At 30.6% G+C, this 139501-nt stretch overlaps 17 protein-coding genes and 1 long non-coding RNA gene across 21 annotated transcripts in view; 9 read left to right on the plus strand and 9 right to left on the minus strand.

Annotated features, from left to right (window-relative positions):
* The window catches only part of LOC109798479 (Protein-tyrosine phosphatase-like, PTPLA), a 4156-nt gene extending 150 nt beyond the window's left edge, over nt 1-4006 (plus strand). Inside the window, exons 1-10 of one of the 2 annotated variants that reach the window (XM_083062810.1) lie at nt 1-52; nt 125-210; nt 945-992; nt 1099-1187; nt 1746-1799; nt 2277-2344; nt 2453-2502; nt 2665-2762; nt 2892-2940; nt 3636-4006. The exon at nt 1-52 is cut by the window's left edge and continues 150 nt beyond it. In XM_083062810.1, the coding sequence (XP_082918936.1) occupies nt 1-52; nt 125-210; nt 945-992; nt 1099-1187; nt 1746-1799; nt 2277-2344; nt 2453-2502; nt 2665-2762; nt 2892-2940; nt 3636-3715 (674 nt within the window). In that variant the 3' untranslated portion in view covers nt 3716-4006. The remainder of the gene's footprint in view (nt 53-124; nt 211-944; nt 993-1098; nt 1188-1745; nt 1800-2276; nt 2345-2452; nt 2503-2664; nt 2763-2891; nt 2941-3635) is intronic. The other variant, XM_020358790.3, reaches the window with a different exon arrangement.
* A 467-nt stretch (nt 4007-4473) lies between these two features.
* Nucleotides 4474-6798, minus strand: LOC109798478 (aquaporin TIP1-2). Its single transcript, XM_020358789.3, has 3 exons — nt 5477-6798; nt 5115-5365; nt 4474-5004 (listed from the first exon to the last, which is right to left on the minus strand). The coding sequence occupies exons 1-3, from the start codon at nt 5607-5609 to the stop codon at nt 4630-4632; spliced, it is 759 nt and encodes a 252-aa protein (XP_020214378.1). The 5' UTR covers nt 5610-6798; the 3' UTR covers nt 4474-4629.
* Nucleotides 6799-14190: 7392 nt separating this feature from the next.
* LOC109798985 (ATP synthase small subunit 6-A, mitochondrial) lies at nt 14191-14542 on the minus strand. Its single transcript, XM_020359447.3, has 2 exons — nt 14333-14542; nt 14191-14237 (listed from the first exon to the last, which is right to left on the minus strand). Exons 1-2 carry the CDS (start codon nt 14451-14453, stop codon nt 14191-14193), a joined length of 168 nt encoding a protein of 55 aa, XP_020215036.1. The 5' UTR covers nt 14454-14542.
* Nucleotides 14543-20461: 5919 nt separating this feature from the next.
* LOC109798266 (uncharacterized) lies at nt 20462-23613 on the plus strand. Its single transcript, XM_020358473.3, has 2 exons — nt 20462-21139; nt 22358-23613. Exons 1-2 carry the CDS (start codon nt 21104-21106, stop codon nt 23261-23263), a joined length of 942 nt encoding a protein of 313 aa, XP_020214062.1. The 5' UTR covers nt 20462-21103; the 3' UTR covers nt 23264-23613.
* Nucleotides 23614-23822: 209 nt separating this feature from the next.
* LOC109799297 (RING-H2 finger protein ATL80) lies at nt 23823-24395 on the plus strand. The gene has a single exon (XM_020359842.2). The coding sequence runs from the start codon at nt 23823-23825 to the stop codon at nt 24393-24395; it is 573 nt and encodes a 190-aa protein (XP_020215431.1).
* Nucleotides 24396-25753: 1358 nt separating this feature from the next.
* On the minus strand, nt 25754-27425 carry LOC109798742 (large ribosomal subunit protein uL23). Its single transcript, XM_020359122.3, has 4 exons — nt 27365-27425; nt 27221-27283; nt 26637-27000; nt 25754-26043 (listed from the first exon to the last, which is right to left on the minus strand). Exons 2-4 carry the CDS (start codon nt 27234-27236, stop codon nt 25959-25961), a joined length of 465 nt encoding a protein of 154 aa, XP_020214711.1. The 5' UTR covers nt 27237-27283; nt 27365-27425; the 3' UTR covers nt 25754-25958.
* A 199-nt stretch (nt 27426-27624) lies between these two features.
* Nucleotides 27625-33118, plus strand: LOC109798251 (UDP-N-acetylglucosamine (UAA) transporter family). Its single transcript, XM_020358456.3, has 11 exons — nt 27625-27885; nt 28324-28437; nt 28718-28810; nt 28939-29004; nt 30344-30442; nt 31020-31099; nt 31588-31700; nt 31850-31938; nt 32127-32213; nt 32312-32380; nt 32591-33118. The coding sequence occupies exons 1-11, from the start codon at nt 27754-27756 to the stop codon at nt 32711-32713; spliced, it is 1065 nt and encodes a 354-aa protein (XP_020214045.1). The 5' UTR covers nt 27625-27753; the 3' UTR covers nt 32714-33118.
* A 1744-nt stretch (nt 33119-34862) lies between these two features.
* On the minus strand, nt 34863-38438 carry LOC109798863 (uncharacterized). The gene is made up of 5 exons (XM_020359277.3): nt 38243-38438; nt 37032-37285; nt 36806-36894; nt 36067-36180; nt 34863-35268 (listed from the first exon to the last, which is right to left on the minus strand). The coding sequence occupies exons 2-5, from the start codon at nt 37213-37215 to the stop codon at nt 35044-35046; spliced, it is 612 nt and encodes a 203-aa protein (XP_020214866.1). The 5' UTR covers nt 37216-37285; nt 38243-38438; the 3' UTR covers nt 34863-35043.
* LOC145950886 (uncharacterized) lies at nt 36257-36799 on the minus strand. Its single transcript, XR_014428717.1, has 2 exons — nt 36557-36799; nt 36257-36461 (listed from the first exon to the last, which is right to left on the minus strand). It is a non-coding gene; the product is annotated as an uncharacterized LOC145950886 (long non-coding RNA).
* A 9520-nt stretch (nt 38439-47958) lies between the features above and the next one.
* On the plus strand, nt 47959-50268 carry LOC109799008 (glutelin type-D 1). Its single transcript, XM_020359479.3, has 3 exons — nt 47959-48246; nt 48878-49598; nt 49873-50268. Exons 1-3 carry the CDS (start codon nt 48051-48053, stop codon nt 50024-50026), a joined length of 1071 nt encoding a protein of 356 aa, XP_020215068.1. The 5' UTR covers nt 47959-48050; the 3' UTR covers nt 50027-50268.
* Nucleotides 50269-51342: 1074 nt separating this feature from the next.
* Nucleotides 51343-57673, plus strand: RAD51D (DNA repair RAD51-like protein). 3 transcript variants are annotated; one of them, XM_020359219.3, is made up of 10 exons: nt 51348-51557; nt 51651-51730; nt 51826-51941; nt 52433-52514; nt 53435-53569; nt 53662-53772; nt 53858-53948; nt 54681-54751; nt 56861-57010; nt 57237-57673. In XM_020359219.3, the coding sequence occupies exons 1-10, from the start codon at nt 51470-51472 to the stop codon at nt 57273-57275; spliced, it is 963 nt and encodes a 320-aa protein (XP_020214808.1). In that variant the 5' UTR covers nt 51348-51469; the 3' UTR covers nt 57276-57673. The 3 variants fall into 3 exon arrangements, with proteins under 3 accessions (XP_082918998.1, XP_020214810.1, XP_020214808.1); XM_083062872.1 differs by lacking the exon at nt 57237-57673 and having other exon boundaries at nt 51343-51557; nt 56802-57004; XM_020359221.2 differs by lacking the exon at nt 57237-57673 and having other exon boundaries at nt 51343-51557; nt 56806-57004.
* Nucleotides 57674-62438: 4765 nt separating this feature from the next.
* LOC109798694 ((2S)-flavanone 2-hydroxylase) lies at nt 62439-64528 on the minus strand. The gene is made up of 2 exons (XM_020359053.3): nt 63580-64528; nt 62439-63327 (listed from the first exon to the last, which is right to left on the minus strand). The coding sequence occupies exons 1-2, from the start codon at nt 64447-64449 to the stop codon at nt 62671-62673; spliced, it is 1527 nt and encodes a 508-aa protein (XP_020214642.1). The 5' UTR covers nt 64450-64528; the 3' UTR covers nt 62439-62670.
* Nucleotides 64529-82308: 17780 nt separating this feature from the next.
* On the plus strand, nt 82309-83421 carry LOC109794833 (dirigent protein 24). The gene has a single exon (XM_020354269.3). It carries the CDS (start codon nt 82401-82403, stop codon nt 83160-83162), a length of 762 nt encoding a protein of 253 aa, XP_020209858.2. The 5' UTR covers nt 82309-82400; the 3' UTR covers nt 83163-83421.
* A 1648-nt stretch (nt 83422-85069) lies between these two features.
* On the minus strand, nt 85070-86091 carry LOC109794607 (dirigent protein 25). The gene has a single exon (XM_020354053.3). It carries the CDS (start codon nt 86060-86062, stop codon nt 85226-85228), a length of 837 nt encoding a protein of 278 aa, XP_020209642.1. The 5' UTR covers nt 86063-86091; the 3' UTR covers nt 85070-85225.
* A 17607-nt stretch (nt 86092-103698) lies between these two features.
* Nucleotides 103699-107311, plus strand: LOC109798584 (protein NRT1/ PTR FAMILY 2.8-like). The gene is given in 4 exon segments (XM_020358907.2): nt 103699-104152; nt 104228-104445; nt 104879-105491; nt 105494-107311. Coding segments are annotated over 4 exon segments (1782 nt in total). The 5' UTR covers nt 103699-104022; the 3' UTR covers nt 106315-107311.
* Nucleotides 107312-112686: 5375 nt separating this feature from the next.
* On the plus strand, nt 112687-117053 carry LOC109798358 (uncharacterized). The gene is made up of 2 exons (XM_083061863.1): nt 112687-113770; nt 116048-117053. The coding sequence occupies exons 1-2, from the start codon at nt 112687-112689 to the stop codon at nt 117001-117003; spliced, it is 2040 nt and encodes a 679-aa protein (XP_082917989.1). The 3' UTR covers nt 117004-117053.
* A 6531-nt stretch (nt 117054-123584) lies between these two features.
* On the minus strand, nt 123585-125145 carry LOC109798903 (Tetratricopeptide repeat (TPR)-like superfamily protein). The gene has a single exon (XM_020359335.3). It carries the CDS (start codon nt 125042-125044, stop codon nt 123695-123697), a length of 1350 nt encoding a protein of 449 aa, XP_020214924.1. The 5' UTR covers nt 125045-125145; the 3' UTR covers nt 123585-123694.
* Nucleotides 125146-126958: 1813 nt separating this feature from the next.
* On the minus strand, nt 126959-131116 carry LOC109798920 (cytochrome P450 93B16). Its single transcript, XM_020359356.3, has 2 exons — nt 129986-131116; nt 126959-127827 (listed from the first exon to the last, which is right to left on the minus strand). The coding sequence occupies exons 1-2, from the start codon at nt 130901-130903 to the stop codon at nt 127177-127179; spliced, it is 1569 nt and encodes a 522-aa protein (XP_020214945.2). The 5' UTR covers nt 130904-131116; the 3' UTR covers nt 126959-127176.
* Between the last annotated feature and the right edge of the window lie 8385 nt (nt 131117-139501).

Raw genomic sequence — 139501 nt, forward strand, 5'->3', positions numbered from 1 at the left:
GCATCTCCACACTCTATCTTCTCGCTTACAACTCCTTTCAGGCCATTGGATGGTACAATAAAATCCTTCATCTTATCTAATCTCTTTCTTTCTCACTCTCTCTAATCTAATTTCTCTCTCACAGGACAATTTCCCTAATTAACATTCTCCGCAATCTTCTCGCCACTGCCTCCGTCACCGGAACCTACGCCGCCGCCGGCAACTTAATCTGTCAGTTCATTCCTAAACTCCTCTTCTCGCACTTTAATCATTCCATTCCATATATTGCGTAAAACAAACACAATTGAAAAGGAATAAGCGTTGAATTGCTTCATCGAATATTACTCTCTCTTTTGAATAGTTCTTAATTTGAAGCACGAGAGTAGGAAATTTTTTAACGGTAGGGTTTAAATTTTAAAACACGATATATATGAAAATCGATATGGACTAATAGTGCAATGTGTTTACCAAGATATAAAAAATATTTAATAAAATTTCATAGATAGGAAACGAATTTTTAACTCCAACTAAACTAAAGGTAGATAAAAAATATTTAGTAAAATTTGAGTTAGGAAACGAATTTTAACTCCATCAACTAAACTACAAAAGTAAAAGAAGATGACTAATTTTTTTGTTTTTGTTTAAGGATGTAATTGAAAATTTTTAAAAAGTTTTAGAGAATGTAACTAATATAACAGTACAAAATTGGCTCGTAAGGTACCATTCTGCTCTTGTATTTGTTTTAAGAGCAAAGCTGAACCTTTGGTTGCGATTTCATGTCAAAATAGGAATCGAAGCTCAGTCCGGTTAAGAGTCACGATTGCTAAAGTACTTGTGCTATGGATTTTCATAATCAGTTAGTTACTTTGAAGACTATTTAGGAGTGAGAGTAATACTCTAGGGACCAAAATTGATGATATATTCATTAAGAAATGTAGTTATTTTGTTTAATTTTTCTGCTCAAGGTTTTCTGCAATGCGCTGCGTTCTTGGAAGTGATACACGGAGCCATTGGTGCGTTTTACTTCAGTGAATAAGATTGAATTGCTTTGTTAGCAGAATGTAATTTTTACTTTAAAATTGGAGAAGCAGTTTTAACGTTGGTGTGGTGGAATTTCAGGCATTGTGCCCAGCGGGGCGTTGCTTCCTCTTATGCAATGGGGAGGAAAGACACACTTTGTGCTCGCCATTGTTCGGAAACTCGATGAGGTTTTATGGCGCATTTTGAGTTATTGTCGTTTTGTCTTGCCATGGATCTGTATAGCACTAAAAATGGAAATTTTTAAATAAGTGAAGCTTTTCTGTTATATGTTTTACTTTTTTTGTTTAATGCTTTTTGACAAGTGCAGGGTGTGTTGGCAAGACTCATTTCAATAATATAATTCCATTTCTGGTCACTTTCATCTTCATAAGCTCTTTAGGTCGAACATTGTAGTCTAGATTTTAAATGTTTAGGTCGATCGTTTGAGTCTAGATTTTAAAACTCTTCAGTTAGTCCGTTACTTGACAAAATGAGTAATGACATTTACTTTATTATCATTATTTTTAAATAGAGTAAGAGAAGACTAAAATAAATGATTTTTTTTATAAAGTCAGGAACTAATCTGAACTAATAGAGAATTTTTTAAATCTTAGGGACTGAAATGCATGGCCCTTAAATTTTGAGGACTAATCTGAAAGTTTACTCCTTGTTTATGCAATGATTGTGAATCAGACAGAGTCACATAGATGCTAACTTTGTCGTTTTTTGATGCATGCTTTCTGTAGCTCCAGGAATTACCTTCAGTTTTTATCACTTTTCTTGCATGGAGCATGGGTGAGGTAATTTGTTTATTTTTTTTAATGGATGTAGTATATTTAGTTTTCTAGCATTACCTCCAAAGCAGTCATTCATGATATGTAATGTTACATACTCATGTTCGTATCAAGGAAAAAACAGACATTGTTGATAATGTCTCTGATATTTTTAGTAGAGCAATAATGGGAAAATGACTTCATAACACATGAAAAGTTCACTTTTAAACAGATTTTTAGCATTTTGGATTTCAGTACTCCTTTAATGATCCCAAACATTTTCTTAAACCCTATGGTGTACTGTAGGTTTTTTGTATTATTTTTTATCTCTTTTCAAGAGAATATCAGGTGATCTGTTGATGGTGTACTGTAGCCAGGTTTTTCCTTTTACCGCACTAATGCTATCTTATGTCTGCAATCCATGAAAATTGTGGTATAAAAGAAATATATGATCTTTTTCCCGAGTAAGAACGATGACTGGGACTGCAATCTTTGGAGATGCAGGTCATCAGATATTCACATTATGCTTTTAGTTGTTTGGGAAATTGTCCTTCGTGGATGACCTATCTCAGGTATTTGTCCATTTTATTCCATATTCTCTAAAGTTGTACAAATATAAGGTTGATAACTTCTATTATATTCCATTCAAGTATATGCTTGTTGCTTTATCCTTTAATTAGGTACACTGCGTTTATTGTGCTGTATCCTTTGGGAGTGGGTCCTGGTGAAAGTGAGTTCATATTTCATAAATCAATATCTCCCTTCTATCTCTACATTTTGTTTTTGAATGAATTTTAAATTGATTTTACTATTAGTCTTGACTTCTCACCCATTCCTTTCTTAATCAAATGTCATCACTTCATAAAGTAACTGATCTGTTAATATAATACAGTATGGATTATGTACCAGGCGCTTCCAATTATAAAGAAGAAAAATCTCTATGCAGATTCCTTTTCAGGCCTCCCATTTAGTTATTATGATTTCCTTAAGGTAAGTTCTTAAAAGTAATCAATAACCCATAATCTCAAACGGATCTTGTAGTTGACACTTGACATCAATTATTTATGGTGTTTTTTGGTCTCCTATTGATTGGGCTTTTGATTACTGGACTTTCTATAGGAGAGGGGGAAGCTTCAAAGTAGTTGTGTCAAACTGTCGATGCATTTGGGTAAAGAGCTTAATTAAGGGTGCATTTGGAAAACTTATTTAGACTTATTTTATGACATAAGTACTTGCGTAGGCTTTTTAGAGAGATGATAAAAATAACTTATGATCAGTCCTCAAGTTGTTTTCAACATATTTCAATAAGCTCTTTAAAATAGCTTATGAAAACTGCTTAAAACTTTCATGAAAATAGTTTAATGTTATTTTTCTTCAATTATAAAAACAACTTATACTAGCACTTATATAGTTATACGATAAGCACTTAACCAACAAGTGCTTAACTAACCTATTTACCCAAACGAGTCCTGAATAATTGAATAGGATTTTATTATGTAAGCACTTATGTATAAGGTGTTTTTATTATTAAATAAGAAATAAGATTATTTTTTTTGGTATAAAAGCTGTAGGTTGTTTTCATAAACTATTTTGGAGAGCTTATTGAAATAAGCTAAATATAACTTATAAACATATCATAAGTTATTTTCATAAAGTCTCCCAAGCATTTACAAAGTTACACTAGAGTTGATGCCGTAAGTCCAAATAGATTGTACATAAGCTCTTCCAAGTGCCCCTAATCAAGTGTGACTCAAACTGGTTTTTGCTGTGTATCAAATGCCTCTTTTCAATTCATTTTTGTCTATTTAGTACGCCCGTGAATTGTTTATTCTTTTTAAATTATGCTCCATTTCTCTCATTCAGGTTGTACTTACAGTTTATCCATTCCTCTGGTTCAAACTTTACTTGCATATGTTCAAGCAACGACGTACAAAACTTCATAAACGCAATGAAAAGAAAAAGGCGTGAGGAGCTTTTATAAACACCATTCCGCTTGGTTAGTGATATTGTATTGATTGCTGAAGTTCTGAACTTGTATTTTTAGCTCCACACACGAAGTATTTAGTTGAATTATTTTTAATAACGTTCTGTATGTGACACTAAAGACATTTATTCTGAAATTCATTTATTTGCTTCTAAACTTTTTCCTTGAGTGGATAATACTGTCAAATAATGTAATTGTTAATTGCAATTAAGATGGTGGTAGGAGCTTGAAGAAAGACCTTGATTTGTAATATATTGCCTATAGTATAGTTCGTGTGGATTAATAATGATAGCTTGCTTATAAAATGAGTTAGTTCATTCTTATTCTGAAATATTGCATTCAAGTTGGTTGTAAATGTGTTGTAATTCAGTTTTCTGATTATGGGCCTGTGTATCTGTTAGAGACCAATTATTAAGTAGTATGACAAGTTAGCAACTGTTTCTGGAACCCAAGTATCCTGAATAACTGTCATGAGACTTGGACTTTTAGTATAAAAACCGTGTATGTACTATCAGTGTGATGAAAAATTCTTCTGATGTGTTTTGTTTCGCTGCTCTAAATCTTTATAAAGTGTGTGTGTGCGTGTGAGATAGTGTTCTTGCACTAACAGATGATGGTTATGGGCTTCAGGATAGTAAGCATTGTTTATATTCCCTCTCTTTCTAAGGATCATTTATAAGAATAAGATGATGGAAAGTTTGGCTAAAACTTCGAAGATTAAATGTGACAATTACTTGGTAAATGATCTTATAGAACACAGGACAAATGTAGCGGAAATCAAAACAAGCAAATGCAAACATGTGAACAACAAAGAGCACCCTCATGGGAATCAAAGAACCATCACCCCAGCCCCCAACTTGGGGAATTTAGGTCCTAATAATCTGTGACGGGTAGCTGTTCATAAGAGCTTGGGGTGATGAAGAAAATCTCGTACACAACAGCAGCAATAGCGGAGCCAATTAATGGGCCGGCCCAGTAGACCCAGTGGTTGGCCCATGTCCCACTAACAACAGCAGGTCCAAAAGAAACTGCTGGGTTCATGGATGCACCATCAAAGGCACCACCTGCCAAGATGTTGGCACCCACAATGAAACCAATTGCAATCGGAGCAATTATCCCAAGGTCACCCTTCTTTGGGTCCACTGCAGTTGCATACACTGTGTAAACCAAACCAAAAGTCATCACAATCTCAAAGACAAGTGCATTTGCCGCTCCCACTCCAGAAGACAATGCAAATGCAGATGTTTCCTGCAATGGAAACACAAAAAAGTAAGAATATATCACAATCACAAGGACAAGTGCATCTTGGAATGAATGAAAGAATATATGTAACATTTTAAGTTTGCAACGTGTCTTACCAATCCACCAGTGGCAAATTTAAGCAGCAAGCAAGCCACTACGGAGCCGAGCAACTGAGCAATCCAGTACAAAATGCCTCTGAGGAGGGTTATGTGGCCTCCAATAAAGGCACCAAATGTGACAGCAGGGTTAACATGCCCACCTGAGATGTTAGCACCAACAGAGACCGCGACAAAAAGAGCAAATGAATGAGATAGTGATGCTGCCACCACCCCAGCTGGTGTTGCTGAGCCATTGTTTGTGAGTTTGTCTGCCAAAAACACCAAAGAGTTCATGGAGTTATTGCATAGTTCCAATTGTTGTCAATGAAAACCAGACACAGAGTAGAGTTGTGCACAAAATAAATAAACAAAGTCCTTACTATATGCCATGCCAGAGCCTTCTCCTGCAAAGACAAAGATCAGCATTGAGATGAACTCAGCTAGAGCAGCCTTAAGTGCATCAGCTTGCCCCAACTCTGAAGGGTTTCCAATGGAAATTCTCGAAATCGGCATCTTTTTTCTTAGGTACAAGATTTCAACTATAAGCTTATATATAATGATAATGCCTTGTGCTTAGTTATGTTAGCAAAGCTTCTTGCTCTAACCTTTACTCAAATGCTGGTTATATATATGCTAGGAACCTTTGTAAGAGTCACGTGGGAAAAAACGAAAAAAGAGCAACTTGTCCTACAATAATTTGTATAATATTTTTCTTCTTCCATCACTCATTTATTTTTTCTTGTCTCTCTTGTTTATAAAAAATATTCTGTTAAAAAATTAATAAAAAAAACTTATGTATGATTTTACAAGTAATTAGTATAAAAATAATAATGTTAAGGTACATGAAAATTCATAATTGCATGAGCCTTGCTTCATTTTAATTAAATTGTAAACAGAATTTGACTTTCGATAAATACAGATGGGGCGCCTCCGTTTTGTTCCCGTGCAGCCACGTGTACGGTGCGATGTGATGTTATGAGGCTGCACCACCGTGATGACCAATACGCGATGGTGGGTCCTTCAATTAGCTTTAGGACCGACCGATTTTGGCGGTATGTTGGTTAGTTGTGCTGGATTTCATGAATTATATTATTTATATATATTCTTTAAAATTTATTTGTTTATTATTATTTTTTTTATCATTCATCTTATGTATACTAGTGGAAGAAAATACATCATGTGCTTACGGTAAAAAAAAGAGAAAATAATAAATATCCTAATAATTATAGGATTATTGGAGATTATATATAGTTATTAAAAGTAAAATAAGAAAGATAAAAGTAATCACTAAATAACTGAATGACTAAAAATTTAATTTGGTCCTTTATAATAATTGTTTGTTTCAATTTAATTTCACTTTTATTTTGGGTCTCAATTTGATCCTAATAAATTAAATTGTTGTAATGTCGAATTTTTGTCTGAATTATTTAGACGGAGTTAACTGTTGGCCACGTGGATGCCACGTAGAAGCTACGTAGATGTCACGTGGATGGCAAATTTTGTCATGCATCTAGAACCAAAACGGCCCGTTCTGTAATTGAAACGGTCTGTTTCGGTTGCACCCATGGTGTGTAAATTTTGCATTTGGAACGTGCCGTTCCAGATGCATTATTTAACACCAACGCGTGCAGCAAAACGGGCTGTTCTGGCTTTTAAAACGGGCCGTTTTGGATTCAGAACGAGCTGTTCTAGAACGCCAACCAACATAGTACACCAGTGTGGTTCAAAAATTAAAAACAAACTATTTACACATACACAATTTTTTTTTTATCTAAAAAATAATATATTTTAAAAAATAAAAATTATATTCTAATATATATATATATTTAAATTATCGTATATAAATTTCGAGGAGTTATTCATTTATTTGATATTTGTCAAACTTTTGTACTTTCTATTTATTGTTTATGTTGATAAAAAAAAATTAAAATTGTAAAAATTTATATCACATATTAAAAATCTTTATATGATAAATAAATTAAACTTAATTTTTATAAGATTTAACATATTTATTTATATGTTTTTATTAGTGTTAAATTATTATTAAGTAGATTTTTAAGATTGTTATTTATTTACATGTATTTTTAACAAAAATTAGGTTTAAATCTGTTAAATTATAATATAACATAATCTGACCTAGTTTATTTTCATCCTTAATCATAATTGTAGATATAAAAACTTGTAAAAAATAACTATAATATATATTTATACTTTTAAAAATTATATGTAAAATTTTTAATATTATAAATATATGAATAAGTATTGTCCTCACGATCTAAAATTTCTGGACATAATCATCAACGACATGTGTGACATTCTGGAATCAGAACGGCCCGTTCTGGTTTCACTCTTGGTGTGTTAATTTTGCATCTGGAACGGGCCGTTCCGAATGCAAAATTAACACACCAAGAGTGAAACCAGAGCCATTCCGCTTTCAGAACGGGCCGTTCTGGTTCCAAATGCATGACAAAAATTTGACATCCACGTGACATCTACATAGCTTCCACGTGGCATCCACGTGGCCAACAGTTAACTCCGTCTAAATAATTTGGACGGAAGTCCAACATTGCAACAATTTAATTTATTAGGGACCAAATTAAGACCAAAAATAAAAGTGGGACTAAATTGAAACAAACAATTATTATAAGGGACCAAATTAGGTTTTTAGCCTAACTAAATTTACTTTTATTATTAGTAGTATAATTTTCTTTTATATCTCTTAGTTGTTGACAAAATAAGAAAAGAATTGTTAGAATATATTTTTAGTCTCTAAAATGTAAAATTGATCTTTTTAGTCTCTATAATTTTAAAAAATTTTATTTTAATACTTATATCCAAATTTTATTAGAGAATTTGTTAAATATTGTTGTATAAAATTTATCTTATCAGTAGAAACATCACATTAAATTCTATTGATGATACATAATTGTCTTAATTTACTATTTTCAATATTATTAGTGATGTAAGAGACTAAAATAATATTTTTAAAAATTATAGAGATTAAAAATAACAGTTTAAAATTTGAGAAATTAAAAATAAATTTATCTTAAGTTTGAAGAAAAATACATATTGAAGGTTATATTTTTTCATCCATTATCATTACTTTTCTATTGTTGCCCTGATCATCTTTTGTTTTGCAAAATAAGTTTAATAAATTCTAATTTGCTCAATGGAGCAGATAAGAGAATATAGCTCTAGTGATCCCACGAACAAGGAGATGATGTTTTTGTTTTGAACCCCACTAATGATTGACTCCCATTGGCTGTTAGCATATAACATAAGGTCGTGTCTTCTTGGAAGGTATCCTTATTGTCATGTTTTATTGTGTGTTAAAACAGTAAGGAAAATAGACAAACTAATTGCCTTGTGCCTTATGGAGGGTCATTTTCTGTCCGTTTACGATTATCACTATGTTACATTAATCCTATGTGTTGATACATTTCAGTGGTTTTCTTATGGATCGGACTGATCTTAATCTTTGTTTTGTCATGCAAAAATCAATTGTTAGAGCTAAATTAAAAATTAAGTAGGTGATGAATTTTAGTAGGCAACTTTTGGAGAAGATGGGGTTTGGTGGGTTCAATTTGAATACCTAAGCATCTGTGATATGTGGTTCTCATTCATCGAACTTGTCATTCAATTTTTTAAAATAATAATTCCAGGGTTTAGCAGTTAAATCCAAAATCTCTAATATAATATAATTACTAACTGTTATTCATATATATTTGTCTACTAATATAGTGGATTAAGAGCCACAAGTAATTACAAGGTCCTGTCACATTGCCTCATCTCTTCCTCTTTTTCTAGCACTTTCAAAATTGTCTTAATTTGTAAGCCTAACTGCTTTATTTCTTTATTATGGATGGCTTAAAGGTTGAATACTTTAAACTAGGTTGTTACTTCTCCTGCTTTGATTTGGAATTGGAATGATAAAAAAATAAACAACCTCTTAACCTCTAGTAGAGCCATAACCAATGTACATTCATGGATTCGAGGGAGTTATTTCAAGCCACAAGAAAAATATAAATTAAGGGATTTCAGATAATTATTTTTAAAAAATGCTAACAATATTCTTTTGACATTTTTTTATACATTAATTATTAATTAAATTTTATAAGAAATAAATTATGGTGGATATATAAATATATATATATATATATATGAATTTTAGATAATTATTTTCAAAAGAACTTCACAATACTCTTTAATATTTTTAAAGGTGAATTAAAATTTATTAGAAAACATAAATTTGTAATGAATCTCTATTTTAAGCCACAAAATTACACCGATTGACTTGATCCCTATTAAAGTAAGTTGGCCTCAATTCGACTCATGATTTGTATTTGACACAAAATTTACATATTAATGATCATGATAAAATATCAAAATACTCGATAATAAGCAATTATTAATCTTGAGATTCTCTAGACCTTTAAGAGCACAACTAAGTAGATACAAAATCCGAATCTTAAGATAAAGATAGATGGAATATATATTTTTTTAAATGTAACTTTAGATGAATGATTAAATTAATCTAGTAGGTCATTCGAACCAAAATACTATATTATAAATATAAATATTTACTTATAAAAAAAAAAAAAATGAATCTTTATATAATATTCAGTAAATAAGATTGTGTAAACTTACTTTGTATTTTCACCTCTAATTCTAAGCCATGTTATTATCTATGAAAAAGAATTGAATTACTCCAGAAGTAATTTTAGAAGTATTATTTTGTATCTTCACTCTGTTTCTTTTGATGTTAGATTAAAAAAAAATGAAAGTCGAAGATAAAGAGTTGCAGTAACTTTTTTAGTGGAAGATTTTCATCCCTCTTAATTATTTATTGCTTCAATTCACACAACTATTGTTATTATTATTGTTGTTAGACAGAAACTTAAACAAAGTATTTCCTGAATTAGTGCCACCAAACTTATCTCCAGTTTGTTAACATCTACATGATCCAACCAAGACTTTTGATGTCAAAAGAGTTAAACAAGTAGGCTAAAATTTATAGGCAAATTATTTTCTTGCCAATAAAAAAATATTTTAAACTAATAATTATATTTAAGGCTTAAATATATTTTTAATTTCTCATATTTAAGACAAATTTATTTTTGTGTCTCAAATTTAAAATTGTTATTTTTAATCTCTATAATTTTTAAAAATTTTGTTTTAGTATCTCATATCACCAATAACATATCCAAAAGTAACAAATTAAGATAATTATGCAATTTCAATTGAATTTAATGTGATATTTTTCTTAATAGAAACATCAATAAGTAAGTTTTATACAATAATATTAAATAAATTTCTTAACAAAATTTGAATATAAGGACTAAAATATTTTTTTTAAATTACAAGGATTAAAAATAATAATTTTAAATTTGAGGGACAAAAATAAATTTTTCCTAAATTTAAAGGACTAAAAACATATTTAAGCCTATTTTTAAATACAAGTGTGAATCTCTTTTTTATATACATTATAAAAAATAATTTTCTCTATTATTACAACTTAAAGTTTAAAATAAAAATAAAAAACTAACTTAACACACGTATACACGTACACACACATATCTACACACATACACACAAATATTCCCTATATTTGAAGTATTCTAAATAATCAATCCAAAAGAAAAAAAAAAAGCAAAGATACTTTAAATGTTCTAAATAATCAACCATGAAAGCATTCTATTTTTAATTTCTTGATTTCATATGAACAAAAAATGTAAAACATTTAAGTGTAATTGAAATATAAAAAATATTGATAATTTAATTTTTTACATTTTAAACTTATTTATTTGATCATATTATTAATAATGAAATACACATATTATTTTTTATTATATATTATAAATAAATAAACTAGCCCAACAAGCAATTTTATATGCTTAAATCCAACCTTTTAAATAAATAAATTTTTAATAAACTTAAATATAATATTTTTCTTAAGTAAGTCGGATTAAACCAAACTTTAAAGATATCAAGACAAATTTCTATTAAACTTTAAATATTTATCTTTTTATGATGCTCTAATAGTTACCCGAGATTAATATAAAATTAACAGTAGGACATCTCTGAAGACGGTTACAATTGTAATTATTACAGCAATCCAAGTAAGACTTCAATTTTCCGCCCTAGATTTAATACTCATCATTTTACTGTAAATCTAACAACTAGTTTACGACCACATTCTTTGCTCATCATTCTTTATATTAATACGATTTTCTTAGGTTACCATTGATCATAACCCCATAGGTTTTCTTTATGACAGAAGAAAATGCAAAGAACACAAGTCCCATCCACCAGAAAAGAAGACATGCAGAACAAGGCAAATCATCCACAGAAACTAACAGAAGAAAATTGAAAAACATAAATTTTGATCAAGAAGGAAAGTACAGAAAAAATTGTGGTTGACTCTTTTGCTATTAATATTTCTTCTTCAGACTCTGTATTTCAACAAAGGCCATCAAAGAACAAAAAACCTATTCATGATACCTAGTGGATAATATAATTTTCAAAGCTTGATCTTGAAATTAACTACAACATTCAGATAATTGAGTAAATTTTTTGAATTGAACCGAAATTCAAATTAACATTGGGAATTCAAATTTCACTCACAGATCTTATGGTTATACCCCATCCATCCATATTTAACCAACACACTGAACATGGTAGTTTGCTCTGTTCAATATTCAATTATCCTAAACTTGACATTACATTCCCAGAACCACTTGAGAAAATATTTTCCCAGTTCACTAAAATCCTAGTAACACATCGGAGGCAGCTAGTCATCATTCAAAGATCTAACCATAGTAGTCAATAGCGGGCGGAGCGGCCGCAATCACGGCGCGTCGGAGCAGAGCGGCCCAACCCCGCCATTTGGATGCTGTCGCGTCGCAGATGAGTGTCGCGGCCGGAGCGGCCGTGGCGGCGGCGGAGCGTTGCGGCCAGAAATGCGAGAATCACGACGCTTTTTCTGACCTACCCTTCATTAAGGGTAAGTTTGTATTTTCGTTGGGCTTTATTTGCCCTCCGTCCCTCTCGCGGAAGTCTCCCTTTTCTCACTCGTGCACTCCCTCTCCTCTCTCTTTACTCTCGCACTCCCTGGACGTTCGTTTCTTCTCTGTCGAGGCAGTTGTCCAGCTCCGACGCACTGTTCCGATGGTCCTCCAGTTCCGACGCTGCCGTCCAGCTCCAACGCGCCTCCAGCTCCGACGCCGACGCTCCAGCAGCTCAAACTCCCTTTTCTCACTCGTGCACTCCCTCTCCTCTCTCTTTACTCTCGCACTCCCTGGACGTTCGTTTCTTATCTGTCGAGGCAGTCGTCCAGCTCCGACGCACTGTTCCGACGGTCCTCCAGTTCCGACGCCGCGTCCAGCTCCGACGCGCCTCCAGCTCCGACGCCGACGCTCCAGCAGCTCAAACGTGCCCTCTTCGTGCCCCGTCTGTCTTCTTTCTCTTTTATATTCCTATTTTATATTTCAAGTTTTCAACAGATTTTTTTTTATTTCTCATTAAATTTAATTAAGCAGAATTTTTTTTAATTTCTAAATAAATTTAATTTAGCAGATTTTATTTTTAATTTCTGATTAAATTTAATTCAGCAATTTTTTTTAATTTTTAATTAAATTTATTTCAGCAGATTTTATTTTTAATTTCTGATTAAATTTAATTCAACAATTTTTTTTAAATTTCTAATTAAATTTAAATCAGCAGATTTTTTTTAATTTTTAATTAAATTTATTTCAGCAGACATGAAGTTAGAGTTTGTTTTTAGCTTTTATATATATATTATTAATTATTTAATATATATAAATTAATATTAAAATAGCGGTTATCCCGCTCCGCGTCATCCCGCTATCCCGTTTTTAGGGTCGACCGCTCCGCTCCACTATCCGGGATTGACTACTATGGATCTAACACAGCCCTAAATGGGAATTGGACCTAGAATCTCCATTTTTGAGTATCTTGTTCCATAACTAGGGTCTCCCCTAATGCATAACTCATCATCTTAAGATCAAACATAAATATATCCATAACAGATGAACAGGTGGTGACCTTTGTTAAAAGTTTAAAACAAAAAATTCTGGCGTTAGGATTGTTCGTAACTCTAAAAAATCAGTTGATTAGAGTGAACTAAGCAAACAGTCGGTGCTGATGAATGTCATCACGAGATACCCCCCTCTTTCTTCAAACACACAATGCTACATAGTTAAAACTGAATTGTAAACTTCAGCAAGGAAAATTGTACACTGTTATAAAATCTATTTTCCCCAAGATTATGGCGAGTGCATAAAACGAGAAACTCAAAGTAGGATAAGTATTACAAAAAAGGAAATAACTCAAATCAGAAATTACTTAGAGAGACTATCTAGAACATCTCTCTTCTGTTATTACAAATCCATAAAATCGAAACAGGCAAAGTAATCTTGACAAACCTAACACAGTGCAAAGCCAGCAGAAATGTCACGACTCAGAAATCACCTGGACCTGGAATAAATGAACAATACAATGTCCAATTATCAGAATCCATAAATTTAATTGCATGCCTAAGAACATGTGATAATCAAATAAAGCTTACAAACAATCAAGCATATAGTGATAAAAACAAAATGCAATGTAAAATCAAAAGACAATAACGAGTTATTGCTCATCATCCTCAATTCAAGCCAAAAGGCCCAAAACATTATCATTCTCTAACTTTTAAATGAATTTCAAAGGTGATGGGAAAAAGTGCCGAGTATTAACAATTTGCTTCCATCAGCATAAATTATTTTCCCTTCCAGAATATCAGACTTCAATGAAAATCAAGCACATGAATTACCACAACTTATCTACACAAAAAACGATAACTAAAAACGAAGTCATTCGCCGCTTTGAATCGCTACCACGCTCAATAACATAAAGTATAACTTCTACGTGCAACGAAATACCAAAGAGGACTCGTCATTTTCCAATACATGAAAGTTCAGAAACTACACAACACGAATCTACAAACTCCACTGCCTAATTTTTCAACAATCAGAAACAACAGAACCAGACTCATAACAAACATCAAAACATAAACGAAAAATACACGCAGATAGGGTTACCTTTTGTGCGCCTGAACGAATTTCGAATTCTTAGCATCTTCCTCTGCCAAATAAAAACGAGAGATAGTCAATTACGATTAGGTCAAAAAAGGAAAACACAATTCATCGGTGAGAGAGAGAGAGGGCGCGGTGGTTTACCGGTAAGGCCGAGAGAAAACTTGGTGATTATGGTTCCGGTGATGGCGAATCCAACGAGGAATGGCCATGTCCGTTTCCATTCGCGCTTGAAGAAAACTGGCCATGGATCGAACTTTCGCATTTTTCTTCTTCTCTTTTTCTTAACACGATACGATACTATGCCTCACTCGCGTTTGTTTCTGCTGCTCCTTCTTGTAGTCGCAGCTTCCAAATCGCAGATCTAATGGGGTTTCCAGGTTTCACCGTTATCACGCCACGTGGGCCCAATCCAAATTTAATTGGGCTCCTAAAAGTGGCCCTGACCACCAAGCCTAATTCGTTCGACTGCTCTGGGCTTTGAAGCCCAAATAGAACGGCAAATCTGCATTACTTAAGGGTGGTCTTTCTTTAACAAACGCGTACTGCTTAGCTGAAAAAGTCATAGTGGTTAGAAATTTGTTTTATCCATTACTAGTGGAGTTGAACACCTCTATTTATTTTCTGAAAAAAAAATTGAGAGCAATAAGAAGATGATGGCCACTATGATGAAGAAAAAGAGATGGAAAGAGAGAGAGAAATAATAATTTTATGAATAATAAGAAAATTTTATTTACAATAAAAATGTATGTGCGATGTTTAAAGAGGTTAAAAGACAAACACATAAAAACAAAAGTTTAGATAAAAATAAATGAGTTTGTTTTTCATAGGAGTTTTGAAAGATAAAATAGTTATATTAAAAATGAAGATAAAAAACAGTTAGGAGAAAAAGTATCACTTTATCTGTTGTTATAAATTATCATTGATAGTCGTTAGTAATTTATCTTAATTTTAAGAAGAAAAGGGATATTAGCTTCTTACCATGTGGTAGTGCTACTAAGAGAGTATTAGTCCTTACAATTTCAATAAAATTTTATTTGCTCTTGTTCTCTTATTTTATTTTGTTGCCTTTTACCTTACAAGCCAAGTGAATTAAATTAAAAAGTGGGTTCATTTTTTAAGATATTTTTTTTTATTAAAATTAACTGTTTATAATCTCTCTCTCTCTCTTTTCACATCTCCTTATTTTGGTGATGTGAGAAAAAAATAAATCAATATTTACAGCCCGGGAATATAAATGATGTAATTCAAGATGGCATGCAATGAAAAAATTAATTAGAATTTGTAAGTTTCACAAACTTCATCTCCTCTTTTTAGCAACAAAATATAATTTAGTTCGAATAAAATCTTTCACACTTGCTAAAAAGTAATGGTTAAAATGCAATGGTTTTGCTTTTATTAGTGGGGATCGAACTTAGTAACAAAATAAAGTTTGGTTCAATTTCAACGTAAGTGTTGTTTTTTTAAAATTAAAATCAATTTAACTTTAACCTTTGTAAATTTCATTTTTCAAATATTAATACAAAATTTTAAACCTAAACTGGACAAACTATATTTACAACATGTTTACTTTCATATTTAGATGTTCCAAAATGAATTTTCACGACAATTAGCGATAATAGCAAGTAGCAATAGTAAAAATAACAATAGGGAATGTTGTTGTGTGTAAATATATAACACAAAACTTCACATATGTTGTTGATATATAACTTTTTTGTACATCGATGATCATTAACTTTTATTTCAACCTAAACTTTAAAAGTCATATAACAAAGAAAAACATCGGATAAAGAGTAAATTTCAAACTAATTCAACACCAATAAAAAACATTGAAATAATTAGGCATATTTTAGAGAAATAATAAGACGTATTCCTTCTCAAGATATGAAGATGCAAAAGCAATATGCATAATAGCAGGGTTTGTGTAAAACTGCCCGTAAGTTACAATAATATTGGGAACTATGTTCCTTTATCCTGTCACATACAATAATATCTAATTATATACCATACATACTTCGAGTTTCGGATCAAAGACAGCAACGTATGTGTGTGTGAATGTCTTATAACTCTGGGTTCAAGACCGCAACTGCAAGTTTGATTATTGTGATACACTACTAGAATCATGTTTTGAACCATGGATGTGTGTCTGCGAGTAACTTGCAATTAAGTCACTTTTAATTTCTTTCTATGCCCTAATTTTGCGTCCACTAGCTATAGAACGCGATATTAGACAGAAACACGTCCAAAACGATGTGATGCCACAAAAATACTGTTGAAAGGTAGTTCATTGGGTGTTGACTTCAATGGTCACAAAATATCATGGACCATAGACATGAGTTATGTAGATTAAACTCATTAATTTTATAAATATTTTGTAATTGTCTCCCACTAGCTTTTTTTTTTTTTTTTTTTTTCCTGTTTTTACAGAACCACAATTCTGTGAGTGCCGTTGCTTAGTAATATGAAAGGGCAGAATGAATATATGGGAACCTAAGTATACTCATCAGGTCAATTAATAGATACCAGCGTCAAATAAAACAAAACATACGAACAAATTAATGGCATTGTTAATGGATAAAAAAACAAACAAGTTCATTTTAATTTGGGTCTTCGGTGGTGCCGTTTGTGGACTGCTCGAAATGGAAGATAAGTCTGGCTAATGAAACCATAATGGCTTAGGCTTTCTTTTTTTGTTGAAGTCAGTGTATATATATGTAGCTCGCAGCCTCAGGAACGTGTAAGTGAATTATTTATATAAAAAAATATCTTTAACCCATATACCTTTTTATCAAAGGTAATTAAAGTTGTAAGTGAATAATTAATCTATCTATATATTGGGTTTGCAATTGCATGTGTCATGGCACACGATGAACACGCCAAGTGTCGTGGGAAGAGGGTCGTCATTGATTGGTTCGTGGCAATGTTTGTGTTGTGACTTGCGAGTTGCGAGTGAGCGAGTGAGTGAGACTTATTTGCTGACTCGCACTTTCCACAACGTGTCTCTACCTTGGCCTCCCCACATGACTTTCACCTAATCGCCATGTGCGCTTCCACAAACAAACAACCTCATTGGTTTGTCGCCACACTCGACGCTGTCACAAAAGACAACCATTGTACTATGCCAAATACGAAAAACGGATCAATCAGACACTATTGCGTGCCTAACGTAAAAAATTCAATCATCTTATTCAAAATCTTAATGTAAAATGTTAAGTCATAGGAAAGGAAACGAATTAACAAATAAAAATGTACATGATTGAAGTGACAGGTTAAGTCGTTACCCGTTAGGACACCCTCGTACCAATAACTTGCACAAGTTTATGGTTCATGGCTTTTTATGCTCTTTCATAAGCATCACAAACGTCGATATAATAATCTGCTCCAACATTCTCCTTAATTTTAAGAAGGGAGCGAATACGAAGGATAAATTACTCTTTTCATCTTGTTTAATTTTTAAAAACAATATAATAATATTATTATTTTTTGTTTAATTTAATCTAACAAAGTGACAATTTTTTATTTTGTTACTTGTACAAAAAGTAACCTAATTTTGACAGAAATGAAAATATTTTATTGCTTTTAAAGGCTAAGGAACCAGATTAAACTTTTTATTAATAAAAGAGACAAATTCAACCAATTAAATAAATAAACAGATCAAAAGAGTAATTTAGTTAAAATGAAAAAATATTATGTTAAAAATAATATTTATTATATAAAGAATATATGAATCTTTTAATTTTTTTTCAAGAAAGGAATCTTTTAAGCTTAGGCTCCTAGCTAGCTCCTTATTTCAGAAAAAACAAAAGAAAGGAATGTTTTATTGTGTGTCTATAATTTCGCAAACATTAAATATATCTTTTTAGATGTTTTAAGTCATATTAAAACATAACCATTGAATTATTTTGGTATATTGAATATTATTCTTTGATTTGCTTTTTTTTTTTTAACCTTTTTGTTATGTGTTTATGAGTATACAACAAATTCTTCTTAATAATTTAAATTATTTAATTAAGTTTAGTTAATGTTTTTGTTGTAGAGTTCACTTCAGCCTCCAAATTGTTGCCCTCATAAAGCCTATTATGGTACCATGAAAATAAGAGGAAAATAAGAAGAAAAAAAAGGAAAAAGAGAGAGAAGAGATTGTGTTTTTTCTTATTTGGTTAGTATAGAAAAAAGAGAGGAAATAAATTTTTTATGGTCTCCCCCAAATTTTGTGTTTTTTTTTCCACTTTGAAAAGAGATTGAGAGTAAAATTGAATGAAAAATAAATAAAATTTTCATTAAATTAATTTTTATATATTATTTTTATTTTAAGTGGTAAAATATTATTTTAATTTATCTTATATTTTGATTAGTATTGTTTTGTATTATTGAAAGTATATTTCATGATTTTATTTTATCTTATTACATTTCATATTTATTTTTCGCTTAAGGACAATGTCATTTGATAATTATGTTTCTTTCTTTTCTTTCATTTTTTATTCAATAAAAAAATAATATGTATTTTTTTCCTTCCACTTTTTTTTTTCTCCTAATCAACTAAAAATTCACTTTATTTTCTAATTTTTTTCTTTTCTCTCCTTTTATTTTTCTTCCTCAACTAAATAAAGTAAAAACGACACTATGTCAACACTTTGTCTTTAGTTTGGATCATAACTGGATTATACTGAAATAAAGTCTAAACTCTATAAGTCCAAAATATTTTATCTAAATGTTTGATATGTGACATTCTAGATTATACACTAACAAATTTTTTTCACTAAAAAGCCTTAATATAAGATATTTCTTACTCACATATATAGCAAAGTCAACAATTAATAACAAAGTGTATGAATAAATGCATTTAGTTTTTAATTCACTCGTACACACTTTATTATTAAATGTTGATTTTGTACTAAATTCACTTTTAAAAAAATATTCTTGTACTTTTAGATATTTTTATTACGGTTTTACAATTCATGAGTTTAAGGATGATTATTACAAAATTGAAAAATAAATTTATTTGCTAAAAATTTATTACAAAATACGTTGATAGTATTGAATATTATATATATTTTTTTGATAAAAGCTTTGAACATGGCAGAACATTGGTATCTATTATAATTTTGTTGTTGTCGTTATATTAAAAAAAAAAAAAAAACCTTTGAACAATTCTAACTAAATCTTTAGTTACATCAACCATGTGACTTATATATCACCGTTACTTCTAATAAATTGAATCTACATGAGGACAATAGAATTGTCGGTTATAACAGCGTAAGAATTTTATATGTTTAGTAGAGTTGCAAAAGGGTCAACCTTAAGAGGTGCATAATTAGACAAAAGCAAACATTGCTTGCACGTATAATCACTCACAAAATGCATGTTTTGAGGTGCAAGATACATCGTATTAAGGTGTTATGACTTCAATTTTTTTTATTAAAAAACGGTTTTGTCGTACGCAGGCTTTATTTTAACGAAAATGCTCATTTTAAAATACGAATGATTGTTGTAGTACTGCAGCGAAGAAGTACTGAAAAGTTTTAATTCGTACCTTGTGTGCGCTAACTACATTAACTAAGGTAACATTAGGGTCAGAATAATTTGGATAATTTGATTGAGATGCAAGGTAAGCCACAATCTAATGTTAGTAAACATAAAATTTTATTATTGTATCCGAGACGAATGAAGCAAGCTTTGCTTATTTCTGTTATCAGAAACAAAATAAAATTTAATTAAAAGGTGGGTAATAATAATAGTGGTAATAAATGAGACGATAATTATTAAATTGTAATTTTAATTTTTAATTATTTTTATTTAAATTTAAATATTATTATTAATAATTTTCATTTTTTTCATTTTAAGTGCAATAAAAGAGAAGATTCTCATTTGATACTTACCCTATGTATAAATATAAATAATTATGAAAGTATTAATTTATTTATTTATAACTTAATTCATCATTTATTCCCTTTTTTTTAATTAAATCTCTAAACTAAAAAAATTGTAATTGAGCCTTTCATCTTTTTTACGCTTTTTGTATTTAAGTCCCTAGGATTAGAAATTCAATTAAAATATGAAATTTCACAAAATATTTTTTTTTACATCCTCAAACCTAAGTAATCACATTAGATTATCATTTCATGTTATTATCAATATTTATCAAGTTTTAATTTCTACTGGTTAATTTTTGTTTTTGTTTTGTGATTATCCTACTCATAAGAATTTTAAAATAGTGGAGGCTTTTATAGGTAAAGATTAAAACATGATATATAAAGATAATGACATGAAATAAAAATTTAATGTGATTGTTCAAATATAATAATATAAAAATATTTTGTGAAAGGTCATAAATTATAAACAAATATCTAATTTTAGGAACTAAATTACAAAATTATAAATAGATGAAAGATTTGATTATAATTTTTTTTAGTTTAGATATTTATTAAAAAAATTTCATGGATGAAATAACGTATTAAACATTTATTTATTGAGTAAAAAAAATATATTCATCTATCATCACCCTTATATAATAAATGGCGAGAGGGATCAAACAAGGAAAGTTTTAACTGAATTAAATAATTGACCACAAAGACATAAATGTTAGAAGAGACAGAGTTCCTGAAAGAATGGGAGGATTTCAGGGATTCCCGAATCATATATCATACTCAAAAATGGGAACTACAATTTATTCTTCAAGGAAGATTTTGGCATTCATGACAGGGACTTAGTCCTCTGGATTTTTTGTGATCAAGCCTTGACTTTCCATAACTCTTGCTTCCTATTCCTTAGTCTCGTCCCTTTTACCCTATAGTCTTATAAAATGTAAACATGGTTTCTCTATAAATATAAGAGGGGATACGTACACATTTGTTTAATTTCCAATACCAATATTTGGCTTTCAAATTTTCTCTTCCCAAATAGAAGGTGCTAAGTATGGAAAACCTGGATTCGGTGTTCATTTACCATGAGGTGGGTTGTTTCATATATATGCTTTGTTCTTCTCTGTACTTTCATTCTCCTGCATCCTTGACTAGAATTTCTGTCTTGCAGAGACCCTTTTCCATTAAATGACATTTGCATTTATACCTTCTTTCATTGGGTATTACTCACTTTCATGATTGATATTCTTTATGCGATCAAGTTTGTTCCTTCAAGACTCTGTCTTCGTAACCGATTCATTGCCTTTTTGTTTATTGAATCTTTTGAGATGAATTGTGGGTGGAAAAGGATCAAACTGGTGAGAGTGTTTGAAAGATAACACAAGAAAGTGTAGCTTGTTTTGTCTCAGTAAATGGCTACTGCTTGTGTATTCATTAAATTAAAGGAAAAAATATATTGGGATAAAATTCAAATTTTAATAATAATTAGAAGAAGAAAAAAACACCGTAACCAGTTAAAGGAAAACATGTTGGGATATAATGTTTGAGGTCTAAGGTTGTAAAATTTAAACATAGTAAAAAGATTACTTTCTTGGTTGTTTTATTCTGTATACGATTTTATTTCTTTTGCACTTGGTTTTCTGTCTTGGTTAAACCTTCTGCAAGAAGGAGAGGGTGCATTAATTTCCAGACCCGTTATCATTTTTATGCTATCTGTTACAGAATTTATTGGTTGACCCTGTTTCTACCTATTGTTCCTCCTTGACAATTATTGTTTATTAATGATATTTTATTTATTTAGGAAAACTAGTGTGATAGTTTGATCATTGATCCTTTTCCTCAAATTAATTTTTTCTAATACCCGTATTATTGCTGTTTCTATAAATACTGTGTCTTTTTATTTATTTGGACACAGGGAAATTGATCAATTAGAGCCTAATTTTCGCCTACCTATTATATCCAATATATCCAAAAATTCTTTTTTATGGGTGTTTGAGATTACGTTTATCTTACTTTGAAATAGTTTTTGGACTTGATTCATGCACCATTTGATGTACTCATAAACCTAACTCATGCCAATAATCTGTCATAATCTAAAAGGAAAGCTGGTGTCAAATCTCCCATTTAATGCGAAGTTTGAGTGTCGCTTTCTCTGTTGTTAGTTTACCACCAATTGTAAAGCTGGTTATTAAAATTCTACCGTGTAATTAACGTGCATTCAGTCAATGATAGTGGCAGCATTAGACCACAGAAGTGGTTCCTTGACTTCCTTATATGAACACCAACGTTTTCCAATTTGATTTTTCAGGGAGAACACGAGTTAAGGCAGAAGCTTATCAATGCCACCCTTCAACTTGAGAACATGAAAATTGTGAGAACAGAACTGTTCAATCTGTTAAATATGGCTTACAAAGAGAGGGATGAAGCAAGGTGTCAGCTACAGAAATTGATGAACCAACTCATGCCCTCTAGCCCAACAAATTTGCAAAACGTGTTTGATAACCAAAGCTTTATGATGTTCCCTTATGCTAAGGCAAACTCAAGCATAACAGAATCTGACAATAGTGGTTCCCAAGTGGATTCCTTCTTTGACACTGTCTCTTCTCCAGAGTTTACAAACATCAATGCAGTTGACCCTATTAACAAAATGAGTTATCTCAATCAGCACTTGGTTGTTCAGGACATCAATTTCTCAGCAACACATGCTTTGATGGCCCCTTCAGAGAAGCCCGTGTCTGATACTGCCACTGCAATCATAGATAGTATTGCCAAAGAAAGAGGTTTGCCTCAAAAAGGTAAACTCCTTCAGGCTGTGGTGGATGCTGGTCCATTGCTTAAAACTTTGCTCCTTGCAGGGCCACTTCCTACATGGAGAAACCCCCCTCCTTTACAAAACCTCAAACTTCCAGTTCCACCCTTAGCCATCAAAAAGTGTGATACCACTAGCATTGAGCCTAACACTTTTGGAGACACTGGAAATTCACTTCTAAAACCAAAGCTTTCACCCTTGCATTCATCAAATGCTCCCTCCACTTGTTCAGCTTCCATGCTCAACTTTGCTGGTCAAAGTCAAACTACTGGTTCATGGAACAATGCATGGCAGTTGAATTCATCTTCTGGTGTTGGCATCCAAGTAGCACCATCAAGGAAGCGGCAAAGGCATCAATGTTTTGATGAAATTTTTATCCCCGAGACCTTTTCTTCCACTGTGTAAATGGAGTTACATGGATCGGTGCGAATGGCACACCCTGCTTTTGATTCAAGCAGCATAGATAGCCTTTTAGGTTTTAGTTAAAATATTGGGAGCCCTCCATTTGAGACGTAGGAAGATTAAACTCATATATTAAATCTAATTTGCATCTATGTGATGTAAGCTTTTGACTGCCAATAATCATCAAATAGTATTCTATATTAAGTTTAATTAGAAAGCATAGGTTTTTTTTTTTTTACCCACATTTAGTTATAGAATTTAAGTTTGTTGACTTTCATAAGTTGTTTAAGATGATTTCTGACTGGTTGATATTGTACAAGTCTACTCAATTCATAAAAATTAAACTCATTTATAATTAATATATTTTTGCTTTAGAAATTTTAAGTTTACCTTATTGCATGTCACAAAAAATAAGTTTTTTTAACATTTGATAGTATCTAGGACAAGGGTTGTCAGTGATTACAATGAAGAATCGTTAATATCATCTACTTCTTCGGTTTGAACGTTTGGTGTCCGTATACTGCTATTGTTGACAAACTCTGTAAACTTTATCTTCATTAACATGTCTTCTGCTTCTGGGAAATCTGATGACCCTGGGAATTGGAAGCTAGAGGATGTTATATCAATTGTTGTAGTGTGCGTTATCTTTATCACACTGGGTGATTGCTTCGGCTTATTTAAGCGTCTGATGTGCGGAATTTGCAGTGGCAGAAACCAGGGTCAAAGGAGACTTCTAGATGAGTCCATTGCCGATGACCCTTCTGTGCAGCTTCAAAGCCGTGGATTGGATTTCTCTGTGGTGCAGTCTCTTCCAACGTCTCAGTTCAAGAAAAATGAGGGAGAACAAGACAAGACAGTTGGTGTTGACTGTGTTATTTGCCTTGGAGAGTTTGAGGAAGGGGAGTGGCTGAAACATCTTCCACACTGTGGCCACGGCTTCCATGTTTTATGCATTGACACATGGTTTCAGTCTCATTCAAATTGTCCCCTTTGTAGATCATTTGTCCATCATCACCTCCTAGAGTGTTCGCTTTCTCCCCACACATTGCTAGAGTCTTTAAGGGGAGAAGATTTTACCCAAGAAAGGGTGAATCAACCCGGTGGATCTGAAAACCTGCCTGTTACACGATATTAGTCAAGTCCTGCTTGATTTCCAACCCCAACTGTTGTTCTCTCAATCTCTCTTGTTTGCTGGTATTGATATTTTTTTAGATATAGCCCAGAAGACACGGGGAATGAGGAGAATCATATAAAGGTATACTGGCAATACATATCGTGATTGCTGGTAAATAGAATCTGGATGGAATGCTAACAGCTAAGGAGGGTTGAATTTGGTTTGTTCATGTGTTTGGTCGCTAAGTGATCTTTGAGGGAACACAACGAAACTATTGTTTTACCTCATGCATCTTAGTACGATGATACGATTTAGTTCCAGGGAGTCCAATCTTATGTTTGTAGATCAATGAACAACACAACTATTAAAATTCGTAAACCGGTCATTATTTAAAAGTAAACACTGATCTTGCATACGTTACACGCACAATACTTGAAGTTGCATTAAGCATTTTAACGAGAATGGTAAACACATAAAATATCAGAAGACTCTAATCTTGTTTAAAAAAATAACACGAAAAACACCTTTCATATTGCATTTCAATTTTCATATCATCTTCCCATTTAATGCTTATCTCACAAAAGGGAGGTGTTTTGAAAGTTCGTATTTGAACCACTTTTTATTAATTATAATATATATCCTTATTTTACATTTGTTTATCTCGAGATATTTTAAGACATTCAAGTTGGAATTAATCAAACAATAAGCATCAACTCAAACCAAGATCACCCAACAAAATTTCCATCCAGACCTCTATTTACACATTCTTTAATTAGAGATTTTAATTAAATAAAGAAATAAAATACTCTTTTTTTTATAATTTAGAAGTAAAATAATTATATTCGCTTTCCTTTAATTGAATCAGATTAAAGTCGAGTAAAATAGATCAGAAAGGGGGAATACCCCATACCCCCCCTTTTCTAATTGGACGGTAAAAGAAACACTAAAAAAAGAATAGATTTTTAACTCTTTCCATCAACCCAAAGACAAGACTTTCTCCCCTAAGAAATCCTCCACATAATCAGTGATCTTTTCTGTTTTGAATTCCAGATATAACTAATTCTCATGCCAAACCTGCTAATTCAATCTTTCCAAAACTCCAACTTCCATAGTAAAAGCTTAACAAATGCTAAATTCAAATTTCTTACAACATTAAGTTATTTATTATCCCTTGTTGGCTTGTTCATTCACAATTTTGCTTATCATGTATCCTTTGTAGGTTGGCTCTACCGATATTTAAAGGCCGCAAAGTGTCCCTTAAATATACTGGACTGTGTACTTGACAATTTGATTAACACCACAGTAGTTTAGGCGATATCCAACTGGCTGCGGTACACTCATCAACCTCAGATTCAACGAGCTAGCCTAATCACTAAAAATTAGAAAATTTTAACATGCTCATTTCAATCAACAATTTAAACAACTCTCTAGTCAAAATTGAAACACAATGTCTGCTTAGTGTCAACTGAGCCAAAAGATACAAAATAACAAAGCACAAAATATAAAACCTATCCTTTTTTAAAAGGTTTCCATCACGAATCACCATAGAACTGCCTAACATTAAAATAGTACCCAGGTACTACCTTAGATGATCCCAATCTTGTTTGCCACATCCAATGCATCGTAATCAGGGGTCAACCTAACATATGCCTTCTTGGTGCCATCAGGCCTGCAACAGAAATCAAATTAAGAAATTGTAGCAGAAATACCTCATATTGAAGTAAACTAAATACATTAACACAGGTACTTTAAATGAGCATCTCAAACCAATTCCAGATAGTTCAGTTCTACATTCTCTAATGGAACATTCAAAGGACTGTCTATTATCTCTGAGCATTATTCCCCACATTATACTAGCCCAAGCATTATCCCCACATTCTGCAAGGGGCATTGTCAACCCTACCCTTAGTCCTCTAAATTATTAACTCGTTAATGGTAAAATTGCACCAAACCAGTACCAATTCACAGGCCAGTAATTAGACAATAAAACAGAGCAGGAACACCCCTTAATGGTTGCTTAAAGGTAGAAAAGAAAGACGCACACTGGAGTACAAACTATCTCCAATGTCATGCATCAAAATAACAGGGCTTTCTAAAGAATCGTCCAATATGAATATGAAAATCACTGCAACAATAGCCTCATCCCACTAGATGAATATGAAATTCACTACCATTCTACAAATTTCATTAGCACTGACGAGTTATCAAACTATTACTACTTTACTGTCAAACTAAATAATCATTGCATAGACTATGGCTCACCTGATCAAGGTGTTAACTTTCTTCGCCTGGATATCGTACATTTTCTTCACTGCATCCTTGATCTTCTTCTTGTCAGCACGCAGGTCAACAATAAAAACCAAAGTGTTGTTGTCCTCAATCTTCTTCATAGCAGATTCAGTGGTGAGAGGGAACTTCAAAATCTGATAATGATCAAGCTTGTTCCTTGGTGGTGCACTGATGCGAGGGTACTTGGGGTTCCTATCCTTCTTCAATGTCTTAGGCCTGTGGAAAGTGACAGAAGTTCGGATCTTCTTTGCCTTCTTCTTAAAGGTAGCACCAGACTTAACTGCCTTAGCAGTTTTCAAGGCCTGTGCCTTTGGATCACCCTTCTTAGAACTATCAACTGCACACAAAAACCCTAACTCAAGTCACACACAATAATAACCAAAACCAACCTAATTTTTCACACAACATAATCTTCCTCCTAATTACATGCTTAATAAAATGAAGGAAAAAAAAAATCAATCACTGAATTCAAATTTTCTTCCACTAACTGTTAAAAGGAAAATTAGAAAAAAAAAAAAAAGACTAAAAAAAAAAGGAAGTGAGGGACACGAAAATACCTTTAGCCGGAGCCATGAGTCGCGGAAGGAGAAGAAACTCTACCTGTCAAATATCCCTAATTCCTGAAATTAAAAAAAAATGAAAATTTGAAACCATTAAAGGCGTGAAATTAAGCTATTCGAGTACGGGGCAGCGTCACAAACCAGCGCTGAGGAACAAACCGGCTCTAGGGTTTTTCTGTTTGGTTTATGGCGTTTATATACGAGATGAAACGAAATGACCAAAATATCCCAAATTAGGCCCTAACCGGCGAGGCCCATTAAGGATATAATTTATGGGCCGTTTTGAAACCCAGCAGGAGGAGTTGACCAGCCCATGTTCAGTCAAGAGTGCAAGTTCAAGTGCCGTTGCTGTCTCCCAAAAATAGTAAATGCTGACGTGGCGGACCAATTCATTTTTCTCGCATGAAACATGAGAAAAGAACACAACGAGGCAACAAGTAACCTCTGAGCACGGAGTCTGAGGCGCGCGGTGTCTAATCCGACGTCGTTTTGGTTGTGTTCTATGTCAGTGCTGTGCTTGCGTTTGGGACATGGCGGAAACAACCTCTGCTTTGGTTTCTTCTCCTTCGGGTGATTCGAATTGGAGAGAGAACAAGTTGTGGAAAGGCACGTTTGCGGTCTCCGGAATCATGCTCACCCTCGTTACCTATGGCGTATTGCAGGTTTACTAGCCAAAGTTTTCGTTTTCTTCGATTTTTCATAGAACCACACGATCTCCTTATCTTGCTTAAAATTAATTGTAAATTTGTAATTACATGGTTGTGCGTGAATGTGTGTAGTAGTGGTTCTAATTGGAAATACATAGCTGTTATATTAGGGTACAAAATCACATTAATGAGCTGGTAAACAATCCTCTTGGTTGAAGTGTTCTCAATTTCTTAGTTTTGAATATCACTTGATGCTTATTTTTTAGCAATTTAAGTAGGGGTGCTTATATATTATCTAAACTAGCATCTACTTTAGGTACACTAAAGCTATTATGGACCTTCTTGTCTTGTGATGTTGGATAGTGTCAAATCCCTATTTGATAATCCTACTATTGTCCTGTTCCTGTTTGAGTTATATTATACAAATGTGTGCGTGTGTTTGTTTTTTTTCAGGAAAAGATCATGAGAGTCCCTTATGGGGTGAACAAGGACTACTTCAAATATTCTCTTTTTCTTGTTTTCTGCAACCGAATCACAACGTCTGCTGTTTCGGCGGGTGCTTTACTGGTAAGTGTGTGGAAAATGTCGTTGTTACCGAACATTTTAGGCTATATTTGGATAAAAGTTGGGAACTGGCTTTTAAAATTTCCAATTTATATTCCTGAATTCCAAGTAAAAAATGTAGAAGGAAAAAATTATTACTTTCGGAGTATAAAATACTTTTGAGGTTTCTGAACTGGTGTCGAAATATGCACTTAGTTTTTGAAATTGCGACCTTTCCTTTCTTATGACTGCATTTGCTCACCTAGAAATTTCCTGAAATTTATCATTTTCATTCTTTCTATAGGCAAGCAAAAAGGCATTGGATCCTGTAGCTCCCATTTATAAGTATTGTCTTGTGTCAGTGTCAAACATACTGACCACAAGTTGTCAGTATGAGGTAAGGTGGAATGCTGCATAGTGATACTCTCTACGTGTCTATGCATTGTTTGTTCACACTATAAGTCGTTATTACCATTGGCTGTCATTTAATACCCATTTTTTTTTGTATCCTATTGCTGATTCCAGGCCCTCAAATATGTTAGTTTTCCTGTTCAGACTCTTGCAAAGTGTGCTAAAATGATACCAGTTATGGTATGTCAAGCTTTAGTACTGTGCCATTATATAAATTTCTTTTATGTTGATATTTATGATTTCTGGCTGATTGATATATTCATTATTGATATATAGTCATATTTATTTGTAGCTTATTTATCATCTTTTCTATTACTGATGCTTCTACTGATGAAGAATAGTAGTAATTACAATTTATTGTTCCTAAACACTGAATGCTTCATGCAAATTCTTTCTCTCGCCTCAGAATCATTTCTCAATGACATCACTAGTAGCAACCTCCTTTTAAGGTGAGGTAACAAGTCCATGAAGAGGGAAAATGTTACTAATAAGTAGAATTTTGTGACTTGACCTCAAACTTCAAATGATTCATTTTTTCTGAAAATTTGGTTGAACAATATTTTTGAGATTGGTCAACCTTGGGCTGGTTCTCTCTCTCTCTCTCTCTCTCTCTCTCTCTCTCTCTCTATATATATATATATATATATATATATATATATATAAATAGTAATGTTTTTTCCCTTCAAACTTTATTCTTCATTATGGTACGGAATTTCTTTTTTTATTTTTTATTTTTTTGATATGCCAACCTTTCCTATACTTGTGTTTTGGTCTTAGAGAGAGAGAGAGAGAGAGAGAGAGAGAAGGAAGGGAATTTCATTCTTTTGGGGGAGACACTAACAAATTGACCATGACAAGCAAAAAGAATGTATCCTCTATACTTTGCTTTTTTGAATATGGCTTTTGAGAATGATGAATTAGATGATTTTGAAGTGGCTGCAGTCTATGCACAAAAGAAAGATATCCTGTGAGGATTGACAAGTGGAGATGTGGTGTGAGATTACAAACATGCCATTGTTTCTTTGATGCATGACAATAATATAGATTTGAGTTGATTATTTTGGTTTTGAATATAAGTAATTATGGCTGAAGTAGATAAAGGCCTAATTCTATCATATGGGTTTTGAAAGTCTGAAGTATTTTTTTGTAACAAGTTGATTATCATTTATACATGTAAAAGGGCATGCTGTGTGTGAAATGAGATGCAACTTCTATTTGCCTCTTTATATTATTCCAAGGACTTACCCTGTGTTCTAGTAAAGTGAATATACAGTTTATACTTGGTGGATTCTAGGTGGTGTAGTAGAATGCCCTAGCCATTATTTTTATTTTTTTCCATCATGCATGTCTTCTTGACTCAAATCCCATTCCTCTTTCCAATGTCAAATCTTATGCACAATCTTTATGCCTATGGTTTATTCCTTCCATGTTATGAAGTGGCATTCTAAGATTGGTTAATATCTTGTGCCATTCTTTCTTGCACATTGAATCTTGATTCCTGCCTTTGTATATTATTTAGGTCTGGGGCACTATCATAATGCAGAAGAGATATCGAGGACCTGACTATTTGTTGGCCTTTGTAGTAACTCTTGGCTGCTCAGTGTTCATCATGTATCCCGTAATCATTTGTAACCCTAGTTTTTGTTTTTCTTTCATCATTCGCTTTGTATGTTATTCTTTTCTATTTAGAACCAACTATGAATGTTCATATGCTAGTGTATTAGGTTTGTTAAGTGTTGGTTTTAAGAAGGCTGCATGCAATATTTTGTTCCCAAGATCAGGATGAACAAGTTTTCACATTCTTCTATATTTAGATGTACCAAAGCAGAGAAAGAATGGTGCAGACTTGTCAAATCCCATATGAAAATTACAAGTCCGCTTATTCTTTGACACATAGATATGTAACATGGGATCCAAAATTCCACTCATACACTTTTAATAATTGAGTAGTTAACTGTAGACTTGCCTTTGGTATTTTGACTTGCAAGTCTAACCAGAATATATTTTTTATCAACTGATTGGATCATTTCTATAACAAATGTTGTTTTTTCTCATTTTCCATTGAGTAAGCATTTTGTCACAGATATTGCTTCCTTACTCTGGATTGCTCATGCTGCTGAAGATACATAAAAAATATTGATAATCTGGCAGCCTTCTGTAATAAGCTGATGTAATTTTGTGTGTTGTCATTGTAGGCAGGGACCGACATAAGTCCATATGGTAGAGGAAGAGAAAATACTGTTTGGGGCGTTTTGCTAATGATGGGTTATCTTGGGTATAACTACAAAACTTGATCCCTCTTTCAGTGATAAGTGATTTTAAGTGTTGTCACTAAAATATCAAAAAATCAGTGCTACATTCACCCATTCTGACATGCAAGATTTTTAATGTCAGATTATTGTCATTGTTAGGAAAGCATCTCGCCTACATATTAGCTCAATACTTTCCTGCATATAATTTTTCTTTTGTCCTCTTTCAAAGTCTACGGATTTATTGAACAGCTGATTAATTATTTCAACTTCTTTTTTGTTGACTTGTAGAAAATGGTTATTTGAAGCCACATTATATTATATGGCTAAAACATCATTTTGTAACACTTTGTAGTTGGTGCATTCTTGCAGATTCTTAATGTTCAAATTGAGGCTAGCATTACAAATTTTATGCTCTCGACAATTTATTTTAAGCATTTAATTTGTCATAAAAATAAATTCACGTGCTAGTCTTTCTTTAAATCACATACCGAGTTTTATTTTGGTCTAACAGGTGTGACGGCTTTACAAGCACATTCCAAGATAAGCTGTTTAAAGGCTATAACATGGAGATACATAATCAGATATTCTATACTACTTTGTGTTCTTGTGTTCTTAGCCTGACAGGTAGGTCACAGACAGTGAAATTTCATTCAGAACATTTGTCTTTTCTCTGATGAGCATTTCTTGATCTGCATGTCTCCATTTTTATTTTCTCAAATTTTGTTTCTTTTCCGGCTTCATGGTTGGATTTGACATCTGATATTTTTGTTTAGGTCTTATCATACAAGGACATTTATTACCAGCAATAGAGTTTGTTTATATTCACAAGGATTGTTTCTTTGACATTGTATTGCTTTCTACCGTAAGAAAACTTTCCCTTCTGCCTTGAATTTTACAATTCAGTGTTGATAATTTGCTCCCCTTTCTGTTTTAATTGAGCTGTGAAATCTACAGTGTTTTTGCCTTTTATTTTTTAAAAGAAATATAAAAATACCCCTTCTCCATCTTCCATTTCACTAAAGAAATTCTTCATGATATCAACTTCCACAGGTTGCAACAGCTAGTCAATTTTTTATTTCCTACACAATTCGCACATTTGGTGCTCTAACATTTGCTACTATAATGACAACAAGACAGGTAACTATTGCTGACAAATGTTATAAATTACATTTTCCTTTCATTTTTTTTTTAATTTGTGTTTTCCATCTTTTATTTTATTTCTAAATGTGTTGCAGTTAGTAAGCATTATGCTATCATGTGTGTGGTTTGCCCATCCTCTTAGCTGGGAACAGTGGATTGGAGCTGTAAGACTTGCTTGTACCTTTATTGAACATCATAATGAAATATATCATGTTACACTCTGTCTTGCATCACACTCATTGTTTCTCTACCGCTAGATCACAACTGGTCCCCACTATACTTATTTTGAAACACCATGGTAGCTCACACACTAGATGTGACCTAATATTCTTGTTGAATTATCAGAAGCCTATTAACACCAGTAAATTTATCAGGTAATTGTCTTTGGCGCCATTTATGCCAAAAGCTTCATGAGAAAAGCACCTGAAAAGACAACCTCTTCTGTAGAACAATCTGTACAAAATGGAAATTCAAATAACTTAAAGGAGAACCCATGATGATGGAGGCCAATGCCTTTGCTGACCTGTCACGGTACAGCTTCAGTTTTGACAGAGACAACCCCTAATTTGGCATCCCAATGATAACAATGAAGAACATGATAGGAGCTTAACCCCTCATTTTTTGATAGGGGAGATCAATAATTGTGATCAAAGCCAAAAGAATGTTTATAAATTGAAACATGTTTCAATGTGTTTGCTCAAGCAAGGTTGTTTCTTGGTTGTGTTTTGTTAAGGACAGGACAGAAGGCTTGTGCTAATTTCTGGGGTCGTCATTCAGTCAGCACCAAGGGAATTTTTGTTCTTAAGGTTTTAACCAGAGAGGAAAGATTTCGGAAGACACAAAAAACTAATTCGGATATATTCTTATTATGAGCATTATAATCATAATTGAATTTTTATGCAGTTGTGTTTATCATTAGTATCTATGATAATTTACTTCATTTGGACTCATGAGTATATGACACACCACGATAGGAACTCCAAGGTCCAAATAGAATTAGCTATTTAGAATAACCAGAAGTTATATTTTATATTTTAACAAAGTCGACGTTATTTTAATTAATAATGATGGAATTGGCGAATCGCTAACATCGGCGCTTAAAATTAAATAAAAATGATGAAAGTATAATAAAATTATTAACAATAAATAAAACGTAAAAAAAATGTGTAATGAATGCTTTTTTAATAACAAAAAAAAATAGTTCTAGTTGCAATCAATGTTTTTTTTTTTTTTTTGTAGATATTTACAATCGAATTTGAGTGATGTTAAAAAAATAGTTAATTATTTAATTATTATTATTTTGGTTTAAATGCATTTCCTCACCTATCATATTTTTATGATTTTAGTCTTTGAATTTTAATTGAGTTAATTAAGTATCTGAATACGACAATTGCCTTATTTTAGTTTGTATGTAACGTGGGACTGACAAATGTGATATATGAGAATAAGAGAAAAATAATTAAAAATGTTAAAAGTAACATTTGAACTCTTTATTCGTATCTTCAACAACACTTAATTATTAAATTAATACATTATGAAAAAAGAGTATTCACCTATATGAAACTTTACTTATTTTACAAATAAGTAGTTTAAACTTTAATTTTATTCTAATAAATTTTTAAATTTTAATTTTGTTTTGATTAATTTTTAAACTTTTTTTTTTAAATAAACACTTAAACTTTAATTTCATTATAATTGATATTTACAATATGTATTTTTACAAAATAGTTTTTTTATTATCAATTTAAAGTTAAATTATTTATCTTAAACATCAATCATTTATTAATATTTTTTTCTTTTTTTGTTGTAATTACTTTTCAAATATAAAGTTTACTTTAATACTAGTTTGTTGCAGTTGGATTGTTATTTTAAAAATAGCATTCCTATGAAATATTAGTTTTTGAGAATAGTTTTTACATAGGTTTTCTATAAAAATATTCTCATGTGTATGTGAAAAATTAACTTTCTTGAGATTAAGATAAAATTTTAATGTGGTAAAAATGTCATGTTACCTTTTTTTTTAATTATTTAATGCAATAAAAATTCTTGATTCTTAATTAACATTTATAAACATTCTAAAAAATTATTTATGACTAAATATATATATTTTACCATTCTTAAGAATCAAAATTCTAAAAAATTATGATTTAATCATAACTCTTATGTATGAAAAAAATTATCATATATCAAACATCCCCTTAAGTCTGTTGGGTTTAAATGAGGGGATGAAAGAGGATGGATTTTAATGGAATAGATGGAAAGAGTTAAAAAATTTGTTTGATTGAGAGGAGGTAATTCTTCTTTGGTTAAAGGAGAGGGAAAAAGTTTTAAGAACTAATTTACTTTTGTATCTTTTATAATTTTAAATTTAATAACAAATAAAATATTTTGGATATTATATTAGAAATATTTTAAAATCCATCTCCTCTCCTCCAAATTCTTCTCAATATTGGAGAGGAGTTAAAATTGAGTTAGGAGATTTTGCTCTCCTTTCTTCCTAAAAATTGAACCAAAAAAAGATTTTTTTAAAAAAAAATCTCTCCTCTTCACTCCATATCCCTACACTAGGTTAAATAAGAGAGGTTGTATTTCGGATTAAGGTTGAAAAACCAAACAAAACAAAGAGGACAATTACACCAAAAGGTATACCAGAATTTGTATATGCTCATATTTTTAAATTCTTTGCAGGGAGGAAACCTTTCAAATAAGTAAAACATAAATCCCTGATACGCAGTTACACACCTCGAGGAGGTTTGCAATACTTCAAAAAGCACAAGAATAAAAGAGGAGGACAAATCCTTGAAACAAAATTTTAAATGTTTTTCATCTATCTTTTTCTACCCTTATTTTTTCTGTTTGAAACTTCAACCCATCCATCATCTGCTTCACCTGAAACCTTTGGCAGAGGCCCATTTACTGGCCTGTTCACTGAATTCATGTTTGAGTCAGATGTTGGAATTTCTAGATTCATGTTTGAAGAATTATCATCCACGATCATGTTTTCATCATTATCATCATCTTGATCTGTATCGTCTTCATCATCATTTACAATCTAGCACATCATAAATGTCGTAACATTATTATTACATTAAAATTCAAGAGAAGTGAACTGTAGAAGATCATTCAACTGTTACTTAGGCCATATATAAACAAATGATAAATGTGTATACATCAACTAAACACGCTCAGTAAACGTGTAACAAATTGGCAATTATCATAATCTAGTCCCCGCCCATGTTAGGGGATCAAAAGAAAAACTGTTCACATTTTCCAGGGACGGGAGAACAAACAAAGGAGGTTTAAGAACTGGTGTATAGTATAGAGTAAAAAAGAAATTGTAGGAATATAAAGTGGGATTAAGTCCAGACACGAAGCAGTCCCTGTTTATATTATATTTCATAACTTCATCGAGTTTTAAAAAAATCATAACTTTCATCAGATTTATCAACATCACTCTGCACACAAGCAGCATGGTAGGTTTTGCCTTATTTCGAATTTAGAGAAATATAATGATTCTGGACTTATTTGTGTTCTGTAAATATATTCCATTATTCCAACTTGTACGACATAAAACAAGGATAAAACAGAAATACTAGAAGTACCCAAATAAATGCAAATATTATTGGTTGGGTCTGAGCAAGGGTCAAGACTTAAAATTGACGGGTAGTTTGAGAGGCTAGAAGAGAGGCACTACATGACATTGTGCATTGAGTGAGCCACACAACACTTATAAGAGTAACGGCAAAGTATCATAAAGGTGTAAAGGCCATTTCCCTTTCACGAGGATGGATCTATTCTGGTTATAAAAACAGTAAAGTTCCATGCTGGGCATATTGTGGCTGTAATTTACCTGCGTTACACGAGGATGGGCAGCTTGCTCAAGATTGGCTTTCCTGAGATCTTCGAAAGAACTAAAATTACCTTCTAAGAATTCTTCGTGCATAATCATTAGTTTTTCAGCTACCTACATAATCATGAATATGAAAAATAAGAACAAGTGCACATTGGTCACATTGCAAAGCATATATATATATATGAAGAAAAAAAAACAAGTTACTAGAAATGGAATATACAAAGCACAAAATATATTTGTAACTGGGGCCCGTGAAAATTAATATGATTCAGCACCTGAGACATAATTTAAGTTTGTCCATGTAACATCATATGGATACCAGAAATGTATTTAAAGCTGTTTCTTTTTCAATAAATGCATCCAAAGCAGTAGCGTTTAGGGGTACTAAAATCCTTCAAAAGAAAAATAAAAAATACAGGTAAGGAAGGCAGGCTTTTCAAAAAAGATACTGATACATGATAATGATTTGCATACAAAATTACTATACCATGTATCTTCTTTTCAAAAACTGAAAAAGATATTGCCTTGAAGTATGCTTAAAAAGGGGAGGAGGCGAGTGTAATGTCAACATAAACAATATTATCTCCTTCAACCTAATTGCAATATAGTAAAGAATGATATCTCAAACCTTGTAACCATGTATATACTAAATAGAAAAGATGTTAGTGGAGTTCAACAACAACTAATCATTAATGCAACGGTTTGAGGCCATCAAATTCAAAAGGAAAATTTATACCTCTTCAACGCTGCCATCCTCGACCTCTACATTGAGAGAAAGCATACCTTGATCCAGTAAGTCTTCTAAGTCATCAATATAAAGTGGCTCTGAACAGCAATAATAAAATAAATAAATAAATCAAAACAGATTTTCCACTACACACAATCGCTTTTTACAGTAATGGTGTTTTAAACAAAAGTGGTGAAGGTTAAACAAAAGTGATTAGTTGTGTTAAATGATATACCTTTGGATTGAGTGAACCAGGACAGTATCTCACACGCAAGTTGATCGGCTTTAACACGGGACTCCCGGCCACCCCATTCATTCTCAACAGCCGTTTGAAGAGCCGACCAGCGAAATAAAACTAAACCAATCCCTTCACTGAAAACTCCTATAGACTGTCCTTGAAGCCGTCGCGAACCCTCCATCCTTCTTTCAAACTCTCTCTCTGGTTCAATGTGTCACCAGAACACAACAAACCGTTTTATCCAAAGGGACCTGCATGAAGCATGGCCGATTGATGAAGACATACTTATAGGGAATATGAAAACCGCATATACGTGAAACTAGTATACCGGTGTAAGTCTATCTGCATATTGTGCAGTACTATTATTTTACAGATTTAATTAGGAGGCATTCGGTAAAAGAATTTTTTTTTTTTTCATGTCCGGGAATCACAAATCATAGGAATTATAACTCAATAAGAATGATTAAAACCATTTGGTTGACCATAAATGTTTGAGAATATTTGTAAATGTTACCTAAAAATCAAATATTTTTACCACATTAAACTTTTCCTTCTAATTTAGAAATGTTAGTTTCTTACCTCCCACACAAATAATTTTGTAAGAAACATCTGTAAAAAGCATTATTGGGAATGTTTCCAATAAATGTTATTTTTTAAATAACAAACCAACCATCAGAAAATAACATTTCCAACTTCACATTCTTGAGAAAGTATTTCCGTATACCAAAAGCCTTTATACAAAGAAAAATATTTAAAGAGGAAACAAAGTTTAAAGAATAAAGATCAAGGAGCACCTGCCCTGTAAAGGATTTATTCAAAAGTCAAAGTTAGTTATATTATGCTGCTACATCAAGACATGAAGGAGACAATATACAAAAATAATTCAAACAGAAATGATACATCTATATGCAGTACTCAAGGACCAATAAAAAAATTGAAAAGCATTGGCTCCTCGACAGGAAAAAAACAGATAAAAAAACAATTATGCTAAAAATCAACTGCAAGTTTTCTCTGGGATCCTGTCTGTGCATTTCTCCCTAATATTCTGTGTGAGAGGAAAAAAACTATTATAACACACATCAAATACTTAATTAAACTTTAATGCATAATCATATATAATCATAAGTTGAGTTTGGCATCTTCATTGAGACATTCACAGAAACAGGGAAACTGCGAAATTAGAACCAGTGGATCAGAAAATAACTCACAGAAGCAATAGCACTGAACAATAGACTGCGGAATTGAGAAAACAGAGTGTCAGAGACGACCGCAGACGTGGCGGAGAAGAGCTCCGGTGCGGTGTTCGTGCAGCAGTTTTTGGCCGGAGAAAGGTAGAAGAGGACGCAGCGATGCCAGATTCATGGCGTTGGGTTAGAGAACCTTGTTTTGGGGGCTTGGGTTTTACGGGCTTGGGTTTCAGAAGCCCAAAACGAGAAAGAAAAAAAAAACTTGACCCAAAAACATGAAAGTTGACCCAAACCTAATCTTGGTCTTTCAAATTAGCATGTGCTATATACAGTAGTGTTTGAAGAATAATATATTTTTGTAATTTAAAATTTAAGTTATAATGTTATATATCTTTTATTCTGTTTTAATTTAATTTTTATTTAAAAAATTTAACAGTGTTGACCAATTTTTTTTTTTCCTTTATTGGACGTTGGATAAGTTTCGTTGGTGGTTGCACGTTTGGTTTTATCTCTGCACATTTCTTCTTTTGCACGTTAATAGTTTTCGGTACAGTGGCCATATTTCATCATTTCATGTCATACTATATCTGATGCAGAAATATAATTGTGCAAAAAGATAATTGACAATAAGAAAAAAATTTATTATTAAAAAATTTATAAAGAAAAATTCTCAATATATTATTTGTGACACCCTTACTACCCCAATACATATATTGTAATAATGAAAATTTACAAATAAATTTTTTAATTTTGGTAAAAGGGTTCACATGAGAATCTTCAAAATTATCCTTCAATAACCACAATAATAAAAATGAAACGCAAGAGTTTATAAATTGTTTTCAAAAATAACATTTACAATTCCAATTCCAAATAAAAACATATGTTCTAAAAAAATCCTCTGCCCCGATGTCACAATATCAGAGCATCCCCACAATTCAACTGTTGGCATACTAGATGCCACTCGAAGCAGAATCTTCCTCACCTAAAACATCCACAATTTGTACGGTGAGAAAAGAAAACATCCATATGTAAAGCACATACACAATAATGTAATCTCATTACATAATGAAATATTTACAAGCATTTCCATATATCATAACTCTATCAATCATGCATCATTTTCACATCTCAATTACATCAATCCATCACCATCCACACAAATCTTACAATTATTTCCACATCCATAATTCATGTCAATCTCACAATTAACACTATGCCAAGACCTCGCCACATCTGACACAAGTGATACAAGTTAATTGTCTCACTCAACCCACACCAAACCAGGGTCACGCCCTCCCTGTAACATCACTTACCCAGGGGCCGTGCCATCCCTAGTCATTTGGTGTGAGGAACCACAATCACATTACAATCAATACAATCTCTTGCAATTAACCCTATGTCAGGGCTGCCATAAGCGACACAAGTGGTGGTGTTAACGGTCTTACTCATCCCACACCATGCTAGGGTCACGCCCTCCCTGTAGCACCACTTACTCAGGGGCCGTGCCATCCCTAGTCATTGATGTGAGGAACCACAATCATAATCATATTCACATCCATACAACGTCTCATCTCATAACTCAATTTCATACACACATCAAATAGGTCTAAAATAATGGGTTTCATACATATCAAGCAATTCACATTTTAAATCATCAATTTTTATCAAATAATATAACAATGATATTCATAAATTAATATAATAACCAATAGAATTAGTAATTTAATATAATTTCAGCATAAACAGTAAAACCCCTAATTGTTCCAAAACCTAGCTCATAGGCATTTTTCTACAATTTCGTTCTCTCTCCCAAATCATCATTCTTACAAATTGTTAGCATATTATAATCCTCAACACATACAGAATCTAATGGTATAATTAATTTCTCAAACAGAAATAATCCAATTTTTCCAAAACCTAACCTACAGGCACTTTTTTATAATTTCGTTCTCTCTCCTAGATCATCATTCTTACAAATTATTAGCATATTTATAATCTTCAACACATACAGAATCTAATGGTATAATTAATTCCTCAAACAGAAATAATCTAATTTTTCCAAAACCTAACCGACACTTTTCTATAATTTCGTTCTCTCTCCTAGATCATCATTTTTACAAACAAATCATATATTTGTTGTCCTAAATATATACAGAATCAAATAATGCCAATAATTCTTCAAACAGAAATAATTATAAAATTACTCATAATCCTAAAGGATTCTTCCTCTACCCAATTCCCTCATGTAACTCTACATATAAATAATTCCCTTTTTCCCCTGTACCTGGATACGTAGAAGCTGAATTTATACGAGATCTGGTTGGTCTCCCTCGCTGGGTTCCCCTCGGTCTGAAGCAGAAAGTAGAGGGAAAAGAAGAGAGAGCAGAGGTGTGCCTTTTCAGAGTGGCAGACAACTCAATTTATAGGCCTCAGACTTCGCCAGAACGGCCCGTTCCAATTTCGGAACGGCCCGTTCTGGACCCCAAAATCGTGGGCAAAAATCACACCCAGAACGGCCCGTTCCCAAACCAGAACGGCCCATTCTGGTTGCATTTATTACTCACAACTGTCGCAGCCCGTTCCAAGCCCGTTCCCACTTAAAGTATAAAGCAGTTTTTAATAGTCCAGAACGGCCCGTTCCAACTTGAGAACGGCCCGTTCTGGCCTACGAACTAACATACAATCTGGTAGTCTGGAACGGCCCATTCCAATTCCGGAACAGCCCGTTCCCAGCTACTAAATCACATACATTTTGGTAGTTTGGAACGGCCCGTTCCAATTCCGGAACAGCCCGTTCCAAGCTACTAAATCACCTCTATACCTTTTATAAAATTTACCAAAATACCCTCAAAAATAAAATAAAATTGAAATAAGAAAAATGGGGTGTTACATTATTTATCTCTCACGATATTCTTTAAGTATTGTTTTCACTCTTTCGCTTGAATCTAATTATTATAATCCTATGCATTTATTTATATTATAATATAAACAATACAAGTCTCTCACTATGAATGGTTAATATTAACTAAATTATTATTTTGATAAATAATTTATAACTATTAACTATATATAGAATCATTTCAAGTCATATTTGATAAATCTTCGCTCTAACTTAAATTTCATGTCATATAACTTTTAATATTCCTTTGTGTTGTTTCACCTACTTCTAATGCTAAGCAACATTTGTAACTTTAACTAAAGAGTTGCTAGACAATTTCTTATGATAAAGACAATTATTCTTATTGTAAATTTGCTGTCATCTTTAAGATTACCTCATCCGAGGTATTGTCCGCTTTGGTACTCGTTGGACCATCACGATTTTGTCATTTAAAATGTGTCTCGGTGGGTTAAGGAAGGAAGATATTTATAAACTACCCTTAACCTCGACTCCTAAGCGATGTGAAACTTTTAGGTATACCAGAACAACAACTATCATGCTTGCTTCTTGTATACCCAATATCGGTCATAAAATAAGTAAAGTCATTTATACCCTCACTTGGGTGATTGGTTCAATTCATATAATGACTTCTTCAATAGACACACATGGTCTTGTCTTCCTGGTAAGACAAATCCTTCTGGTTGTTGCATATAAATTCTTTTCTCTAAATCACCATGGGGAAAGGTTGTCTTTATATTTAATTACTCTAACCCCAAGTCATGTAGAGACGCAAAAACAAGGAGCACTCGAATAAAAATATTATTCACAATAAAGAAAAAATCTTCATTAAAGTCAATACCTTTTTTTTGTGTAAATCTCTTTGCAACAAGTCTTGCTTTGAATCTTATTCCATCTTTCTTCTTGAATGCCCACTTGCAACAAGTTTTCAAGTTTGATTCTCGTGAAGGGATTCAAACTCTTTTTTCATGGCACCATTTCATTGTGACGCTTTATCATAATTAATTACTTTACAGTTATGAGATATTCTTAACTAAAATATAGTTTTGCTTACAAAAGGTTTAAGTGATACTTTTGTAAAATATTGATTTATTTTCAAATAGAAGATGAGAAATATTTTTCAAAAACAAATTCATTAATCTTGTTTTGGTACACTAAGATAAAAGGTCAAAAAATAAGAAGAAAAAAAAGCTAACAAAACAAGCTACACTCTAATGAAACTTAAATTCATAGTGTCCACCACAAGTAGCCTTCCCAACAAGGTTTCCTCCCCGCAAGTAGCTCTAATGAAACAAATTCATGAATTTGAAAAATATTATCTGACATCATGTTTATTAGTCTCTTGATTCCTAAATTACTTATTTCTTGGTCTAAATTTGCTAGAAACCTAAAATATAAATCTCATTATTTTACTTTAGATGATTTATTGGTTTATTTGCATACTAAAAATAAAACGTTATCTTTTACAAAAGAGTTTTCAAAAACATTAATTTCAAGTTAAGGTTTGTTTAGTGAAAAATTTCAATAAACTTAAACTCTGAAATCCTAAATCTTAAACTTTAAATCTCTATAAAATGATTCATTTTTTTTAAAAAATAGTTTTAATAAGAGTAAGTTTAATCAACATTTATCTAAAAATAAAGTAAATCTTTTATTAACAACAATAGGTCAAAGAATAAAATTCAAGGGAATGAGTATTTTTTTGATGAACAAACCATTTTGGATTGTTTTCATCTTCCTTCTCAAAATGCATTTGATCTAATTATTTGTTTTATAAATAAAATTTAACTATAAATTAGTGAGTGAAAATAATTAAAATGGTTAGTTCACCCACAAATAAAGTAAAATAACTAATTCCCTTGAATTTTACTCTAACTTATTATTGTTAATTAAAATGTTTTTTTTAAAGAAAATGGAAGCTCTGATCAATTTTATTATTATTAAAATCATATTTTTTTTAAGGACTTTGACTTGGACTTATTGGAATTTTCACTTTCCTAGACTTGAACTTGAGGATTTTGAAATTTCTTTTATGAAAGATTATATTCATCTTCAATGCACATAGAAACAGTAAATCATCTAAAGTATAATAATAAGGTTATGTTTTAACCTCTTAGCAAATTTTGACCAAAAAATGGTGATTTAGAAATCAAGAATTAGTAAGCATGATGTTAGGCAAAAAAAAAAAAATGTTTGTTATATTCATGTCATAAATCTTAAACTATTTTACTATATTTTAATTCAAGAGTATCTCATAACTCCAAATATGTTTTAGTGTGACAAAAGACATTCAAAATACAATCATGGCATAATATTTTTTTTTGTCACTAGAAACATCACCAAGAACTAACTTGAACCCATACATTATAAAAGTCTTTTTCACATCTTCCATTTAGAATAACATAAAATAAACTCATTTTAGTAAGTCAGATTTTTATTTATTATTATCAGCATAAAAAAAAATTTACCATTAAATTTCTGTGGACTTGTTAAACAAAAACTTTAATATATTTATTACAGACATGTTAATAATAGACACATGATTTTTCTCTCTAATATTAATAAAAAACAAAACAAACATAAATAAAAAAGTCCTATTTATAAATAAATGGAATATCAACATAGCAATAAATACTTTGAATTAAAAACCAGAACCATCATTAACATGCACCATCACTTAAATAATTTTTACTCTGTCATATATTTACCATTTATTTTAAATGATTAATTTTTATGATAAATAAGTAAGAAATTTTATTGATAGTGATATCTAATTAGTTTAATGTGTAACATTATTTTATATTGTATACATAAAAGCTAGAATGATGCACCACCACAAGACTTTCAAGTGGGTTGACATGTGTAACTTTTTTAGCTTTTGTTCTTTTGCATTCTTCCCCCTAATATTTAGGTATGAGAATTAAAATAAAAATGCATTTTGTCAATGCGCCATCTTTTCATTCCGCTAGTCTTCAACAGAGTGATAATTAGGAAAGAAGAGCAATTCTACCGAGTTGAGGGGTCTCCATAGATTAGATTGCACTAGGGAAAAATAAAACCAATTAGATTAAATTATTTTTATAATGCTATTATCAATTAGTTTTGATAGAATTATAAATTTAAATATAGTATCAATTTTGTTTGAATTATTACCATCTATCTAGTCTAAATTACTTTGAATTAATTGATATTTTTCCATTCAAAAAGTATCATATATATAATAATATATTCATCAAAATATAAAATATAATTTAATTAAAATATACCAAATTAAAGTTTAAACTAATTTATGGGATATCTACCTATTAAGTGTTTAGCAATTTTTTAAAATTCATTATCAAATTTAAAACACGTGACAAACTCTAATAGAAAGAATTAAACTTGAGAAGAGTACTAGTCATTTTTTTATTTATAAATAAATATCAATAATTCAGCAATATTATACATGTATATATATAATTTAGTTTTAGTTTGATATTTTATTAGCATTTTAGTATATACAATGTAGAATATAATTCTTTATTGTGTATAAGTATAACTAAAATTTATGATAAATAAATATACTTAATTATATATATATATATTGTGTAATAATTAAAATTTGTAATAAATAAATAATTTTAAATATATAAATTATATTATAAATTATGATAAATAATTTATATTATAATATAAATTATTTTCAACTATTGATAATTTTTTTATTTAAAAATAATGAACTAAATATGAAAATGATATATTCAAAGAGATATACGAAGTTATGTAAAAAAAAAAAAAGGGAGAAAGAGATAAGAAGTTAAAGAAAATATAAAAGTGATACAAAAGGATAATCAATCATTTTTTTGAGATAAAATATATATATATTTATTTTCTAAATGCATAGTATAAGTATACGAGAATGATAAATAATATAAAAGGTGTTTTATAAATGTGTAAGTTATTAAAATGTGTGTTTTTCTCTTTTTATATGCATGTGTAAGTTATTAAAATGTGTGTTTTTCTCTTTTTATATGCATGTTGTGATGTTGTGATACATTTGATTTAAAGGGTGTTTTATAAAATTTTAAACTACTAAACCAAATTTTAGAATACAAAATTATGAATTATTTATAACATTCAAAGTTAATTTTATTTTAAGTGACAAACTATATATATAAGAAAAAAATAATAATATAACTAAAAGTGTATTAAATAAGTGTTTTTTATTAAAATAATAAAATAAAATTTATTGTTAAATACATCGAGTGACTAAATTGTTTCTAAGTTTATATATTTTTAATTTTATTTTTTACTTATGTATGTGCTTAACAACCTATCTTAACAAATAACATAATTGTATATCTAATATTAATTATAAGCAACATATTAATTTTTTTTTAGTTCTAATTATAAATATCAATAATTAGCTTTTAAGGTTATTCAAGGTTAAATTTTTATATGCCCTTCATTTGTTATTAACTTTATTTCTTAGGCATTATAACTAGTATTAAATACAACAACCACTTAGAGTAAAAGGGTGCATTTGAAATAAAATTTAATTTATGATAGAATAAATTAAAAGTAACTATATTAATTATTATTTTTTGTCTAATTTGTCATATATTACTTATAAGTAGGACTGAAGATAATGGTATTGCATGTTTTAAACTTATTTTTAAATAAAAGATTTTTAAATTTGCAAAAATTGAACCAATTTAAAAAATGTTTGTGTTGGTTTGGGTTGAATTTAATAAGACATCTAAAATACATGCATTAATTAAGATAAAATTTAGAGTAAATGACTAAATTAATCCCATAAATTATATGTCACTGTCCCTCAAACAAAATTGTTAAAAATGTAATATGCCATTTATTCGATTAAGTTTTTTTTTAACTAAGTTCTGTTTTTTAAAATGAATATGTCTACAGTACACAATAATTCCATGTGATATACATATGGTATATATGTGAAATGACACGTGTTACATGGGTATTATGTTTTACATATCATATGATTATAAAACATAATATTTACTTTAATTCCTAAAACTATAATATCATGTCACTTTAATCCTTGAAATTGCAACTCAACTCCACTTTAATTCCTAAAATTTTAATTTGATGTCACTTTAATCTTCAAATGTTATCATAATTTTATTTTAATTAAGTAATTATGCCTTAAATATTTATACAATAAAATAGATAATTAAATTAATATTATAAATATGATAAGAGTCATATACAATTTTAGAGACTAATTTAACTATTTACTCTAAAATTTAACAAGTGGAATAAATATTTGTTGCATTACCAACAAAAAAAATAATGCACCATGTTTAATTCATCATATGTTATATAGTGTTTAGTTGAAGACGGGAATGAAAAGAAAGAGAGACATTTAAAAAAAAAAAAATCTTTTGGTTCAACTTTTAGGAGGAAAGGAGAGTAAAATCTTTCCTAACCTAATTTTAGCCCCCTTTAATATATATGGGAGAGATTTGGAGAAGAGCCAGAGGATTTCAAAATATTTTTAATGTAATATCTAAAATATTCTTATTTTTGTTATTAAATTCAACATCATAAAGATATAAAAATAAGTTAGTTTTTAAAATCTCTCTTTCCCTTACGAACCAAATAAAAAAAATATACTTTTTATCTTCTAAATCAAACAAAATTTCTAACTCTTTACTTCTCTTTATTCCATTAAAATCCTTCCACTCCCCATCTTTGAAACAAATGAACTCTTAAAAAAATGATAGTTTAAAACGGCTAAAGAAAATAATTGTTTAATATAATGATAAAAAAATACTATCAATTACTAATTATAAATATTTTTAATAATATTTTTAAAACATTTATAATGAAAATTAACAAAGTTACTCTAAAAAGTTGCAATTTCTTGCGATTAGATGAAAATAATTTTATATTAGTAGTTCATATATTATTTATTAAAAAATAACTTGAACTTTTTTAAGGATATACATTCATTAATTAAGATAAAATTTAACAAGTGAAAATAAATATAAAAAAAAACTATACAAAACTACTTATATATATTTTTAATTTTTTTTTATCTATATCATTTTTTATGTTTATCTTTAAGTTAAATTTCAGTTTTTTCTATAAAAATTACAAGTGATTAAAAATAATCTTATATTATAATATAAATCATTTATTATGGATCTAAATTATAATTTATATGACAAAAATATTTATTTACTAGAAATTTTAATTATAATATAATTATATGCTTAAAAGTGTTTATTTAATATAAAAAAATTATCTTATGTATTATACAAACTAAAATACTAATTATTAAGGGGTCTTTTATTTTACTATTTTGATATTAAATTCGATTCTTACGGATAAAAAACCTAAAATACTAATTATAATTTATTTATATTAAGAATATTTATTAACTATAGATTTTAATTATTTAAAAATAAATATTTTTTTTCTATAAGATGTACAACTTTATAACAAACTGAAAAATATTAAATTTTGAATTTACATCTCACGCAATAAATTTTGAAATCTTTAGCTCCATATCAGCTATGCCCTTGGTGCTAGAAAGATAAAATCCACTTCTCCCCCACTAATCTGTTACTGTTATCTTCAATTATTGTATTTGAAAAAAAAATCTTGAAGGTATCCTAATACTAAATTAAATCCTAATAAGTTTGTTATTTGTTATTATTTTTTTTAAAAATATTCATATCTCAACACGTGAGTCTGTTGGAGTAAATTGTAACAAATCATAACAATTAACAAGAAGTACGTGATTGCGATTTTGTGGTTGTGTACCCTTTACAGTTACGATTTCAATGGGATTCAGTAAAAATTTTAGATCGCTATATATACACAGCGCATGGTGTGGGAGAAAAAAATAGTGTGATCATTTGCTTAGTTTTCTCTTGTTCTTTTGTTTTGTGTGATTGGTATTCTTGTGTTGTCATGGAGATTGATCTTACTCCCCAGTTGTCCAAGAAGGTGTACGGAGACAATGGTGGGTCGTACTATGCTTGGTCCCCTTCTGAGCTTCCCATGTTGCGTGAAGGGAACATTGGTGCTGCCAAACTAGCTCTTGAAAAAAATGGTTTTGCCCTTCCTCGTTACTCTGACTCTTCCAAGGTTGCATACGTTTTGCAAGGTCAAGTTATACAACTTTTTCTCTTTTGATATCGAAATTGATTCCTTTATTCCTTTTATGTTATGATCTACTTAAATCATGACTGGATTTTTTTTATGTAAAAAAAATCATGTCTTTATAGATTAATCGGTCTATCTTTTTAAATGAATGTCTCGGTTCTAAATTTGTTATTCATTTTGAAGGTTTTATGAATCAAATTTCTTCATGCACTGATTAAGACTCAACTAGATTTGTTTTTGATCGTTGTGCTCTCTCTGTGATACCGTATAATGTGCATACAAGATTCTTAAAATTATTGTCATCTTTGCTTTTGTTTCATGAACATTATTTTGTAGAAGATGCCCTTTTATTCCTGATTAACTTTTTGTCGATATCAAGGGGCAGTTCTGTCACGATTTATGATGTAGTTGCATAAAAAGTCTTAAATCCTTAGATGTTGCGAATCGTTTTTTAAAATCCTGGTCAATAATGTTTTATATTTTGTTAAGCTAATGTAATTGTCTAAATGAACAATAATATTTTAGGGGAGATGATGAACAATAACATTGATTAAGTAGGGGCCATTTTGGATTATTTAGTGATTCAGTATTCTGATTATTGGTTGATTTTTAAATGTGAAATGTGGAAACAGGTAGTGGAGTGGCTGGAATTGTGCTCCCAGAATCAGAGGAGAAGGTTGTTGCAATCAAGAAGGGTGATGCTTTGGCACTCCCTTTTGGTGTGGTGACATGGTGGTACAACAAGGAGGACACTGAGTTAGTTATTCTGTTCCTTGGCGACACTTCAAAAGGCCATAAAGCTGGTGAATTCACTGATTTTTTTCTCACCGGCTCCAACGGAATCTTCACCGGATTCTCAACCGAGTTTGTGGGCAGAGCCTGGGACCTAGAAGAGAAGGACGTGAAGACCCTTGTTGAGAAACAAACAGGGAAGGGCATTGTGAAGCTTGATGGGAGCATCAAGCTTCCTGAGCCCAAAGAGGAGCACAGAAAGGGCATGGCATTGAACTGTGAAGAGGCTCCACTTGATGTTGACATAAAGAATGGTGGAAGGGTTGTGGTCTTGAACACCAAGAACCTTCCCTTGGTTGGTGAGGTTGGTCTCGGCGCAGACCTTGTGAGGATTGATGGCAATGCCATGTGTTCTCCAGGATTCTCTTGTGACTCTGCATTGCAGGTTACTTACATTGTTAGAGGGAGTGGTCGTGTTCAGGTTGTTGGTGCTGATGGTCGCAGGGTTTTGGAGACTACTATAAAAGCCGGTAATTTGTTCATCGTGCCAAGGTTCTTTGTTGTCTCAAAGATTGCTGACCCTGATGGCATGGCTTGGTTCTCTATCATCACCACCCCAAAGTGAGTTTTTCTTACAATTTTAATAATGATGTTATTCTTTGGTTAGACATAGTTAATACACATACATTTTCACATTTTTAATGATATTATCCATTTTAAATTTAAAAAGTCATTCAAGAACATAGATAGTAAAAATACTTATTAGTAACATGCTTTTTAAGTAAAAAATATGTTTTAAAAAAGGTGTTACTCTTTGTTCATTGGTAGGTAGTTGTGAATGTATGCTGCATATGATTAAATTCTAACAATGGTTATTATGTTGTTGTTGTATCAGTCCTATATTTACGCACCTGGCTGGAAGTATTTCAGCGTGGAAGGCTCTTTCACCTACGGTTCTGCAGGCATCTTTCAATGTAGATGAAGGAGTTGAGAAACTTTTCCGTTCAAAGAGAACTTCCGATGCCATTTTCTTCCCTCCTCCAAATTAATCATACCTATCTAAACAGATGAAAATAATCTTCCTATCCCATAGAATTTGTTTATCTACTTGGAACAGTTTGAAATAGTCCGAGATTTCAGTTCATGTTTGAATTAGTAGAGTACTTTTTAAGTATATACATTTCTTTTGGGTCTGTAAGGAATTTAATACCTTTTGCCTTTTTTTTTTAATCTGATCTTTATTTTAGTTCACACAATTTTTATATATAGTTTTTATGTCATTTTTATTATATTTATAGTTTGTTTTTTTAACATTAGTTGGTTCTATAATTTCTTAGTAAGTTCATGAAATAATATGAGTTTTATTTTTTAATAAATTAAAAAATATTTAAAAGGATAATTATTAACTTAATATAAAAGTAAAGAACCCAAAAATGCCTCTTTTAGAGTATGGAAGAACAAAACAAATTTATAAATAAATTATAAATTAAATTGCACTTTTAATCTTTTATTTTTATAGATCTGTAATTTTTTTTTGTTTTTTATTTTTTTATTTTAAAATAATATATTTAGTTATTTTATTATTAAATATATAAAAGTTTTGTTTTATCATATATTAATTATTAAATTTTTGATGTTATTCGATAATTTATTATTATTTGATATTAGTTACTTTATATACATACTTTTATATGTTATTTTTTAAATTTTTTAAAGATGAAGAGATTTGGTATGCAAAATCTTGAAACTCATAAAGTCTATCAAAATCAGATAAAAAGTTCCATTCATTTATATAGTAGTTATGTAAATAGTACATTACAAATATAAGATATACACACCATAATTATAACTGGTCATCTCAATTCAAATAAAACATTTTTGCCTCTCTTTAAGCCCCTCCTCCTGTGAATATATACAATATTAGTTCTTGGATTAGATGAAATCAACAATAAAATCATGCCACAGTAGTTTGAAAGTAAAGCATAAAAGAAAATGACGAATAAAATTTAAAATTCTGCTCTCTAATATTGAAGATTTTCTGTCAATTAACATGGTTAACCTGATAAATTTTAATTTATTACCGTCTAAATGACTATTTAACCAAACAAGATAGAGTATAATAAAAATATATTTAAACTTTATATATATATTTTTCTATTTTGTTCTCTATCTATAAAATAGAAAAAAATAGTTGTTACAAAATATTTTATTTATTAATAATCATAGATACATCGTCGGTATATTCATGGACTACTTTTATCATTTTTAACTGACGTTCAATTAATAAGATAGAATTAAAAATATAAAATTACATTACATAATTTTACAGAAGAGAACAAAATTACTTAATTAAAAAAAAAAAAACTAAAAATTGTGCGCTGTCACGAACCTGCCAACTTGAGCGAGTAGAAACTCGAAGCAGAGCTTCGCGCGAATACTGAATAGTAGTATCATTTCGCGTAGCTATGAATCCCGTTTGGTGATGAGAGAAAATGGCACCATTGAAATCTCTCGAAAAAGAGTATCCACTCATTGACTCTAATTTTCAAAGCTTCTGCTCCTCCCACGGCATTTTCTCTGGTTCCTTTTCCCTTTCTCTCTTCCGCTATTTTCTTTTTTCGATTTCGTTCTTCAGTTATGTTATGCACGCTCACGATTCCACTGTTTTCTCAGTTGAAGATTTCCTTCTGCATGATCTCGACGCCTTAATTGCTTTTGCGGATAATCACCCTACTTCACAGACACTGAAGCAGGTCAGGGTTACCTAATCCTATTTTTTAATTTTAATTTTATATTCTGCAAATTATGTTATTAGGTTAATAAATAACCTTGAGAGTTTACTGTTTAGGGAATTGACCAGCTTCTCTCGACAATAGATGCTCTTCAGCCACCATTGCTAAACGGTTTACAGCTCTTGGAAGATGCTCAGCGGAATAAACATGTTTTGCTCACTGGATGTGAAAGGTACTTTCAGTTCAACGTGTAGTTCATGTTGTGTTATTGCCTAGTGCATTATTTAGGAATGTTAGTGACTGTGTTGGACACCACTTTTTTGCACAAAATTTCTTATACTATAGGGCGTGCTTGGTTGAGCAGTTGGAAAATTTGGAGTGATAATCAGTTTGCACTGGCTAGTTGTAATAAAAAGTCTGGGAGGTTTTGAACGTGGAATGCAACTCATTTACACTCCACTTAACTAGTTTTAACCACTATTGCGGCAAGGAACAGAAATGAAATTCATTTTCTATTAATCAACAATTAATGAAAGTCAAACCTTTGTTTTGCTCTCCTTATTTTCGACCAGTGGCGCAGTGCTTTATTGTCTATACGATGTACAAAACTTTGGTGGATTATAATATTGACTTTTGAATAAATGTTAGATTTGGCTTTTAATAAGGTACTGAGACTGTCGGTTAAAAATAGCACTACTTAGTGTTTGAGTCTATGTAACTCAGGATTGATGCATTGCTTGGAGGTGGATTACGTGAAGGACAATTAACTGAACTTGTTGGGCCATCCTCGTCTGGAAAGACACAGGTAAGAATCCACGCCTTCATCAAAAATCTCATATTGTGTAGGAGTGTAACGGGTGAGGCAGGGGTAGGCGATATTTCCCCTGCCCCATCCCTGATGAGTATACCACTAGATGTTTAGCCATGGATATTTCATAGTTGCTGGTGTTTAAGAACTTAAAATGAATTTTAAAATTTAAAAGTCACAGAAGAATACAAATGTCTAAAATTTAACATCATATGTTGCAATGTTGCCTAATAATTAAAAATTCACATACTTTTATTCATTAAATGAATGTCACTAAACAAATAACATGCTTGGTTCAATTGTGTTGTAATAATTAATCTGCCAAACAATTTGAAGTATTTTCTCAAAAAAATTTATTGTTGTAAACTCATTTGTCAAAAATAAAACACTGTAAAAAAATAAAAATAAAATTATATTTTTATCTTATTTATGCAAAGAGGAAAAAAAAATAAAAATATATACACACACACACACACACACACACACACACACATATATATATATATATATATATAGATGTTAAATAAATAAAAAATATTTCATGGGTACTTGGGGGATAGGTAATCTGATCCCTACACCTGCCTCATATATCAAAGGGGGTGAGGGGTACGGGGTACCTGTAACTTGCCCCATTACAGGTAATATGCAGACATGGGGATTTAGTCCATGCTTCATCGTGGGTGTATTAAGAATAAAATTATAAAATTAAAATGGTTTGCATTGGTCATGTGGATGATCTTTCTGCTACCACACGTTCTCAGCTATATATCCTTCTCAATATTGAAACGTACTTAATGAAATAGCTAATGTGTCATCTCTTATTTGGTTAATATAAAATAAATTGCTATCTTTTGTTTCTTCGTTTAGATTCTGTTCAAATATAACTTGCTTTTTCTATTTATTTATTTTTATTTTAGGCATGCCTACTGTCTGCCTCAACTGTTGCAAAGCATAATAGTTCAGTTATATACTTAGATACAGGCAACTCCTTTTCACCTCAGCGTATTGCAAGTTTTGTTGGTCAGTCTTCTGGTCATGTTTTTGACAATCAGGTTACTTTGACTCAAGACTTATTATAAATTGTTTGATCCATCTTTCCCATTAACTGGCCTTAAAACTGTTTTTAAATGATCCATCTTTTTAGGTTGATCATATACTCAAAAAAGTATTGGACAGGATAATTTGCTACTCAGTGTTTGATGTCTATCAGATGTTTGATGTGCTGCATCAACTGAAGAGTAATTTAAGATCTGAGGTTCTCGTTGACTGGAATATTTGTACCTGGTGCAACTTGATTTTGTATTTCTTTCTATCAAATAAATGACTACTGTATGGCACAGATTGTGAAATCAAATCAACATGTTCGATTGCTTATTGTTGATTCAATCTCCTCACTGATTACCCCCATCCTTGGGGGCAGTGGTCCTCAGGGTATAGTACATTTTTGCATGCAAAATTCCTTGCAATGTTTACTTTAAAATATGGGTCCACTTACCATTTTTGTTTGCTGACTTGTGCAATTGTTGTCTGTTTTCATTCTTTTGGAACTCCCCGTTCTAATTTAACCGTTTTATCCAATTTACTTGTTATATTAATACTTTCTTAGGAACTTGAGCTTTTAACTACATGAGTTAAATGAATAAGAGTGCTTTCCGCTCTACATTTAAAGAAGGATGTAAAGGGTGGTGTGCCCTTATTTAAGTATTATTTTTCCAACAATAAATTTTAAAGAGCTTGCTTCTTGTTTTATTATTACTTTTCCAACCATATGTCTCCTATTATCTGATAACCATGTGTCAAGTCAAGCACTTCATTCTGGTTTCAATGTTCAGCCACTAAGTCACTATTAGAGACTAAGAAAGTGTGTATATTTTTTGGAGAGGTATATAAATTGATTATACTCTTTTGAAATGAGAAGTCTAATTATATGGATCATAATCTATTCGGCAAATTGTTTAGAGGTCAAGTCATTTCTCATGTCTTTCTACTTTTTAGTTTTGTTATTTTCTTCTTTGTTGTCACCAATTTCATTATATGATTAATCATGCTTTTCTTTGCCTTTCTCTGGTTAAGAGGGTCTTATTTTGCATGATAGAAGATTGGCTAGAATATAGATACTAACTGTGCAGAAACTTACGGTTTACATGTTATGGATGATTTCAGGACATGCTTTAATGATATCTGCTGGGTTTTTACTGAAGAAGTTAGCGCATGAGAATAATATTGCAGTGTTGGTAAGTTTTGGTATCCTTTTTCATTCTTGCTGGTGATAATCCTTTAAATATTTGTAAGTAAAGCACTGAAGCCTACTAATTAAAAGGGATTTTCTGGGGTATCTTACTTAAACCTTATTCATATGATAAAATACAACCAGCAACCACCAAAAAATTTCCAACTATGTGGGATCAGCTACATGGGTCAAACAATGTCATAACATTCTATCATAAATCATGTTTATAGAAGATACTGCTTGTCTTACTTTTATTATGAACCAAGTTTTATGCCATCAAGCATTGTTATTGGTTCAGATGACCTCCTATCTGCTGTTGCATTCTCTTGGCAACCATTAATATTTTTTGTGGCATCTCCATGCTATCATTTGGCTGTTAAATAACCAAAGTCAGCAAGTAACTATTCAAATTTGTCCAAGTATGTCTAACATAGTGGTATTTTTCAACTTCTGTACCAATGACCACTGAGTTCATTATAATAAGCAGAATTACTGAAGATCACCTTTGACTTGGTTCTTGCAATTTGCCTTGTTGTGCTTCCAATAGAGGCAAACAACCTCTTCAACTTCACAGATTGTGTAATCAGTTAATCACATCTTCTATGTATATTCTTTTTAAATAGTTAAGAGTATTATGCTGCTTAAAATATGCATAAACTTCCAACAGACTAGAAATTTCTTGCAGATTTCATTTTCCCACTTTTTCATATGCATCTTATCATATGCTTAAAATATGATAAATTTCATATGCTTAAAATGTACCTAAATTACATTGTTTAAAATATACCTAACTCTCGCACACACATCTTATCACATGCATGAAAGGCACTGCGATAAAGGAATCCCATCTGCACACTATTGAATGTGCAGATTGACTACTGTCGATTGTGGATGGTCTAATTGTCATGTTAAACAGAATGAATGAACTTCACATTTCTCACTCTTGACCTTTCTATTTTTTCTTGGGATGCTAAGCCCTACTGAACCTTGGGGAGGCTCCACTCTAAGGTGGGGGACTTAGGGGCGCTCCAATCTGCTTCTTCTCCAATACACCATATGCCAAATACCACTAGACCAATGGCTCTTGGGGTTACACCACCTTGCCTTTTTTTCCTTGTGACAGTGATCCTTGAAGGTGAATAGGAAAGTTGTTGTGTATGGTCCTTGTTCTTAAAATTAAAGTGACTGGAATAATGGTGCCTGATTTGTAATGTCTCTAAAATTTGTCCGGTGGTAGTTGTGAAAGAATCATATCTTAGTTCCTCCTTTTTATTGTAACTAAGACCGAACAAGAGAAATAAGTTGTGATGTCTTAGAGAGATAAACAAGGCGGTGAGCTTGTGTCTATGCCTCCAGGGATGAAGATGACAGGGTATTAGAGTATGTGTCCATAACTGTGTTAAGTAAAAGACCTGTACTAGGACCCTAGCAACATGTTCATATCAAATTAATACATATATTCCTAAATTTGATCCGTTGTCCATATTTTAGTTGGATGGAACACTTTTTTTAATGTCTTTTTAACAAACTAGTAAAACAAGGTTGTTGTTTTAATACTAAAATTTATTTATTATTGTGAAAAACGAATTAAATGAAAAATATTAATTACACTGTAACACAAATAAAATAAAAATATATCTAAAAAATAAGTATGACAAATATAGAGTTAAACAATTACGTTATTTTATGCATGTGTGTACAAGTATGGGGCAAGAATACTGTAGACAGTACCCAACTTGCATTCACACCATCAAACTTGTTCAAGGAATCATCCAAACCCTTTGATTCGTCAAAGTCCTATCCCTTGTGAATAATTTTTTTGAGTAGCAGTTGGGTCTGCGTCTTGTCATCTGTATCAAAGTTAGCATTATATGAATCATCTGTGTAAAAGTACAACTGTCTTGTGGGTTAAACAATGCAATGAGAGGACAGAATTTAGGGGGCAGAAAAAAGAAAATCATTTTGAGAAGGCCAGACAACGATTGAATCATGACTGGGTCTCATTTTATATTTAGAAAATTTCAAACATAATTGCTGTGATTTGTATTCATGAGGCAGGGAAGCCGGAAGCTATGTATCTTCAAATAACACTTCAATCGAACAAATTTTGAAGGTAACGAATCATGTGGTGGGTGGAGAAGATGGTATTTCCAAACCAGCACTCGGAGAGAGTTGGAAGAGTGTCCCACATGTACGGCTTTTGTTTTCTCGTGATTTTGGAAGCAATGTCTGCCATATTTCAGTGCTAAAACATCCATCTATGGTATGCCACTTGATCAAAAATTTATTTATGGTGTTGTATACGTTAGTTAGTGCCATGTTAATGAGCTGTTATTTTTGGGATGGCATTCTACTCCGCACCATTTTCCCCTTGGGCATTTGATTCCTCTACATCTCTATCATTGATGGGAATGGGATAGTTTATTATTATTATTTGGAGTTGAACCTCTCCGGAAATTAACCAGTCTGAAATTATTGTTCTGTTTCAGGCTTCTGCTAGGGCTGCAAGTTCTACTTTGTATTTATGACTGTTATGACGGTGGATTTCGAGCTAGATATCCTTCGACCTTTATTATAACTCTGATCCCACCGTGACATTTTTTTGGTACAGATCACCGTGACATTTCAAGATAAGTTGAAATATATAAAGCATTATTATTTTTCTTCGACTGTTTGCATTAGCGGATCTTACGAGTCCTGTATACTGGTTTTGCATTTAGTATTTTGATAAGTTATTTTTAAATTAACCCAAATGTGGTTAATTAAACACCCTAAGCTAAGGTTTTGACTCAAGATTTTGCTGTGCCAGTTTGATCCGGGTATTATCTATCGACTTTGTATTGAGTAGGGCGTTCGAGCATGAGTATGTAATTGTAATTGAATTTTTATTTTGATTTAGGAATGGAAATATTTAATGTTTCTTGTAGCCTACATTTATAAGCTACTGGCTTATTTCCGAAAGCGATTCACTCCATGCTAAGCCTTGAATCATATTGCGGGTAATCGAGTGCTGATGCTCGTGATTGCAATTGCTTTTTTGTTACCAAAGAGTCGTGAATATACTAATTGATCAGTTGGTGAAGCCGTGTTTGCACGGGCATATTTTAGAAGTTCTAAATTCCCATATTAAAAGTATTTTACAATGAATACCTTAACTTGGTCTACATAATAGTTATAAAGATTTAACTATATTTTTAAGTCTTTGTAATGTCATTTATTTTTATTTCAGTCTTCATACTAATTTGCCCGCGAGTTATAGCTGGCCAAGCATTTATAAGATAGAATTTATAACCACTAGACCAAAAGGTTCAAGTTATCTTTGTTATTTTGTTTTAGTTTTTATAAAAAAAGATTTTGTTTTTGTACTTGTAATATATAAATAAATCGTTTTTTAGTCCTTATCAAATTATTTTCAAAGGGGCTAACTAAAAATGAACAAGATGTATAGCCTAAAATTAAAAAAAAAAAATTGATATAATATAAAGACTAAAAAAATGTGTAAAGGCAACCTAAAAAGTTGCAAGATCAAAATTTAACAAAAAAAAGTAGTATATTTTTAGAGGCAAAACTATATTTAAATCTAATTATATGTAATATAAATATACAGGTTAATAATTAACTACTAATTTCATATAATTCCAATATTTTTTTGAATCACCCAAAAAATTCCAATATTACATGATATTTATACACTTAAAGATGTTTGCTTTATAGATTATAAGTTTATTGATAGGAATGTAAGTATGAGAATGTATTAATCTCGTGTTACAAGTTTTGAAAAATTATGTTCGGGTATTATTTATTCTTAATAAAGTCACTTGATCATGTTTTCTACACTTTTATTCTCATTGAGAGTGGAAAAATAATATTAATATGAGAAGTTATGTTTTAATACACTTATAAATTTTTAATTATTTTTTATAGAAGTTATTTTCAATTTTAAAAAATATTCCAATAAATATTAAAATGCAATCAAACACATTTTCAAAATATATCCTAAAATAACATTTTGAGTTAAAATATTTTTGAGAATACGATTTTTAAAAATATTATATAATATCTCAAAACTTTATACTGTGGGAAATATATAAAAAGAAAAAAAAACCTTAAGAGTATGGGGAAAACAACACTTCGTGTGTTTGTCTATTTGATTCCCTATTTGAGACTATGTTTGGTACAAAATAATCTAAATGACATTAAAGAAGCAATTATTAGGTGCATTGGAGATCGTATCGAGCAATTTCTAACATATTTTCAAACACTGTTAATGGAATTAGTGAGGCTTCAAAATAAAGGCGAGAACAACACTACCAACCAAATTAAGTGAACTGTTTTTTTTATTTGGAAATATATTAATCCCGACACAGTATTCAAATATTATATAATTTAATAGTGATGGAATTAAGATAATATTCGAGTCACCTCAAAAAAAAAGAAGAAGATAATATTCGAGTCTTACGTTCAAATTTTGTTATCCACACAACATTTTTTATGAATAAAAAATATTATAAATTTGACAAAACTCTAAATATTATGATATATCAAATTTAAAGTTTTTATAAAAATTACTAGAATTAACCTAATAATTGAAGAGGAGAAGTTAAAATAAAAACGAGAGGAACTAAGTTTTATTCTCGTTAAATCGTTGTAATTTTTCTTATAAATATAAAAAAAAAAACTTTAATGTGTATTTTAATTATTAAAAACTTATAAATTAATGTTTTATTTTAATTTTTAATATTAATAGAATGTAGCTTTATATATTATAAAGTTATTGTTATTTTATTAATACTAATTCAATTAGAGATGAATTATAGAATTATTAACAGCTTGACTGATTAAATGACTTGCACAGTTTTGGGAAAATTCAAGTAGTGTAAATGAAAAAATAAATTATCCAAATTTTTGACAACGATCAATAATTAATGCATATAAGGAAAGAAATCACCCCCAACAAGAAAGCACAGATAATGAATGGGGTCTCAACTGAAGAGAAGTAATTACTAATAAATGGCAGAAACCAAAAACCAATGGATGCATGGTTGGTGGCAAATGTGGCCAGCAAGCATCCACGGAGATTGTAAAACGACGACGGTGATTTTTGACTACAGTGATAGGGTGACACTGTCTATCAAAAGGACACTGACAGACAACTACAGTAGTACCAAAAATATTATGATGGCAACGACCGACTGCAAAAATTGATCATACCGACAATATTCTAGAAGATCAATATGCCCGTAACATGGTCACGTGTTTTTTTCTCATACACCAATAATAGAAATTGGTACGTGGATCGATCACTGCCAAGGCTTCCGAAAATAAATAATGAGATACATGTAAGCATTCAAAATAAACAAGATAATTAGAATTAGTATCAAGGTATCAAATTAAGGTTCAGTTCCAACACATGTATTGGACTTGATTCTATTAAGAAAATCAGTTTATTGATTGTGTCTAAAACACATACCTCATTAGGTTGGTTCAATAGAACAAAAAAATAAAATAAAAATTAATGACATGATTGAAATGTTGATTGACTTTGAGTAATATTCTTTATATTTGAGGTTTCATAATTTTACTTTATAGTACTTGATATAATGATATTTTATATATATTTTTTATTAGTTAGATCCTTTATTAGTCAGAATTTTCTATAGATAATTTTTTTTAGAAGCTTGTCTGATTTTTAGAATTAATGATTGACTTTATAAACAACATAAGATTTTCTAGTACACTTTCACTAAAAAAATATATATATAAATTATCGATGAATAATTTTTGACAAAAAATTTACATTTTTGACAGATTTTACGACGAAAAAGTAGATTTATAGGAAAAGTTATATTATCGATGGTAATTTTCGACATATACAAATCTATTGAAAAATTTACATTTCTAACAGATATATCCGTCGATAATTTTCAACGAAAAAAATCGTAAGAAAAGTTATATTAATGATGGAATAATTTCAACAAATTTATATTTGTTGAAAATGTAAGAATTTTTGACAAAAATTGACAATCATATATTAAAAAAGATCAATAAAATTTTAAATATCTATATATATATATAGAGAGAGAGACAGAGAGAGGAGGAATCAAATGACTCACAAAATAACTCTTGGTAAAGTTACTCCGCTCAATAACTTATGGTGTATGTTGAATTTCATCGATCTAATTGTTAAATTAAAATTTATTAAATTTTCTAATAATTAATATATAAAAAATTGATTAACTTTGAAATAAATTATTTGTCAATAATATAGTTGAAAAATTGATTATTTTAAATTATTTAACTAGAATCTTATTGACAATTTACTATATGATCTTGATATTTTTGTATAACTAATATCTGGTATTAAATTTGATATGAAAATATTATGATATAATTAGATAAGATTTTAAATTAGTATTTTATTAATAGTTGATAATTAGAAAATAAAATAAGGATAAATATATTTTTTTGAATTTTATATCTTAGATTTAAGATAAATAAATATATTAAGTTACTTAATAATTTATTTAAAATATTAAAATTTAATTTATAAGTATGTAATAAATAAATATTTATAATTTTATAAATTATATTATCATTATAAATTATAAAAATAATATTTTAATTATATAAATTATTATTAAAACTTTTAAATTTATAATAAATAATTTAAATTATATCATAATATTAATTTTAAATAGAAATAAGTAGATTGTTAATTATAAAAGTAAGTATATATATAAATAAAGATTAATTAAATATAATATAATTATTATTATTGGTAATATAATTATTATATATATTATTATATTTTTATAACCGTTCGGACACACCAGAATGAGAGGGATTCAGAGATAGTATAAGAATAAGATTGTATAGTTGATGATGACTTAAATGAATTAATTTGTAATATCTATATTAACAACATGCATCTACTTTTTGATAGTTAATCTTATTAGAATTCTACAGTTAAACATTCTTGACTTGAAGTAATATAAAGATGGGTGACCTTCTAGAAAGTTTTCCAGAAATTTATTAATATAAATGATGTTATATTAATAAATTTATTAAAATTGAACAAAAATTTTCCGACAAATTTAAACGTCAAAATCACATAAATTTTTTTAAACAATTTTCATCATCAAAAATTACCAATGAATGTATCCATTTTTCGTTGGATTTTTTTTTTCTGACCATCCAACACAATTATGGTTGGATAAGTATGTTCAATCTAACACAATGACTCAAACTTTTAAAACGTAACATATTCACAATTTTGAAATTATTGCAGAAAATTTTAATCACAAATGTTAATGTACAAATATAGATGAGAATCTTACATTATACAGATACGTTAAGTAGCATATGAATCAAAAAGATTGTTAAACCTAATACTTTAAAATTTTTGGTTAAAATATAATATTAAATTCATATTTATTCATAACGTAGACGTATTAAAAAAGACAAAACTCTATTAATATTTATTTTCGTAAATCCAGAATACGAAAGAAAAATTTGCAAAAATAAAATAAAATAAATTAAAAGCCACACCTTTAAATTCATGAACTAGTCATCATGCAATTATTTAAAGGCAATTTATGCTATGCCATTTAGATTTATTTCAAGTGTACTTTTTTACTTAATGAAATTATAGTCGTCGTATTTTCTCGTATCACATGACACTCTAAGTAAAGTACTTAAAAACATAAATATTATACTACCATTATATTTAGATAAATAAGAACTCACATAGGTCATAAGTTAATTGACCGAGCAAGTTAAATGGACATTAATACACTCGGAAACAAAGTTCAAAATTCAAGAGTTACCACAACAATCACCTTACAGAATACTAGCATTTAGAAACACTACTATATAAACTAGCATACACACATTTACCCAAAGCCATATTATTGTAACCACAAATCAATTTCGAAAATTAAGGTTGGGTCTTTCAACAGGAAAACAGACCAAGTCGTGCGCCCTAGGAGCCGTCAACCCTGGCCTCTCACTCACATCAATATTCACTACATTTTCACCCTTCAAAACCTCACCATTGGAATCCACCACCTGAAAATCAAAGCACTGGATGATGGCTGCAAGCAGTGCTGGCACCTCCTGCATGGCTAAACTCACCCCAGGGCACATCCTCCTCCCTGAACCAAACGGCAAAAGTTGAAAGTGTTGACCCCTCACATCTATTTGCCCTTCTTCACCAACTTTCAAGAATCTCTCGGGACGAAATTCCAATGGGTTCTCCCAATAATTTGGGTCCCTTCCCATGGACCAAATATTCACGAAAAGTAGTGTGTTTTCTGGGATCACGTAATTTTCGATGCTACAACTTGTGACACATCTTCTAGTGACCATAGGCACTGGTGGGTGTAGACGAAATGTTTCCTTGACGATGGCTTGGAGGTAAGGCAAATTTGGACAATCAGATTCTTCAACGAGTTTGCCTTTTCCTACTACATTGTCGATCTCTTCTCGAGCTTTTTGTAGCAATAAGGGGTTCTTGATAAGTTCCACTAGTGCCCATTCTGTTGAAATGGCCTGGGTATCTGTCCCCGCAGTGAAGAAATCCTACAAGATGGTAAATTGTAATTATAACAAACATCCACCAATTAAATATTAATCACTCAATCTTCATATCTTTAATTTATTTCATTGCAAGAAAAAGACACTTATGTTGTGTATTAAAAAAATAATAATAATACCTAGTGTGCTTAAAGCAGTGATTAAAGCACTTGTATTAATGAATAGCACAACGTGATTAGTGATGATTTTAATTGATAACTAAAATATGATAGAAAGAAGGTAGGGCTTTAGGTTTACCATAATCAAGGCCTTAATGTGCACCCTGTTAATCTTGACCTCGGAGTTCTCATCCTGAACGCAATCAAGCAAAATATCAAGAAAGTCTCTAACCTGGCCCTGGCTTTCATCATTTCCCATCCCTTTCTTCCTCATTTCCTCGCGCTTACTAATAACCCTCTCCACAAGCGTATCAAACTTCTGAAACAAATCCTCAATCCTCTTCCCAAACCCCTGAAGGTCAAGCTTCTTGAAAACCCAAATAAAATCGGAAACATTAAACTCCCCGAAGATTTGCGTGACGCCGCGCACAACGTCCCTGGCCTCCTCCGCCTCCCCGAGCATCATCACCGAGATGACATTGTTCGTCAACTTAAGGAGCTCCTCGGTGACGTTAACGGACTCATGGGCCCGGGCCCGTTGGGCCAGGAGGCCGAGGAAGCGGCGCGTCTCGTTGTGGCGGAGGTGCTGGAACGAAGCGATGCTGCGGGAGCCGAGGAGCTGGTTCATGGAGAGTTTCTTGATGAAGCGCCAGTAGTCGCCGTAGGGGGCGAAGGCCAGGGAGGAGTCGTAGGTCAGGCGCTTCACGGCGGTGGTCTCGATGCGGCGGATGAAGGCCAGCTCGTTCGTGTGGAGGAGCTGTTTCGCCAGGTGCGGGGAGGAGGCCACCACGCAGGGGACGGAGCCGAAGCGGAGGGAGAAGATCGGGCCGTGCCGGAGAGAGAGCCGGTGGAGCGACTGGTGCAGGAGGGGCCCTAGCAGGTGCATGTGCCCCACCAGAGGCAGCCGCAGCGCCGGAGAGGGAGGCAGGTTCTGCTGCTTGCCGCGGAGGAGGAACACGTAGCACACTGCAGCTGAAACAAGGAAAGAGACAAAGAGGAGAGCCTCCATTTTCCTTGGATTTTCTTACTTTGGTTTAACAAATGACTCAACTCAGACACTTCTATTTAACACATTTTACATCCATACATAAATTCCAGATGTCAGATTTGTTATATTTTTATAACTCTCAGTAATGGCTTAGCGTGGCCTAGTACCGATTATTGCTTATCAGGTACACATGTTTCTATATCAGTAACTTCTATCGATAAAAAAAAGAGAAATTTTATGATACTTACATTTTGAGAAAGTATTCGTACAATTATAATTATAAATTTATTTTATATTTTATATTTTTGATAATTTATTTAAATAATATTTATAATATTTTATTTTTCAATTTTTCAATTTTTAAATTATTTAATCATTTTATTTTTATTTTATATATTTTAATTTTATTTGTAATAATATTATTATATATTTAAATAATTTAATTTTAATAATTTTTAAGTATATTTTTGTCTTTTTATTTAAAATTTTTAAATTTCTATATTTTAATTTTAATAATTTTTAAGTATATTTTTGTCTTTTTATTTTAAATTTTTGAATTTTTATATTGTAATTTTAATAATTTTTTATTTTTATTATTTATTAATTCTTTTCTTTTTTAATATTTTATAACATTATTGAAATCTTATAATTTTAATTTCTATAACTTTATCTTACTTTTCATTTTATAAATATAATTTAAATTATTTATTTTATAATTAAATTAATTTTTTTAGATTTTTTTATGAATTTATATAAAAAAAATATTAAAATTCCTCCATCTTTGAGAGTACCGTAACAACTCCTTAAAAATAATTATATATATAAATTTATGTTGATTTTTTTGTTTAAATAATGTAAAATTTTTGTTTACATCCCAACAATAATATTAGTTTACTTAATAGTAATATATATTAACATATATTATTCATAATATAAATTCATATTATTTAAATAAAACTCTAATTTTAATTGAAAAATAACATCCACATATTTAAATATTATACATTTAAGAAATATACCAGTAAAACATAAATGGGTTCGCATTGGTTTGGACAGCAATTTTATTGACGATGTCTATATAATAAAAAATATTATGAATATATTTTTAAACATATATAACTTTGTTTTTGCAATCCTAGCCTTTGAAAATTACTATCTAAATACTAATTTATATACTAAAAATTAATCTTATTTGTAGTAGTTGGGAGGCATTTAATATCCTATACATCATATGGCACAAACACGTGTAATTGGCTGTTAATTTTAAATTTGGTGGAAAATAGAAAATATATTTTTATAAGTTGCTGCATGTGGTTGCAGTGCGCGCGGAAGAGGATGGTAATATAGTATCATCGGTATGTGCTTTTTATTGTCCAGAAATTTGAATTTTTGAACAAATTTCCATATGTCGATAAACTATTTCGGTAATCGGTCACTGATCCCAGGCACTTAAAAGGTAAAATGAAATTTTATAGATATAAAATTATTAAAATATAAACAAAATCTCGTATCAATAAAATTTAAAAAAATAAAAATTTATAAAGCATATATATGAGAGATATTTTAGGTGATAATAAAAAATAAACTCGTAAGAATTTAGATTTGAAATAAATAATATTTCATCATCATAAAATTGTATATGAAAATTTTATAAAAGTAACAAAATTATAACTCTCTTTTTAATATAAATATATTCTCTCAAATAAGTCATCATAAAATAATCCCAACATAAAGTATGTCACTTTTAATTTAATATTTAATTATAATGAAATTCAAATTTTTCAAAAATATAATTTGTATTTATTTGAATTCTTTTGTTAAATAGCTTCTGTTTTCTTAAAAGGGAGTACTTACGTGATAGGATTATGCCACATGACATAAATATGTTACGTAACGTATATGTATCACGTGACATACGATTGTTATACTATCATTTTAATCTTTGAAACGGTAATACAATGTCACTTTAGTCTATAAAATTGTAACAGAATGTCACTTTAGTTCCTAAAATTGTAAATTAATATCACTTTGGATGTGGCTTAAGCTAGGGATTCTCTACCCTGATCACGTTGGGTGTAGGATCGGTAGTGTCAAGCATGAGTTAGCAATGAGCTCTTTGACATGGTCACACTTGGCATGGAAAATGAGATGCTTTGGGCGTGAGTGCTTGAGGAGCTCTTTGATTTGGCAACATCGGGCTCAAGTGGATTGACGTTAGGAGTAATCAAGTTAGTGACTTTTTGGCTGAATTACGTCATGCGCAGGTTGAGTGGCATCAAATGTAAGTTTAGCAAAGGCTCTTTGTCTGAATGAGGTCGGACATGAATTTTGTCATGTCAAGTGTGAGAGACTCAGAGACTCTTTGCCTCATTCATGTTGGGTGTTGGTGGATTGGCGCCAAGTGTAGGCAAAATAGAAAAGTTCTCTGTCTCAATAGGGTTGAATACAGTTTGTTTGATGAAAATTAGTGAATTTGACTAAATCTTGAAGATCATATGGAGTGTAATACCTTATTACTTTCCATGTGATGATGTTGTATGATATTATGATTCATTATGCATTGATGTAAGACAATGTATAGTGAGGTGTTGAGTTGATGATTAATTGAGTTGATTACGTTGGTTAGAATGTGATGATGTGATGCATGTCTCAGGTTGTTTTGTGTTGATAATTGATTAAAGTTGTTAAGTTGCTTAGACATACATGTGGTGTTGTAATACATGTTTCTGTTGAGATACATAACAACTAGAGGAGAGAAAAGTTATTTTTGAAAGTTTTCATATTCTACAATATGGATATCAGTTGTGGCATTCAAAGAGGTCAAAGTTGAAAACCGTTGTGCAGTGTCTACCAGGAAGTCCTATCAAACAACTTTGAATATTATGCAAATCATGCATATGTTTAGGTATCCTTTAATGTGGTTTGAGGCTCTAGTATCAATAATAATCCATGTGTAGTGACTTGCATGTCATCTTCTAATTGCATTTTTTTTTGTTGACCTTTCAACAAATCCATCAACATCTACCACTACTTAATAGTTAGTCGAGTCAACTTAGAATTATCTCTGTCTAAGTAGATCATCTCAGAGCCTACTCCCCCATTTTGGATAATATATCTCAAAGTCTTAACTTGGCTTTGATACCACAAAAAGCTCTAATTTTAGAAAAGAACAATCTTGTTTTGTCATTTATCTTTTTACAAATACATAAATATATACATAAGTGATATATATAAAATAATTACTTTATAGAAACTATCTTAAAAATCTCTTTAAAAATCTACCTAATATACTAATTGATTATAGGCTAAAAACCTATTTTGGTCCCTTATAATCTTTTTTTGTTTCAATTTAGTCCCTCATTAATTTTTGGTCTCAATTTGGTCCTAAACTAATTAATTGGTTTCAATTTAGTCCCAAATTAATTAATTGGTTTCAATGTGGGACTTTCCGTCCAAATTGCTTTAACGGTAACTTTTGGCCACGTGGACGCCACGCAGATGCATACGTGGATGCCACGTGGATGAGAATTTTTTTTTTAAAACACCTAGACCCAGAACGATCCGTTCTGAAACCGGAACCGGCCGTTCTGGGTGCACTTTTGGTGTGTTAATTTTGCATCCGGAACGGCTCGTTCCAGGTGCAAAATTAACACACCGAAAATGCAACCAGAACGGGCCGTTCCGGTTTCAGAACGGGCCGTTCCAGTTTTATTTTATTTTTTTATATATAAAATATTAATAATTTTATAAAATATATATTATTAATTATATTTTAATTATGTTATTATATCTAATAAAATAAATATATTAATATTTTTTTATATTTTATTTTATTATGTTTATCTTATTAATTTTTATCATTTTATTCTTTTAATCTTAAATAAGTTGCAAAAAATTATAAAGTGATATTTAAATATTTTTTCAAACAGAAAGAGAAAAAGAAAAAATTATTACTCTATTTATAAGACAATTATATTTTATAAAAATAAGTAATTTTAAAATCTTTATCATAAAAAAATATTTTTCAAAATTATTATATTTTTTAATAAAATTAATCAAGAATATTGGTTTAATTGCATTTTTTATCTCTCAAGTATTACAATTGTGCAGTTTTGTGATCTCCAAGATTTTAATTGCATAATTTTAGTCCTTAAAGAATTACAATTGCACGATTTTGGTCCTTCAATTTTTAATTGAACAATTTTAGTCCCTCGAATATCATAATAGTATGATTTTTGTTTCTCCCATTAAAAATTAATAATTTTAATATATATATATAATGTTTTAAAATTAAATAATTATTTTTCTATTCAAATTAACGTATATTATAATTTTCGATATTATATCAATAATATTATTAATATATTTATAGATAAACTAATAATTTGATAAATATAACTTGTTATATATTAATATACTTTTACAAAAATATAAGTATATTAATTAGAAATATATATATGATCTTATATATTTATATTTTTGTAAAAGTATATTAATATATAACAAGTTATATTTATCAAATTATTAGTTTATTTATAAATATACTAAAAATATTATTGATATTAATTTATCAGTAATATTAAAATACTAATAATATATAAATTTTATTTATTTAGTAATAAGAAATATATATCATTTGATACATTAAAAAAATAAATAATATATGTTAATTTAAATAAAAAACAATTATATAGTTTTAAAACATTATATATATATATTAAAATTTTAAAATTATTAAATTTTTAATGAGAAAGACTAAAATTGCACAATTATGATATTTGAGAGATTAAAATTGTTCAATTAAAAATTTTGAGACTAAAATTACACAATTATAATCTTTTAAAGACTGAAATTACTCAATTAAAACCTTAGAGATCAAAATTGTATAATTATAATATCAAAAACACAATTAAGTAAAGAATATTTTATTCACAGTTTTGGAACGGGCCGTTTTGAATCCAAAACTGGCCGTTCTGAAAGCAGAACGGGCCGTTCTGAAAGCAGAACGGGCCGTTCTGGTTTCAGAACGGCCCGTTCTGCTTCACTGGTGGTGTTTTAATTTTGCAACCAGAACGGCCCGTTCCGGTTTCAGAACGGCCGTTCCGGGTCCAGGTGTTTTCAAAAAAATTCTCATCCACGTGGATGCCACGTATGCATCTACGTGGCATCTACGTGGCCAAAAATTAACTCCGTTTAAATAATTTGGACGGAAGTCCCACATTGAAACTAATTAATTAATTCGGGACTAAATTGAAACCAATTAATTAGTTTGAGACTAAATTGAGACCAAAAATTAATGAGGAACTAAATTGAAACAAAAAATGATTATAAGGGACCAAAATAAGTTTTTAACCTTGATTATATGCAAATATAAATATATATATATATATATATATATATTATCTATATATAGTAATATTTTTGATATATTACTATAGTTATAGTAAACAATGTTATTATTATTTTTTTATATATCACTATGAACATGTTATTATTTTTTTCTCTTAATCTCTTTATTACTTTCACTTATACATCCAAATATATATATATATATATATAGAGGACTATATTTAGTTTTTATTTTCTTCCTTCAAAAGATAATGATGTTCATAACCCATTTTTGGGATATATGGACTACATTTATTTATTTTAATTTTTTTCTCTCTCACCATATAATTTACATCACATTTAATGCTCTGTAGCTGTAGTTTTTTCTTTGGAGGAGGTATGCCCTACTGAACCTTGGGGAGGCTTGGGCAACACCCTAGGTAAATAATACACAAGTTCTTGGTGCTAGAACTGTGTTCTATGTGATAGTTGGTGACTTCACTGACAAATAAACATTGCACTATGGCAGTAATTAATGGGTTCGTGTCTAGCGTGGGCAATGGTATAGGTTATTAGGATAATAGTGTCTATATTGTGTTTAAGAAAAGTACAAAGCTTAGTTAAATTAGCATATGTACCACGATGGATAATGGTATTCAATTAGAACTAGTAATATATATTAACATATATTATTCATAATATAAATACATATTATTAAAATAAAACTCTAATTTTAATTGAAAAAGTAACATCAAATCATATGTATAATATTATACATGAAATATACCAGTAAAACATAAATGGATTCGTATTGGTTTGGACAGTAATTTTATTGCACTATAACAAAATTCATTTTTACCGACAATTATTTACCGGCAATAAATTAATTGTCTTTGTTTTATTATTTAATAAAAGTATTAGTGACTAATATATAATGGTCATTAAAAATATATTTATATCACACCAAAATTTACTATTACCGACAATTATTTATTAAGAAAAACTTTAGTCCCACATCGACTAGAAATAAAATAATTAAAGAGTATATAAATGAATAATAACTCTCACTTTACAAGTTTGTTATGTAGGATTGAGTTAGACCTTATTATTCTAAATTAGTATGAGATTACTCACTATTATCAAACTCAATAATCCTTAAACTTAAGAGGGTCGACTATTGATAAGAAAATAATTATATATATATATATATATATATATATATATATATATATAATTAGAAGATAACCTTTATCTTAAAGTCCCACATCAACTAGAAATAGGATAATTAAAAAGAATATATAATTAAGTAGAAAGACAACTCTCATCTTACAAGTCCCACATCAACTAGAGATAAAGTAATTATTTATTTGTACTCATCTTACAAGTCCCATCGACTAGAAAGTATCTTACAAGTCCCACATCGACTAGAAAGTAAAAAATGTCACAAAAAGATATACACTTTTTTTTGACCATTATAAGGGTTTTTACTAACATTTTGAATAATTGTCGCTAAATGCTTTAGCGCCACTGCATACAATGGCTAATGTGAAAATACCGGTAAAAGATCTTGTAACAATTTTTATTGCCACTAAAAATTATATTAAATGCCACTAAAAGTATATTTTGTAGTAGTGTTGACCATGTCTATAAAATAAAAAATATTATGAATATATTTTTAAACATATTTTTATTAAATATTTTGCAGGCCTCACATTTAATTTTTTTTAATAATTTTTCATAATTTTTAAATTTGAATAAATTTTAACTGATTTAGAAAATAGTGTATTAGAAGATTATAAAAAAAGTGCGTTACTAGTTAATAAATATCAAATTCAAACAAAAGACAAGGTAGTGTGAAAGATACTTCCTTATATTATTACACTAAACTTTTTTTTTATTTATCAAACTCTAAACCTATGTTGCATGGACATGATATACGACTGTTGTGTTCTTGAGTTTAACACTTTTTAGGAGTGTACATATCGTAGATGCACTTTGTACACTTTGATAGATTGTGGCAACATAAATTCGACACGTCTCTATCACGGACACCTACAAAATTGATGTGTCTTTATTGTGGATACCTATAAAATTAACATGTCTCTATTGCGGACACCTGTAAATGAACACGTCTTCATCTTGATGTATTATTTAATACATGGATTCAATATTTTTTTTAAAAAATAAATAAATTTCAATAAAAATAGAAACAAAGAAGGGATGATTTGAGATTTTTTTTAAAAAGAATAATAAATCTCAATAAAAGCATAAACAAAAAAAAAGAATTTAAGATGTTTTAAAAAAAAAAACTCGATAAGAATAAAAATAAAGAAGATAAGATTTGAGATTTAAAAAAAAAAAAAAAAAATTGATAAAAATATAAATAATGAAGAGAATTGTTTTATCTCATCTTAGTTAACTTTCACGTAATAAAAAAGAAAAAATCTTAATAAAAACAAAAACAATGAAGAGAAAATTTGATATTTAAAAAGAAAATTATGAATATGATGTCTCTCAATAATTATTTTTTAGACCTAGTAAGTTATTATTATATTAATATATAATATATTTTTTCATATTATTTATATTATATTATATATACATATGTGATGTTCACATATCTTATATTTTTTTGATTTTATATCTTATCCTCATATTCATATCCGTGTCATATTTTTGTATCGTGAAAATATTTGCTATGAAAAATTAATTTTGATATAATTATTTTACGATGATTGTGTACTTCTTAAGTCACGTCATCAAAACACTTAATTACTTTTTTAAAATCACTTAATCACATCATTTTGTTGACTAAATATTGACATTCTTCCTCAAGTCTCTTCCCAAGCGTCTCTTCTCAAGCGCTCGTAGCTAGGTGTTGTGTATAGTCAATTTACAAGTTAAACATTCAACCTCCTTCGTCTTTCCCCAATTTAGTTGATTGAATTTCTCAATCAATCTACTATTTGAAGTTATAGCATGGAGATGAAAGCAGAAGTAATTTGCGAGATTTTCCTCGTATAATTGGGCACGTAAGTCGGTAATTAGATTATCTTTGAATTTGAATTATTCAAATCAATCTAATTATATTTTTTGAGTTAAATTAAATAACTTTTTTTTTAATTCTTTTTATATTATAATTGAGTTAGATAATGAGTTAAATAATTTATTACTTAATAAATCTTAACTAATTTAACTTAACCTAATATATAATAAATTATTAATTAAATTAAAAATATTACACACTAAAGAATTATTAAACATAAACGGATGCAACTCATGCAAGAACTTTTTTATAGGTAGGCCATCACGTCGAAAAAAAAATCAATACTAAAGAATCATGCTAATAACCACGGTTTCCTTTCTTCTATAAACTTTAACTAATGTAGATGTTAAATATTTATTGTATGTAATTAAAATTTATATTAAATTATATATAAATAAAGATTATATTTGAATATATAAATTATTTTAAAATTTATATAAATAGATATTTTTAAACATATATATTTGTTTACGGTGGAATTAAGTTTTATGGGCTCTTTTTATTTAGACTAGCACGAAAAACGTTTCAATTTAGATATGTGATGTTTCTGAGTTTTAGTCTTATAAAACGAGAAGATGAGTAGTAGGAAGATTTAGTGATTACTTGTTTCTAAAGATTCTTCAATAATTAACAAGCAATAATTTCCAGACATATAAATGTAAAGATGAACAAAATGAATAATTGAGATATTTGCAATACAAATCATGGTTCAACTTACATAACGTTCCAGAATTACAATGCTGAAGTAATATAACTACGTGGGTTTAAACGAGATAAACTAAGAAAACTACGCTAATTCTACTCCTAAAAGGCAAAGAAAAGTGGTCAAGAAATTGATACCCAGCAGATGCGTGCACGAAAGCCATATGCGCAGGCAGAGAGTGCTTACAGAAATGTGAGTATGAAATTTCCGACCTCTTGAAAGTACATATTTCTTCGTGTTTATAGAGTCAAATGAAGGTGGTTAATTTTAGTGCATGTGCGTCATGGAAAGGTAACCGCCATCCACTATGCCCAATAGGTGGTTTTAGAATGTAACCTCTCGTAACCGCTCGTTCCACTCTTTTTCTTTTCACTTCGATCCATTTTCCGTTAACCGTTCTGAGATAACTACTCACTACTTGGAAACCTTCAGTAATTTCCATCTTTCGAGCACTTCTCGGTTTGATTCGACTCATTTTTTCGACTGTATTTTGAATACGGACAGCTTGAGCTTTTGATACTTCCTGAAACTCCTGAATGTGCTTTTCGAGTTACCTGGTCTTCGAGTGATCCTAACAAATGCCCCCCTAGGAATTCAATCTTGATGCACATACTACCCAGAGAGATTTGAATTCCTATCGAGAGTTATTTTTGAATCCTCATCAAATGGCTTCAAATAGTGACTTTATATTTCTTCGATGAAAACCTATCTCGATCCTTAAATTTCAGAGTATTGGAACCTTGAAAAAACAAAAAGTGGACTCGGGCAGCACCAAAACTGTAAGTAAACTTGCCTCAGTATTCTGTTATTTGTTATTTCGAGTATCAGCATGGAAACCAACTTGACTATAAAGATGTGTCTTCCCATCTTAGGTTTCGACCACAAAAAAGCCAGATAAAGGGAAGGGAAAACTAGTGATCCCTTCTTCCAAGAAAACTCAAAAGCCTTCCAGTGAGAAACTTCTTAAGGATGCGATGAAGTCGGTTCCCAAGGTATTTTTATTTTGATTTCGATCACCTTTCCTTCTTTCTTGATTTTTCTAAGATATTTGCTCATCATAGGACGTCGAAATCATCCACATTGACTCTTCTCGAGAAATGTCGAGAGATATACCTCTTGTTCCTGGGGCATCTCAACATGTTCATCTTTTCACCAGCCTTCATTTTTGTTAACTTTAATCTTTTCTTCTAATCCCTTCCATTTTTATCTGAGACTCCGTCCCTTTGATTTTCTGTTTTTTGTTTTTCTTCATTCTTCTTTTCGATTTCGAAGTCTTATCCCTTTCTCTTTTGTTTTTCTTTCTTTATTGACTCGAAATCCGTCTCCTCTTTCTTTTTTTTTTTTGTTTTTCTTCGGCCAAAATGGTCGTGCTAACCTCATTGTCAGACTGATCTTTCTCGGCCAAGTTGGCCGTTTGATCGGCCACGTAGGCCGCTATTCGAGCTAAGAAGCTCGAGTAAGGATTTCCTTCCTTCATTCATCCAGTGGAGCCGAATCCTTTTCGGCTCGAATCACAAATCCCTTTTTCACATCCCAGCAAAAGGTTTTCTTGATTCCTTCCTCTTCGTCCATCACACCAGAATTGTAAGCCTCGAAAGGCTTGGTCTTCGCAAAGGCCGTTAGTTGCTGGTCAGCAAAATACATCCCAACCTCGTACGTTTTCTGATCGGCCTCGAGGACCTCTAACCCTTCATCATCATTCCAGAAGAAAATCTTCTGATGCACTGTCGAAGGAACGGCCCCTACTCCATGGATCCACTCTCGACCTAACAGAACATTGAAGTTTGCCTTAGAGGGCGTCACTATAAACATAGTAGTCCTCTTCACACTCCCAATCTGCACATCGAGCAGAATCATACCTTTAGGGTTTGAAGACTTGCCTGCATAATCAGAAATCATTATATTGTGAGGTTTCAGATCAGTCAAAGATTTCCCAAACCTCTTCAACATGGTTTTAGGCAGGATGTTCACAGCTGCACCCCCATCGACCAAGACCTTATTCACTTCTTGCCCTTCGATCATCAAGGTCAGCAATAGGGGCTTAAGGTGCCCTTTCATTTCCTCCGTGGGAGAATCGAACACAGCAGAATTGAACTTGGGGACAACCCTCGAGATCTGATTCACCCATATAACCTTGGACTCATAATTAGGGTCCTCAAAATAATCCTCTCGATGGATATCCTCTTGTTCATTCACGGCCTCCATGGCACCAGCATACTCAGTTGGCAAAATGGACACTATTCCACAAATATCCTCTAGAGAATCCTCAAATCCGCTCTCGAAGCAGTCTGTGATCATATCTTCATCATCCTCTAAGAACTTCTGAGAGGATTCCCCTTTTTGGGGTACAGGAATCGAAAAACGATTTCCCTTAATACCTTCAAAAGTAGCTTTCCTCATCCTTTGTTGTCTCCTCCACTGAGTCTTAGTCAGGTTGTTGAAAGGTTGTCGAAAACCGCGCCCATACCCTCCGGTATTAACTCGACTAGGCCCTGTTATGGAGTTTGGCATCCTCCCGGGCACTCCTTGCATCGGGTGAGCAGTATGACTCATGACCTGTTTTCCTCGACCCATACCTCCCATCATCATTGGCCTAGGTGGTGCGTTCCATTTCCCCACAGGCACATTTACGTTCGGCACGTAAGTATTGCCGAACCTCGAGGAATTATACATCTCCATTTTTCCCACTGGAGCATTGTATTGAGGCATATGAACTTGCCTCATGGTCAATCCTGCCTTCGACCCTTCATATATTTTAGTCCTTTCACGCAGCTTCTCAGCTTTGTAGCTTTTCAGCATCTCCGACTCCTCGAAGGCCTTGGCAGCAGCCTTGTCAAAGACGGCACTGCATCGAGGACACAACATGACTTCCTTGTCTGCTTCTTTCTTCTTAGATAAGAAGTCGACCAAACTATCTCCTTCCTTTGGGTAAATGGGTTCCTGCTCCTTGGCAAAATCCTCCATTAACTCTTCGAGTTTCTCATCAGAGATAGGCTCGATGTTTTCATCCTCTTCCACAGTAACATCCACCATGTTGACCCCCATAGAGACTGGTTCGGCATATCCAGTATGAGCAGCGAATGGGTCTGTGTCAACTTTCATGTCTTTTCCTTCGAATGCAAGACGACCATCAGTAATCGCCTTTTCGATCAAATCCCTGAAACGTACACAATTATTAGTCCAGTGGCCATACATGTTATGGTATTTACAGAACTTCTTTCCTTTTCTTTGCTCGAATGGTGGAATCTTGTGATTTTCTGGAAGAATAATTTGCTTATCTTTTAATAAGATGTCAAATATTTTTTCTGCTTTGGTTATATCGAAACTATATTTCTTATTCGAATTCTCTTCCATATTACCCCCTGGTTTTAGCATTTGACACTGGTACGTAGGTCTGGGACGTAGTTCTGCTAAATTAATCTCAAAATCTTCACTCGAAACTTCATAGTTAGAATCTTCACTAAAATCAGACTTTTCTAAATACGCTACTTTCTCTTTTCGAACAAATTTGTCAACTTTTCTCAACCTTTCTTTTTCCCATTTAATTTGTTCGATCCTTCTCACCTTCTCAGCAAGTTGGGCCATGTCCCTCAATTGTTCATTTACTAATTTCTTGCGTATCGAAAAATCTAATCCTGTTGCTGCAATTCTAACTAATTCATGTTCAGGTATATTAGTATAGCATCGAGATTTTAATTGCCTAAACCTATTTAAATAGTCATCTAATGTTTCATTACTTTGCCTTTTGATATTCATTAGATCGACTATACTAACCTTTGTTTCCTCTCGAAAGAAATGCTCATGAAAGCTACCCTCTAGCTGTACCCAAGTATGTATCGAATTAGGAGGCAAGGTAATAAACCAGGTAAAAGCATGTTTAGTCAACGAACTTGGGAAATATTTCATTTTCAAGTATTCATTATTAGCCAAATCCCCACATTCGACCCCATACCTAGCTATGTGTTCAACTGTTGACTCGGTTAATTCTCCTGCAAATTTCGAGAATTTTGGGACTTTCACTCCACGGGGTAATTCTACTTGTGTAATATAATCTGGAAAGGCTGACACAAAGTATGGGCGTTCATTTCGACCTACATCGAATCCATGTCTATTCAATATCCTTTCTACCATTTGATCTAAATTATCATTAGGGTTCCTGTTAGGTCGAACTATGTTTTGCAAATTTCCATGCCCCCCAGGGTTTTCTGTATCGTTCAGATTCACACTCATTGCTCTCGAAGGAGGCCCATTACCCAGCTTATCTCCTATTTTGTTTATTAGCTCGTAAAGGGGTGTCATGATGTTGTGCATCTGAGTAGACAACAAATTGACCATGTCATGATTACTATGGTCCATTTGTTGTCGAAGGGCCATCATTGCTTGATTACTAATACCCGTGGGCATGTAACTACCTTGTCGAATTAATGAACCCTCCTGACTTGTTCCTACATCCTGATACGGGTCTTGCATAACAAAACCCATGCCATTCGGCCCAGGATTATAACCCTGTGGGGATACATGCATTTGTGAATTGGGTCCTATTAGCGGTATTGGCATTTCGACATGCACAGGTTGGGTATTTCGCCAATTCTGTGGCATACCCCAGGGATACTCTCTAGTAACATTTACCAACTCTTGAGTGATATTATTATGCCTAGCATGGTTTTCAAGCAACACAGGAGGAGATCTTGCCCCCCTGGTCACATTGGTAGCATTATCAGGATTGGAGTTAGGCTGTTCTACATCTACATTATTATGGTTTACGTTCATGTTATCAGACGTAGACATAGTTCTTCCACTCCTTAATCTCATGCAATTCACACACCTAAAACTAGTCCAATTATGTTCTAAATTAAACGTGTCCCACCGGGCGTGCCAATTTGTTTACGGTGGAATTAAGTTTTATGGGCTCTTTTTATTTAGACTAGCACGAAAAACGTTTCAATTTAGATATGTGATGTTTCTGAGTTTTAGTCTTATAAAACGAGAAGAGGAGTAGTAGGAAGATTTAGTGATTACTTGTTTCTAAAGATTCTTCAATAATTAACAAGCAATAATTTCCAGACATATAAATGTAAAGATGAACAAAATGAATAATTGAGATATTTGCAATACAAATCATGGTTCAACTTACATAACGTTCCAGAATTACAATGCTGAAGTAATATAACTACGTGGGTTTAAACGAGATAAACTAAGAAAACTACGCTAATTCTACTCCTAAAAGGCAAAGAAAAGTGGTCAAGAAATTGATACCCAGCAGATGCGTGCACGAAAGCCATATGCGCAGGCAGAGAGTGCTTACAGAAATGTGAGTATGAAATTTCCGACCTCTTGAAAGTACATATTTCTTCGTGTTTATAGAGTCAAATGAAGGTGGTTAATTTTAGTGCATGTGCGTCATGGAAAGGTAACCGCCATCCACTATGCCCAATAGGTGGTTTTAGAATGTAACCTCTCGTAAACGCTCGTTCCACTCTTTTTCTTTTCACTTCGATCCATTTTCCGTTAACCGTTCTGAGATAACTACTCACTACTTGGAAACCTTCAGTAATTTCCATCTTTCGAGCACTTCTCGGTTTGATTCGACTCATTTTTTCGACTGTATTTTGAATACGGACAGCTTGAGCTTTTGATACTTCCTGAAACTCCTGAATGTGCTTTTCGAGTTACCTGGTCTTCGAGTGATCTTAACAATATTATATTTTAAATTTTTGATAAATGATTTATATTGTAACATAATATATTTTTGTTGATTGATAATTTATTTTTAAAAATATTAAAATTTAAATCATAAATAATTCAGATAAATATAAATTAAATTAGATAATAAATACAAAAATTATAATTCTGTGAAGAAACTTTTTTTAAAAACACTCTTATATAATATAGGAAGCTTCGTCTTTAGTATTGGAGTGTGATATGGGCCGGTGAATAGTGAACAACCTGCTGAGGGAATAATTGACCTTTACAAAGCCGATGGCATTGGAAAAGTAAGAGGCAGATGATAAACACACCTCCACTCTCGTATAAGCACACCTCCTTTTAAAAAAAAAATATATAAATTGTCTAAATTACCTTTTTTTTAAAAAAAATGAAATTCCTAAATTTACACCTCTCTTCCCCGCACCCCCTTCCCCGCACCAAAACGGGCCGTTCTGCAAGAAGAACGGTCCGTTCTGATTGCAGAACGGCCCGTTCTACAAGCAGTACAGGCCGTTTTGCTTGTAGTACGGGGCGTACTGAAAGTAGTACAGCAGAACGGGCCGTTCTGGGGCCGTTCTATTGCAGTACAGGCCACTGCGTTACTTTTAAAATGGCTACCTTATGACTGATTTTAAAACTCCGGTTTTAAAAGTCATTTTTGTACTAGTGTGTCTTTTCATAGAACAAGTAAGAGTCTTTCTCTTACAAGACCACCTGCTGACATTGCGCACCCCTCTTCTTTCTCTTTCTAGCACTCCTCTTTTTTTTTTTTCCCGCACCTCGCACGCCCCTCTTCTTTCTTTTTCTGGCACTCCTCTTCTTCTTCTTCTTACTGTTACGGAAAATTCTTTCTGAAATTATATAAAAATGTTCCGGAAAATACTTTCCATAATATTAAATTCTTATTCCGGAAAGTATTTTCCGGAAATGTTTTGTTACATAATTCCGGAAAGTACTTTCCATAATATTAAAGTTACTATTACGGAAAGTTCTTTCCGGAATTATATGAACAATAATTTTACTATTCCGGAAAGTACTTTCCGGAATGCTAATGACTGTAAAAGTACTTTCCGGAATTCTAATGACTGTAAAAGAACCTTTCTTATGCTGGTTATGGTGGGACTAGTTCTTTTTTTCTATTCAGAATGACTGTAAAAATATATTGCTTAATGACATTGAGCGAAAAGAGGCTTTGGGAAGAAGAGGGGTGTGGAGTGTGGGGTGCGGGGAAAGGGGGTGCGGGGAAGGGAGGTGTAAATTTAAGAATTTCATTTTTTTTAAAAGGGTAATTTAGACATTTTATATATTTTTTAAAAAAAGGGGTGTGTTTATACGAGAGTGGAGGTGTGTTTATCATCTGCCAAAGTAAGGATATACGACCTTGGCCCAGTAACCATTCGGGCCTTAAGAGATTCCAACATAGAAGTTCTTGTTGGGGTCCCTAATGAAAATACTAAATCCCTTGCCAGTGCTGCAGCAGCTACTAACAAATTATGGTAAAGTATGGCAAATAAATCCCAAGTCATATTAATTTTTATTTAAAATCCTTATTCGAAGACCATAGACTCTGAACTTATTCATTTTTCCTCTTCACGTTCATTTGCATGTTCTTCTCCAAAGCATGTATATGATCTTACCTGTTGTTTTTCTTTGGACCTTTTTTTGTGTAGATTTTTCTATAAATATAAACTTGTAACTTTCTAATAGAAAAAAGAAAGGAGATAAAAATGAATTAATGTTTCTAGTAAGTTAAAATAAACTAATTTACTTTATTCAAGTCAATGTTTTTTTTTCTTTTGTTGCTAAATCTATTTCCTCCGGTATCAAATTGAACTGAACTTATTCAACTCAATTTTGTTGATTTAATTGTAACTTCAATTTTCAAAACACACAATTAATAGATCAAATACAAGAACTTAAAAAGTGACCGTTCATAGTCTAATGTCTAATAAATAATTGCTTTATTTTTGGCATACGTAAAATGTTTTTATGTTTAGCATACTTTTTTTGGGCGGGTATAAATGTACGTTAAGTATACTTTCCTAATCGGCTAAATTTAGATACGGCCCAATGGGCCATACAAGATATATGCATCATGTATAAGGTAGATAGATTCAGGGCCTAGCCCCTTTGGTTATTCTCACTCCCCCTTTTTTTTAATGATTTTAAATGTCTCTCACATTATTTATCTTTTTACAAGAAATACTATTAACTAAATTTAAGTCTTTAAATTAAAAAAAAATAATTGATGAAGTTGTTGGAATAAATGTTTTATTAATATTAAAAAATAGGAAAAAAAAATAAATTTAATACAAATTTAATTAGCTAAATTAATCAACTTTCTCCATGAACCACAAACAACTTAACTTATATTTAGAGAAGGCTTTTCACTATCTCATATTACACACCCAAGTATTTGTTTTTTCGAATAGATTTATTTATGTGTATTTTTTGTCTCCTAAATTTTTTATTACCAATTTAATTCTTTCAATTTCCAAAATTATGCCATGTTTGTCTACCATTATATATTATCTAAAATTAAATAGAAAATGAAATTAAAAAAATGAAATAGAAAATAGTGATATGCCCGTGAATAACACTACTGACAGTTACTTAGCCACATAGGAAAATAGTAATGTCAAAAAAATTTAAAATTGAAAAAAAAAATTGTTCTAATTAATTATAAATTTTAATTGAAATAAAAATAAATAAATAACATGAACCTGGTGTCCGGTTGCCACTCACAAATATATCAATATTTTCTATTGAATTTTAAATGCTATATTAATATTGGACTAATATTACTTAATTTTAAAAATTATGAAAATGAAATTTGTAATAAAAAATTTAGATACTAAAATTACACATTTCAAAATACCATACGGACTGAACTCAAGCCTAAAATAAATTAGAAATTCGATAACTTTATCCTCACTTGGTAGTTGGAGCTGGTGGTTAAGTTGCATTAATTAATCGTAGCATACAGGTACAACATTAGGCATTAGCTACTTCACTTCCAAGAGTTGATTCGGTTACCAACAACTCCAATAGTTCAATTATACAATCTCAATCTCCCCCATAAAACTATAATCTATCTTACTAGTTCATTCTTCTTCAAAGCAACCAACTAAACCATTATTCGACGCCGAATATATATATGAATTGCAACTAGCTTACAGAAGACGCAAAATGGCCAAAAACCTCGCCTTCACTTTTTCCCCGAAAGCCATAGTAATGCTCCACCTCTCCCTCGTTGGCGTCACCCTAAGGCACATGGTCCTCACTGAGGGTGATGTAGTTACAAAACCCTCTACCCCTACGATCACTTTCTTCATGCATGACATCATTGGTGGATCAACCCCTTCCGAAAGAATCGTGGCTGGCACCATTGTGAACACTCAAACCAGTAACCTTCCTTTCTCAAAACCCAATAATAGGGTCTTCCCCTTCAAAGGTGCCATACCATTAGTTGATACTAGCACTTCCACTAATGTTCCTACACACACAAGCACCATGGTGGTGAAAAACATCGACAAAAACAAGGTCGTTATCGATAGGAACTCGAACTCCATTCCACTAACACTTGAGAAGTTTTTGTTTGGAAGAATAACGGTTATTGACGATGAAATAACAAAAGGGCACGAGTTGGGGTCAGGGGTCATTGGTAAAGCACAGGGTTTTCACTTGGCTAGCTCATTGGATGGAAGTAGCAGAACCATGGCATTTACAGCTTTATTTCGTGGTGAAGGTGATGATGACGATGATGGTGCTGTTAGTTTCTTTGGGGTGCATAGAACGGCTATACAGGAGTCTTATATTGCTGTTGTTGGAGGAACTAAAAAATATGATAATGCAAAAGGGTATGCGAAAATTGAGACTGTACTTTCACCTGAACAGCACACGACAAATGGGGTGGAAACACTTCTTCAGATTAGTGTCTACATAAGCTAGATTGCTGTGCTTTTTTTCGTTGACATATTGTTTATGGTGGAATTAGTTTAGAGATTCTTTTACTTCAAACTAGCACGATAAGCGTTTCAATTTAGGTATATTGTGCTTTGAGTTTTACGGGATGAGACAAAAGTGGATTAGGAAGGTTAATGGTTACTTGTTTCTAAAGATTCTTCAATAATTAACAAGCAATAATTTCCATACACATAAATACTAAGATGAACAGAATGAATAATGGAGATACTTGCAATACAAATCATGGTTCAAATTGCATAATGTTCTAGAGTTACAATGCCAAAGCGCTGTAACTACGTGATTAAAAGAAAGAAAACGAGAGAACTACACTAATTCTACTCCTATAAAGCAAAAAGGAAAGTGGCCGAGAATTAGTCATACCCAAAAACGATTCCTTGCACGAAAGCCATATGCGCAGGCAGAGAGTGCTTGAGATTCTAGTCTTAGTATGAGTTTTCCGACCTCCGTAAATTACCATGCCTTGCATATTTATAGAGCTAATCAAGGGCAGTTAGTTGTGTGTGAGTTATTGGAAAATAACCGTTATTCACTACGTTCTCATTACGTGGTCTGACATATAACTTCTCATAACCGCTCATCTCACGTGCTTTTATCTTTTCGATTCACTTTCCAATAACTGCTCTATTTTGACTCCTCAAACCCTTTTAGAAAACCTCTAGCAACTTACTTTATCAATTCTTCGATCATTTCTCTCTTCAGCTCTCTTTGATTCGACCCATTCTCTTCGACCCCAACTCGAGCACGAACAATTAAGGCTACTAATACGATCCTGGTAGGTGTTGACCTTTTCCGTCTCGAGTAGCTTTCGCAAATACCATTTTCGAGTCATATGATTTTCGAGTGTCCCTAACACATATGCTATTTGTTTGTAGGAAAAAAATATTGTTTTATCCTTGATATTGTTTGTACTTTGTAGGAAAAGAAGCAATACTATTTTTTTTTATCAGATATAAATATTTATGAGATATGACTTTTGATTTAATTTATGTTACACAAATTTGGTTTGGTTTTGTTGGAGTTTTCATTTTAGTAAGCAGAAGATTAGAGAACAGAGAAGAAGTTGAACCACTACAACACCGGTTTGTTAGCGTGCGCTTAAAACCATTTATGTCAATTATACAAGTTATTAAGCTATTTTGATGACACAGGCGTTGTGATAAATTATTCTTCCAATCTGCAATACATAATTTTTCGATGTACGAGTGTGGATGAAAGAGTCCTAATGTAGATATTGCAAATAGGTATGTTGAATAACGTATATGTTGAGAATGACCTATAAGCTTATCGATTTTAATGTTTCCTCCTAAAATATAGTGTTAAATTTATCTTAATTTATTCATGATCATTTGATGAATTTTTCTTAGTATGTAATTCTCTTGTATTTTTAATAAATGGAGTTTTTATTATAATATTTTTAACTCATTCGCTTTTATTAATTGATTTATTAAAAAATTATAAATTTAAGAGGAAGAATAATTAAATACTAAGATGTCAAATCTTCTAAATTTTGTGTATTTCAATAAACTGTATTCAATTAAAAGTGTGTTTAAAAAAATATGTTAAAGAGTATATTGAACTAAACTCTTGACCTAATGATGAGTTAAACTAGTTCTCTTAAATTTAATTCTCATTAATGTTAATATAATATTTGACCAGTAAAAATTTCATTATATAACTAAACATTAATTTTTAGTTATCAATTTTATAATATTACATAAACCATATTCACATAGAAAAAAAAGTGTCCGCTAACATTTATCTTTTTAACGATGGATATCAAAGTTGCATTCCCATTAATTAATAAAAGAAAATCATTTTTCCAACAATGATTTCATCCATTCCCATTAATTACTAACAAATTAAAGTATGCATGGCAGATAAATCCCAAGTCATAGATAGATACAGGTGAAAATGAACCCAATTATGACCGGGAAAACCAACTTTGACTCACACTAGACAAGAGAGTGGATTGAAGAGATGAGAGACGGAAAGGAAATAGAAAGAGTAAAATTAAAGCAGTGAAGTAATTAATAGGAAAGATATGCAGTGAGTTGCAGGAGAGTCTGGACGCCATCAGTATTGTGTTGCTGATTAGGGGAAAGCGGAAAAGTCTTGATGATGGCATAGCCTTGTGCGTTGAGATATCTGCCAGTCCCTCCAATGATGGCAAGTTGAGATTGGGAAACTTGAGTACGATGGACGCCAAAGAAGCAGAGACTGTCAGCGTAAGCGTTATCTTGGAACTTAGCAGTGAAAGCCATGAGCTGGCTGGTTCCATCAACAGCGCTCGCAATGTAAAAGCCCTGCGCCTTACCCACCAAACCCGAACCCATTTCCTCACCCTCTGTCAGCTCATCATCGAACACACTCATTGTCCCAAACATCACCTTTTGCAGTGTCATTCCCTCCGGAAGTTGGTTCGTGTTTGTCACCGGGAAACCGCTCCCTCCGCTCACCAAGTTGTTGCCGTTGTTGTTGAACACGCTCCCCGTGCTACCGCCCAGTCCGGTCAGGAAAGGCAGGTTGTTGTTGTTCAGGATTCCGCCGTTGTTGTTGTTCTGAGGAACCCCGTTGTTCAGAGGAATGTTCGCGCCGTTAGGCTTCGCGAATGCCACTTGAGCGTTCAGAGCTGGATTCGTCACTACTCCCGTCACCGCTCTCGCTGTGGGGTTCGACCCTCCCAGAATGTCGTGCATGAAAAATGACAACGTGTGCTGCTCCTCGTCAACGCCGTTCACCCCCTTCACCGCTTCAGGAGCCTCTTCTCCTTGTGCTGCCTCCTCAAGGATTCGAGTTGAACTCGCAGTGCCAAGGATCATTATTAGTGCTACCAAAAGTATGCAAAGAGAAACAAGCCTTGCCATAATTTTATTTGATACTTCTTGATGATTATTAGAGAGCTTTAAATAGCAATTAAGAGAAGGGACTTCAAATTAACTCTATCATGGAGTTGATGCCAGCGGAGTGGTTCATGTGTGCTGCTAGCTGATTACGTTCAATCTCCCCATGTAGTAGTTACAACTAAACGGCGCCTATATATTATTCTTATCAATTATACATTAATGACATAATCATTCTTATAGGAGTCTTTGCACGAGGCCAAAACCATTATTCAATTGGACAACCAAAGAGGAAAAACATCAAGTCACATCTTGTGCACCCACAAGAGAGGATTCATCCTTCGTGACCCAGTAAAGAACGAGTACACAACAGTAACCTTAGTAAAGTACAATTCTACAAAAAGCTTAAATGATTATTTTAAAATGTATATATATATATATATAATATATATATATATATATATATATATATAATATACACTAGTACAAAATATGAAATTTACGTCATTGTATTCTCGTCGTACCAAGAAAATTCAACGTTAAAAAAATACGGTAGCATTTTTGTAATTATAATCAAGTTTTTTACGTCGGACCTTATAGGAGCCGACGTAAATTTGAAAATCTACGTTGGATATAGCTTGTGTTCGACGTAGATTTTCCAAATTATACAACTAAACGGCGCCTATATATTATTCTTATCAATTATACATTAATGACATAATCATTCTTATAGGAGTCTTTGCACGAGGCCAAAACCATTATTCAATTGGACAACCAAAGAGGAAAAACATCAAGTCACATCTTGTGCACCCACAAGAGAGGATTCATCCTTCGTGACCCAGTAAAGAACGAGTACACAACAGTAACCTTAGTAAAGTACAATTCTACAAAAAGCTTAAATGATTATTTTAAAATGTATATATATATATATATATATATATATATAATATATATATATATATAATATACACTAGTACAAAATATGAAATTTACGTCATTGTATTCTCGTCGTACCAAGAAAATTCAACGTTAAAAAAATACGGTAGCATTTTTGTAATTATAATCAAGTTTTTTACGTCGGACCTTATAGGAGCCGACGTAAATTTGAAAATCTACGTTGGATATAGCTTGTGTTCGACGTAGATTTTCCAAATTACGTCGACCCCTATGAGATCCGACGTAAAATATTTACAAATTTCAAATTTTTTCGCGCGCGCGTCAATATTTAAACAACAGAGCTTTGAGTGTATGTGCAAATCGAGTCTTATGAGTTAACATTTCATTTGAGTGTATTGCATCTGAGTGTACGTTTGGACGTTTGGGTGATTCTTGAGTTTTTGACCGATTGTATTGGGCTCGCGTTTGAGGTTAGTTTGGAAAATCCTTTCTTAATATTTTAGCTAATTTGTTGAAAATAAATGTATGTATTGATCTATTAATATATTAGTTAATATTATCTTCTTCTTCGTGTTTGGGTGGATCATCCTTTGTTAATATATTAATTAATATCAAGTAGAAAATTCTTCGTATTTGGGTGGATCTCCAAGCAGAACGGCTCGTTCTGCTTGCACTCATTATATTTTTTTTTGTTTACAACTTTTTTACGTCGGCTCTTGTGAATGTCCGATGTAAATTTACGTCGACTATCACAACCGACGTAAATTACCTTTTTTGTACTAGTGATATATATTAAACCACTTAATATATATATATATATATATATATATATTATAAAAAAAATTATTTTAAAGCATTTTTTTTCAAGAGTTAATATTTAAATTTTATAATAATTATTAAAAAGTTGTTAATTAACATTATACCTGCATCCCCTTTAAGAGTATATTTGTAAAAACTTATAATCCTACCTTTCGTATGTTTCAGTGAGAAAAAAAAATGTTTATAAAATGCCATGTGCCATGCAAATGCAATTCACACCAGACTTGCACTTCGGTAATTCATGAATCGTCTAAATTTTGTAGCAAAGTTCCCTGTCATAATACGGTCCATGTTTTGTGCGCTCCCAAATCGGGTTTGTCTTTTTTTTTATTAAGTGCATGTCCTCGATCTAAAGTAAAATAGTTACGGTATTTGGTAAAATAACTATATCATTATTTATTATTAGTCAAGATAACACTTGCACGGACACTAGATCATTTATGTATGTCCATATTTAGTACTCCATTTCTATTTACTTTTAATATTTATTTTTTCTCATTCACATTTTGGAGCCTTTTCATATTCAATGATAGTAACAAGAAGACAAGAAGTACCGTACTGTGCCCATCCCCTAACACTACTTGTGTTCTTGTAATCTCTTGCGTTTTTCTATTTTTGTAGTCTGGAGGCTAAATTTTTAGATATATACTATTATGCAATAAGTTCTAAACTTCTAATGTGTTTTTTAAAAAGGTATTTCAAGCACTACGTATTTTCCTCATATATATCCTTTGTGCTCATGGGTATTAATTAGTCATTATCTTGTAATTTTGTTTTAAAAGTTATTTTGTAGCACGATTGGTAGTGAGGCTTTTTTTTTTTTTGTCAAATATCATATTTGTTTAGATATGGATATTGAGAAGGAAAATACACTTTCTTCTCTTGAAGACACCCTGCTGCGTAGAGAAGAATCTTTAGCTCATTGTTTGGTTTTTGATGATGAAAGTTTATACTCCAAAATTTGGACAAAAAAATAATATGGAGGAAGTTCGGGTGGCAAAATTAGGCATGGAGTTTAAATCTGATGAATAAACTTATCAATTTTACAATACATATAGTAGTGAAATTGGTTTTAGTATGAGAAGGCATTGTAAAAATGATCTTCCAAATGATACAATAAAAGATCGAATGTTTTGTTGCTCTGCTGAAGGCTTTCATCGTAATTATAAGAGAATCACTGAACTGAAAAAAAAAACAAGCTAATACAAGAATAGGTTGTGCAACACACATGCAGATTTCTATTCAACTTAATGGCAAGTATTCTGTTAGTATTCAACTTAATGTTCATAATACATGCATGTAAGAAAACATTGTGTTTCATCTATCAAATTAATCTTTATTTTAGAAGGAAGTTAAAAACAATTATCTATTACTTCTATCTTTATTTTAAGTGTTGGTTTTTTCATTTATTGTACTTAAAAATTACAAAATTGTAACATTTTCGCTTAAGTTTGACAAATGTTGTAATGTCCTTTTTTTAATAATTAAATAAATAATTAGAATAATTAGATATATAAACTATATATATATATATTATTAATAAAATAAAAGGGAGGGAACTTGTTAGAAATATTTGGGTTATACTTTGAACTTAACTCAAAGGCTAATTTAAATAAGAGAGGTTAAATAGGATTAAATTAGATTGCACATGTTTTTTAAAACCATAAGAGCTCATAGGAGGAAAAAACCAAAAGAGATTATGTAGAAATTAAGCACAATTTGATGGTAGGAAAAACACGATTTGACTGCAGAACCATTCTGTGAGACTCATCACTTTAAGTAGGGGAATTATATATCAAGTCTTAAACATGTATGAGAGATAAGGGTGGAGAGGTGAATCCTAAGCTTTTTAGATTATTTGTTTGAAGTGAATCTTTTTTTTATATGGTTACTAATTGAAATTATATCATTGCCTGTATGTTCTGATTCTTATTTGTATAATGATTAAATTAATAAAGAAATTTTGTGCTCTAAGAGTTACGATGATTATGCATGAATTTTGAGGATTTTGAGTAAATTGTGATGAGTTGGTATTACAATGAGGTTTATGGACCAAATGCATTTTTAAGTTGAAGTGTTTGATATGTATGATAAGTTGGAAGAAGGAAAAAATAATTATTTAACTAACTATTTCATATGTTTTAAATAATTATTTTGTATATTTTAATTAATTAGTTTGTACATTTTAAATAATTATTTTATAGGTTTTAAATAATCATTTGTACATTTTAAAGGATAATTGAAGAGTCAATAGGGAATACTAAGACTAAAAATTAAAAAGTAATTGATGAATAATGTTGAGACTATATGGTCTCTCCACGTCGGACGTGGAGTAAACCTTATTAAACGTCATGCGTATTTCTTTTAATTGTTTTATTTTAGAGTTTGTTTGTTGAATGAGTAGCCATGAAGAATGATTGATATTGTTTACTAATAAATTAAAATTAATGAATATATTGAAAGAATTTGTTATGTTGTATCGTGATGTTGTCTAAATAGCCCTATTTATATATTATTGAATAAATATGATGAATTTTATGATGAGATAAATTACGAGAACTTGATGATGATGACATATGGTGAGATACGATGCATGAAATAAATGACGATGTGATGTAATGTTGAGTTGTGATGAATATGGTGAAGATGCATTTTGTGAAAGTATTGATGATGAGACATGATGAAGAAGTCCAGTACTACGGACTGACACTCGAGGAGTTGATGATGCATTTGAGTGGTTAAATTGTTTGTGAGATAGTGTAAGTTTATATAGGTGGTCCTTACACTATTTGATAGATGGTCTCGTTGCATTACTCCTATACTATTTTGTATACTTGATGAAAGAGATTGGTACTACATACATGTAGAGTTAGGAGATTACATCTCATGAGTCTTAATTGATGAATATTATTTATTGTGATTGATAGAATGATAATGATAAATAGAATGTAATATGTTAACTTGTTATTAATATTGTATGAGAGAATATTGTTTTAATAGTGTGACATCTAGGCTAAGTTCTATGATTAGTATTTGTTTAATTTGAATTTCTTTTAAGTTGTTTTATTATTAGAACTTAAGGAGACATTTTATTTCATTTGAAATGGAACTTTATGAATTTTTATTTTAGGTATTGATGAAAGATGTGAACCTTTTTTTTTACCAATTTATGAGAAGTATTATTATAAACGTTTTTATTTTCTAGAAATTTTGTTACATTGTATTTATTAAATCCTTGGGGGTAGAAAGGTATCACAACTTACCTTTTACTCCCTAATTTGATCATATCTTAAATTCACAACATCCTTTTATGTGATTTCAAAGCTAAAGTTAACTAAAATCGAGGGCTATAATTCTTATGAAACAACATAAATCCTAATTATGTCATATATCATGCTTGGCAAGGCACTTCTCATGCCTGATACTAAGAGGTCAAAAAGTTCTATAGAGTTTTAGTACCCAGTGTAGTTGAGATTATGCTCAACGAGAAACTTACATAAAAACAATGTTAAATGGAGTCTGATGTGGTATAGTTAGGGCCTAACACCAAGAGAAATGAAAGCTCTCGATAATTATCTCACTCAATGCCATGGTTTTTTGTTAGGTGTGTCATGAACTCTACACTTGTGTAGAAATGCGACTTTTGCAAATTGGAGGCTTCCTATCCACCAATTGCTCAAATACCTCTCATATACAAATTGAAGCCTAATTTAAGGGTTCTAACCCATCCTTAACTCGATTATTTAATTAATTTCATTACCAATTCATCTTATTTGATTTTAAGGTTCCTAAAGGTTCTTGCATTTTATAACACCTTAAATTTTCTAAATTTATTAAAAAGATATTTTAATTAGTTAAAAATGTTTTGTAAAAAAATAGTAGAGGTTTTTTAAATGATAATTATGAGTGTTTTATTTAATCATTAAAAGTTTGTGAAATGATTTTGTTATATGATTTAATTGGAGAATATGTGTTTTTATTATAATCATTTTTTTTGAATTTGGTTTTATTTATAATTGTTTTTATTTTTTAAATAAAAAAATGGGAGTTTTTTTTTTTTTTAATATAATCACTTATGCTTATTCTTTTCTCTACGCTCCTTTCTTTGAAATCCAAAGAACTTAAGGAGGAGAACACAAGGAGTACATTATAGAGATTTGCATTCATTATCAAGCATCTATCAAGGTAAGAGAGATTACATAATCTCATTCTGAGATGTCAGATATTTGTTAGATAGTGGGATTAGTTCTCAATCTCGTTGGTTGCTTTTTTATGCTCTGTGAGAGAAATCTCAATTTGATATATACAATGAGAATTGGTGTTTCATATGATTTGTGGATGCTCTTTGATTGATTTTTGTGCTATATATGACATGAATTGCACTTGGATTGGAACAATTATGAATCATAGTTCTCATAGGAAACTGTTGATTTATATAACATGTTGAAGATTGATGTTAATTGATGTTGATGAAGCTTGATGTCAATTTGAATTAATAAAATAAAGTATTAAATAATTTTTAAACTTTTTAAAAAATTGCAAACTTAATTTATGTATTAAAAACTTTTAATTTAACGGTTGGATCATTAAAATTTGATGCAAAACATAAGTTATTAAGTGGAGTAAGTCTACCAAGACTTACTCTTAGAGTAAGTCATAGTAGAGTTACTTCATTTAATAATTCATGATATACATTGAATTTCAACAATCTAATCATTGAAATGAGAGTTATTATTAAATAGATTAAGTTTACAAATTCTTACACAATTTGAAAATCATTTGATACTTCATTACATTAATTCAAATTATTGATAATGTGCTTTTGTTATTATCCATTAATTTGAATTAATCTAACAAAGTATAAAATGATTTTCAAATTCTGTAAAATTTTGCACACTTGATCTGTTCATTGTGAACTTTTGTTGAATTGTTGAAGTTTGATGTAAAATATGAGTTATTGAATGAAGTAAATCTATTAAGACTTTTTTTTGGGTAACTGGATGTCAGAACCCGAAAAATTTCAATCTTACACACAAATGATTCTCTTCCCGATTAAAAATCTCATCAATCAAGGAATGTCCAAATACCAAACTAAACCTTAATTGATGGATTTGAAAAGTAGTTCGTGGTAGTCGCCACCGATGTTTTGCTCAAAACATCAGAAAAAAGAAAATTTTTTGAAAAATGTCAATTTGGTCTTTCTAACCATAATTGAGTTTGGGGGTCAGTTACGTGTAAGGAAGGTATTATTAGGCACCTTACAACGCTCTGAATCGGTACCCTGATGATGAAATTAACGCAATATGGAATAGTAATTTAAATATTTGGTTCCCTTTATTGATCATTATTTACATGCTAGAATTTAAATTTATGCGATTTATCCTAAGACGTTTACATTATTGCTTTTAATTATAGGTTTGTTTATGACTGAAAAAATAGATAAGAGAGAGAAGGGATTTGATAAAAATACCTCTTTGAGCGCTTTTATAAATGCCTTGAATGTTGCGGTCTTAATTAGGCACTTTTTGGCTACCTTTCACATTACAAAATTTCTCACAACTCTCAAAGAATACAAGAAGAATTAAAGAAAGAGAAGAATTCTAACTATAACAACTTTAATGGACAATTTACTTTGCCTTTTTTCCCGTCCCTAAACACTGTGCACAAGACTTATATTTATAGGCACAAAAATTTATCGGAATTGACCGTTTTGATATTAGAACGGGTCGTTTTGGAGGTTATTACATGTAAAATTTAAAAATAAAACGATTTATTCTGGATTTAAATTTTGCACGTAACAAACTAGGTCAGAACAGGGTGTTCTGATCTAGGGTTACAAGCTATTTTCAAAGCTTGGAATGGCTCGTTCCGATTTGGGCCTCTAGATGCTGCTTTAGTATGTTCTTGCATAAAAAAATGGGCCTTCAAGGTCATCTCTTCCTTGTTTAGCCTTGTTCTTCATGTTTTAGAGCATCCTGAACGAAATTGAGTGTCTACAGTAGAATCCCTCCTTATTAGGATTGGAAATGAGTCGAGTTAAGCTAAGCTCAGGTCAATAATATTTGACTAAACTCATAGCTCAACTCTAATTTGACATGAACCTTTTTTTCTAACTTAAAGTCAACTGAGTTTAAGTTCGCTATAGTAACTTGATTCAGCTCGTTAGCTTAAAATCACATGCACCAAGAGTCAGCTTTTTTAAATTTTTTTATACATTTCAATATTTTAATTTAATAATATATTTTAGATAAAATAATTGTATAATTTTCTAAAAGACAAAAAATAATTTATTCTATTCATTTTACAAGGCTACAAGATATGACTTTAAAAAAACACAATTATAATCAAAACTTGTATAAATGAAAATCACTACATCTTGCATAAAATAATAGAAATTTTGAAGTGTCCATTTCTTTTATTATTATTCACTTATAACTAAGTTTTGAAATTTTAGTAAGTTAAACATAAATAGAAAGTTAATTATATATTTATATGTCAAGCTGATTCATGAATCAAATAATAGATAAGTCAAGTTTAGCTCATTTATTTATCAAAACTCAACTTATTTAGTTCATGAAACAAGTTTAAAAAGTTAATTATTAATTTGAGTTTCAAACTATTTTCAAATTGGTTCAATTTTTTGTCACTCTTTCTCTTGATATATATACCAAGACGTGCTCTTAAAGTAAATGAAAATTTCTTATATATATATATATAAGTTTACTTAAATTTATATCGTTCATATTTTACATTAAATTTTAATGATCTAAGAGTTGAATTTAAAATTCTTAATGTATAGATGAAGTCTGTAAATAAAAAAAATAAAGATTATTTAATATTTTGATTCATTAATTCAAATTAATATATAAAATAATTTTATGATTGTATATTAATTTAAATTAATAAAATAAAGTATTTTTATTTTATCTTTAATAATTATAGATAATTTTTATATAAAATAAAATAAAGTATTCATTAATTCAAATTAATATATAAAATAATTCGATTGAGAACTTAGGTGAAATAAGCAAATCAAGTCGCTTCTGATTTTGATTATGCCTCTACCCGTGGTTACTATTGTCGTCGGCTTCCTCAATTTTCCAATATTTATTAATTGTCCATTTGAATTTGATTAGGTAAAAATTCAGGATTGCCACATGATTTTGTGCATTGCATGTTAATTACGTGTGGTTTTTTCTTTAACCCCAAAAGAGAAGAAGATACGTGTGGCTGTTATTATTATTATTATTTTTTTGAAAAACCCGATTTGACGTTAAATGTGTGTGGTAGGTGGAACAGAATTCAAATAAATACCGGAGACATCTTTTTTGAGAATAAATACCGTACATTTATAATCTATCATTTTCTAAAGTATTAGGATTAGTCTTATGTTCAATCCTCATATTTTTCTGAAAAATAGTAATATTGGACTTTGACTGAGCGATCTTAATATCAAGAAAATAACGTAGGGTACCTAAATCCTTAGTTTGAAAGTGTTTAAATAAATATTGCTTCAAAGTCTTGATGCCCTCCTGATCATCACCTGTAATCACAATAGCATCTACATAAACAACAAGATAGATAAATTTATGTGTCGATGAGCGTCTAAAGAAGACAGAGTGGTTTGCCTCGCAGCGGATCATTCCAAATTCCTCCTAAACCGACCAAACCAAGCACGAGGTGATTGTTTGAGGCCATACAAGGACTTTTGTAATTTACATACAAGACCAGACCCCCCTTGAGCAACAAACCCGGGAGGTTGATCCATATAAATCTCCTCCTCCAAATCACCATGTAAGAAGGTATTTTTGATGTCTAATTGAAACAAAGGCCAATGCCTCATAGCAGCCATGGCTAGGAAGAGACGAATTGACGCCATCTTCGCAACTGGAGAGAAAGTGTCGTTGTAATCCAAACCATATACTTGCGTGTATCCTTTAGCCACAAGACGAGCTTTCAATCTATCCACTTGTCCATCAGGGCCCACTTTAATATTAAATACCCACCGACAACCAACAACGAATTTTTCAGGTGGAGGTGGGACAAGTACCCAAGTGTGGTTAGAGTCTAAAGCTGTCATCTCATCAATCATTGCTTGTCACCATCCTGGATGGGTTAATGCCTCCTGTACTGTCTTGGGAATGGTAATAGAGGAAATAGCAGAGACAAAAGCATAATAGGTAGGAGACAAACGATGATATGAAAGAAAGTTATAAATAGGATGAGGATTACAAGTAGAACGACTACCTTTACGAAGAGCAATGGGCAAGTCAACTGAGGTAGGTGGGACTGGAGTAGGTGAGGAGACTAAAGCATGAGTAGAATCACATGGCTCAATTGTAGAATCATTAGGAGGAACAACAGTTATCCCAAATCGGTGTAGAAGATTGTCAGACCCTGGTAGTGTGGGAGGATCTGGTGCCTCTAAAGTAGAAGGTGTGGTAGGAGGCACACTATGATCAAAATGAGGAATAGGCAATACCTGAGAGAGGAGATATGAGTCAACCGAAGAGACATCTATGGCAATAAAATATGGTGTATCTTCAAAGAAAGTGACATCTGCACTGGTGTAAAATCATTGCATAGCAGGAGAGTAACAACGGTATCCTAAGAACACACATTTGATGGCCCGAACAGACAACTTATCACGTCTTGAGAAAAAATCATGGACAAAACAAGTACACCCAAAGACACGAGGATGAACAGAGTAAAGGGGATCCGATGGGTATAATAGGGAATGAGGTACTTGATCATTCAAGACAGACGATGGCATTCGATTTATTAGATACCTTGCAGTGAGGACAGCATCGCCCCACAACTTTGGGGGTGCATTGGCATTCAATAAAAGAGTACGAGCAGTGTCCACAATATGTCTATGTTTTCGCTCAGCTACACTATTTTGTTGAGGTGTATGAGGGCAACTAGATTGATGTAGAATGCCATGAGAAGCCATAAATGATTTGAAGCAATCTGAAAAATATTCTTTAGCATTATCGCTTCGTAAAATCTGAATTACTTTGCCAAATTGAGTTTTGATCTCCGAATAGAAACTTAGGAAAATATTGAATAACTCAGAACGATTTTTCATCAAAAATATCCAAGTACATCTAGAAAAATCATCAATAAAGGTGACGTAATACCTATGTCCCAAAAGAGAAGGAACACGACTAGGACCCCAAACATCAGAATGAATAACATCAAAAGGAGACATAGCTCTACTATTAACACTATTAGGAAAAGAAACTCTAACATGCTTTCCTAATTGACACGACTCACACTCTAAAGACTCTAACCGTGAGAGATGAGGTACCATTTTCTTTAATTTATTCAAGCTTGGATGACTCAGGCGACGGTGGATTAAACCAGGAGACTCAATAGATGCACATATGGTAGAGGTAGAAGGCTGAAGGTAGTAGAGACCATATGATTCAGATCTGGCTCCAATCGTCTGTCCCGTACTCCGGTCCTGTATCAAGAAAGAATCATAAGTGAAGGTTATGACACAGTTTAGTGACCGAGTTAACTTACTTATAGAAATCAAATTAAAGGGACATCCAGGAACTAGTAAAACAGATTTTAATGGTAGTGATGGAAGAGGTGATATTTGACCAATACCAGTGGCTTGGACTTTTGACCCATCTGCAAGAGTGATATGATGTGGAGTTTTAGGTGATGATAGGTTACAAAAAAGGGAGACATTACCAGTTAGGTGATCAGAAGCACCGGAGTCCAAAACCCAAGGTCCAATAGACGTAGAATGAGAGAGACAGACCGTAGAATTACCAGTATGAGCAACAGTGATGGAGGAAGGGGCCTGTTTAGTTGCCTTTAGTTGAAGATACTCTTTGTAATCATCGGCAGATAATGTGATTGGATGATTGCTCTTGGGTTCAATCTTGACTTCTAGAGTCGAAGTCGGAGATTGAGCCACTTTAGTTGTCTTGCTCGGAAAGCCATGCAAGGAATAACACTTGTCTCGTGTATGCCCATCTCTTTGACAGTAGGTACAATGGAGGTTTCCTCTACCTCCTTTACCACGAACACGACCTCGACCACCTCCTCGACTTTCACGGTCAGTTGAACTAGGGATAAAAGCAGAGGGTGTGCCATTCTTGGAAATCTCTGCCATGAAGAGAAAAAGGAGAAGAATAGCAAAAAAAACACCTCCAAACAATCCCGAAAGACCTCTGAGACAGCAAACAAACAGTCCCAAAATTTCGTGGCAGCACCCAAACAACCACGAAATTCCAAGCAGCAACCAAACGACCACCTACAGTGTGACCCACTACCTAAAAAGGGTGAAAACAAGAAGAGGGAGGGTCGGCGAGTCCAACGGTGCAAACGGCGTCGCAAACGGAGGCCTGGAGGGCAGCGCGTGGGTTCACGCGCCGGCGAGCTTTTTTGATAAAAATCCCGCGTGAGAGCGCTTGAGACACCGGTCTGGAGGCGGATCGCGACGGAAAGGCCGATCGGCGACCTCTGAACACTCAGGCGGCGTCAACTCCGACAACCGCTAACAAAATTTGAAAAAACCCTAGATGCCTTGGTGGCGGCTGGGTTAAGGTTTCCAAACCAAGACCAAAATGCTCTGGTACCAACTTGAATCTGAATGATTTCATGTTATTGAATTGATGGATACAATAAAATAAATAGGCATAAAACATAATCAATCCCTAAAGTTTAGAGATTTAGATAAAACTGACTAAGGAAACTAAACTAGAAATTAGGAGAGGATAAACTAGTATATCTAAACTATATCTTATATAATTATCTTAACAGTTTTTTCACACATGTTAATAGAATATAGCTCAGATTTATATGGTAGGTGAAACAGATTTCGAAATAAATATCGTAGATAGTTTTTTTAAGAATAAATATTATAGATTTATATTTTATTATTTTCTATAATAATTAAAATTAGTTTAGAGGTTAGATAATTAGAAATATAAGACTTAAGTTCAATCTTTATTACAATCATTTTTGTAATCTTTTATGTCTTTATTAAAAAAAATATTTTATCACTTTCTATTTTTGTAATTTCCCAAATTTATAATTTTGGTCTTGAATTTTTATTATGACTTTTTAATAATTAAGCAATATCTGTATACATCTAACATATTATTTAAAATTAAATAGAAAATTCTAACAAGTGTTCATGAATGATATTATTCACAAATAGTTAATTAGTAAAAAGATATTAAAAATAAAAAATTAATTAATAGATTATAAATTTTAATTAAAATAAATAAGAAACATATTACATCTCTAAAAAAAATGTTAGTTCCTTAGATAGAGGTCGTGTAACCAATAAATATCAATTAATATCACTTATAATCACGTCGATATTTTTTTTTATATAATTTTGAATGATGTATTAACAGTGGATCAACATTGTTTAATTTTAAAAACTAGAACACCAGATTTATAATAAAAAAATCAAGAGACTAAACTTCACATTCGCAAAATTATTGGTATCAAAATTGAATTTAAATAAATGATTGTTTTAATTATTAAATATAGTTGTTCGAGTGAGGAATTTATCAGACTATATATATATATATATATATATATATATATATATATATATAAATTAAAGTAACTAATTTTATTTTATTATTCAAATAAAATAATTTCCTATTGTTTTTCCAAAGTCAATCTTTTTTTTTTTTCGCAAACTATATACTACCAAAATTAAAAATACACAGACACCGAATATACGGTATTTATTTATTTATTTCACGATGGACTGCCTCTTTGATAGTTGTTTTATATATTTAATAGAAAATATATATAATGGAAATATCATTTTTAATATGAGTATGAAAATTCTGAAGAGTGTAAAGTCATCAAGTGAGAAGTTATTTTTTCATCATTGATTGTATGTTTAGTATGGTAATTATTATTGATTAAAAATAATTAAAATGGAAGAATATGAAATTAAAATAAGAATTGATTAGAACAAATAAAAAGTTTTTCTTTCTCAGTATACGTTAAAACAAAAGAAGGAGAAAAACTTAAACAAAGGCTGAGGATTATACTAGACTGGGATTTTGAAAAGACAATTTTAGCTTAATTTTTTTTTTTGGTAAATTTTAATGAATTTTAAAATGCTTTATAGAGATGTTATGATTTTTAGGATTTTTTTAAAATATTTTTAAAATTTGATTTTTAATCAAGATTTTATAATTCATATTTTAATAGATTTATATTATAAGATTTTCAAGGATTTTATGAATTTTACAAGAAAATATGGATTTGAAATACTACAAGATTTAATATATAAAAAATAACACAAATAATAAAAAAAAATTAACACAATTTTTCTATTTTATGATAAATAATTGTCTTTATTTTTTGGTAAATAACTCATTTTAATGTCCTCTTACCTAACATTTATTCACATATATAAAGTTATATTAGTCCTTTATATATATTGATGTATTCTCTTTTACGAGTTTAAAACTGAACAATATGTTTCAAGTTATGGTTTTATTAATTGATAACATTAAAGATGGAGATTTTTTCACTAATTCAATTAAAAATTTATTAAAATTATATTCTTTATGAATAAAGTCATGTAATGTCACATGTTAATATAAACTCAACTTGTGTCTTAAATACTTTCTTTTCATTGAGGATTAATAAATATTTTAATTTTAAATCTTATTAAAAATAAATAATTTAATTTTTTTAAATAGATAATATTTAATAATATAAAAATTGTTTTAAATAATTAATTAAAAAAATATAAACACTTTTTTCGAGTAGAAATTTGAACCTACATCTATTACCTTATAAAAAAACTGGTCTCTTTTATAAAGTTTAAGAATTTTTCCAATAAAAAAATACTCTTTATTTTCTAAAAACTCTTTTTAAAATGTATCCATACATGTTCTAACTTATATATATAGAGAGTATATAAAATATTAAATATATAATTTAAATTATATATACGTAGAACATTCTTAATTTAGTCTTTATGTATAAAACATTATTAAATTAGTTCTTATATGTATAAATATTTATCGATTTAGTTCATGCCGTCTTTAATCTTTTACACACTTTTAGTTTTTTTATTTATTTAAAAGGACACATTTTTTTAATTTAATCTTATACATGTAGGATATTTTAACTTGATCCTTGTATACAAGAGTTAAATTGAGAATGTTGAGTAAAGTAGGGAGTGTAACATTCTAGGGTTGAGTACATGTTTAGCCAATAATATGCTTCTTTCACAAAATAAATTATGGCTAACAATGAATCAGAGGATCTATATGATGTTATTTATGTAAAAGACTTAAAGGTATTTCTTATACCTCATCAATATATAATTTTTTGTTGTTCAAAAAAAAATTGAGAATGTATAATATAATAGGATTAAATTAAGAATACATTACATGTATAAAAGTTAATTAAATTAAGATTATGTAAGAGAGTTAATAATCATTATATGACAATAAAGACAAAACTAAACCGTTATTATTAAATTAATAATTGTACAGGTAGGGGTGTTCGGCCACCACCCTGTCGGTCGCCGAACGGCCGAATCTGATAGCCGAACGCCAATCGGCCACCAGGATCGGCCTACGCTCACTTATTACTCTTAATCAATAATTATGGGTTAATTACACTGATAAACTGATTAAAGCGTATTACCTAATACGGTAAATATGTTGCAGGGTCCATGGAGTCCAGGGCCCATAAATGTCAGTATAAATAGCTCAGGTCACGAGGTAACGTCACTGTTCATTAATTACCCTAGATATTTGTGCTTGTCCTGACTTGAGCTTTGGAGTACCTTTTGCAGGTACCAATACCAGCATATTGGATCGGAGCTCTCGTTCGGCCATTCAGAATACTAGAAGACTTAGTGTGCCCATCAGACAGGTACAATAACTTTTATGTATAGGAACAAATCACGAGCCTAAACAGTTAGCGGAGACAAATTATTTAGAAAAAAAATAGTAATTATTATACATATATAAATAAAGACACAAATATTACATAATAAAAAAAACACTTGTTAAAAATGAAAAATGAGGTAAAAAAAAAATAGTCAATAAAAGATAAAAATTTAAAAATAATTGATAAATTTTTTTTGATGGGAAAATAATTGATAAATTAAAAACAATGAATTCGAATTATAAATTTAAGTGTATAGTGAGACAAAAAATCTATTACTCAAAACACGTATATATTATTCTTAAAAGTATGAGGTGCAAATACAGCCATCTATATTAAGTTCCATCGAGAGAGACCAAATTAAGAATTAATTACTATTCTATATATATAACCTACATAAAAGTAACCATCTTAACAAAACTGAGGCATACATCAGGACTTGATTTTTATCAAGTGTGCATAAGATACCAAAAATATCATCTTGTTCATTTCATAATAAAATCTGACATGCACTAATGGTTAAGATTTATTCCTATTATTAAATGGTTATCAAGATCATTTAAAAAATTTTAAAGAACCAAAATAGAATAAAATTATATTTATAGACATTAAAAATATATTTAAACATTTTTCATTTGTATACATAACAAGTGAAAACAATTCTTCTAAAGTGATTTTTTTTAAAAAAAAGGTAAATTTGTATTTAAAATATATATTTTTAAAATAAAAGTGAAATAATATTCTTAAATCTCAATAAATTAGTATTGAAATTTAATTTTCATGTATTGTTAGTATAACTTTTTTACATTATCAATAAATAAATAAAAATCAAACTAAATATAAATATAAAAATAATCATTATAAAAATAAACAAATGTATTATACATGACAAATGCATGATTTGATAAATACATGACAAATGCATGATTTGACAAATACATGATAAATGCATGACAAATGTATTATAATCAAACTAAACTCCTTTCACGTATATTCAATACTATGGTACTATGGTACAATTAGCAATGCATCATCTCCAATATAAAAATAATATACAAATTTAATGATCGAGGTATGTCCAAATTGATTTAATTTTATTAATTAATGTATATTATTAAATTTGTATATTATTTTTATATTAGAATTATCTTCTGGTAAAAATGATTTATAAATTTTTATAATTATTCTAGTGTTTTTTTAATCAAAATATTATAAAATTTTAATATTAAATTTTTAAATAATTTGATAAATTAATTTTTTTGTAAATATTATAATTATTTGTTTTTTGTAAATAATTAATTAAAATGTAAAAAATTTAAGATGAGTTAATAAATTATGAAAGGTATTAAATTTAGGATTTAGATTTTTAAGATTTAGGGTTTAATAGATTTTTTTATATATTATAATTATGTTTTTAAAGATTTTGTAATTATTTTAGTGATTTTGTTTTTGTAACTAACATATAACAATTTTTTGTTTTAAAATATCGTAATTATTTTGGTAAAAATTTTGTTAACTAAAACATTTCATATTTAAATTTTAAGATAATTTAATAAATTAAAATAAAATGTTTATAGGGTTATGGTTTAGTAGATTTTTTTATATATATTAGAACTATCTTTAGATAAAAATGATTTATAAATTTTTTATTCGTCTAATAATATTTTTTTTTTGGTAACAAGCAAATATAAAAGATTTAATTTAAAAATTATAAATAATTTGATAACTAAAAAAAGGTTTTATGAATATTATAATTATTATGGTAATTTTTTAACTATATTATTTCAAATATAATTTTTTTATATAATTTGATAAATTTAAAAAATTTAAAATCTATGGTTTAGAAATTTAAGTTTTAGAATTTATTGAATTTTTTTTTATAATAGAATTATCTTCTGTAAAAAAGGAATTAAAAAATTCGTTAATAGTCTAGTAATTTTATTTTTTTAACTGACATATAACAAATTTTTTATTTAAAAATATCGTAAGAAATTTGATGGAAGCTAAAATATTTAAAATTTACAGATAATTTGTTAAATAAAAAAGGTTAAAATTAAAAAATAAATGTTACTTAAAAAATAATTAATTAATCCAAATTTTTTCACAAATACTATATAATGAAAAGTTAAAAATAAAAAATGGCTGATGAGGGAAACCTGAAAAACAAAAAACTCAGAACTGAATTCAGAGAGAGAACAGAAAAAAAAATCAAGAAGTGAGAAAGTGAAGGAGAAATATACCGAAAAAAACTGAATACACTAATCCCAGGTTGTTTAAAGTCACTTTGAAACCCTAAACCATCAAACATTGTAAAATAAGATATAAAGAGTTGAAGAGAGTTAATTATAAACCCTAAACTTAAAAAAATGGAGAATGTGAACACTAATTCTCCTCGTGCACTAGAGTTAGAACAGGAGCGAACACCCACACCACCCTCTTCTTGTTCTCCTTCGTCAAGAGGACCAGGAGCATGGAGATCCATCAAATATATCATTGGTAATTTCCTCCACATCTTACAATTTATGTAACATTAACATTCATTGTTCTGATGAATGTCATTAATTTGCAAAGGTAACGAGTCGTTCGAGAAATTGGCATCCATGAGTTTGATATCAAATCTGACACTGTATTTGCTCACAAATTACAACCTGAGTGGCATATATGTGGTTAATGTGGTGCAAATTTGGAGTGGATCCTCCAACGTCTTCTCAATAATCGGTGCTTTCATTTCTGATACTTATTTAGGCAGGTTTCGGACCCTTCTCTATGGTTGTATCGCATCATTTCTGGTAAGGAAATTAACTTGCATGTTCCTGTCTTCCTTTCCATTCAAGTGCAAATTATTTTCATTGAGTCATGTTTTTAATTGTCAAATTAATTTTCATTTTTCTCTTCCTATATTTATTTCCACCTTTCTGCAACATAACCTTGTAATGCCTAAATGTACTCTTCAATAGGCATTGAAATTGAAAAAAAAAATTGAGAAAAATGCTGAGGCATTTATTCATCAATTCACAAATTAACATAATGTTAACTTCTAGTGCTTATTGTATTAAGTAAAATATGGAAGTTGTAACAAATATGCCCAATGTCAGTTAGTATAATGAAAGATCATGCATGAATACACATGATACAGCATTGCATTGCAGCAAACTTTCAAGTCACTTATTGATTCAATAACTTTCTTTTTAAACTGGGGGAGGGGGAGATTGTATTTGACAGGGCATATTAACCATAACCCTAACAGCAGGTATACATCAACTAAGACCCGAAACCTGCAAGGAAAGACCTCATTGTCAATTGCCACAAGCTTGGCAGCTAGCAGTCCTGTTTTTAGGTCTTGGACTATTAACCATAGGAGCAGGGGGAATTAGGCCATGCAACATTGCTTTTGGTGCTGATCAATTTGACACCAACACAGACAAGGGAAAGGGACAACTTCAGAGCTTTTTCAATTGGTGGTACTTCACTTTCACCATTGCACTTGTTATAGCACTCATTGGTGTTGTTTATATTCAAACCAATATAAGCTGGACTTTAGGTTTTGCCATTCCAACTGCTTGCCTTGCTTTCTCAATAACCATTTTCCTTCTTGTTCGCCACACTTACATTTACAAGAAGCCTCGAGGGAGCATCTTTTCAGACCTGGCCAAGGTCATTGCAGCAGCCTATAAAAAACGTAAAATACAAGCTTCTCGGAGAGCCCTTTACAATCCTACTTCCACTTTAGAATTGGAGAATAGTAGGCTTGTTCAAACAGATAGGTTCAAGTTCCTTGATAAGGCTGCTATAATAGTTAATCCTAATGAGTTGAATGACCAAGGCATGGCTAGGGTATTTGGAGACTTTGTAGTTTGTAACAAGTGGAACGCTTTAAATGTTTATTGGGAATTCTACCAGTGTGGGTGGCAGGAATTTGTTGCTTCATTGTGATGGACCAGCAAAACACTTTTGGGGTGCTTCAAGTTATTCAAACCAAAAGGTCTATTGGGCCACACTTTAATGTTTCACCAGGGTGGATGAACCTTACATCAATGCTCGCACTCTCATTTTGGATATACATTTATGAGTGCGTCTACATTCCCTTAGTGAGGAGGATCACTAAAAAGCCTTCAAGATTGAGCATGGAGCAAAGAATTAGAATTGGGATTTTGTTGTCCATCGTATGCATGTTGGTAGCAGCAATGGTTGAAATGAAACGTCGTGAATCGGCTTTGAAACATGGCCTGTTCATTTCACCAATAAGTTTTGCCTTCTTGTTGCCTCAGTTTGCTATAGCAGGCCTTACCGAGGCATTTTTTGCTGTTGCTATAATGAAATTCTTTACCTTGCAAATGCCAGAGAGCATGAGAACTGTTGCTGGGGCAATCTTCTTTTTGAGCCTCTCCGTTGCAAACTACTTAGGATCCTTAATTGTCAATATTGTCCACAAAGCAACATCACATAGAGAAAAAACTTCATGGATAGATGGTCATGATTTGAATGAGGGTAGACTTGATTATTACTATTTTGTCATTGCTGCATTAGGAGCTTTGAATTTCGTCTACTTCAATTTCTTTGCTAGCCGATATTTAGTTAGTGACAAAGACAATGAAACAACAGAGGTGCAACCAGGACAGTCAATGGTTGTTAGGAGTGGGCAAAAAAAACTAAACTGAGCTGAACTGAACTGAACTGGTGGTGAACTGTACTATAAAAAACTGAACTGTTTGTAAAAAAAACTGAACTGAACTGTTTTAAAAAAACTGAACTGAACTGAACTGTTGTAAAGTTGAACTGTACTGAACTATAAAAACTGAACTGAATTATAAAAATTGAACTATTTTTATAAAAGAATAAAAATTAAATATGTTTAACATGTTATGTCTTAATAGATTAGCTCGATAGTCTAATAACCAAAATTTTAGAAAAAAAGTGATTTGAAAAAAAATTATATCAATTTTGTGAACTTAACGGATCAATTGAGTTATGTTGAACTACTTATTTTTAGGCTTAAAATTCACCGAGTTTGTTTGACTTAATTTTATATTTTTTTCCTTCGAAAAATTTAAATAAAATAGAAAATAAAGTAAAGTTGACAAATGTGTCCTATTTTGATAGATCAATGAGTTAAAATTGTTCAATTTAAAATATCATAACAGTTTAGTACAGTTTAAATTGCAGTTCAGTTCAAGTTTTTATAGTATAGTTCAGTTCAGTTCAATGACACAAAAGAATAGTTCAGTTCAGTTCGTCTGAACTAATATTTAGTTTAGTTCAGTTCATATGAATTACTTTTAAGTTCAGTATAGTTTTTATAAGTTCAGTTCAGTTCAGTTCGTTTTGCCCACCCCTAATGGTTGTGGGGGAATCATCCGAACCAAATGACGAGGAGAATGTCTTGGATACAATTAGCACAAGACAAATGGCAACCTTCTCTCCTCTTGTTGGAGTTCAAATTTGAAAATTCAATTCTTAAGTGCCATGAATTTATTTCTTGTTAGGTTTTTTTCTTCTTAAATTTTTTTTATGCAATTCAATTTTGATATGGTTTTGTGTCTTTTACTTTAGATCTTTTTGTCTCCAACCCTTTATGTCACACTATAGAGATTAAATTTTGCCTCTGTTAATTATCATACTTTAGTCACAATTATAAATACACTTTCTTTCTTTCAATTTTAGTTTACCTTTGATATATATAAAGTATATTTATTTATCATGAAGCTTATAAACAAGACTTTTCATTTTCAATTGAAAACACTAGAGTAATGGACAAAACATGACGCCAAATTTATTTGGCTCATTTTCCTTGTTTCGCTGTTCTTTATTTTGTTTGTTTTTTCATTACTTAGCATATTTGGTGACATGTTAAAGATGTACATAGATCTATAAAATTGCGTCATATGGGAAAAAAAATACATCGATTATCATTAACATAACTTTTTCATTGATACAGTTTTAAGTGTAAGTAGAAATAGATTCAATCATTCAAACAAACGCACAGTTTCTCTAAAAAAAGAGTTTTTTCCTTAGAGCATCTACAACTCCCAACCACTTTAAATGGGTCCCACTGTGCCACGTCATTCATAAGCAACTCATATTACATTTTTATAATTTTTGCTCCAATGAGAATTGCTTATAAACACTCCTACTTTTTACAACTCATACTACACTTTTTTGACACCTCACACTACACTTTATGATAAAATTTTATAAAATTAATTATTATGAATAATATATAAATATAAATAACTAACAAATTAAAAATTATAATAATAAAAAATTTCAATAATAAAAAAAATACATAATAAAAAAATACAAAAAATTATAATAAAAAAATACATAATAAAAAAAATACCAAAAATTATAATAATAAAAAAAATTACATGATATAAAAAAAATATAAAAAATTACATAATACATAAAAAATATAAAAAAAATACATAATACATAAAAAAAATAAAAAAAATAAAAAAAATCACATCTCTCAGACTCTCACTCACGTTTTCTTCCAATCACTCTTTCTTTCTCTTCGGTCTTTCTTCACTCTCTCTTCACGGGGGGTTTTGTTGTGCACAGGAGTCTAGGTGCAGAGGGGTCGCGCGCGGAAGGGACAACCGTGTGGAGGGGGTCACGCGCGGAGGGGCGTACGGGCCGGGAGTCCTGGTGCGCTGGGCGGAGGGGTTTGACCGGGCGGTTCGCGCGGGCCGGCGGGTCTGGTTGTGCGAAGCTGCGTGCGCGGGGCGGAGGGGTCTGGCCGGACGGATCCGCGCACCGGCCGGATGGAGGAAGAAGAGGTGAAGGATGTTTTTCCTGTTTTTTTGATTTACCAAGTTTCTGTCCATATTCCACCTGGATCAGTTTCAACCAATCAAACTCCTCTTCTTCAAAATTTTCAGTGCTAAGCACCATTCCTTGTACAAGCAACTGAGAAAAAAATTTAAGCAACTGAGTTGCCACGTAGGATAAGTCCAATGGCAATTTCTAACAAGCACCGTTGCTTGTCAGTAAGCAACACACTAAGAACGTGCCGCTGGAGGTGCTCTTAGTTCATATCTTAATATTGATGATGTTATAATGAGAAAGAGAAACTATGATTTGAGAAAATTCAAGGATTAGCTAATAAGTTTTCGAGGTAAAAGAATTTTAAAGGACTTTTTTTTTTAAGTATAATTAATATTAAGATTCAAATCTAATGTATAACATCTTATTTTTTATATATTATTTTAATCACTAATTAAACTAACCTTATCGGTTATTCAATTTGGTTTAAAATTAATATGTAATATGTGAAGTTTTTTTTTAATTGTTTTTCTTATAGTTTGTCAAAATATAATTCTTATTTGACTCGAAAATGATTGCTTCCTATAAAAAAAAATACATGTAATATAAACAAAAATTAATTGAATTGATTGAAGAGTTGAATCATGCACTATTATTTGGAGTATTCATTAGATTAAGTTAATTTGATAAACTTGTTAATCCAAATCAAGCTAATTAAAATCTTTATTATTTTGGTTAATTAATAAATTCATTTTACATCAAATATAAATTAAACTAATTATAATTAGTTTGCTTTTCAAATTTATCTCTTAACTTGAACCAATCTAATCACAAGCTGATCAACTTTTTTTTAATGCTGAAACAAGCTCATATTATTTCATTCATGATAATACCTGATCAACTTTTTTTTTTCATAAAATTTTAAATTTATGTACTTTAGACTTTAATATGTTATTCCTTTCTTCTATTTTTTTTTTCATTTTCAATTTATTTTGAATGCCATATATATTTTATATTTTTAAATGATTTTGGTTATATATGTTTTTTTATCTATTTTTATAATATATTAATTACAATATTATAATATATTATTTATTTAATTAAGTAAAAGGATTAATGAGATACATAAAGACCCATTTAATATAAAGTAATATTAAATTGAAATTTTCATGTAATGAATAACACACGTAAAATAAAAAATAAAAATATAATAATTTATCTTTTAGCTTAACCTAACAAGGAAATTCAATTTTTAATTGGATTGATTTTTTTTTGTTTTTTAAATAGAACCACATCAACTCCAGAACGCCTTATATAAAGCTGTTTTCATTTTCAATTTTTGAACATATTTTAAAATATTGTGTACCATAAAAAAATATCAACATGTAATTTAATTTAATGGATTTCTATGTTTTTCCAACAAAAGTTAACAAACTTGTATATAATTGGCTAATTCCATATACTATAGAATAATTTTATCTATCCAATAAAGTTCAAGACTTAAATAAATAAATGAAGTTGGGAAAACTATAAAATTAAGGGTAGTTTTAGAAATTAAACTTGAAAATGATTGAATATTGTAGTAGTGTGTGGTGGATTTTAGAAAGTGAAGGAGAGAAAGCTACGGAAAAAAGGAAAGAAGAAAAAGGTAAACAGTTATAAAAACTAAAAAAGTGATGTGAATTTTAAATAATGATACACAAATACACATAAGTTACACCCTTCTTAATTTTATAAAAAGGTTCAGTAGTAATATTCTTTTCTTTCTAGGAACTACTATGATACTCATGATAATTGAAGGGTTTTGGTACCTCAAATTATTTGAACAAATAAATTTAAAAAAAATAAATTCAAAATAACAAATTTTAGATTAAAAATTTGAAGAAGATAAATCAATAAAAAGACTAATTCAAAAAAAAATAATCAAAAAGTCAATTTTCATAATAAATTTTATTATATGTTAGAATTAAAAAATTAAAAACAAAAAGTATAATAATATTATAAAAATATTAAATAAGAAAAGAATAATAAATAATATAATTAAAAAACTAATTTATACTATAAATTTAAAAAATTAACAAAAAAAAACTAAAACATAATAACAAAATATTAATATTAAATTATTTAATTATAATAGATGCTATATTAAAATAAAATTTAAAAAATTTAAAAATATAAAAAAAAATTTATAAAAAAAAATTATTAAAAATACTAAATAAAAATAAAAATAAAATAAGTAATTATAATAAATAAATAAGAAATTAGACGGCTGCCCACAATTATAGTTGGTATCATAGAAATGTTCTTTCTTTTTTCTCTCGTGTCATACAATTGGCATGATTTTTTATTATGACCCTCCAAGAGCCAAAAAAAAGATGTCATGCATGCATGACTAGTGTATATATAGCCATTAAATATTAGTTTACATTGGATAACAGTTCTCGCGTGACGAGTTTTTGTCATGTTTGCATCAACCAGCTAGGTTAATAGTAGTTGATTAGCTGTTAATAAGTTTCATTTCACTGTAACAACATTCAAAGTGATTACAGTGGGCACCGCATTGCTTTCCCAAAAAAAAGAAAGAAAAATGTAGTACTGTAATATATATATATATATATTATCAAATATATTTTGAATTATAGTTTATCTATGTGGGCAACATAACTAGAGCAGTAAAACTAAAAAGTACTCTTACAGCGCGGGTGAATCTTCTAACATGTCAACATGTATAGCCTTTCTCAACTTGAGAAAAGAAAGAGAAACAGAGACTACTCGTGTATTTAAATTAAAATTATACACATGAAGAAACGTAAGGAAAATGGAGGCTCTCCAAAGTAAGGAAATCCAAGGAAAATGGAGGCTCTCCTCTTTGTCTCTTTCATTGTTTCAGCTGCAGTGCGCTACGTGTTCCTCCTTAAGTTGACGAACAATGTCATATCGGTGATGATGCTCGGGGAGGCGGAGGAGGCCTTACCTCCAAGCCATCATCGTCAAGGAAACATTTCGTCTACACCTACCAATGCCTATGGTCACTAGCTATGATGCACCGATACGATACGCATATCAGATACGACACGTATCCGATACGGCGATACGATTATTTTAAAATATATAAGATACGATACTTGTAAGATACGTGTCATCATATATATCAATGTTCATACAATATAATAACTGTATACTAAGTAATTTTGATCAAAATTCATAGACATTAAATATATAATTGTTATTTTACAAATCCAAATTAAAAACATACTTATTATACATTACTAAAAATAAATAAATTATAAATCATTTCATCATAAATTACTTTTTATTATTTACAAATAAAAATAATATTATTTATTTCATTCATTTCTTAAAATTATCTATATAGAAGACAATTTTTATTTACAGTTCATCAAGGACCAATATTTCTATGTTTCTATATTAAATATATTTATATTTATTTAGCTGTAATGGATATTTCATAATTTTTCAAAAATTTAAATATTTTATCGATACGTATTACCAATAAGTATCGGTGAAGTATATCTGAGAGTATTGGAATTGAATAAAAATTTTATAATATTTTTAAGGGTTAGAATACTTTATTGACACATATCGGTGAAGTATTAAGAATATCGTGTCGAATACATATCGGTAAAGCAAATTGAAGTATCAATACTTTATAGGTCACTAGAAAATGTGTCGCAAGTTGTAGCATCGAAAAAATTACGTAATCCCAAAAAATACACTACTTTTCGTAAATATTTGGTCCATTAGAAGGGACCCAAATTAATTATTGGAAGAACCCATTGGAGTTTCTTCCCGAGAGATTCTTGAAGGTTGGTGAAGAAGGGCAAATAGATGTGAGGGGTCAACACTTTCAACTTTTGCCGTTTGGTTCAGGTGTCATGATGACTTAACTTATTCTATTTTCTTATTCTGTTTTCTATTTGTATTTTTTAATTCAGTTAGGAGGTTAGGAGGTTAGTTAGTCATAGTTTGTTTTCTCTTGTATTGCTGTAACTATATATACTTGTAGTTGATCATTGTTAAATAGGGTTTTTCAATATATTCCTGATTTCACATTCTTCTTCTTCTCCTTCTTCAAGAAAGTTTCTTTCATGATATTTTCATGGTGATTTCTTTATCAAAATTGTAATATGGTATCAAAGCCTGTGCCAGGGCTCTGTGTTTTTTTTTCCTTCCCTCTTCCATCAATTAAAGATCTAATTTCTTGATCTGTTCCCCTTCTTTTTTTTCCATCTTCAAAATCTTCAATCATGACTGTTCAAACAAACCCTCTCCTTGATCCTCTCAGTCCATATTTTCTTCCTTCCAACGAAAATCCTTCAATCAGTTTGGTTTCTGCACCTCTAAATGATCACAATTATCTTTCTTGGTCGCAATCTATGTTGCTTGTTCTCGGAACCAAAAACAAACTCGCATTCATCGATGGATCTCTCGCTCGACCTGTCACTGCCGGAGTGGATCAAACAGCTTGGGATCGTTGCAACAAGTTGGTTATTTCCTGGATCGTACAATCGCTGGATACATCCCTAATTCCAAGTGTAATCTGGATGCCAACAGCTTCTCAAATATGGAACGATCTCAAGAAACGGTACTACCAAGGTGATGCCTTTAGAATCTCTGAATTGCTTGAGGAAATCTACTCACTAAAACAAGGTAATATGTCCATTACACATTACTTCACAACCTTACAAGGACTATGGCAAGAATTAGATCATTTCTGTCCTATACCTTCCTGCACTTGCTTTACTACCTGTTCTTGTACACTCATCCCTACCATTCAGTCATACAGGGAAAGAGAATGTGTCATAAGGTTTCTTAAAGGATTGAATGAGCAGTATTCCAATGTAAGATCTCAAGTAATGTTGATGGACCCTTTGCCATCGGTGCAAAAGGTTTTCTCCATGATCTTGCAACAAGAAAGAGAATTCCATGGTACCAACGATAATCAGGTATTGGCAGTGACTTCTAATAATGAAAGGAACAACTATAAAGGATCCAAAACATTTAAAAGAAATAAAGACTACAACACAAAGGTATGTTCCCATTGTGGGAGGATTGGTCACCTAGTTGATTCATGTTATAAGAAACATGGTCCTCCACTACAACACAAGCATGGCAGAATTGTGAACCAGTACCAATCTGTTTCTGATGAGGATACTGATGATGATCAATCTATCCACTCTCAGAGAGTAGTCTCCCATAATTCAGGGAACATGTTTACTCCAGAACAACATCAAGCCCTTCTAGCCCTTCTTCAACAATCAGGTAGCACATCCAGTCACTCTGTGAATCAACTTGCAGGTCCTTCTATCCTTTCTTCTCCAAAGCCACCAGGTATGATTCTGTCTTTCCCTTATTCTCATAATAGTGATTGCTGGATCATAGATACTGGAGCCACAGATCACGTTTGTAAAAACATCAATTTTTTTCAATCCTATAGAAGAATCAAGCCTATACTGATCCAACTTCCAAATGGATCACAAGTTAGTACTTGTGTATCTGGAACTGTTCTGCTGTCCAAAACATGTTACCTAACGGATGTTTTATTTATTCCTAACTTTCATTTTAATCTTATTTCGGTCTCCAAGCTTGCTAAAACTTTATCCTGCACACTTACCTTTTCTGATTCTGATTGTCAGATTCAAGCAAATCACTCCATGAGGATGATTGGTGCAGCTGAGTTGCGGGCAGGATTGTATGCAATGGTTTCCTCACCTGAGTCAAATGTTGTTCATCACTGTACATGTCATTTTTTTACTTACCAATCAGATTTATGGCATTTGAGATTAGGACATTTATCACATGACAAACTTTCTGCTCTCAAGGGATCTTATCCTGAAATTCAATGCAATAAAATTTCTTTGACTTGTGAAATTTGTCATCTTGCTAAGCACAAAAGATTACCTTTTCCAGATAGCTTAACCAAATCTGAAAATGTGTTTGATTTAATTCATGTAGACATTTGGGGACCTTTATCTGTAGCTTCTATTTTTGGTCACAAATACTTCCTAACTATAGTAGACGACAAATCTAGATTCACTTGGATATTTTTCATGAAAAATAAGTTTGAAACCAAGTTATTGTTGCAGAACTTTGTCTCTTTTGTTCAAACTCAGTTTCAACAAAACATTAAAACTATAAGAACTGATAATGGCTCAGAATTTCTTTTAAAAGATTGGTATGCTAAATTGGGAATTGTGCATCAAACCTCTTGTGTAAATACACCACAACAAAATGGAGTAGTCGAGAGAAAACATCAACATATTTTAAGTATGGCTAGAGCACTTATGTTTCAATCAAATGTAAGCAAAATGTTTTGGAATTATGCTATTGGACATGCTGTCCACTTAATTAATAGACTACCTACTAGATTTTTGCAACAAAATTCTCCTTATTATGTGCTTTATTCAGAAAAACCTGATTTCTCACATTTGAAGGTCTTTGGTTGTTTGGCTTTTGCTTCTACTTTATCTCATAATAGAACCAAACTTGAACCTAGATCAAGAAAATGTATGTTTCTTGGATACAGTTCAGGCACAAAAGGATTTATTATGTATGATTTAAAAACAAGAGAGACTTTCATTTCTAGAGATGTACAATTTTATGAGAATATTTTTCCACTACAAAAGGATTTTTCAATTCAATCTACTGATGGTCCTGTTGTACCTATAGCACAAATGCCTTTAACTAGTTGTGACCCTATTCCTAGTCATACTCATGATAATCTTGATGAAACTGAACATGAACATAATTCTTCAACTTTACCTATGACAAATTCCAGCAATAGTGATCAACCTAACATTGAAATTAATATCCCTGAAATTAGAAGAACATCTCAAAGAGTCAAAAACAGACCAGGATATTTGCAGGACTACCATTGCACTCTTGCAGCTTCAAAAGTTGACCAATCATCATCTACAGCCAGGTATCCTATCTCTGATTACCTTCCCTATACATCTTATTCTGCAGTTCAACAGTCTTTTGTTTCAACTATTTCTTCAATCATTGAACCGAGGTCTTATCAAGATGCTATTAATCATGATTGCTGGAAGGAAGCTATTAGAGCAGAATTAGATGCTTTAGATAAACAGAAAACCTGGATATTAACTGATCTTCCTCCTAATAAAAGGGCTGTTGGTTGTAGATGGGTATTTAAGGTGAAATATCATGCTGATGGATCAGTTGAAAGATATAAGGCTAGACTAGTAGCCAAAGGTTTTACACAAATACCAGGTTTGGATTACATTGACACTTTTAGTCCTGTAGTAAGAATGACCACTATTAGAGTTTTTTTGGCTATAGCTGCTGCTTCTAATTGGTCAGTACATCAACTAGATATTAACACTGCTTTCTTACATGGTGACTTAGTAGAAGAAGTTTATATGAAACCACCTCCTGGCCTTATCTTATCTTCTCCTAACAAAGTATGCAAATTGCAAAAATCTCTTTATGGTCTCAAACAAGCCAGTAGACAATGGAACATTAAACTCACTGAGACACTCAAACTGTTTGGCTTTGTTCAGTCAAAGTCAGATTATTCATTGTTTACTAAAAGAACTAATATCGGTTTTATAGCCATCCTTGTGTATGTTGATGACTTGATTATTTCAGGTAGTGATGAAACAGAGATTATGAAGGTAAAGAGGCTTCTGGACAAACAATTTAGTATCAAGGATCTTGGCCAATTGAGCTACTTTCTTGGTCTTGAGTTTTCTAGATCAGATCAAGGCATTTCTGTTTGCCAGAGAAAGTATGCCCTTGAGTTGTTGCAAGATACAGGACTATTAGCATCCAAACCATGTTCTACTCCAATGGATCACACAACTAGGCTTCACCATGATCCACTTGATCTCTATTCAGATCCATCATCATATAGAAGACTAGTTGGCAGATTGATTTACTTAACCCACACAAGACCTGATTTGGCCTTTGCTGTTGGAAAATTAAGTCAATTCATGCACCAACCAAACAATGCACATTTTCAAGCTGCTCGGAAAGTGCTTAGATATGTGAAAGCTACTCCAACAAAGGGTCTATTCTTCCCATCCTCATCAGATCTTAAGCTCACAGGTTATACAAATTCAGACTGGGCCACTTGTCCTGATTCAAGGAGATCCATTTCAGGCTTCTATTTTTTTCTGGGCAATGCGTTAGTTTCTTGGAAAAGCAAGAAACAAAATGTGGTGTCTAGATCTTCATCTGAAGCTGAATATCGAGCCTTAGCATTAGGAGTTTGTGAAGCTCAATGGCTTCATAAGCTGTTGACAGACTTTCAACTGCAAGATCTCATTCCAATATCTCTGTTTTGTGATAATCAGTCAGCCTTGTACATTGCTGCTAACCCTGTATTCCCCGAAAGAACTAAGCATGTGGAAATTGATTGCCACACTGTCAGAGATCAAGTTCAAGCAGGATTTATTCATCTAGCTCCAATCACTTCATCTGGACAGCTTGCTGATATTTTAACTAAGCCTCTTTTACCAAAAATGTTCCAGGATTTTGTGTGCAAGCTTGGACTTTCAAACTTTACCACTCCAAGCTTGAGGGAGGGTGTCATGATGACTTAACTTATTCTATTTTCTTATTCTGTTTTCTATTTGTATTTTTTAATTCAGTTAGGAGGTTAGTTAGTCATAGTTTGTTTTCTCTTGTATTGCTGTAACTATATATACTTGTAGTTGATCATTGTTAAATAGGTTTTTTCAATATTTTTCTGATTTCACATTCTTCTTCTTCTCCTTCTTCAAGAAAGTTTCTTTCATGATATTTTCATGGTGATTTCTTTATCAAAATTGTAATATCAGGGAGGAGGATGTGCCCTGGGGTGAGTTAGCCATGCAGGAGGTGCCAGCACTGCTTGCAGCCATCATCCAGTGCTTTGATTTTCAGGTGGTGGATTCCAATGGTGAGGTTTTGAAGGGTAAAAATGTAGTGAATATTGATGTGAGTGAGAAGCCAGGGTTGACGGCTCCTAGGGCGCACGACTTGGTCTGTTTTCCTGTTGAAAGACCCAACCTTAATTTTCGAAATTGATTTGCGGTTACAATAATATGGCTTTGGCTAAATTTGTGTATGCAAATTTATACAGTAGTGTTTCTAAATGCTAGTATTCTCTAAGGTGATTGTTGTGGTAACTCCTAGATTTAGAACTTTGTTTCCGAGTGTATTAATGTCCATTCAACTTGGTCGGTCAATTAACTTATGACCTATGTGAGTTCTTATTTATCCAAATATAATGATAATATAATTTAAAATAATCAATTTTTCAATTATATTATTGGCAAATAATTTATTTCAAAAACTAATCAATTTTTTATATATTAATTATTAGTAAAATTTAATAACTTTTAATTTAATTAAATAGATAAAATTTAACATACACCATAAATTATTGAGTAAAATAACTTTATTAAAAATTATTTTATAAATCATTTGATTCTTTCTTTTTATCTCTCTATATTTTATATATATATATATATTTATTTATTTATTTAAAAATTTATTGATCTTTTTTAATATATGATTGTGAAACGGAAAATGTCAAGATATATAGTCTTTCTCAACTTGAGAAAAGAAAGAGAAATAGAAACTACTTTTTGTATTTAAATTAAGATTATAAACATGAAGAAACGTATATACTAAATGAGACACTACGTACAAATACATTCTTGTTTTTAGCACATTTTATCTTTTTCCTTAAAATTTATTATGTGATTATTAAATAGAAAATGCAAGTATATAACTCAGCGGAACAACCTACGTAATTTCAATAAACAAAAATGTACTTATGTCAGAAACTGTATTACGTTAGTAATTGTTTATGTTGCATTTTTCTTTTGCGAATTATGAACCTATCCACGTCTAAGAATCGATATATTATATCCGAATGTGAAAATCAACAGAAAAGAGAGAACGATGTAACTTCTATTATTTTTTGATACATCAATTATAGAAAATTAAAGGATTTTTGAAATTCATGATACTCACATAATAATAAGAAAGTGTGTATCTTTCTCCATAATAAAAATCTCATTTGATCTTTAAAGTGTTTTAATCTTCTTGAGAAGAGAACTAAGATTTCACTCCCTTTGGTTTTTCTTTCTACTCTCTTTATCTTTCCTGATAGCTAGGATTTGAGAGAATATTTTCTGTCAGGGGAGTGTGGACCTTGTCTTACATTAGTGGATATTTATAACCCCTAAAGATTGTTATTCTCATCAAATAACAATTATTCTCATAATTGCTCCATTAAACCCATTTATGATTTAGTCTTTAATTATTTAATTATTTATTTATTAGTCCCTTTATATATTACATATTTCTCACATGAGACATAATTATCTTATATTCTCTCACTTGACTCATGTGACATTTATCATAACAGACAAATAAATAAATAAATTAAATTAATATAATGCGCATTAAAATGGCTAAATCATTTTATACATTGAGTTCATCATAATTTCATATTTAAAAATATGAACTAATTTGAGTCATGGTGGTTGTACATCAGTTTAATCGACAGAGTCCCTTCCATGTACTACAAACAAGTCTTCTTCTTAATATGATCATTAATAAGGAGCACATACTTGGTCCAACTTTATATCTTCATTCAAGATAACACCTGTTTACATTACTCTAAGACAAATATGCATAAAACTATAGAAAACAGGTACTCAGAAACATATCATTAATGAGCTCAAAATGTCAATCACTTAATATAAAATAAACATGATACTCAACAATCATTAGTAACAATAATGCTCATATTTTTAACATGCTCAATAAATGTTTTGGGAAGTAATCCCTTTGTTAAAAGATCAGCAATCATAAGATTTGTGCTAATATGTTCTATTGACACTCTTTGTTTCTGAACTTCCTCCTTCACGGCAAAGTACTTTAATTCCATACGCTTAGCACCCTTAGAGTACTTGTCGTTCTTAGAAAAAAATACTGCTGCAGAATTATCACAATACATTTTCAGCGGCTTAGCACTGTCGACAATTCCAAGCCCTGAAATAAAGTTCCGTAACCAATTAGCTTGAATTGTAGCCTCAAAACATGCTACAAATTCAGCTTTCATAGTCAATGAAGCAATAACTATTTGTTTTTCACTTTTCCATGATATTGCTCCTCTAGCCAAAAGAAATACATAGCCAAGAGTGGATTTTCTTGAATCCACACATTCAGCAAAATCAGAGTCTGAATATCCAATCACCTCAAGGTGATTAGACCTCCTATATGTAAGCATGTGACACTTTGTTCCCTGTAAGTATCTCAGAACTTTCTTTGCAGCTTTCCAATGTTCCATTCCCGGATTACTTTGATATCTTCCTAACATTCCAGCTACAAAGCTTATATTTGGTCGAGTACAGATCTGAGCATACATGATACACCCAACAACTGATGCATACAGAATTGCTTCCATTTATTTTCGTTCCAAGTCATTTTTAGGATATTGAGTGAGACTAAACTTATCTCCTTTGTGAATTGGAACGGGCGATGCTGAGCACTTTTCCATCCTGAATCTCTCTAGTACTTTATTGATATATGTTTTCTAAGACAAGCCTAATAGTCCTTGTGATCTATCTTGGAATATTTCTATTCCTATCACATAGCTTGGCTCGCCCATATCTTTCATTTCAAAGTTACTAGAGAGAAACTTCTTAGTCTCATGAAGAAGACCAAGATCATTAGTTGCAATCAAGATGTCATCAACATACAGAATTAAAAATATAACTTTACTCCCATTGACCTTCAAATATATGCATCGATCAACAATATTTTCTTTAAATCCAAAGGAAACAATGGTATTGTGAATAATCAATTTTATCCGGAATCACAAAAATAATGAAATGGACATCTACTATGAAAAGGAGGAGCTCCCAAAGTATGGAAGCAACATTATATGACAACAAGAAAGTTTGAAGCCAAAAAAAATTGTTTAATTAGCCCAGAACGGGTCGGAACGGACCGTTCCGATTTTGAAACGGGCCGTTCTGGCAACTTCTTACGTCTATAAATAGACGACTCGGGCATAGTTTTCGGGGCCAGAAAATTTCGTCTAAGACTCTTTAGAGCTAGAAATTTCTGTCTCTCTCTCTTTGTATTTCTTGAGATCTATGAGGAACATTATAGTGTGTTAGGTCGCCAAAAAGAGCCTAATAGATCATCATATTTGAAGATTCAGCAAGTTAAAGTCTCTCATTTGGTATCATTTCTTTTTCTTTCTTTTTTTAATTTATTTTTTATTCATTTTTTATTTTTTAATTTTTATTTAATAATTGTATGTACATAGTGAATATGATTTGTTGTCTTTAAAATAATTGTTTAAAAAATATTTAATATACGAAAAATAATAATGTTAATTGAATAACATTTTATCTTTAACATTATTTGGTTCTAGGGGTTTAATAACTAGTCATTTGCTAGCTTAAACTCTCCTGTACAAAATTTTTTTTAAGAACAAAGATGTTGCAACTAATTACGTTAATTAAGTAACACTTCTATTTTTAATGTTATTGAAGAGACTTATTAATTAGTCATTTGCTAACTTGAATCCTTATGCAAAATCTATTTTTTTAAATAAAAATATTCATGTATACTTATTTTTATGGTTAATGATATTAATTGAGTAACACTTCTACCCTTTAATATCATGTAAATCACAAAAGTTAATAGAATAATTATTCATTATCTTAAGTTTTAAGCATAATTTAGTATCAACAAATAAAAATCAATAACATTGATTGAATAACAATTCTATCTTTCATGTTATTGGAATGGTTTATTGATTAATCATTTGCTAACCCAAATCCCTATAATTTTCTAATATAAATACAAAAAAAAGGCATCTCACATTTTAAAAAAAAAATATATATATATATATATATATATATATATTTCTCAGGAGAAAATTAAATATTTATAAATTTATATAATTTTGCGCAATTAATTAAAGGTACTATTTTTACGGGTGTTGTAGGGTGTTAATACCTTCCTTACACGTAATTGACTCCCGAACCCAACTTTAATTTTAAAGATTATCTTTTAAAGGGTTTTCCAATGTTTTTCCCTTAAAATAAAATATTGGTGGCGATTCCATTGAAAAAAAAAGGTTGTCGTCATTCCGTTGTGATTCTGATTACGATAGGTATCATTAAATTTTAAATACCATTGGCGAGAAGCTTGCTTAAGTCCATATATTGATTTCTTTGATTTGCACACCATGTGTTTCTTTCCTTCAACTGAGAACCCCATTAGTTGGTCCATGTAAACATTCTCCTCCAAATTTCCATTTAGAAAGACGGTTTTCACATCCATTTGATGTAGCTCCAAGTCATAATGGGCTACTAATGTCATGATAATTCTAAAGGAATCCTTTCGTGAGACGGGTGAAAAAGTCTCTTTGTAATCAATGTCATCTTTTTTAGTAAAACCCTTAACAACAAGTCTAGCCTTGTACCTTTCAAGATTGTCATCAGAGTCACTTTTAGTTTTAAAGACCCACTTACAACCAACTCTCTTGCAACCTTCTGGCAATTCTACAAGATCCCAAACATCATTTTGTTCCATGGATTTTAATTCTTCTTTCATGGCATTTAACCACTTTTCAGAATTATCACAACTTACAGCTTGTGAAAACGAAACTGGATCATTCTCATTAATACTTGAGTCAGTTTCTAACTCATGTAGATATACCATATAGTCATTTGAAATAGCTGGTCTTTTTTCTCTTTGTGACCTTCTTAATGTTATTTCTTGTGGTTGTTCTATAATAGGTTCATTATGAATCTTGGGTTCATTATTGTGTTGCTCTTCTTCATTGTTGTTTGACACAACAGTTAGAGAAACACTTACTTTATTGCCAGAGGCATAAGTCAAAGGAACTTGCATTCTAACTTCTTTGACTTCCACTTTCTGTGGAATTGTACTCCCACTAACTTTACAATTTTCAATAAACCTTGCATTTCCAGTTTCAACAATTCTCATATTATGATTAGGATTATAAAACATATATCCCTTTGATTTTTCTGGATAATCAATGAAATATCCACTGATTGTTCTTGCATCTGATTTCTTTTCCTGTGGATTATAAATCCTTATTTCTACCTGACAACCCCAAACAAGTAAGTGTCTTAAACTAGGTGTCCTACCAGTCCACAATTCAAAAGGTGTCTTTGAAATTGCCTTATTAGGAACCTTGTTTAACAAATACATGGTAATTTTCAAGGCATACATCCACAAATATATGGGTAAAGTTGAATTACTTAACATACTCCTAACTATATCCATTAATGTTCTATTATGTCTTTCTGATACACCATTTTGTTGTGGTGTACATGACATTGTATATTGAGCACAAATGCCACGTTTCTGAAGAAGTTTAGCAAATGGACCTAGGTGTTGCCCAGTTTTATTATATCTTCCATAATACTCACCACCTCTATCAAATCTTACAACTTTCACTTTTTGTCTAATTGCCTTTCTACTTCATTCAAGTAAATTTCTAAGGCATCGACTGCTTGAGATTTCTCATGCAATAGATAGACATAACCATAATGTGAATAGTCATCTATAAAGGTAATGAAGTATTTTTCTTTTCCGAAAGAATTGACATCAAAAGGACCACATATATCGATATGCACAATTTCAAGAAGCTGAGTGCTTCTTGTAGCTCCTTTCTTTGTATGTTTTGTTTGTTTTCCTTTAATACAATCTACACAAATATTTAGATCCGTAAAATCTAGATTTGGAAGAATTTCATTTTTTTATTAATCTTTCCATTCTTTCTCTAGAAATGTGACCTAAACGTCTATGTCACAAGAAAGCAGAACGTTCATTTATTAAACTATGGACATGGAATTCGTAGAGGCCCTTAAACCTGTAGATCAATCATGTTGGATTTCACCTTTCAACTTTCATCAAAATATTTTTAAAGCCGACTAAGAGGCAGGGATGAAATTCAGACCCGATAGACAAAAATCAGCAACTATACGTTCTTAAGGCTCTGCTTAGAGATCATGTTATATAATTTTTAAAATTTGCCGTAATCTTGTATTTATGTTGTGTGTCATGTTATATATCTTTGCCATCAAATACCATTAACAATCGTCTTCTAACCTATGCACCAAGATATATCCACCAATTGTAAACAATATGTTCCCCTTGAAATGAAACCATTCAATAAACGTTATTACCTTAAAAAGTGAAAACTTATGAAGGACTTCCAATTTCCTCCACACCAAATGCATTTTATTAGATATTCAGAGATGCAAGTACTTTCATAAGCTCACTAACACCCTTATCCTCACTACAGACAGACTTTATAATAATTTCCCAGCTCTTCAAATCAAGTTCTACCTTTCTCTTCTCCATCTCTTCCAAAACAAAGCAAGCACCATCAATATTCCCACATTTCAACAGGCCAACAACCAGATAATTAAATGTCTCCGAACGTGGACAATGTCTACTTGTAAGCATTGCATTCAAAACACTCAAACCTACCTCAAAATCCCCAATCTGGCACAAACCATCAACCATCATCCTGTAAGTAGCTGCATTAGGCTCACATCCCCCAATCTGCATCTCAGTTAATACTTTGTAAGCTTCCACTGCCTTACCTTCCTTGCAAAGATAATTTATCAATATGTTGTACGTTACAACATCCGGCTTAAGCCGCCTTTTCTTCATCTCATGGAGCAAAGACTTGGCCTCCCCAACCTTCCCTCTCTTCCCAAAATCGTTCATCAAAACACCAAAATTCACCGGCTGAGCTTTACACCCGCGATACGCCATATCAAACATCAGCTTCTTAGCCTCCTCGTACTTCTCCGCTGAACACAAACCCTCCATCAACAGCGCATAGGTTACTTCATTCGCATGCTTTCCTTTCTGTCTCATGTCCTCAAGCAAGGTCATTGCTTTATCTAAATCACCCTTCCTGCATAAAAATCCAATGAGACTATTATAAGTGACAACACTAGGCTGCACTCTCTTCTGAAGCATTTCATCAAACACCTCGCATGCTTTCTCCCACTCACCCTTCGCCAACCACCCTTTCATTATTATATTGAATGTCACCGTGTTTGGACGAAAACCCATTTCATAGGACCGTCCAAAAACATGATTGGCCTTATCAAACAGGTTGTTGTCAACTAGAACATTGAGAAGAGCATTGAAAGACTGAATCGTGCGGACGCAGTTGAACTGGGGCATTCTGTTGAAGAGTTCAAAAGCTTTTTGAGGACCATAATGTTGAAAGAGAGCAATGAAAACGCTCTCTCTACATTGCAATTCGGTGTCTCTCATGTGGGCGAGAATGGTTTCAACGGCTTCGAAGTTTCTGGAACGAGCGAGTTTGTAGAGCAAAGCGGCATAGGAAGGGTAATAGTGGCGGAAACCCTGTTCCTTGTAACGGTGAAAGAGAGACAAGGCTTCTTCTGGGTCTTGCACTGTTTTGACTTGGGAGACGAAAGGAATGCGCTTGCGAAACTTCGGAGTTGGCCTTTCATGGGGTCGAGGTTTGTGGCTGTGGAATAGGGATTGATTGTGAGCATAATGGAGCAGTGGATTTGGATTAATCGTTTTGGGTATGCGATGGATCATTCAAGCGAGACGAGAGAAATCCCCACCGGTTATTCAAATCGATAATTGAAAGGATAGTGATAGAGAAGAAAGGGAGAATCGAAATTCAAAGAAACCAAATTACAATTTTCACCTCCAATTTATGACTTTTTAAAGTTTATTACGATGTTGCTTAATTACTGTTTACTAGCTTTTTTAACACGTGTATGTAATGTACACGATAGGTTTTTATTTTATGATAATTAAAATTTGTAATAAATAAATATTTTTTAATATATAAATTATGTTTTAAATTTACATTATATAATTTATATTATAATATACAAAATATTTTAATCATTAATTAGTTATTTAAAAATATTAAATTTTAATTTAAAAATAAAGATGATTATAAGGGATTAAAAAATAGTTAAAATAAATAATACGATTATTTTTCATGTACATTTCCTTGCATTAATTAGCAAAAGTGAAAAAAAATTGTTAAAATGTTTGTCTAAAAGGAAATCACTTTTAAATGAATAATTCCGATGTTATTTAAAACATAATATATTTTATTTTACAGGTGTAACACCATACATTTTAAACATTTTAATTAATTATGATATCTGTATAATTATTGTTTTATTGTAATTATTGTTATTTTGAGGTTATGGGGTTGATGGGTCACAGTTAAATTATTTATAAAGTAGTTTTAGTTAATTAAAAGTTAAGTTAATTAAATTTAAGGAATGACATATAAGAATTTTCTTAAGATATGAAATTCATAATTAAGTTTATGTTCTCAAGAAAGTTAAAGAGAATAAGAGTGATAGGTTCTAGAGCCAAAAATATTTAGTTCTTCTTTTGATTTTGTGAAAACACTCTAAATCCTTCCCATTAGTTGAGAAGAGTTGTTGGATTGAAGATTCAAGCTTGGAGACTAAGAATCTGTAGTCAAGGTTGTTGTACGATGTACTCTCGTAGAGCTTCATTCTTCGTCATTCTTTCTTCCTTTTCTTGTTTTCAAGCAATCCAAGGTAAGGAAAGTCAGAAGTCAACCCTTTATGAATTTGTTTGTGTATTTTGCTTGAATTCCCTGGTTGTGTTGATCAAATCGAAATGCATGGAAAGGAGATTTGGGATTTTGGTGTTCTTGATTAAAAGTTAAGAAATTGGTGATTTTCTTGAGGTGTTGTTGATGCATGTATATTCTCCTTTGGTTTTTGAGTTGTATGTTGTTATAATTGATATTTTGGAATTGCATGCATGAATTATTGAATAGGTTGAGAGTAGGGATGGAGCTACTTATGTAACTAGGGGGTCATGACCCCCGTGAATTTTTTAAATTTAATTTTGCTGATACATATATGTTAAGATTATTATTTTATTAAAAATAAAATTTTATTATTTAACTTTTATTTGACAAAAAAATTATTATATTTTTATAGTTTTTATTGTAAATATTTTTGTAGACAAATTTTTTTATTTTATGATTTTAGACAAATTATTAAGAACTTAAGATGTTTGAACTCTTCTCTCTCTCTGCCTCTCTCTCTCTCTTTATGGTTTAAGGTTTTGAAAACTATTTGATAGCTCGTTTCATTAATTCAAATTGATGGATAATCATAAAAATATTTTATACGTTGGTTTGAATTAATTGAAAGAAGTATCAAATAATGATTTTCAAATTTTTTAAAAATTTGCATATTTGATCTATACATTAATAATTTTAAATTCAAGAGTTGAATTGTTGAGATTTGATGTAAAATATGAATTATTAAATGAAATAAGTATAGGTGAACTTACTCCTAGAGTAAACGAATTTCTCCTTATATATATACATATATATATATATATATATATATATATATATATATATATTCTCCAGAAAGAGCGAGACATGTAAGTAATGTGAAGCTATTCTCCAAAATGTAATAAATTAATAAATGACTAATATGCAAAAACTAAAACCTGTTTATAAATTAATAAATATAATAAAAATCACTTATAATATCATTTAAATGGTCATAGTTGGAGGGTATATTGATACCCTCTAAATAGAATTTACACCAAAGAAATTGCCATGACTTTATTGTATACAATACATAAAATCCATATTACATAAGCATAAAAATGGTGTGCATAAGACTTTGTAGTCACAAATTCCCTTCATACTAAATATGAAGAAAATGAGTGGGATTTAATCGTGCAACAGGAACAACAATAAGATCATTGGCCCTAGGAGCAGTTAATCCTGGTCGTTCATCCATATTGATTAAAGTTGTAGTATGAGCATGATCTTTGGAATCAAAGATTTTCCACTCAAAGCATTGTATGAGAGCTCCAATGATGGTGGGTAACTCTCTCAAGGCCAAAGGCATGCCAGGACACCCTCTCCTTCCACTACCAAATGGCAACAACTCAAAGTTATGTCCTTTTATATCTATACTGCTTCTTTCACCTTCTAAAAACCTCTCTGCCTTAAACTTTAATGGGTCTTCCCAAACATTGGGGTCCCTCCCCATGGCCCAAATGTTTACACATACTATTGAACCTTTTGGAATCTTGTTTCCGTTAACCACACAATCTTCAATTCCCTTCCTCATAATTATTGGTATTGGTGGGTGAAGTCTCATTGTTTCTTTTATGATGGCATTGATATAAGGAAGATTTGGACTGTCTGCTTCACACACCAATCGTTTCTTCCCAATCACAGTTTCTACTTCCTCTTGGGCTTTCTTCAACACCTTTGGATTGTTCAACAATTCTGCTATTGTCCATTCTACTGATATGGATGTTGTGTCAGTAGCTGCCGTAAAAAAATCCTAAAAAAATAATTAATTACAAAACTGTTAGAAATTATATGTTCTTTTAGAAGCTAAATTAGTGATTAATTAATTAAATTACAAGAATATTTTTATAATATAATAATTATTAGAAATCATATATATGATATATTAAAAGTGGTTAGTTTAGTGATTTAAACATCTTATTCTACTAACAAACTTGATTGTTTTTTTAATAATTTTATTTTTATACATGTTCATTTTTATCTCTTGATTTTTTAACATTGATTTTAAATATTTCTAAAATTAAATTACTCACTAAATCCATTAAAATACTAGTTTTAGGTTAAACGATTCAATTGTCATCAAGCCATAGTTGTTCACAATTAAATTGGTATTAATAAATAAAAAAGGTCTATAAAAAATTAATCGATATTTCTTTTTGATTGGGGTCATAGCGGAAGCCCGAAACCATGGGACTTACACTATGCCCATAAAAACTTTCATTCTTGATATTCATTAACAAAATAATTAATAATAATTTATTAAAAAAGATATAAAATAATATAAAAGAAAAAAAACCAAAAATTTATAGCATTAAAAATAAAAAAAATATTATAAGTTTTAAACATTTAATATACACATAAAAGTTTAAATCAAATATATCATAATAATAAGTTTATATCTAAAATAAAAAATGATAAATAAAAAATAACATCTTATTAGTATTTTTTTAGTGGTCCATTGTAAACCAAATTTTTTTTTGACAAACTTTTGATTCTTTGATCAATTTTTATGCAAATGAGTTTTAATTAAATCGAAATCTTATCAATAATTTAGGATTTGACTTCTCTAATTTTATTTTAGAAAATAAATATAATTAATTAAAAAATTAGCAATAAATATTAATTTGATTATAATTAATTTTAAATTTATTATATTTATATTTGATTTTATCATAATTATCTATTGTTGATCTTTTAATCAATAATTATTATTATTCTTTATTCTTTAAAGTATATTTTTCACTTTAGAGAAGTGAAATCCTATAATTTATTACCTACATCATTCTTCTTTTTTATTTATTTCAAACTTTTTTTTACAGCATTTCAAACTAACTTTTAGTCACTCCAAAACTACTTCAAATATATTGGATGATAATGTTAAATAAGCGCGCATAAGTGGGTGTAGGAGGCGACACTATACGTGCATATATTACTTAGTCAATTACTCCCTCTCTAACAATGCCCGATTAACTATTTAACAAATATGGTTGGTATGAATCGTATGATTGGGATGGTGGCACCAGTCGAAGACATATTTTGTTCTTTATGATTGGGATGATGGCACCAGTCGAAGACATATTTTGTTCTTTCCGTTATCGCCTATGTAAAAGATGGGGTGAGTTGGAATTTTAATTTAAAACGATATTTATATTTTAAAAATCCATCTTCATCCACATTAAATTTTATTGAATTAATTGATCACATTTTCTTTTATATAATTTTAATTTATTTATACATTTTAAATAAACTAAATTATAAGTTAATAATTATATTATAATATAAATAATATATAAAATAATAATAAATAAAAAATTAAGAATTAAATTACATTTTTAATTAAATGTAGAATTTTAAGTTTGTTATTTAATTATTATTATAATTTAAATTACTTAATTATTAAAATAATTACTTTATATTTTGATATTTAAAAATTAAAACTTAACCTTAATTTATATATATATATATATATATATTGCTATAAAAAAATGTAACAAGACAGATACAAGGACAAGATAGAGAGTTACATACCCAAGGAAAATCTATACTCATATCCCTACTCAATTAAAGTAATTTTTTTTTCAAAATCGGATTGAGGTCATGCCATGCTTACGCTAGAAGGATAGATCATATACGTAATCCTTATTATGATTATTATGCCCAACATGTTTGGTTCCGAGTGGCTTGTGATTTTGTTGCTAATGTGAATTTTCGCATTAACCATGAGCTATTAGCTATATAATAGCTTAGACTAAATTGATGTGATTATTTATTGTTTTGAGGAGTTTCCAAACATGCACATGCTATTGATTTGAAAATAGTTGAATATTACATGCATGAAGGGAGATTTCGTATTATTATCTATTATATTAGTAATTCATTTGTAAAGCATGAGAAGGAGAAAACCTACGTACCAAGATCAATGATTTGATATGGTTCCGAGTTAACTCGACCTCGCAATCTTTCTGCTCAGCTACATCCAACAAAATGTCAAGAAAATCCATCACTTTGTCATTTCCATCTTCACAGCCTTCTACCTTTGATTTCCTTCTCAATTCCTCGCGATCAGAGATTATCTTCTCTAGCAGCGCATCGTACCTTCTATGTATGTCCATTGCCCTCTTCTTGAAACCATGCACGTCAAAGTTCTCCAAGAAACCTATGAAATCCGACACGTTAAATTCCCCGAAAATCTGTGTCACTTCACGCACCAAAGCCCTTGCTTGTTCTGCCTGGCTTTCTGTTCCTGAACTTTTGATGCCCAACATCATCTGCGATATTATGTTGTTGGAAAGCCTCAAAAGTGCTTCAGTGAGGTTCACGCTCTCTTGGGCCTTCGATTTGTCGAATAGAATTTGAATAAATTCATGAAGTTCCCGTGTCCGAATAGGTTGGAACTGTCCAATAGTTTTGTTCCCTAAAAGCTCAGTGGTGCTAAGCCTTTTCATGAATTTCCAGTAAGTGTCGTAAGGGGCAAAAGCAAAAGTGGCGTTTTGGTAGGTAACCATGTTGATGGCCATGTTCATCTTACGTGAAGAGTATATAAGCTCGTTAGTTTTGAGAAACTCTTTCGCAAGTGATGGAGTGCTGACGACCACAAATTTAACAAAACCAAGTCGAAGGCACAAAAGAGGTCCATATTGGAGGGAGAGGTCTCGGAAGGCTTGATGAACTAGGGGTTTAAGCAAATGAAGGTGGCCAATTATGGGTATTGCTGGTGGGCTTGGAGGGTACTTCAAGTGGGCTCTTGGTTTGGTTTTTCTGTCAAAGAATTTGACAAGGAAAATAGAAAAGAAGACAATGAGAACTAATAAGAGGGACTGAACAATCATCTTGGTTGTTGATTAATTAGGAGATGAAAATAGAAATGTGTGGATTCAACATAATTTTGGAGGTTACTACCAATTGATTTTTATAGCCATGCACTGAAAATTGGAAAGGATGCATTATTGCTAATTGTGTTAGTTGGAATATTTGGTACCAACGTACTAGGGTATTGAATATAAAACATGTATTAAAAATTTGAGAGGATGCATCATTGCAAATTGTGTGTAGTTGACATATTGCAAATTGTGTGTAGTTGACATATTTGGTACCAAAGTATTGAATGTGTGTTAGTTGTGGGTTATTGTCAACTTAGCTTTTTATATGTGAAAGGAGTCTTTGAATTGAAGTTGATCTATGAAATTAACACCAAATCATGCATTGTCATGTATAATTAATACATTTGTTTACTTTTATAATGATTATTTTTATATTTATATTTAGTTTGGTTTTTTTATTGATAATGTAAAAAAGTTATACTAACAATGCATGAAAATTAAACTTCAATATTAATTTATTGAGATTTAAGAATATTATTTCACTTTCATTTTAAAAATAAATATATTTTAAATACAAATTTACCTTTTTTTTTAAAAAAAAATCACTTTAGAAGAATTGTTTTCACTTGTTATGTATACAAATGAAAAATATTTAAATATATTTTTAATTTCTATAAATATGATTTTATTCTATTTTTTAAAATGATCTTGATAACCATTTAATAATTAATAGCAATAAATCTTGACCATTAGTGCATGTCAGATTTTATTATGAAATGAACAAGATGATATTTTTGGTATCTTATGCACACTTGATAAAAATCAAAGTCCTGATGGGATGCTCAGTTTTGTTAACGGTTTAGGCTCGTGATTTGTTCCTATACATAAAAATTATTAATTTAATAATAACGGTTTAGTTTTGTCTTTATTGTCATATAATGATTATTAACTCTTACGTAATCTTAATTTAATTAACTTTTATACATGTAATGTATTCTTAATTTAATCCTATTATATTGTACATTCTCAATTTAACTCTTGTATACAAGGATCAAGTTAAAATATCCTACATGTATAAGATTAAATTAAAAAATGTGTCCTTTCAAAAAAAAAAAAAAAACTAAAAGTGTGTAAAAGATTAAAGAACTAAATCGATAAATATTTATACATATAAGAACTAATTTAATAATTTTTTATACATAAAGAATAAATAAGAATCTTCTACGTATATATAATTTAAATTATATATTTAATATTTTATATACTCTCTATATATAAGTTAGAACATGTATGGATACATTTTTAAAAGAGTTTTTAGAAAATAAAGAGCATTTTTTTATTGGAAAAATTCTTAAACTTTATGAAAGAGACCAGTTTTTTTATAAGGTAATAGATGTAGGTTCAAATTTCTACTCGAAAAAAGTGTTTATATATTTTTAAATAATTATTTAAAACGATTTTTATATTATTAAATATTATCTATTTAAAAAAATTAAATTATTAAAATTAAATTATTTATTTTTAATAAAAATTAAAATTAAAATATTTATTAATCCTCAATAAAAAGAAAGTATTTAAGACACAAGCTGAATTTATATTAGCATGTGACATTACATGACTTTATTCACAAAGAATATTATTTTAATAAATTTTCAATTGAATTAGTGAAAAAATCTTCATCTTCAATGTTATTAGTTAATAAAACTATAACTTGAAACATATTGTTCAGTTTCAAACTCATGAAAGAAAAGATATCAATACATAAAGGATTAATATAACTTTATATATGTGAATAAATGTTAGGTAAGAGGATATTAAAATGAGTTATTTCCCAAAAAATAAAGACAATTATTTGTCAAAAAATAGAAAAATTGTGTTAATTTTATTTTTTATTATTTGTGTTATTTTTTTATTATTAAATCTTGTAGTATTTCAAATCCATATTTTCTTGTAAAATTCATAAAATTCTTGAAAATCTTATAATATAAATCCATTAAAATATGAATTACAAAGTCCTGATTGAAAATCAAAATTTAAAAATCTTTTAAAAAAATTCTAAAAATCATAACATCTCTATAAAGCATTTTAAAATTCATTAAAATTTACAACAACAAAAAAAGCTAAAATTGTCTTTTCAAAATCCCAATCTAGTATAACCTTCATGGTGTGTTTGGATGAGGAATTTTACAAATTCAAGGAATTTTAAATTCATGGTATTTGAATTACTTTGATTTCAATTTCTATCATTCTTAAAATATTTTGTTTGGATGAGTCAATTCAAATTTCTTAAATTTTAAATTATTAGGTTGAATATGATAATTTGATTCCACCATAATAAAATTGATTTTAAAAATATATTTATATGTTGAGATTTTAAAATTAAATTTTATAAAAATAAATATTAATCCATTTTTAAATATTTAAAAATTTTAAAAATTAATATTAGATAATATTTAATAATTTTAAAAATATTTTTGAATATCCAATAATTAAAAGAATGAAGAGATAAGATAAAAATATATAGGTGAAATAAGAAAACAAATATGAGGAATTTCAAATTCTCCCATTTTTGGGAGAATTTGAAATTCTACTATTTGAAGGAATTTCACAAATGTTTGAATTTCAAATTCTTTGTAAATTCCTCGTCCAAACAAAGCATTTCACCTCAAGAAATTTGAAATTCTTCAAATAAATGAATTTGAATTACCATATATGAATTTCTCATCCAAACACATCATCAGCCTTTGTTTAGGTTTTTCTCCTTCTTTTGTTTCAACGTTTACCGAGAAAGAAAAACTTTTTATGTTCTAATCAATTCTCATTTTAATTTCATATTCTTCCATTTTAAATATTTTTAATCAATAGTAATTACCATACTAAACATACAATCAATGATGAAAAAATAACTTCTCACTTGATGACTTTACACACTTCAGAATTTTCATACTCATATTAAAAATGATATTTCCATTATATATATTTTCTAGTATATATATAAAACAACTATCAAAGAGGCAGTCCATCGTGAAATAAATAAATAAATACCGTATATTCGGTGTCTGTGTATTTTTAATTTTGGTAGTATATAGTTTGCGAAAAAAAAAAAAAGATTGACTTTGGAAAAACAATAGGAAATTATTTTATTTGAATAATAAAATAAAATTAGTTACTTTAATATATATATATATATATATATATATATATATATAGAGGAGGGTTCAAACAATACTGGTGTAACTTTTACTAAGTGTTACACTGCTCAATAACTTTATATTAAATGTGAATTTTGAAAATCCAACCGTTAGATTGAAAGTTCATATCTCTTAGATCATATATATCAAATTTTATATTAATCTAAGATGATTTGATACTTCATTCTCATAAAACAAAATTGACATAATATATACATTTCAAAATATACTAAAATATGAACACTTTGATTACCTTCAAGTTGTTGTTCAATTTTAACAAAATTTGACATATATGATCTAAGAGATATGAACTTTCAATCTAACGGTTGGATTTTCAAAATTCACATTTAATATAAAGTTATTAAACGGTGTAATAGTTAATAAAAATTACAGCAGTGTCGTTTGAACCCTCCTCATATATATATATATATATATATTCTGATAAATTCCTCACTCGAACAACTATATTTAATAATTAAAACAATCATTTATTTAAATTCAATTTTGATACCAATAATTTTGCGAATGTGAAGTTTAGTCTCTTGATTTTTTTATTATAAATCTGGTGTTCTAATTTTTAAAATTAAACAATGTTGATCCACTATTAATAGATCATTCAAAATTATAAAAAAAATATATATATATCGACGTGATTATAAGTGATATTAATTGATATTTATTGGTTACACGACCTCTATCTAAGGAACTAACATTTTTTTTACAGATGTAATATGTTTCTTATTTATTTTAATTAAAATTTATAATCTATTAATTAATTATTTTATTTTTAATATCTTTTTACTAATTAACTATTTGTGAATAATATCATTAATGAACACTTGTTAGAATTTTCTATTTAATTTTAAATAATATGTTAGATGTATACAGATATTGCTTAATTATTAAAAAGTCATAATAAAAATTCAAGACCAAAATTATAAATTTGGGAAATTACAAAAATAGAAAGTGATAAAATAATTTTTTTAATAAAGACATGAAAGATTACAAAAATGATTGTGATAAAGATTGAACTTAAGTCTTATATTTCTAATTATTTAACCTCTAGACTAATTTTAATGATTATAAAAAATAATAAAATATAAATCTATAATATTTATTCTTAAAAAAAATATCTACGTATTTATTTCGAAATCTGTTTCACCTACCGCACAATAAAGATTAAACATAAGACTAATCCTGATGCTTTAGAGCATCTACAATAGAAATTACTTATAAGCAACTCCTATGTCACATCACTACTACATCAGTTTTGGTCCATTTTATAGATTGCTTAAATTTTAGTAAAATTACTTGTAAAAGTAACTTTACTAAAATTTAAACAACCCATAAAATAAGTTAAAATTGATATAACAGTGTATAGCATATGGAATTGCTTATAAGCAATCCCATTACATTTACTCTTAGAAAATGATAGATTATAAATGTACGGTATTTATTCTCAAAAAAGATGTCTCCGGTATTGAATTCTGTTCCACCTACCACACACATTTAATAACAGCCACACGTATCTTCTTCTCTTTTGGGGTTAAAGAAAAAACCACACGTAATTAACATGCAATGCACAAAATCATGTGGCAATCCTGAATTTTTACCTAATCAAATTCAAATGGACAATTAATGAATATTGGAAAATTGAGGAAGTCGACGACAATAGTAACCACGGGTAGAGGCATAATCAAAATCAGAAGCGACATGATTTGCTTATTTCACCTAAGTTCTCAATCGAAAGATGGGAAGTGCATCTTCTGTACATAATCGGCAAGATACTACGTGACTAGCAGCAGAGTCATCATTACATCATTATATATGTTCGGAGAAATGTCTTAATAATAACATAGTTACAGTAGTATTGGTGAAAAAAAAAAAATATTACGTGCCACCGTTAAAAAGAAAAAAAAGCAAAATAATTTGTTAAAAATTATCTATAATTATTAAAAATAAAATAAAAAATATTTCATTTCATTAATTTAAATTGATATATAATTATAAAATTATTTTATATATTGATTTGAATCGAAATATCAAATAATCTTTATTTTTTTAATTTATAAACTTCATCTATACATTAAAAACTTTAAATTCAACTGTTGGATCATTAAAATTTAATGTAAAATATGAATTACTGAACGAAATAAATTTAAGTAAATTTAAATATATATATATATATATGTGTGTGTCTATATATATATATATATATAATTTTATTTACTTTAAAAGTACGTCTTGATATATATATCAGGAGAAAGAGTGACAAAAAATTGAACCAATCCGAAAATATTTTAAACTCGAATTGATAATTAACCTGTTAAACTTGGTTTATTAACCAAATGAGTTGAGTTTGATAAATAAATGAGCTAAGCTTGATTCATGAATCAGCTTGACATATAAATATATAATTAACTTTCTATTTAAGTTTAACTTATTAAAATTTCAAAACTTAGTTATAAGTGAATAATAATAAAAGAAATGGACACTTCAAAATTTTTATCATTTTATGCAAGATGTAGTGGTTTTCATTTATACAGACTTTGATTATAATTGTGTTTCTTTAAAGTCATATCTTGTAGCCTTGTAAAGCTAATAGAATAAATTATGTTTTGTCTTTCAAAAAATTAAACAATTATTTTGTTTAATTTGTATTATTAATTTAAAATATTGAATTGTATAAAGTTTTTTTTAAAAAAAAATGGCTCTTGGTTCATGTGATTTAAGCTAACGAGCTGAAGTTACTAGCGAACTTAAACTCAGTCGACTTCAAGTTAGAAAAAAAGGTTCATATCAAACTAGAGTCGAGCTATGAGTTTAGTCAAATAGTATTGAGTTGAGTTGAGCTGAGCTTAGCTTAACTCGACTCATTTCTAGTCCTAATAAGGAGGCATTATATTGTAGACACCCAATTTCGTCTAAGATACTCTAAAACATGAAGAACGAGGCTAAACAAGGAAAAGAAGACCCTAAAGGCCCATTTTTGATGCAAGAACAAACTAGAGCAACATCTAAAGGCCCAAAATGCAAAGGGTCAGAATTAGGAGACCGGAACGAGTCGTTCCCAAATTGGAACGAGTCATTCCAAGCTTTGAAAATAGCTTGTAACTCTAGATCAGAACACCCCATTTTGACCTAGTTTATTATGTGCAAAATTTAAATTCAGAACAGATCGTTCCAGTTTTAGATTTTATATGTAACAAAATCCTCCAAAAAAATCCATTCCGATATCAGAACGGCCCATTCTGATGAATTTTCGTGCCTATAAATATAAGTCTTGTGCACAATGTTTAGGGGAAGGAAAAAAGGCAGAGTAAACTGTCCATTAAAGTTGTTATAGTTAGAATTCTTCTCTTTCTTTAATTCTTCTTATATTCTTGGAGAGTTGTGAGGAATTTTGTAGTGTGAAAGGTAGTCAAAAAGTGCCTTAAGACCATAACATTCAAGGCATTTATAAAAGTGCTCAAAGAGGTAATTTTATCAAATCTCTTCTCTCTCTTATCTATTTTTTCAGTCATAAACAAACGTATAATTAAAAGAATCATGTAAATGTCTTAGGGTAAATCGCATAAATTTAAATCATAACATGTAAATAATCATCAATAAAGGAAACCAAATATTTAAATTACTATTCCATATTGCGTTAATTTCATCATCAGGGTACTGATTCAGAGCATTGTAAGGTGCTTAACACCTTCCTTACACGTAACCGACCCCCAAACCCAATTCTAGTTAGAAAGACCAAATTGACATTTTTCAAAAATCTTTTCCTTCTTTTGATGTTTTGAGCAAAACATCGGTGACGACTCCGACGAACTACTTTTCAAATCCATCAATTAAGGTTTAATCTGGTATTTGGACATTCCTTGATTAATGAGATTTTTAATCAGGGAGAGAATCATCTGTGTGTAAGATTGAAATTTTTTGGGTTCTGACATCCAGTTACCCAAAAAAAAGTCTTAATAGACTTGCTTTATTCAATAACTCATATTTTACATCAAACTTCAACAATTCAACCAAAGTTCTCAATGAATAGATCAAGTCTGCAAAATTTTACAGAATTTGAAAATCATTTAATACTTTGTTACATTAATTCAAATTAAAATGGTTAATAACAAAAGCACATTATCAATAATTTGAATTAATGTAATGAAGTATCAAATAATTTTCAAATTGTGTAAAAATTTGTAAACTTAATATATTTAATAATAACTCTTATTTCAATAATTAGATTGTTGAAATTCAATGTATATCATGAATTATTGAATGAAGTAACTCTACTATGACTTACTCCAAGAATAAATCTTGGTAGACTTACTCTACTTAATAACTTATGTTTTGTATCAAATATTAACGACCCAACCGTTAAATTAAAAGTTTTTAATACATAAATTAAGTTTGCAAATTTTTAAAAAGTTTAAAAATTATTTAATACTTCATTTTATTTATTCAAATTGACATCTCATCAACATCAATTGACATCAATCTTCAACCAGCTATATAAATCAACAGTTTCCTATGAGAACTATGATTCACAATTGTTCCAATCCAAGTGCAATTCATGTCATATATAGCACAAAAATCAATCAAAGAGCATGCATAAATCATATGAAGCACCAATTCTCATTGTATATATCGAATTGAGATTTCTCCCATAGAGCATAAAAAAGCAACCAACGAGATTGAGGACTAATCCCACTATCTAACAAATATCTGACACCTCAGAATGAGATTACTTACTCTCTCTTACCTTGATATAGATGCTTGATAATGAATGCAAATCTCTATAATGTACTCCTTGTGTTCTCCTCCTGAAGTTCTTTGGGTTTCAAAGAAAGGAGCGTAGAGAAAAGAAAAAGCATAAAATGATCGTGGATTTCTAAAACTCCCTTTTAAAACAAAACTCCCATTTTTCTTTATTTAAAAAATAAAAACAATTATAAATAAAACCAAATTCACAAAAAAAAATGATTATAATAAAAACACATATTCTCCAATTAAATCATATAACAAAATCATTTAACAAACTTTTAATAATTAAATAAAACACTCATAATTATCATTTAAAATACCTCTACTATTTTTTTTTACAAAACTTTTTTAACTAATTAAAACATCCCTTTAATAAATTTAGAAAAGTTAGGGTGTTATAAAATGCAAGAACTTTTAGGAACCTTAAAATCAAATATGATGAATTGGTAGTGAAATTAATTAAATAATCGAGTTAAGGATGGGTTAGAACCCTTAAATTAGGCTTTAATTCGTATATGAGAGGTATTTGAGCAATTGGTGGATAGGAAGCCTCCAATTTGCAAAAGTAGCATTTCTACACAAGTGTAGAGTTCATGACACACCTAACAAAACACCATGGCATTGAGTGTGGTAATTATCGAGAGCTCTCAGTTCTCTT

The sequence above is a fragment of the Cajanus cajan genome, chromosome 8 (assembly GCF_000230855.2).
Source record: "Cajanus cajan strain Asha chromosome 8, NIPB_CcT2T_4, whole genome shotgun sequence".
Classification (NCBI taxonomy): Eukaryota; Viridiplantae; Streptophyta; class Magnoliopsida; order Fabales; family Fabaceae; genus Cajanus; species Cajanus cajan.

What these genes read in the sequence shown, in the direction of transcription:
- LOC109798478 (XM_020358789.3), bottom strand. Translation starts at nt 5,609, where the DNA reads ATGCCGATTTCGAGAATTTCCATTGGAAACCCTTCAGAGTTGGGGCAA. An exon ending in AGGCTCTGGCATGGCATATA is followed by an intron (nt 5,366 to 5,476) that starts GTAAGGACTTTG and finishes TGTTTTTGGCAG; the next exon opens with ACAAACTCACAAACAATGGC. An exon ending in AATTTGCCACTGGTGGATTG is followed by an intron (nt 5,005 to 5,114) that starts GTAAGACACGTT and finishes TTTCCATTGCAG; the next exon opens with GAAACATCTGCATTTGCATT.
- LOC109798985 (XM_020359447.3), bottom strand. Translation starts at nt 14,453, where the DNA reads ATGCGAAAGTTCGATCCATGGCCAGTTTTCTTCAAGCGCGAATGGAAA. An exon ending in GTTTTCTCTCGGCCTTACCG is followed by an intron (nt 14,238 to 14,332) that starts GTAAACCACCGC and finishes TTTATTTGGCAG; the next exon opens with AGGAAGATGCTAAGAATTCG.
- LOC109798266 (XM_020358473.3), top strand. Translation starts at nt 21,104, where the DNA reads ATGGAAAACCTGGATTCGGTGTTCATTTACCATGAG. An exon ending in CGGTGTTCATTTACCATGAG is followed by an intron (nt 21,140 to 22,357) that starts GTGGGTTGTTTC and finishes TTGATTTTTCAG; the next exon opens with GGAGAACACGAGTTAAGGCA.
- LOC109799297 (XM_020359842.2), top strand. Translation starts at nt 23,823, where the DNA reads ATGTCTTCTGCTTCTGGGAAATCTGATGACCCTGGGAATTGGAAGCTA.
- LOC109798742 (XM_020359122.3), bottom strand. An exon ending in AAAGTTAACACCTTGATCAG is followed by an intron (nt 26,044 to 26,636) that starts GTGAGCCATAGT and finishes TTTCTGTTGCAG; the next exon opens with GCCTGATGGCACCAAGAAGG.
- LOC109798251 (XM_020358456.3), top strand. Translation starts at nt 27,754, where the DNA reads ATGGCGGAAACAACCTCTGCTTTGGTTTCTTCTCCTTCGGGTGATTCG. An exon ending in CCACAAGTTGTCAGTATGAG is followed by an intron (nt 28,811 to 28,938) that starts GTAAGGTGGAAT and finishes TGCTGATTCCAG; the next exon opens with GCCCTCAAATATGTTAGTTT. An exon ending in GGGAACAGTGGATTGGAGCT is followed by an intron (nt 32,381 to 32,590) that starts GTAAGACTTGCT and finishes TAAATTTATCAG; the next exon opens with GTAATTGTCTTTGGCGCCAT.
- LOC109798863 (XM_020359277.3), bottom strand. Translation starts at nt 37,215, where the DNA reads ATGGAGGGTTCGCGACGGCTTCAAGGACAGTCTATAGGAGTTTTCAGT. An exon ending in CTGGTTCACTCAATCCAAAG is followed by an intron (nt 36,895 to 37,031) that starts GTATATCATTTA and finishes ATTGCTGTTCAG; the next exon opens with AGCCACTTTATATTGATGAC. An exon ending in CCCATCCTCGTGTAACGCAG is followed by an intron (nt 35,269 to 36,066) that starts GTAAATTACAGC and finishes ATGATGTGCTAG; the next exon opens with ATTGTAAATGATGATGAAGA.
- LOC109799008 (XM_020359479.3), top strand. Translation starts at nt 48,051, where the DNA reads ATGGAGATTGATCTTACTCCCCAGTTGTCCAAGAAGGTGTACGGAGAC. An exon ending in GGTTGCATACGTTTTGCAAG is followed by an intron (nt 48,247 to 48,877) that starts GTCAAGTTATAC and finishes ATGTGGAAACAG; the next exon opens with GTAGTGGAGTGGCTGGAATT. An exon ending in TCTATCATCACCACCCCAAA is followed by an intron (nt 49,599 to 49,872) that starts GTGAGTTTTTCT and finishes TTGTTGTATCAG; the next exon opens with TCCTATATTTACGCACCTGG.
- RAD51D (XM_020359219.3), top strand. Translation starts at nt 51,470, where the DNA reads ATGGCACCATTGAAATCTCTCGAAAAAGAGTATCCACTCATTGACTCT. An exon ending in CTTCACAGACACTGAAGCAG is followed by an intron (nt 51,731 to 51,825) that starts GTCAGGGTTACC and finishes TTTACTGTTTAG; the next exon opens with GGAATTGACCAGCTTCTCTC. An exon ending in TGCTAAAACATCCATCTATG is followed by an intron (nt 57,011 to 57,236) that starts GTATGCCACTTG and finishes GTTCTGTTTCAG; the next exon opens with GCTTCTGCTAGGGCTGCAAG.
- LOC109798694 (XM_020359053.3), bottom strand. Translation starts at nt 64,449, where the DNA reads ATGGAGGCTCTCCTCTTTGTCTCTTTCCTTGTTTCAGCTGCAGTGTGC. An exon ending in ACATTAAGGCCTTGATTATG is followed by an intron (nt 63,328 to 63,579) that starts GTAAACCTAAAG and finishes ACCATCTTGTAG; the next exon opens with GATTTCTTCACTGCGGGGAC.
- LOC109794833 (XM_020354269.3), top strand. Translation starts at nt 82,401, where the DNA reads ATGGCCAAAAACCTCGCCTTCACTTTTTCCCCGAAAGCCATAGTAATG.
- LOC109794607 (XM_020354053.3), bottom strand. Translation starts at nt 86,062, where the DNA reads ATGGCAAGGCTTGTTTCTCTTTGCATACTTTTGGTAGCACTAATAATG.
- LOC109798358 (XM_083061863.1), top strand. Translation starts at nt 112,687, where the DNA reads ATGACTGTTCAAACAAACCCTCTCCTTGATCCTCTCAGTCCATATTTT. An exon ending in TTCTTCTCCAAAGCCACCAG is followed by an intron (nt 113,771 to 116,047) that starts GTATGATTCTGT and finishes TGATTATTTCAG; the next exon opens with GTAGTGATGAAACAGAGATT.
- LOC109798903 (XM_020359335.3), bottom strand. Translation starts at nt 125,044, where the DNA reads ATGATCCATCGCATACCCAAAACGATTAATCCAAATCCACTGCTCCAT.
- LOC109798920 (XM_020359356.3), bottom strand. Translation starts at nt 130,903, where the DNA reads ATGATTGTTCAGTCCCTCTTATTAGTTCTCATTGTCTTCTTTTCTATT. An exon ending in ATATCAAATCATTGATCTTG is followed by an intron (nt 127,828 to 129,985) that starts GTACGTAGGTTT and finishes TTATTTTTTTAG; the next exon opens with GATTTTTTTACGGCAGCTAC.